The sequence below is a fragment of the Strongylocentrotus purpuratus genome, unplaced genomic scaffold, assembly GCF_000002235.5.
Source record: "Strongylocentrotus purpuratus isolate Spur 01 unplaced genomic scaffold, Spur_5.0 spur5_scaffold_2, whole genome shotgun sequence".
Lineage (NCBI taxonomy): Eukaryota > Metazoa > Echinodermata > Echinoidea > Camarodonta > Strongylocentrotidae > Strongylocentrotus > Strongylocentrotus purpuratus.
In genome coordinates, this window is record NW_022145605.1 from 12378489 (window position 1) to 12522667 (window position 144179).

General features: G+C 37.0%; 5 protein-coding genes across 18 annotated transcripts in view; 2 read left to right on the top strand and 3 right to left on the bottom strand.

The window, feature by feature from the left end:
* Window positions 1–1877: 1877 nt before the first annotated feature.
* LOC594474 (CAP-Gly domain-containing linker protein 1) lies at window positions 1878–86379 on the top strand. Of its 8 annotated transcripts, none has more exons than XM_030991666.1 (30): window positions 1878–2022; window positions 20285–20633; window positions 32186–32215; window positions 35016–35512; window positions 39249–39391; window positions 40151–40397; window positions 44940–45167; window positions 52392–52436; window positions 53767–53870; window positions 54681–54741; window positions 55214–55318; window positions 57056–57313; window positions 58450–58507; window positions 60341–60424; window positions 60989–61056; window positions 61311–61399; window positions 62279–62444; window positions 67155–67370; window positions 67815–68018; window positions 70107–70582; window positions 71047–71170; window positions 71851–72410; window positions 73120–73240; window positions 73916–73968; window positions 74529–74646; window positions 75254–75419; window positions 75980–76032; window positions 77206–77330; window positions 78915–79087; window positions 81199–86379. In XM_030991666.1, exons 2-30 carry the CDS (start codon window positions 20531–20533, stop codon window positions 81243–81245), a joined length of 4722 nt encoding a protein of 1573 aa, XP_030847526.1. In that variant the 5' UTR covers window positions 1878–2022; window positions 20285–20530; the 3' UTR covers window positions 81246–86379. The 8 variants fall into 8 exon arrangements, with proteins under 8 accessions (XP_030847526.1, XP_030847529.1, XP_030847530.1 ...); XM_030991667.1 differs by lacking the exon at window positions 1878–2022 and adding an exon at window positions 13091–13110; XM_030991669.1 differs by lacking the exon at window positions 52392–52436.
* Window positions 86380–86607: 228 nt separating this feature from the next.
* On the bottom strand, window positions 86608–107630 carry LOC105444398 (probable thiopurine S-methyltransferase). Of its 7 annotated transcripts, none has more exons than XM_030991681.1 (9): window positions 107164–107627; window positions 106304–106482; window positions 105426–105518; window positions 104955–105087; window positions 104423–104475; window positions 95140–95214; window positions 94660–94739; window positions 88475–88540; window positions 86608–88159 (listed from the first exon to the last, which is right to left on the bottom strand). In XM_030991681.1, exons 2-9 carry the CDS (start codon window positions 106432–106434, stop codon window positions 88050–88052), a joined length of 741 nt encoding a protein of 246 aa, XP_030847541.1. In that variant the 5' UTR covers window positions 106435–106482; window positions 107164–107627; the 3' UTR covers window positions 86608–88049. The 7 variants fall into 7 exon arrangements, with proteins under 7 accessions (XP_030847541.1, XP_030847540.1, XP_030847539.1 ...); XM_030991680.1 differs by lacking the exon at window positions 104423–104475 and adding an exon at window positions 95948–96000 and having other exon boundaries at window positions 107164–107626; XM_030991679.1 differs by lacking the exons at window positions 104423–104475; window positions 104955–105087; window positions 105426–105518 and adding exons at window positions 95948–96000; window positions 96409–96541; window positions 97100–97192 and having other exon boundaries at window positions 107164–107625.
* A 2001-nt stretch (window positions 107631–109631) lies between these two features.
* Window positions 109632–118423, bottom strand: LOC583977 (AH receptor-interacting protein). The gene is made up of 6 exons (XM_030991674.1): window positions 118264–118423; window positions 115857–115976; window positions 114930–115109; window positions 113890–114160; window positions 112825–113055; window positions 109632–111442 (listed from the first exon to the last, which is right to left on the bottom strand). The coding sequence occupies exons 2-6, from the start codon at window positions 115953–115955 to the stop codon at window positions 111237–111239; spliced, it is 987 nt and encodes a 328-aa protein (XP_030847534.1). The 5' UTR covers window positions 115956–115976; window positions 118264–118423; the 3' UTR covers window positions 109632–111236.
* Window positions 118424–121212: 2789 nt separating this feature from the next.
* LOC583958 (elongation factor Tu, mitochondrial) lies at window positions 121213–131667 on the top strand. The gene is made up of 11 exons (XM_783844.5): window positions 121213–121300; window positions 123761–123807; window positions 124119–124284; window positions 125195–125361; window positions 125896–126000; window positions 126640–126801; window positions 127256–127388; window positions 127821–127925; window positions 128963–129114; window positions 130174–130309; window positions 130972–131667. The coding sequence occupies exons 1-11, from the start codon at window positions 121258–121260 to the stop codon at window positions 131112–131114; spliced, it is 1359 nt and encodes a 452-aa protein (XP_788937.2). The 5' UTR covers window positions 121213–121257; the 3' UTR covers window positions 131115–131667.
* A 2520-nt stretch (window positions 131668–134187) lies between these two features.
* Window positions 134188–144179, bottom strand: part of LOC583942 (nuclear pore complex protein Nup88) — a 22841-nt gene continuing 12849 nt past the window's right edge. The window contains exons 8-15 of the mRNA XM_030991682.1: window positions 142823–142916; window positions 142224–142328; window positions 141396–141545; window positions 140669–140791; window positions 140203–140349; window positions 139266–139392; window positions 137577–137692; window positions 134188–136684 (exon numbers count right to left, since the gene is read on the bottom strand). Of these exons, the coding sequence (XP_030847542.1) occupies window positions 136621–136684; window positions 137577–137692; window positions 139266–139392; window positions 140203–140349; window positions 140669–140791; window positions 141396–141545; window positions 142224–142328; window positions 142823–142916 (926 nt within the window). The 3' untranslated portion in view covers window positions 134188–136620. The remainder of the gene's footprint in view (window positions 136685–137576; window positions 137693–139265; window positions 139393–140202; window positions 140350–140668; window positions 140792–141395; window positions 141546–142223; window positions 142329–142822; window positions 142917–144179) is intronic.

Genomic DNA, 144179 nt, shown 5'->3' on the forward strand with positions numbered 1-144179 from the left:
TTATGTAGCAAAGACTCCAATTCTAAACGTTTAGACAGAAGCACTTCTGCTTTAGAGCTAGAGCGATTTCCCAAAATCTCCGATCCCGTTTCAATCCCGCCTGATTTTTTTACATAATTATTCAAAAAGGAATACGCTATCTTTAATCCGAAGGAAAATATTTTAAAGTCCAAAAGAGTCTTAAACCAAACTTTTGGATTTAAAACAAGACTATCATGATAAGACTTAACATTTAAAATCCCTGAAATAATTAATTCAGGTCCAATGGACTCAATTTTTAACTATTATAATTATGGCTGCACATGCACGCACCCATAAAATTATCTACGAGCAATTTGATTGGCGAGAAGTTTTTAGTACTCAAAGGTTTAGTTGCATTAGTAAATTTTATTCAGTTAAATCAATCTTAAAGTCTTAAATACATTTGTAAATCTTAGGAAGAATTTAAATTGCAAGTCCTAGAAATTAAGATATTAGCACTATCAGCATTCCACCGTAGTGCTGAATTGAAAGAGCGTGGATTCAACTCTCTTTTCCTCCCTTTTTGAGCGTCAATTCCACTCTAAACATGCCTGTGAACTTTGATATTGCCTCCCCCGAAAATCGATTTACCCCCCCCCCCCTAACCATTATTTATATATATATATATATATATATATATATATATATATATATATATATGCCTATAAAAAGGGAAATGTCCTGAGTTAAAGCTGCATTTAGAAGTCGTATTTTGTTTCAGTCATTTTCTCATGAAATATAAAGATACACTATTATGTAATACATTGTGCCTGGGAGATCGCATTAAAGGTAAAGACCAGTTATGGTCATGCGATTGCATTGTGAAAGAAACGTTGTGGAATCGATCAGAAAAGGTTGATCATCTAGCATCTAGCATCTGCAAGGTTCTGGAATCATCAAAAGGAAATTTGGCCCATTCTTCGTAAAGTTACAAGCACTATACACAGAAAGATGTATATGGGACTACCCTATATCTCTCACAGACCATGAGAGAAACAAATTTACCAAATATATGAATTAGTAGGCGGTTTCCTGGCAAATTTTTTATCATCATGTATTAGTCAAAACATATTCTTTCACAAGTCATGATTGGTAATGAGAGCTTCCATTTCATTTTTTGAAATTGGGGCGTTTCCAATACTGGTCTTTACCTTTAAAAGCCAGTAGCTTACAGTAGTAAAACGCATCGATTCTCCTTACAATCATATAGGAATGAAAAAAGCAAATAAGACAGTATACAAAAAAACTTAATTTTAATTGGGGTACTGTGGGTAGTATCAGGCCTGGGTAGTATCATGGCAGTATAACTGTTTCGCCGTTCTCTCCGGACGGGAAATATTTCTTATCAAAATAAACAGATTTGCAGGCAAGTGGGAGACAATTAGGAAAAGAGAAATGAAGCAAATTTGAAAACGAGCTGTTCACATTTTGATGGGGGGGGGGGGGGGGGGGGTGCATGCCTGTGCCACTGTAGCTTTACACCACATAAACAATACAAATATGTTCAGAGTGAGAAGCTGTTGTAAATGATGAGGAGACTTATACACAATATCAGTGGATAGGGCCTCATAGACTACTGAATTACCATGTTGCCCTCATGTATAACAATAGCATAAGTGGCCTTTTTTTGGGGGGGGGGGGCGGGACATGGCCTCTACTGATCAACTCCCCCAAGAGGGAAGTCCAGACTCATATGGTCTTTTTATTTGTGGCCATTCACAATTTTTTTCTTTCACAAATAATATTGTCTAGCACCAGTTTGGGGTTTGCACTTTAAACATTCGAATTTTATTTCTACACATTATAAACGTAAATGAAAAAGCACTTCCGGTTATGTGTATAAATTTAAAAACACATCGCCATACGGACACCGCGCATCGCCTAAACTTTTAGGTGGATGACGAGCTTCATTTATACCACTAGCAATTCTTGTTTTTAGACAGAGAGTAAGCCTACGTTTGGAGGAATACGTTCTTTCCGCTGTCATCTCTAAATCGTGAGGTAATATACTAAAAATATTTGATTCAATCTTGCCAAATGTATCTGCATCTGTAAAGTAATGTGAAGCAGTTGTGTGACTGTGTGTGAGGCCGAGGTGTAGGCGTATGCCGCGGTGCACGGAGGAGAATGGGTGAGAAATGGCCTAAGCAGGCGGCTAAACACTGCTGATGAGCCGGTGACGATCGATGTCGGTGGACCCGGAGTTTGGCGAGCTTGGCCTGGCGCCTTGTAATTGAAGAGTATGGTGTAGATCAGGGGTTCTCAAACTTTTTACTTTGCGGTCCAGATGTGACTTCCATGAACAGATGAAAGCTGAATTAGGTCTGAAACAATGTCCAATTATTTCCGTAGTCATCAAATTAGGGAGGCCAATGCCCAAATCTAACTTTTTAATTAGACCTACTAATAGTCTGATCGCGCACCCAATGTTGTGTGCTAAAATTCTTCCCATAGTCTAGAGATAACACGCATCCCTATGCAGCCTACGTGCATTGCGCGACCATGCAAATAAAGTCAATTTTTTTTTCTTCAAATCGAGATTCAAACCTTTATCTGTTGTGATCCTGAAGGTGATAATCAATGAATGAGGTGTCATATGAAAGAGCAGGTGAATTCCAATATTTCCAAAGGGGCGTAGCCCCCGAAATTTAAAAAATATCTTGGTCAAAACAGCAATTTAAACATTGTGTCCTGGCTAACTCTGAGGTTTGTCACTTTTGAGATATGACGCCCCGATCGATAAGTAGTCCCAGTCCTAAGGAACAATTCTATGTGATTATATTTTCGCTAGCCCCCAGGGATCACAACTGATAACATTAACAGTTTAAAAATACCCTTCTCGCTATTTGGTGGATCAGCTAATTAGGAGGCGTGCGCTCCGCTCAGTCCAAACCATGGTTACATCGCGTAACATCTCCGCGCACGAACGAAACCCCAAATTCAATTACACATTATAGTGACTGAAATTATGGTTGGCAATTCCCTCGATAAACCCGGAAGTGAATACACGTTATAGTCAATGGCAATATCGCGGAGACATCTCCGCGATATTGCCATTGACTATAACGTGCATTCACTTCCGGGTTTATTGTGCGACGAACGCCAACCATACTAGTCAATGGCACATGTCGCGGAGACAGCGTAGCTCAAGCTGCAAGTCGCGGATTGGCTTAGCAGCATGCGTACGATATGCATACGCTTGCATATCGCGCGATACAGCTGTTTGGCTAAATTTAGCAAAACAACATCACTCTGCGTGGACGTCTTTTTCGTCGATTTTGACCAAAATGATATGAATATACCAGCGTTTTGGAGGGGCTGTAACTTTTGATAGAAACATCGGTGAGACTTGAAATTTGAAATGTATTATTCTGATAACATGTTCTATTCAAATATCAAACAAAAATGGTGAAAAACGATCCCAAATTGAAAATTGAAAAATCGTTCAGACACCCTATTTTATAATAAAACAAACATTAAAAGAAAGCATTTTTTTTCACTAAGAAAACTCACCCATCTGCCGACTCCAGAAGTTCCATAAAATAGGAGATTTCCAGCTAGTTCCTATGAGGTTCCTTCTACGCCTGGCCGTACGTAATAAGAGCCTTGAAACAATCAACTTCAATTACGTTGAGAATTAGACAGGCCCGAGGGAATATGGGCGTGTCATCATGGTCATTGCCCGGACAACAAGTTCAAAACTTCGCGCGAAAGTACATTCATCATCACCGGCTAGCCTTGAATTAGTCGCACACACCGACACAGTACTGCAGGCCAGGTACGGTAATTGCATGCAAGCCGCGATCGAGCCATGCTAGCCATGGCATGGAGGGTCAAAGCTCGAAAGCCACTCATTGTAAATTAAGAAAGTAATTGAAATAAATAAATAGGCCTACCTTAGTTTTGCGATGTATTCCAATTACTATTTCCTCATGAGTAAAGATCTGACACTGCATTATCATCGATCGATAAATCCAACTTGCACTTGCATGCAGCGATCACAATACGGAATCAAACATGACTGCACGCATTGATAGATGTGTACTACTTACGGAGATATTTCTCTCCCTCTCTCTCTCTCTCTCTCACTAACCATATGATGATATCATACACTAAAACACACACGCTCAAATCATGGCATTCATTACACTTCTCAATTGGAGTATAGACTGCTCACGTAGACTTTTTTTTTTTTTTACTGAAATGTCTTTTTTTACACTTCTCATACATTACTGCACGACACTGGTGTCTAGTGCTGAGAAAAAGGTACTATGTGTGAGACTACGTCAAATTTGTTTTGCGCGCGATGAGACCGGAGCTCATAAATATTCATATTATGATGTCGCAAGACTTCTATTTGGGGCTGAAACAATGAGGTCTCTGTTCACAATTTTCCTTCTCAATTTGAGATGGCTCTAGCTATGGGGCTCGAACCAACGCAAGATTGACAAAAACATCGTACTCTATCTACCTTCGAATGTGCAGTTTGTAAAAATCTGCAATTAAAAAGATATAATCTTTTTTCGTTATATTTTCTAGTTGTTAAAAGTGACATTTGTGCACATCTGATATGTTAATCTCTATCAAAAGTTCTTTGATATTAAATTGGTTCCATATTTTTAGGCTCTACCTTCAGTCATTGAGAAGGATTTTAGTGAGCTAACCTCTGCGCCCTCTCGTTGCTGTTGTGTGCGCGCTAAGTTCGTCTGCTACAACAATTATTGGATGGAAATACGTCAAAATCTGCAAGATCGTCAACAAATGGTGAAAGACCGTTACAGATCCGTGATTATAGGTACATGTATGTTGTGGAGTGTGTAATTGTGTATTTGTTATACATTTTATTCCATAGATATTTTTTTTTTTTTTTCCCCTTTTTTTTTCTTGTGATAATTTTCTGACTTGGACGACGAGCGCACAAATCGTAGGCGTAGAAGCCTTACGCCCGGGCATTGGCCTCCCTAATCAAATGTAGGGGGCGCTGGTCCGAGAATAAGGATCGTCTGCATAAACGCGACAGACGTAGACACGTCCTAAAAAATTAAAAATAAGGATCGTCTGATGATTCTTATTTCTGATCTGTGCGATGGCGATCAGCGATGATGCTCATTGATGCATTTCACTCTTACTTTGCACCGTGAATTTCATGTACCTACCGGTACTTACAGTCTATGACTAGAGTAAAGGAGCCGGTTTTCGGCCACTTAAGACAAAATCCTATTTTTTGGACCCTTTACTTCCTATTTATTATCATTTTTTGTTCAAATCATGAAGCAAATATTATTATTATTTAAACAAAACAAGAATCCCAGGAAAAAATCACGAATTGCCATGACAATATTCATTTCAATTTTCACTGTTTCGGAGTCAGTTTTCGGCATAGCGTACCAGTTTTCGGCCGCATGTACAAAGTCAATAGGAAGCGCGCGCACGCGCCATGCGTTTCCGCGCTGATCTATAGCACTAGCGGGCGGAGCAGATATCCCACGCCGGAGCTCGCCAGGCCAAAAACTAGTACTGTGGTGATCGGACATTGGAATCTGAATTAGACGGAGATATCGTGTGTGCGTTGCGGTGTGCGGCTGCATTGATTTAATACATGCGATGAGATACTTTTGAGCTTGCGACTAGCACAAAATCGGGCTCTAAATCTGAAAAATACTTGAAATAAAGCTCATTTTATGGTACCCATATTTCTTACAGACACGCGTAAGATACTCAATTTTTCAGATTCGGGTAGCGGGACCGCCGATTGCATCGCTAAAATGTGATATTTTAGGATATATTTTTCATTGCAAATGTGGTTCTTCAGTGACACTGGCATGGTATGGTATGTGTGGGATATGTGTTATGCTATTATGCGATGTATTTTAGAGGGATTTTACCTTGCATCCAACCAATTGGCCGAAAACTGGAGCTGGCCGATTACCGGCTCCTTTACTCTATGATAAATCCTTGGGAAAACAGACAACCTCCAAAACTAAGTGAACTGGGGGTATTTTATTACGTAGAATTCATTTTTCACATTGCCAGCACGCAGATCTGGAACCCTACACCCGCAGAGCGCCAAAGAAAATAAACATCCTTGAAAATGCGGACGATCCTTATTTTTTAGGGCGTGATTTGTCCGCATTTCCGAGGATATCCTCGTTTATATGCAGACAATCCTTATTCTCGGACCAGCATTCCTACTGGTCATTGATATAAGTTTGTGATATTGTTTATACATGATGTACGTCTTTACGTCTTTACACTTACATGTACATGCATGTAGATACACTTACTTTAAAATTAAAGAGCTTAGACGGTCCAAAGTTCTGGTACAAATGCAGGTACATGTATATATCGGTGGGAAAAGTAGCCCTGTTTTTTGGCTACCGGTATAAGCTGCTTGGACATTGGGCTAGGCACCAGGGGCGGTGATTTCTTTTCATGACCGGGTGGCGTAATTGCGAGGGACGATGTAGCATAGTGAACGAGTGCACTCTTGGGCCCTCCAGAGCATGACAAGTGTGTTGCAGTCTTTAGTCGGTATTTCCTATACTTTTTTAATATTGCACTTTTTCAAATTTTCAAGGGGTAATGACCCCCCCCCCCTAAAAAAATTGAGCAGAGGGGGGGGGGGGGGGGGGGAACGTGTCCACTCCTGTCCCACCCCCTCCCCCAGGATCACCGCCCCTGCTTGGCACAAATCGAGTGATTACAAGACGAAGGCATTGATGCAAATGTTCTGTCAATCTACTCTTAAATTTTATATTACCCGGTAATGACACTTACTGACTGTAGATAACATGTACACACTGAAGAAAATGAGACTTTTTTCATACATCTGATCTAAGGGGAATAGTTACAGTTTAACCCCCAAAAGGCTGGGTTATTTTGGTTCTCTCTCAGCCTTGGAATCTCGGCCACAGAATTGGAATGACAAAAATTATTAAACTTGGCATAACCATTGAGTATCTTGTAAAGAATTTCATACGTACATGTATGTCTCAATTGTCTTTTGAATGATTACTGATTAACTATTCACATATAATCAGCAAAGTGACAATTCCCCATGGTACCCTTTGGTCAAAATCATATAAATTTGGTTTAATAAGAAAAGTTAGGGGGCCTGGTGGATTCTGCCCCCTTCCCTTCCGCCCTTTTAGGGTAAAAAAAGAAATGAAAAAACAGGGCGTCTTTGGCGTATTGAGTAGTATTGAGCCTGTACTTTCTTCTCATGCACAGCACTTTGAGAAATCAGTCAAGAATTTAATCATAAAAAAACAAAAATGTGGAAATTTGTTACTGGAGTGATAGACCTGTTCCTTACCTTCTAGTTCAACATCCTGTTCCTGATGATAATGAACTAAAATGTGATTTACATGATGAAAATACTGACCTGTGACAAGTTTGTGGTTTGATTCTCCCTGAAACGCAAATACATGTACATGTACATGTATGTATATAGTGTACATGTACACATGTACATGTACGTAAAATGTCTGATTTTGTGTCTCCAATTTGATACTTATTTTACAACAAATAGCGTTTAATTTTTATAGTGTAAATGTACAATGTACATGAAGGTGCACGCAGGGAGTTCACTGAATTTAGTGACACTCCAAGTGTGCCCCTTTTTACACTAATCGCTATTACAGCTATTGTACTGAAGTAAGTATTAAATTGTACTGTACATGTGTAGGTCTCAGTCTATCATCAGGTACTCATGATTTGTGCCATTTATTGAACAAGATACACAGATGTATACAACCTACACATGTACCAACATTTAATACACATGTACTGTACATATTGAAATATTTTAATGGATTTTTTGCCCTACAGTACATGTGCATTAAAATGCATACAATACATATAAACTTTGAAACATTTTGGATGATACTATGTACAAATGTACATGTTGTCTAACAAGCATGCTTTTAATACAGTTATATGTACAGGTTGTACATCCTAATTTATAGAGTGACAGCTGGTATTAGGTTGTAATCCAATAGCCCAGTCTATTGTAATCCATTTAGAGCTCATTGAAGGTGATAATGAACTTAGTCCTAATTAGATGAAAAAGCTTACCAATAAAATCAGTATACCTTACAGTCCATTGAAGAGAGGTCAATCCCTCCTTTGTAAAATAACCCTGACCAGAGCTCATCAATATAGTGACTCTGCAAAATAGTCACTCTGATGTAAACTGAACTTTTGATGCTTTTTTCTGTGATATCATTCTTTGGAATGTTAGAAGTAGGTCACACAATGATGGCCCACTCATAGACAAGTAGACAACCAATGTACTTGTACTGTACATGTATGTACATGTACATGTACATATGCCTACAATGTACATTACTTGGTCCAAACGTGATCCTCTAAAATACTCCTCATTAATTGAATTTTAACTGGTGGTGGTTCAGTTCAGTTCACTTTATTTTACCATTTAAAATCAAATTTATAAAGTATGTATTGTAATATAAAATAAGAAAACAAAATAAATGGTTTGGATGCCCCTAAAAGCACAGGTACAAGTATACAGAATCATTGGAACTAAGAAAATGACATAAAACATTACACACTAAACTACAGAAAAACAGGGAGAAGGAAAAGGCTAAGAAGAGAACAGTGAAAAGAGAGAGAGAAAGAGAGAAGGTGTGGACTCAAGGGAAGAGAGGGGACCATTTTTTAGAAGGGCTGTCTTAAATTCAAAGCAATTTCATCCGGTTGGGTAACTATCTAGATTTGCAGGATTTTACAAAACTCGGTAAGGGTACAAATAATTTAGTTAACTGTATTATAAAACTCCGTTGCTACAGGTTAATCTCGTACTGCAGTTGTACAATAAATGGCGACAATTCATAACTTCAACCTAGCATGTACAAAGCAATATACTTACCCCAACCCTAACCAATAGCGTAACCTAAAACCCAATTTTAAACCTCACTCTTGACTCTATCTTTAATGAAACTAAGCCTGGGTCATGTGTGGCTGCAGCATGCATGTACATTGTACATGTATTTCAGAGCATGGTGCAAGAGAGGCTTCATAGTCGTAACAAGATGACAACAACAACAACAACAAAAAAGAAAAAAGAAAAAGGAAGGACAATTACCAAAAAAATAATCAAATAATCTACATCAAAACAAACAAATACATGTAAGAAAATAACAAATAAACAAAATACATATTTTGATATATAGTTTAATATGAATAAAAGCATGGTAATACGTCATGTAGCCTTTACACCTAGCTTAATATTCAGTAATATGATTACTTGACTTTCATGCCTGTGGAAGCAAAATTGCATCAATGAATCACTTCATTTCATTATTAATAGATAGAGCCTTAATAACGTAATACAAGTCATTTCTCATGAGGAGAGAAGACAGTAACATGTGAGTCACCCTTGATCATTATATCCAGCGAACACGAGTACGTGAGGTGAATCATCAGCATCGCACAGGGCCAGGGAGTGAGCTGCATGTGTACTGTAACAGTAGTAAATGAGATGTTTTATATGCAGCCTACTGTCCTGTGGGCGGCATATACTCTGGAGATTTGTGAGCGAGATTTCTGTGGCTGTTCTATGCACGTGGGCCTGCAATATCATCTACCAACATGTATTGTACATTTGTAGGCCTTACCAGTACCTGTACACATCTTATTAAAAAGGATATATTGTGTGTGTGTGTATGGAAAGTTATTGGAGTAATATGCCGTTTTCATAATGTAATAAAATTCAATGCATACCGGTAAGTCTTTGTTAAAGGTATCCGGTAACTTTGTCTCAGATTCTGAAACAAAATCCTGGATTTAGCTCATGCTGCAATGATAATTATAAACCTTTAGGTCAGTCAGAAACCCCATGACTTTTATAAGCCTATCGCCTGTCTGATTATCAAGATATCTATGATTGGCAATCGAAACCAAATTTTGCGTTTGACAAACAGTTTTCATAACACTACAGTCTATTGGGGAAAACGAGTATGGTAAAACCGGTCACTCAAAGATCTTTACTTTTTTGAGTCACTTCTTGATCATTTTGAAGCGCGATATTTGTAGGGCTTCAATATTACACCATATCACAGACACTGATAACACGTAGGGCCATGCATCTCAGAATTAACAATGTTAAACGATGCCTTTAAGTGACTCGATCGTTATTTCATTCACCTGTTGCACACATTAGTTGTTGCTAGGTAGGACAAACATTATGTCTTGCCCTACATAACAACACATAATGCATGCAATTAGCATTCTGACCATTGAAATATTATTATTCGTAACAGGTACCGGTAAATGAAATAATTTGTAACAAGGCACAAAACTAAGATTTATGTATTAAATTTGATTATATTATGAAAATGGCCTATTCCATGTAGATTTTAATTCTTCTTTACTAAGTATTTAGAAGAAAAATAGGCTGCAAATTATACATGTACATTTATGTACATGTAAGATACAAAGGAGGAAATGTATGTTATGAATATACATATTGGATATGCAGAAGAAAGACCTCTAGCTTGCACTCACATGAGCATCATATTTGCACAACGTCTAACTTTTATAGCTAAGCATTTTAATGGATCTAACAAAAGTGGATCAGGATGGTCGGCCAAGATAGTATTACAAGTCAAGGGAAATTATTGCAGGGTTGGCACATGTACATTATTTAATGTGCAGTGGACTGTATGTAGCATATTAGACAAATTTGCCTGCACCAGCATTCATTATAAGAAAATATATCAACTACATGTACTACAATCTGTAAACTGACAAAATTCAGAATTACCAGATTGATTTCATATTTCACAAACGCACAGGCCGAGGGTGAAATATAATGCATGAGAGAAATTCTTTATTTATAGAGGTGAATATTTGTTATCTTGAACAACCAAATGCATGCAATAGTTTTTATATCAGATTGAGGGTATTTGCAATCCTTTGGGGTCAGGTCCTCTCGATTATATTTGGGTTGCCTTCGCATCAGATGCTCATACAAATGTACATGTTTAGCTACTCAGTGCAAACGATGGTTACGTGCAGGGAAGAGACACGCGCCCATGGGCAAATGTACCCATTTACTGTGCAATAAAACAACTCACAGGGTGTATGCTTATAAATGCACTTATAACAAATTTTTGATTGTCACACGACAACCTTCCAGCCAATAGGATACTTGCTCACAAATGCCCTATTTCATACTCCTATAAATGTTCAATGCAGGCAACATGTAGGCCTGTATTGTACTGTGTATGTGCAGTTCATGTACATTGTACAGTACAGTATGTGTGCATTGCATCTGTTATAGAAGATGAATAAAATGCTACCACTCAACACACCTGCTGCATGACTACAATGTACACATATCCTTCTCACATTATATACACTTGACAGAGTTGACTGAACACCACAAGAAATACAGATAAGAGAAAAACAAACACCACAATTTAGTGCAAAAACAAATATACTTCATGCAATAGAGCAGTAACAAGTCATTGATTAAAGGCCCACTGTACTACTTGTAGCTACCGGTACTTGCTTCCTCTATACATGTATATAGAAAACAATGCCTAATCAGTATTGCATTGACTTTAATAATGTATTATAATGTACATGTAGGATACTACCACAGAAAGCTGAAAGCTGTACCAGGTAATGGTTTGCCATTTTTGTAGTAGTACATAAACAATTAAACATGTATAATGTATATCAAGTATCTTGATAACAAAAGGATTAATTTGTAGATGAAACTTAGAAAGTATCGCTAATATTATTCCCAAGTTCCAAAAGTAATTACTTTCAGAAATACAATTTTATATTATGAAAAAAAGGTTACCCACCCCTATTTATTGAATTGTCCTTTTTTTTATATCTTGATAAGTCTTCATTATTATGAAGTAGCAGGTTTCTTTGCGATTGGAATTTGAACTTGAGATGAACTTTTGAAAACTGAAAGTGATTAGTGAAAAGTCCATTAAATATAGCCTTGGGGATTTTCAAAATTTAATCCTTCATTGAGCCAGAAAATGAAATTATCTTATTAGATTATAAACCTAATAAGCAGAGAAGTTGGTCAATTTCAAACAGCATAACTGGGTACACATCACTAAGTAGAAGGCTACATGTTGTACAGTATGTATGTACAACCAGGGACGTGTACCATTTGTTTCAGTTGTCTGCAGTGTGCTAGCAATAGCGTACATGTACATGAAAGGACATTAATGTGTGTGAGAAGCAATTGTTTTTAAATGCTACTTCCTCATAGATGTGTTTTATGTTCCATGTTTTGCAGTGAATATGAATTAGGTGTGTCTGTTTTATTGTATTTTGCCTAAAGATATACGTATGTACATGTACCGGTATGTATTATTAGAAGGGGAAAAAAATCCTCTGTACACAAGCATATGGAGTTTTAGTACAGATTTGTGAATCTGCAAGATATAACATTTGTATTCAAAACACGGGAAGAAGCAATACGTGTGACATCCCAGTAGGCGTGAATGGCAGACCCCTTCCTCCAAATCCAAGTTGTGAGGGGATGTACATCGAGGGGGGGGGGGGCTGGATATGGGATGGAGACGGGATGGAGACGGCGAATGCTCACAGTAATGATGAATTACTGCGGTGACCAGGAGTGAACTTGGGATATACATGGGGAGCTATAGCTTGGCTCTGTTATTCTTCTGAGCATGTTTGGATAACCCACTCTATTTAGGCTAGGCCTTTCAGTGACCCTGCATGAAGAATTGCTCCAGCTCTCCACAATAGAGTCGGAGATTGGTGAGGTGTGCACGGAACACATAGCCTGTGAATAACTCTGACATTGTGCATTGTGACCAGTATTGTATGGGTGTCTATAATTAGGCTGCCCTCAGCCAAGCAAGGGAAATAAGGGGATACTACCCTCTCAAGTCTTGATACTGCTCCGTTTGCCGTTCCTGTGCAAGCCAGGAAATCTGCCAAGTGCAAGTGCAGCGATCTAACTTTATATCCTGTGTGAGTGTGGCGATCAATGTACTGTATGTGAGGATTGTGTCATGATCAGAGGAACTTTTCAATTGAAATTGATCCATAGCCTCAGGAATTAAGACAGTGAGTAGGGCATCGTTTTACGAAACCCTCATTAGTACAAGTTCGCCAACATCCCATTTGAAAGGCATGATAATTACAACAAATACATGTATGTTTCTTTTATAATTTTAAGTATTAGGAATTTTTTTATGATGTCAGTGAACTTGTACTTATGAGGGTTTCGTCATTTTCCTATATTTTGAAGCAAATCTGCCCTGGTCTACATTTAATTAGCCTCCATGTAAGTTTATCGTATGCATGAATATTTTCCTATATTGTGAAGCAAAATTAAGGCCTTTACCTGTACAGTTATAGAGGGTGTGTCTTGTGATTCCTTTTCAATGTTTTCAAAGGTGTAGTATGGTGTACATTTTCATTTTGTACATCACAAGAATACATGTACATGTAGTATTACATTTCTAGAGTATTAGTACTAGTACTAGGGTCGCTATCCTTTCAGATTTTAGATTTTTTAAACCTTGTTTTTACTCTCATGCATGTATGTAGGCCTACATGTACAGTGTAGGTGTGTCCAAAATAAGAAACTGTTTCTTGACCCCCTTGATTATCTTCACTTTTGCAGGCAGTCATGCGTGTCACAACCCATAACTCACACTCATAGATCGCCCTTCTTTGAACTTCGCTGTACAGCTCCAATGGGCAGCTATCCAGATGGTTTAAATGAGTTTTAATTTAAGTGATGTCAAACAAGAGCTGATAACAGCTCTTTTCTCAAAGCAGCAATATGATGCCTTGATATACATGTAGATGATAGCATACAGCTGAACTTGAATATAATTTGTAGGGCATCTGCATGTAGGGCTGCATAGGGCAACTGTCAAACTCCCATATTTCCATGTTCTCATGATTGTTATTTCAGTCATGTTGTTAGTTAGCTTTCAGTTTTAATCAGCAGGAAGACCTACATGTATAAACATATGTCTGCATAAATCATATTGTAAGTCATGTACATGTAAGTGTTTATATATAAAGCACAAATCAACATACAATTCAAACAAAAGCAACTCCATTTTAGAACTTCTGGCATGTACAGTATAAGAATGTTGTGTGGTGCCAACTTTGTAAACATCATGTGGTCTCGGATCACGTGGAGAGAACAAAAGTAGTTTCTGAGAAATATTTCACATTGTACTTTCCAACAATAGTAAATTGATATGGATCATGATACATGTACCCCACCCCCCCCCCCCCATGTTTAAAAGTAGCCTTGAGGCCTATTTGATGTTCTTTATAGTAAAGGTTGTATTATCAGGCCTGATCATAACCCAATTTATTTATTTTTTCCCTGATTTTTTCCAGATTTTTTTTTCCCCCAATTTTTTTACTTCTCCCCCCTCCCCCGATTTTATCATTCTTTCTCTCATTTTAATACATGTACATCACATAATCAACTTTGGCGCAAGTCGACTTCTGAACTCTCACAAACAATGCCTCCTGTTCATCCAAGCATGATACTGAATGATTTGGGTCTTTGGGATAAAACACTCTTTCATATTGATGTATAATAATCTACTGTTCATAGATGATTTTTAAAATTATTAGCAAGTTTCTAATACCCTTTTCTCTGCACTCTATCGGAGTCACACCGATGAAAATACCGATTGAATTTTCCTTATGTAAACAAAGGTGAAACCGCAGTTTCCCCCCTGTCGGTTTCTAACTGCCGGTGAAATTCACTCGCTGTGGCGAGCCCTTGCCGGAAGTGAAGAATAAAATTATTATTACGTAATTATTAAGCCCGCGCTCCATCTATAGCTAGCATGCAGCATGTTCAACCATAAGTCAACAAACACAGCTGGTTACGATAAAGCGCGCGTATACTGCGACCTTTGACCATTTTAATCGCTGTTTTAATCGCCTTTTTCTCCCGAACGTTTTCTAACTGCACATTTCATCGGTGTCACACTGATAAAATGAGAATTTCTCCTGCTCTTGAGCAGGAGAATTTAATCGCCTATTTCTCTTTTTTTCATCGGCTATTTAATCGCCTTTTTCTCCTCTGTTGCTTTCTAACTGCCAGTTTCATCGGATGCGTCCGGATGCATCCGATGAAAATCAGTGCAGTTAGAAAAGGGTATTAGTGTAAACATTTTCTTGACTCACACTATATAGCTGGTGAATCAATTAGTAGAAGTAATGTTTAACAAAATCAAATACATAGTATACAGGTCTATTCTCAGATTGGCTTCACATGAAGAGTTGGTTGACTGATACTGTACACTTATATAGGATAAAGGTCAGTGACCCCATTGAATGTCAAGTTCACGCATCAGGTCATGTGAGATATACACCAGAGTACATTTCTAATGAGAGCGTTAACTCACATCCACGCTGCACATTCATCGCATACCTCACATCGTAAACAAACTTAGTTGGTGGTTAGTCTTTAGTCCACTGTGCAATATACAGTGGCTCCCAAATGTCTGTTTCTAGGAGTGGAATTCTAATGAGTTCTGACAGAATGTCCCATTAGGGTTTTGCTAGTAGAAAGCAGACAGGTTCAGGGTTTCCAGTTGTTTTTAGAGAGCGGTATAGTTGAGGCAATTATCATGCTGTTCAGGTGTGGGTTTCTGTCAACAGTCTCTTGTAAATATTGGATCAAGACCTGATACTCTCCAGTAGTAAAGGGCTAGTCACTTTATATCAACAATCACAATAACCATAAAATCATTCTATAGGGTCATTTCACTGCAAGTAAAGGGATCCTTGTATGATCCACACATTTTTCCATCTAACTTTATACTTGTAAATGTACATAATTATATTTACCCATATTTCAAAATTTATGTTAGATGTATGTCAAACACTAAATAGTTTCTTTAGATTTTTTAGTGAAAAATATCTTGCATGTATTCACTTATCAACAATCACGATAACCATAAAATCATTCTATAGGGGCATTTACAAGTTGCAAGTTAAGGGATCCTTACATGATCCACACATTTTTCCATTTAACTTTATACTTGTACATGTACATGTACATAATTATATGTACCCATATTTCAAAATACTGATAAGCTTCTCTAGATTTTTTAATGTAAAATATCGTGCATTAAAAAAGAATTGGTTCAATTTCTTTTTTTTTAGTACTTCACTCAAATCAGGATTAAAATGTAAAAATTAAGTTGTCACAAAGATTGATTGTTGGATCAGAAGCAGTGTTCTAGTCTTGTTTATACCCATAGTGTGAGTGATGTGAGAACCCCTTTGGCCTTTGTATTGTCATTACGTGGTGCCAATTTGATGTATGGAATACTGTATGCTGTGGGAAAGTACCATATGGTTCGCATGCAATTGTAGATAAGTAAATGTTTATTCAGTTATAACTCACCGTTGGATGGGAAATCATGGGCGTGAAAAATATTGAACGCTGTCATATTCAATGGGCTAATTGAGGGGTTGTCTACATATTGTACATGAATATGATTACGTCTTTATATTTACTCTACTATTCCTTTAGAGGACCATTGACAGACTTGCTTTAAATTACCGGTAAGCAAAATCATGTAATATTTAACAGATCTATACCCGAACTTTATGAAATATGACTTTGAAATTTGTTATGCTTATAAAATACATTAATAACTTACACATCTGTAAAGCGCTTAATAGAGACAGTGTTGAAAACTGTTGATGAATTAAAGCCCTATGAACCCAAAATACTGTTACTAAATGTACAGTATGAATACAATTTGAATGTAAGAAATACTGCAATCCTCAAATTTTGCTTGGAAAACAGTTTCGATGTGGTCAATGGAGCTACGTGTAGTACCAGTGAGCTTAGATTTCATACGACAGACCCTAGGGTTTATGACATTGTAAATTGAAGAATTGCTTCATGCCGAGAAAATAATCCCCGTCTCCAAATAGAATTAGCCTGGGAACTCTCGACTCTTGATGCTCACTACATGTACATTGTATATCATTCTCTCTCAAATTTATCATTCTGGACAAAAGAAATTCAATTTTGTTCAATATTTTGTTGCAAATCTGATAAAGCTTCAGACATATCTGACAGAGTGGAATTTTGATTTGAAATATTAAAAAGGGGTCGATGTCAGATCTCTGTGTTGGCTGAGAGCTAAAAGGACACTGAACATTAGTAATTTTGGGGCTCATGTGCATCGGGCCTCTGCCAGTGTAGAGCCCTGATCAAGTTTAAAGAAGTAGTCTATGGAGACTGGGTGGGGACTTAAATGAAGCCGTTTGAGATCCATTACCAGGTTCAAGGTTTCCTTGCCCTCAGATCTTTGCCTATTCACTCCGCAGTGGTAATTCAAGCTTGCTTATTAATTTACCCCCCATTTCCTGCCTTTTCATCTCTTGTGTCAATAGCTTCCTGTCTTGTGTGCACAGCCAAATACAACTTTCCTAGAAGGTCATTCACACAAGAGAATATTAATATCTATTCATATGAAGAAATGTATCTCTAAGTGAAAGATAGTAAAAGGTGTCGTGTGAACGCAAGCTAAGAATATTGTTTAAATCAACATTGCAAATGTACATCGTAGGTCAGTTTACACCATACAGTGTATATATATATTAGTGTCATCGAAATGGGCATTATAACTCCAAGCTAAAAGGATACAGTTTACCAGTCATATTAGCATGAGGGCTTGCTATACATGTATGTTAACCCCACCAAGTAAATAGTAATACAGAAAGTTATTACAGACCTTTATTTTATTTGATACAATGTTTGCACAATTATGCAGGTGAAAGCCCCAGACTCCCTGTCAAAGTTCCTTTCATAATGATACTCAATCCTCTATATGACTATAAAAAATTGTCTGTACAACATGACCCAAAATTGATCTTGAGTTTGCTTGTAGCTGTAGAGTTTTGGTTTAGCTATACAATGAGTTTTTGTTTGTCTGAATGTGGATATTAAGGAATAACTTAAATTTTGATTGATGGACAGATCATGGTGACCACTTTGTTGTACTCCAGAAAATGCAATTTACCTCTAATGATCTGGTAATCTCAATTTCACAATACATTGGGGTTAGTTATAAGTTTCAATCAACACCGGATGTTTATATTTTCTATTTTAGTGAAATTTTATATGTTCATAATGTTCTTAATTCTGACTTAAAACACAATTTGTGCTGTAAGAGGGTAACATTGATGATAATGTTTTAGAATTCTTGACAAAATGTGAAATTGATACCCTCAAATCCTTTGAAACCCATGTAATAAACACTACTGTACTGAATGTTCACATCCCCTCTAAATAAAAAAAATTAAGGGGGGGGGGGTGGGGGGGGGAGGGTCAGATTCGAATATTAGTGCAAATTACCTAATGATACATTGTATAAATCCACCTAACGGTAATCCATCTACTGTTCATTAGGTGCACTTAAAGGATCCGAGTAGCCTTTGAGTTAAGATGGATCTGTTTCTTTACAAACCTACATGTATCCAAGCATTTTATCCATGCACTTCTATTCCTTCATTATATTGTGCATACAACTGTACAAGTACACTGGAGGGTCTTCGTGTGGGCTTACTAAAATATTCCGTAGAAAAACATTGATGTCAAAGAAAGGGGCTAGCTTGTTTTTTTTTCTTCTTCTATCTTTGGTCCTCACCTCTTGCAAGCACTTGATGGATTTGGGAGAAGGCTTTTGACAAATTATTTTACATACTGTAATAGAATATACATGTATGAGAACTCAAATCGTATGTTTGAATTAAAATGTTTTTTTTTTGGGGGGGGGGGGGAAACCCCTATTTCAAAATGTTAAGTTCAGTTACATAATGATATCTTCATTATTAATGCAGTTCATGTGATAACCGGTACCCATAATAAATCATTTCAGTTTCAGTTTCCTTGATCCTAAAAGCAATATAAACTTCCACAAGGCTCAGTTTCACACACTGGGCATGGCCAATGGCTCCATGCCAACCTCCTATATCATATCTAGATGCACATCAATGCATCTGAAAGTGAGATACATGAATGCTATGATGTACATGTACTGTATATGCTCGCTAATTTGACACTGAAACACAATTCCATATGGTCCCGAGTTAAGCCTAGCTCTGTCAGTCAGTCTCTGGCTGTGTCAGGAGAAGTCACATGCCCAATCAGCTGAGAAAATAACACACCCTCAACGCTGAACCGGAGAGGGCAGTCCTTGCCTCTCATTCTCTACCCATTCTTTTTTACGATTGTTTTGGGGGATCGCGCAATGAGTGGAGACACCGTGCTCTGCATGTGTGGGATGCTTGTAAGGGAGGAGGACATACATGATGGAAGAATACAAAACATATAAAAACAGATGTAACCGGGACTATACATGTACATGTGTAGATGTAGAAGTGTCTGAACTACGTGACTATGTATCTACATGTGTGCATACACTGTAGTTGCGTAGTTCAGACACTTGTTATGCACTACATGTACGAGTAGCAAGGGCCTATGCAAACTACATGTACATGTATGATCTTCCTAGGCAACGTTGTGGTACCACTGTACAGTATCTCTGCTACGGTGTTGTCTTGTTTGTGGCATTTGTCCACACACTTTCATTGTCCTGACCAACAGTCTGCGGTAAACCAGGGCCAGGTTTCATAAAACTTGATATCAATAACAAGTTACAATTATTGTTATAAACTCCTGAAATCATGGCATCTGATTGGCTGAGAGCAAATTTGTCATAGACATTAGGCATTTGTTATTGATAGCAAGTTTAATGAAACAGGGCCCTAGTTTTCTTCACAAGGCAGAAATGTGTATTGCTTCTGTGATATCAGTGGGATGCATGTACAATTGATACAAATGTTACTGTCTCATAAACATGTTAGCTACATTTGCAGCAAGTGTTTTCTCTGGCCTCCAAAACTTCAAGGGGTTCTTGAACCCCAGGATTTGATGTGCATGTGCAACATGCATTTTCAATAAATCCTGTTGCAGTTTGAGTTATCTTTGGCTTGTTATTCAACAGATTGACTTTTGGATGGTATCATTTTCATTAGCTTGCGTTTTGGTTAAAGTGTACTTTGACTTTCCCTCAATGAAATATGTTACATTTCGGCTTTTGGAGACAGAAGGGTATTAACTTGTGCTTTAACACAGAGTTCATGCCCCTATGCTTCAGAACAGATAAATATGTTATGAAAACATGTAGGAAATTTAACCCCATTCCATATATTTCTGTTCTCTATGCAGATCCTCTTACTGATCATTTCCGGAGAGTGGGAGTACATATAGCAGACAATTGTATCCAGAGTTCTTGTAAAATGGACAAAGCTTGGCCACTTTTTTCACGAGTAGATGCCCAACAAAACTGAACAACCGAGGTTGAACCGTGCGTCACGATCATATCTGTGATGATTTCGGCATCACTAGAGACTTCACTTTAGTCCAGGAGAACAAGGAATTTAACAGTTTTTAAGGAAACTACCAGCGGTGGCGATGGCGTCTCGACCATCAGGGTTAAAAGCGCCCTCTAAGATTGCCAAACCGGGAGGGGGCATACCACGTCCAGGCTCGCTTCAAACATCTGTTAAAGTTGAAGGTACGTTTCAGTGTGGACATTTTTGGACATTTTCATGTTGATGATGAAAATACAGATTCTGAATGCAGGTTTACCTTGGATTTTATTTGATTCCCTAACTTTTTGGAATTGAATCTGCTGTTTTTGATTTTGTTGTTTTTGATTTTGTTTGGAGTTACTTTAAATCTTGATGGTATCATACAATGAATTTACATTTTCAAGGGATTTCCGTTATGTACTGTACATGTGCACATATTTTCCTGTATTTGTTGCTTGTGTCCAAATACACTAATACTTGTATGTCTGTATTATTGTCAAGAGTAAAGGTATACAATGTTGTGTTTCAGTCCATGTATTTTAACTGTCACTGTGTTTTACATGTAAATGATTAACATTTCAAGAAGCTGTCCTGTTGCTTTGAGTGTGTGCACATTAAATGTATAATTCTCAGTTACAGATAGAAAAAAAATGGGGGGGGGGGGGAGTGTTGCATTGTCTTGCCATAATTTCAAACAGATACAGTACTTTTAATATTAAAGCAGATACCATTGTCCTTATTTTAGTGTTTGGGTCAACAAAATGTTATACCCGGTAGATGTGCTTCAAAAATTCCTTTTCTGTATGTAATGTACTAAAGCAGTATCAAACTTACACTGACCTGTTCCTCTCATTTTAACATCAGGATGGACTTCGCCTTCAATAAAATCACAGCATTCACTTTCAAAGCCCATTTGGCATTTTTAAAGTTTTTAGCCTATATAGACTCAGGGGTTGAACTGTACCTTAGAGGTTTAGATCCCCCTTTTTTTCTTAAGAATTAAAGAAAAGGTTAAGATTATTTTCATTGACGTCATACTCCCAGGTCTCACCCGCATATCTTCAAATTGCGAGGAACTTGAGAATTAGCTTCAAGTTCATGATGTCACCAAGTCATCCATTGTAACTCTACAATTCACTTTTCTCCTAAAAAAAGACTTATCAAATCAAATATGCAATTCAGCACAATTTCTGAGTCAAAGTAAAAATTGAAATGTATAATCGCAACCCAGCGTCCATAGACGCATGTGTACATGTACGTGCTGTTCATATCTCCATTCCATTTCCTATATTCCTCTATTCAGGAAGCCTGCTAAACTTCAGATAGGGCAAACTTTAAGTCTGGGTCTGGCTTACTTTTCAGTGCCTTGTGTCCCCAATTTTTTTTTTTAATGTGTGTGTGTGCATGCAAGATATAATGTACATGTATGTATGTTACAGAAAGAGAGAGAGAGAGAGAGAGAGAGAGAGAGAGAGAGAGAGCCAGAAGGATGTTGTTAACTGAGCGTTAATGCCCTTTTGGTTCTGAGTAGAGAATACTGTTGAAGTCATTTCCTATCTCAAGAGTATTATTGCATGCTCGCGTTCAAGGATGCCTGGGAAGCAAATATTGTAGTAACTTTTACCCTAGTGGAAATAGCAAATTTATGAAAAGGGAAGTGTTTGCATTTATGTAAATTGCAATATTTCACGATTAAATTTGCCTTCAACAACTAAATTATTCATACCCCTTGTAAATTTGATGTTACTATGTTTTTTCGTAACTCGAGAATGAAAGGTGGGTTGGTTGAATCAAGGCCTTTTTTGAATACTTTTAGATGTAAGCTTTGATATGTCATATTCTCAAGAACCATAAATGGGGGACAAATCAATCTTTCACATACAAAATTACAAAACTTGGTAGAAAGAAATATACATTTAGAATATATAATAGTACAATAATTTGCATAAATGTTGGTCCATATTCTTCTAAACAGCTCTGTAAAATAACGATAAAAAGATCTGCTACTTTCACAATCAACTTTATCAAGGCATTTTTACTTTATGAAAAAATTAGACACACCGTACTGTCACTGTCTACATTAAAGGTAAAGACCAGTTATGGTCATGCGATTGCATTGTGAAAGAAACGTTGTGGAATCGATCAGAAAAGGTTGATCATCTAGCATCTAGCATCTAGCATCTAGCATCTGCAAGGTTCTGGAATCATCAAAATGATAAGAAATTTGGCCCATTCTTCGTAAAGTTACAAGCACTATACACAGAAAGATGTATATGGGACTACCCTATATCTCTCACAGACCATGAGAGAAACAAATTTACCAAATATATTAGTAGGCGGTTTCCTGGCAAATTTTTTATCATCATGTATTAGTCAAAACATATTCTTTCACATGATTGGTAATGAGAGCTTCCATATTATTTTTTGAAATTGGGGCGTTTCCAATACTGGTGTTTACCTTTAAATATATACTTAATTTCTATTTTTTTACGTTTTGAAAATGGTAGAATATTTTATGATGTTCAAGTAAGGAAATAAAAGTAAATTCTTTGAATTCATTTATATTCATCTATTTATACAAATTTTAACATTTCTAGAACAGATTTTACTGTTGTATACTAAATACAATAAAGAAATTGAAAGTTAACCACTGACAAAATAAACTGCTCTGACAAAGTGCAGGAATTAAAATGAAGAGATTAAAAGCTATCTAGAGAGCTTGAAATACCAAGTGTTATATTTATTATCAATAAAAGTCAGAGTTTGAAGATGGGCGGAGATTCTTGAGTGTAATTGGATGAAGTTTGCCTATCAATGACAAGTAGCTATTTTTATGAGGCATGTGACACTTCAAAGATGAATCCCAGATATGGCTAGTGAAATTGAATAGAATAGAATTGAATAGAGATTTGACATTGGCTTTGTGGAGAGGGGGAGACCAGGGACCCGTTTCAGAAAGCCCTTTTTCAATGACAAATAGACTAAAATCAGTGACAAATCTGCTGATAATCAATCAGAAGCAAAGATTTTGGTTGCTCAAAATAACAAAAACTGTCATTTGTCACTGATGACAAGTTTTTGTGAAACGCCCCCCTGTGTGGAAAGTTTGCTTTATTCATACTGAAGTAGAATTGGATCAATGGATGTATGGATGGATAGGCGGATGGATATGTAGGTGGTGGATAGATGGATATAAAGTTAAAGGATAGAATTAGGAATGAAGTGAAGTGATCCAAAGTCCGGTGACATATCCACTAGACCACAACACCGCAACATTTTTGGTTACAGGTATGCTAAGATTGCTAAAGTTGCTGATAGTGATACTCGTAAGCTCCCTTTTATTCATTGTTGTATTGGAAGAACCACCTCTGCAAAGAATTTGTGATCCATTATAATATAAACACGCCTTTCAGTCGAACTTGAAACTGTGGACAAATCTCTTTGTAACTAACTGTTTGCCAACAATTGTGGCAAGAATCTGACATAAGTTTGACCTGTAGGTGTTCTGGGATGTGGGAGAGACACCCTAGCCTTGTTCAGACTAGCAAAATTCATTGTATAACATTAAGAATATCTGTATAAAACTGTTACGGAAGTCTGAACATTGCTGTGTAACAGAATACAGAACATTGTATATTGGAATGGTGGTTTGAGCATTGTTTTGAAGGAATGTGTGATAAAGAATCATTTCACGTTAATGTAAAGTTAGATCATACAGGTATACATGAAAGTGTGAGAAAACAGCATAACCTTCCAAGGTGTGTGCAGGGCTAACATAAAATAAATGTACATGTACATCGGTGGTGGTTGTTATTTTATACATGTACCTGACTGCTAAGAAAGCATAAATGCTTGTAAGTAAGCAACCAGACGGCTGACGGCTTTAGGTCCTCTCCGAGGGACCTGGTAATGAGGATTTACTGCCTTACCAAAAGGCACTGGTTTCGAAGTTATTCGAACCCAGGTTCACTGGATTACGAGACCACTGCTCTACCGACTGAGCTATCGCGCCTGCATGTACTGTAATTGTGTACTGATGTTTGGCCAGCTTCAATTTAAGCTCAACATGGAACATTATAGGTATCAGCTGATTTTAAATACATTGTTAAAGGTAAAGACCAGTTATGGTCATGCAATTGCATTGTGAAAGAAACGTTGTGGAATCGATCAGAAAAGGTTGATCATCTAGCATCTAGCATCTGCAAGGTTCTGGAATCATCAAAATGATAAGAAATTTGGCCCATTCTTCGTAAAGTTACAAGCACTATACACAGTATATGGGACTACCCTATATCTCTCACAGACCATGAGAGAAACAAATTTACCAAATATATGAATTAGTAGGCGGTTTCCTGGCAAATTTTTTATCATCATGTATTAGTCAAAACATATTCTCTCACATGATTGGTAATGAGAGCTTCCATTTCATTTTTGAAATTGGGGCGCTTCCAATACTGGTCTTTACCTGTAAAGAGATGGTTTATTGATTTCAAACTTGACTGAATTTGGTATCATTGCAATCGAAAAATTACACTGAGTAAAATCATTACATTTGTGTAACTTGTACATTCGAGAGAAATTTTTAAAACTTGATTGAAATTGACGAAAAATCAACCTACTCAACGCCCCCAAAACATCGTAAGTCAGCTGATTTTTGAAGTGACATCACAATATGAACAGCGGGCCGCTCAGCTGAAATGATTGACGACGGTGCGAGATTCAGTTTGCGTGCGATTCACATGTATTGCATTGACTTTCGAGTACCGTACCCATTTATACCTAACGCCGTTTACCTTCATCAAAATCCCCTGGAAATATACATGTAGATATGGACAAAAACATACTTGAGTATACTCCAGAAGGCTCCTCCATGGCATGGTTTTGGTTCTTAATCTGACGTTAGTCTAGATAAATGATATATAACTTCCAAAAAGCGAGTGAATATATCGTCGATGTAGCGTTCAAGTTTCCCGTAACTGGTAGCTGTGCGTGCGTACTCTGTGCATGTACTATGTGTGCAATACACTGACCTCTATATGCGTGCATCACATCTAGCGCAGCTTGCTAGCCAGCCTAGCCCTTAGCCCGGCGCTCGAGCTAGCCGTGAATCGCGAAACGGACTGATCTGTTTCTCTCGGTTGATCAGGTCCTATACGACTTGATTTATCAAACATGATTAATCAGCCTAATCACACATTTTTGTAATTAATATCTGGACAATTCTATGTAAATTTGTCACCTATTTTACTCCAAAAGAGTCGTTAGGTCAGCATGCAAAATGTCCTTTGCCTTCCCAGATCAGACACATACACGCTGAAGTGCCCTCAGAATATGTGATTATTTTTCCGATTTTTATGCTCAAATGTGACGGGAAAAAAATCTAAAAATCAAACAAACATTTGTAGAAAGTATCATTTATTGAGTGTATCTCATTCAAAAAGCCAAAACAAGAGGAAATATCACCACTGGCGGTAAATATACAAACAACGTTAACCCATACATGTATCTGAAAATTGCAATGGGTATCCAACATTGTCCCGAATGTGTGATGTAGGTTGTTCATATTGTGACGTCATCGTTTCGCATGTAAAATAACGCCGTCAATTCACTTAGTGAGTGGGTTCAGGAAAGGGTAACAAAATTGCATTTAATTTATTCCTCACAACAGTGAGGGCTTCAAAAGTACTTTGCTCATTTTGTTAATGTTCTCAGCAATCTGTAGAGGTATAATTTGCCCATTTTCCACATTTCAATGAACCATCTCTTTAAACTATACAAAACAGGTTCTTGATACATACCATCTTTAAAGGAAACCAAAACCTTCATACTAAGTTACTTTTATTGTAAAGTTTAAAAGATTTGAATAAATAAGTGAAAGTTTGAACAAAATCGGGCAAGGAATAAGGAAGTAAGAGCTTTTTGAAATGACTAGTCACTAGAGGGCGGTATTCAATTTGATGACATCATCTGTGAACAACTCTCCATGCCTTTTGTACATAAAATTTCACAATTTTTTTGTTTTCTTCTTATTTATTTGTGTTCTTGATCCGACTTCATAACATGTGAAGTAGAATATCATTTTGCATTCTATATCTTGCTTTCGGGGGAGTACATTATCTCAATCACAAGAAAGAAGGAAAAACATGAAATTTGATGTACAAAAGGCATGGAGAGTTGTCCACAGATGATGTCATCAAATTGAATACGGCCCTCTGGTGACTAGTCATTTCAAAAAGCTCTTACTTCCTTATTCCTTGCCCGATTTTGTTCAAATTTTCACTGATATTTTTCAAATATCTTAAACTTTACATTAAAAGTAACTTAGTATGAAGGTTTTGGTTTCCTTTAAATTATTTTCTTCCCATGTTGTGTAGTTGTGTACATGTACGCCCCTTTGCTACACCTTTACATTGGTACATGTACTGTACATTCTAGCCGACTCACGTTTCTTCCCTGAAAATTGTTGATATTTCCTGAAGTGTGAACAGGCTACTATACATGTAGATGGTATGCATTGACAGCTACCATAGAAAACCATGAAAAGAGATTGACAAACAAGTGTTAGGGAGAGAACCAAAAGAAAACGAGCCATATCTCGAGGGATTGGCTCAGGTCATGTCAGGTCAATACTACCCTCAGTACATGTGTCATGTATTTATAGAATACCCAAGATAAAATCCTGGTATACTGACCTGTAGTACAATTTTGGTTTCTCCAGAGTTTGTACATTTAGCAGGATATTCCACACAAAAATATGAGTGTTTGTTTTGATTGGCTGTTTAATCAGGGAGATGTCAGTTAAATAACTGACATCTCCCTGGTTTAATGTTGCCATGATGATGGTAGTTATTCTTGATGGCAAAATTACCAACAGTGGTAATGTTTGTGCAATGGGGTCCAGATCTGGATTACTTCTGAAGTTGAACTCGTAAAAGGATGGCGATGAGCCGATGATGCATACTGTTTAACTCTTAACTAAGCTAAATATTGTTAACGATTTCCGTCCTGCCAATGGAATGTAGAGTCACCCAACTTGTCCATTCCCTGCATTCCTTCCGGCCATCTAGACATGTTGATTTCATTGTCAGTTACTGTCCAAGATTAGAAGATGACATCATGATGTCTTGGGGCTATATGAAAATAGCATCTTTTCTTCCTACATTGGCCCACAGTGTACAGTCGACCCTTTCACACATGCCTCTAATGTTTTTTCTTGAAATAGTAGATTACAGAAACTTGCTCTTAGAGAAATTAATGACAGATATGAAGACTGCCATCTTTTGGCAACATTGACTTCATAAAAGGAAGGACATTATATTTAAAGAGATCAGTACATGACTACATGTGATCTATCGATATTTACTTTTAGAAACATACTGAAAGTTTTATTTTTCTTAGTATTAAAGATTTTCAGGCTCAAACAAATTACTTTAATTGTCTGCTTTACATGTACTGGATATACAATAAGATTATTCTTCTAAAGAGAGAAGCACAATCTTAGAAATGAGGTTCAAGGAATCTATTAAGGTTTGTCCCTACTTTGGTTTGTTCTATGTATCTCAATCGAATTTGTCATGCTCTCTGTTGTACATATGTTGTAGTAGTAGTGTAGTAGTGTCCAACCCTGCAGATATAATAGGCTAAATTCAAGTCAGGAGAAATCAATTGGGTTATTTTAGTTGAAACAGTTTTTCCTCCTTCCTTGCCATTTGAGCAACCAAGCAAGAAAAGATCAGGGAGATGCTATTGTTCTTCTATGTACCAATCTTATTGAAAAGTATGTTGACCTTTGCGAAATGACAAAGGATGCTTGTTAAAACAGACTTGTGTTGAACACAACAATAGTTCTCATTACCAGAGTCAAAGCTGTCAGCATCAATAAGGTGCTCTTTCTCTTCCCCCACATTTCTCTCTCTCTCTCTCTCTCTCTCTCTTTCTCTCTCTATTTCTCCCTCTCTCTGTCTTTCCGTCTCTCTACGTATGTCTGGCTGTCTTTCTCTCTCCTTCCCTCTCCTTGCAGTCTCTCTCCCCCTCTCTCTCCCTCTATCACTCTCTTTTCCATTCTATGTTTGTCTCTAGCTCTCTGCTACATGTATGTACATGAACTTCCTCCCTTTCTCTGGTATGTTTAGCTCCACATCCTCTTTCCCTTTCACCTTCTACCCCATTCCCCATTCTCCTCTCCTCCTCTCCTCCTCTCCCTTTGTAAATAAACATTGCATTTACGTACTTTTCCATTTCCCTCTACCAGTAAGTATGTCCCTCTCCTACCTCTCTCTCTCCCCCCTCTCTCCCCCCTCTCTCCCCCCCCCCTCCCCTTTCTCCCCCCCCCCTCCCCTTTCCCCCTTTCCCCCTTTCCCCCTTTCCCCCTTTCCCCCTCTCCCCCTTTCCCACTTTCCCCCTCCCCCTTTTCCCCTTTTCCCCTCTCCCCCTTTCCCCTCTCCCTCTTTCCCCTTTCCCCCTTTCCCCTCTCCCCCTCTCCATCTCTTTCTCTCTATCTTCCAACCATTTAAACCTCATTTAGAGGTAAACCATGACATTTTGAAAAATAAGGTGTTAATGAATGGCAACAAAGGTCCTACATGTATTCACTGAGCTCTGTACAGAATTGTGAAGCGTACCATTACACTTTAATTTTACATGTTTGTCATTATAAACAAAAAAGTGGTTTAGCCGGGTTAGGGGAATGCTTCTGTCTGCACAAGATATTTTGAAAAATGGCAAGAAAAATGATCTACCTATCATTTGATACTTCATTGCTTAGCAACACTTTTTGATCTGTAATGCATTCTAATTACCAAGGTTTAATGATTAAAAAAATATAGCAGCTTCTTGGAGTTATGGGGTTACTAGTACATTTCAAGTGTCCCTACCTCCAGAAGTTGAATTGCACGAACCCCAGTCTATTTCAATTTTCAATGCTACAATGAAGTACTGACAAACTATGCAGAAATGAGATTGTTTTTGAAAAAACTCTCTGAAGGATAATTTACAAAAGTAAGAATTTTGATGAACCGGATACACCACCGCTTTGATGGTTAAATCTGACCGGACCGATATAGAGCTTTAGGATTGCTTGCATTCCTTTCTCATGATATCTTCACAGTTCATAGATGATAGATGGATCGGGAACAGGTCTTTAGTTTCATGACGGCAGAAGCATTCCATGGCAGGGCTGCGATGAGATGTAGGCACATGGCAGCTTACACGATAATGCATTTGTGGGGATGAGAGAACGGTGTTTTTACAGATAAGAGGAATTTAGTGGGGCCTTGTGATGGCAAATTATTGTATTATTTGGGATCTTGTTGCCTCTGTGCTGAGAATTTAGTGGGAACAGATAGAGGATTTAACAGAATAGAGGTAGAGATGAAGTGGAGGAAGAAGAGAAACTGCCAACCATACATGTATATGTACTTATTTTAGGAGGAATGATTCTTGGGGGGGGGGGCCTTTAAGTTGTTGTTTAGAACCCTAGATTCCTCTCTCTTCCTTTTTTTTTACAAAGTAGATTGTATTCCAGGCCTTAAATTTCGTCATTTTTAGGGCAAGGCCAGTTTGGCCTTGAGTACCTCATATTTTTAAGGGCACCAAGGCCAAAATATTTTTACAAAAAGGGCATCGAGGCCAAAATATTTTACAAAAAGGGCATCGAGTATGAGGCCAAAAAAATTGATTCTATTTTTGTTAATGTCATGTGTATTTTATGAAACTGATCAATTTCCCATGACTTTTAGCACCAGCTTCTTCACAGAATGTATAGAGGTCTGCGGTACATACAAACAAGGCGGCGGCCCGCAAGCCTTAGATTTAGCAGCCAGGAGCAAGGGGCCATTTTTTTTTTAAGTTGCCCTTTGCCACGGGAATTTACCAGAGCAAGGGGCAATTTTCAAAAAACAGATATGCCCCTTATCTAATCATAAGTTCAAAGAGAGTCTAACATTACAAATGTTAATTTCATAATGTGAATAGATCGAACGATCAATTTAATAACTTTTTAATCTTAACAATATGAACAGGAAAGATTGATTAAGAACATCAAACTTGCGCATTAAACAGTATTTTAAAGTAACTGAAAATATTGATGAGCAATGAATAAATAAATTGTCAATTTCACAAACATCGAAAGTCAGGACTTGGTCTTGGCAAGTTTACCGGGCCGGGTATCCCAAATCAAAATCGCACCTCACACACAAACCTTCCGCCACTCTCTCGGTAGAACTAGAAGGAGCAAATTTGAAGAAATTATCTTTTTAACTGTTGTAGTTCTATAGAAAGGTCTAGATAGGCGTAACTAATGAAATAAGATGTACAAATATCCTTATAGACATTCGACAGCTGAAAGTGACACGCTCAGCTCAGTTGCGTAACGTGCATTCACGAAACCAAAATCGTTCCTTGCACACACACTCTCGCCACTTTTGGTGGGAAGCTGTCGGGCTGGAAGTTTGCCAGCGAAACCGATGCACCCTCGGAGATTCGCAGCGCGTAATTTTACCGGGACTCGAAACGTTCGTCTTGGGAAGCTGGCGGGGTAGCTTTTTGAAGCGAGGTCGGCTGGTGGCAAAATGAGAGTAACTACGATCGAGAACATCGTAGGTGTTCTTAACTTATTAATAAGATAATTCTAAATTCTATTTCAGATAAAATAATAAACTAGACCTACAAACAAACCTCGACAGATCTCTAATGACTATTTGAATGCTTGTTTATTTCTCCATTTGACGATTTGTTTTCTTGATCCTGGCCTTCGATTTGTACGTACGTACGTGCGTGCGTCAGCATGCACCATATGCATATCATGCGATCGCATGAACGTACGTACGTACGTGCGCTAGCGCATTGCCTATAAGCTATATAATAACAAAGGGCGCATTTTCACGGCACTTGCGCCTTATTAAAGCACTAAATACGAAGCTAGAAGAGAGCTCGTGGGCGGCAAACTGTTCGTGATTCGTGTATTTTTACTGTTCTAATAATTTATGGGCGCATTTTCACGGAAAACACTTGCGCCTTGCCGTCTAGTTTTAGATGATTATGGGCGCAATTGGTGGTTTTATGTGCGCAAATTTAAAAAAAAAGGGCACGTCCAGTTGGAAAAAAAGGCACGTCGGCCAGTTTGAAAAAAAGGGCACGGCCTTTTTGGCCGTGAATTTATCTTTTTTTGGGAGGGCACCGCGGCCAGTCATAGGGGCATCGACGGCCTGGCCGTCGATGGCCGTCGATTAATTTAAGGCCTGGTATTCCTAATTTTTCCTTGAGAGATTCCTATTTTTTGCTGTGAAAGGTTGGCAGGTTTGTTTACATAATGGGAAAAAGCGGGCTAATTTGCGCTAGTTTGTGATGAGCATTCGGTCTGGTAAAGACGCAATTTCGAGCTTTTGGGAAAATATCCCGAGTCTGAAAATTGCATGTTTTTTTTCAACTTCGGTCTGATGAAGACAGGCCTACCGGTATTCAAAAGTTACTAAATAACCAAACCACAAAATGTAGAATGCCCCCAGAAAAAAAATTAATGCAAGTATGCAGCACTTTCAGTAATGAATTTGATGGGTTCTGTTACTGTGTTTTTTGACATATACATGATTGTATAATTTTCAATGTTTGTTCATGTAATCATGTAAAGTATGTGACTGCTTTGTTTGTTTGTTTGCCAACAGAAAATTGATTTTGTTAAAAATAATTCACCTTTTTTCTTACTGTTCAAGCCATTCATGTTGCTCTGTGTTGCTTTTACATGTAAATTATGATATAGCTGGTGGTGTCCATGCAAGCCGAATCAGAGGTATGGTAAATGACCAATGTTGTGCAGTGATGATATATCGTCTTAGTTCAGCTAAATTACTAACGTTATTCAACTATACTAATTCTATTATATCATGTTTGCAGTTTTAGACTAACAAATGTTTTCTTTTTCTTCAGAATATGTAATCATATTTAAATCAAGAGCTAATATTAAATATGCAAATGTATTTAACATGATGCGTGATTTCATGTACAGTAGCTGTTCATTCTCTTAGAATAACCAAGCTTTCATAGATATTTTGTTAAACCATGCTTTGACATTTATGTGAAATATACAGTGCTTATTTTCAGTACTAAATGACTGATGAGTGATATGTAAAAACTTAATATGTGCTAACATCTTTGGCATACATGTATATTTATATCTGATGCATTTTATTAACTTTTATATATCTAGTCTCAATTTTCTTTTTTTCCCCAAAGAAAAGGCTTACACCTGTACTTCGTTCCATCAGATCTTTGCATTATCGCCTTACATAAACTTTTGTGAAAACGTACCCTCTTATCATGAAAGGTCAGGTGTTACGCTTGTGAAATACACCCCTCATATTTCAGAAATTCCAAAGTGTTGGGTCCAGTTTACCCAACTCTTTCTGAGAAATCTATGAAATCTGCATACTCGACCTGACATATTTTAAACAAGATAAATAATACTAAGAGTTTTTAAAAATGCTAGTGATTGACACTTTGTCATTGTCTGATTTTATGGGCACGTTTTCAGAAATTAGCCTCCTCTCAAAGACCATCTTTGAAAAAACATTGTCATTATTTTCATTCAATTTTCCTGACCTTTCGTGAATACGGGGGGATATTTTCACAGAAGTTCATGTAGCCCCAAACCCTTCCCGATAGAACGAATTAAAGCAATGAAAATACTTTAATCAGCTTTTCTTTTTTCTTTGATATCCTAATGTTTAACAGTTTAGGAGGACTTTTAATCAAAGCCTTAAAGGGATACGGTATTTTTGTCTCTGTTTCTGAAACAAAATCCTGGATTTAGCTCATGCTGCAATGATAATTATAAACCTTAAGGTCAGTTAGGAACCCCATGACTTTTACGTACAAGCCGATCGCCTGTCTGATTATCACGATATTTATGATTGGAATTACAAATTTTAAAAACCGTTTGCCAAACGGTTTTCATAACACTACAGTCTATCGGGGAAAACAAGTATGGTAAAACTGGTCATTCAAAGATTTAAAAACTTTTTGAGGCACTTTTTGAGCATTTTGAAGCGCATTAGGGCTTCAATATTACACCATATCACAGACACTGATAACATGTAGGGCCGTGCATCTCAGAATTAACATTGTTAAACGATGCCTTTAATGTTGAGACTTGAGAGGCATGTTTCTAATATACTGCATGCATCAATGATTCTGGGAAATCTATTTCTTTTAAACCTTCCATGAAATGTGAAGGTTTGTTTAATTAAAGAAAAGAAAAATAATATGCTCTGATGGACTTTGGCTCTTCTTCCTGTCATACATATCAAAATCTTATTAATATTTTATTGTACAGGTATAATAAAGCTCAGTATTCAAACATACAGCTCTTTTTCAACAGAAACAATATTTATACTTATTCATGTAATTAATATAAATAAAATTCTACAGCAGACTCGGTATGAACAACATTTTTAATATCACAAATTTGTTATAAGGGATAAGATTCGCATAGAGGTAGAATTGAAAGAAGAAAAAAAAACTACTATATTTATTAATTAAAAGTTATATCTCGCTTGCATTTGCTAGCATGATTTTATTTGTTAATGCTTGGAACTGTGAGAAACTAATCTACTACAGATGTTAACTTGTTTTATGCTTAGCAATTTGACTTTGTTTTTCCTGTATACTACAATGTATTAGGCCCAGAGTTTGGTACAGTGTAGATTGAAGGTCTTTATGTAATCAGTTTCTGTTTCATTTTTTTTCTCAATTACTAACAGTTTTACATAATTAAAGAATTACTAGTTCTTAATCATACTTTTAGTCCATATAATAAATGAACCCTGTATATTTCCACAAGTTTGAAGTGTTTGGTCTTTCCATATACACATTTATTACTCTCTCTTTCTCTCTTACTCTCTCCTCACTGCCCCCTTGCAATCTCTCTATCCCTCCTTTTCTCTCTCTCTCTCGCTCTCTCTCTCTCTCTCTCTCTCTCTGTCTCTTTCTCTCTGTTCTCTCTACATTTACAGGTACATTGATACAGCTGAGTTTAAAGATAAATGCATGTGTATGTTAACAGCTCTATAATGTCCATGTAGTTTTATTTACATGTAAGTCCCGATTTGTGTTTTTAACCTGATCATAGTACTTTGATTTCTCTGGCTGAATTACAAGATAAAGACTACAGTACTTAGTTTTTGTGGTCTAATCAGTGGACAGGTGATTAAAAAAGATGCCAGATTCATATCTCTGCCATAGCACTACACTCCTTTGGCAAGGCATTAATCTGTATGTTTGCCAGCTTTGACCCAAGTGAAGTAAATAGTTCATGATAGAAATATTCCATGTATGCCACAGCACCTTTATATACAGCTAGTCTAGAGCAGGGGTAATGTTATCTGTTACAAGCCAGAAAGATGTTAATTCTACATGTAAAATGATAAGAGTTTAATAATGCCCTTTTTGCTGCAAGCAGATCATGTGTAGATCTTGCGTCTGTGACTCTGTGAATACAATGAAGGAATTGAGATGTGCATGTACAGTGTATGGTGGATTCATTTCCATAAACTGTGATGACTAATCACTTTCCGTTACTGTGTATCTCACAGATGCAGTCGCCAATTCAGCCCGGGCAGCCGGTATGCGACCGTCGGAGGCCAACCAACATGCGGACAAGACTGTACGAACTGTGAACAATGGGGGCCCTGCAAAGCATTCTGATGAATTCATCATAGGGGACCGCGTCATCGTTGGGGGCAACAAACATGGCCACGTCCAATTCCTGGGCGAGACGCAGTTCTCCAGCGGGGAGTGGGCGGGCGTGGTCCTGGATGAAGCCATCGGTAAGAACGATGGCTCCGTCAACGGCATCAGGTACTTCCAGTGCGAACCCAAGAAGGGGGTTTTTGCACGGGCGGATAAGCTGGTGCGAGAGTCTGCGGGCCACGTGGACAGTAAGTCGGCCGTGGGGGGTATCGCGAGGCATGTGCCATCGACGCCCAGGATGGGCACGAGGGTGTCTTCACCCAGGAGCTCTATGTCAAAGCCACCGGGTGCCAAACCGGGTCTCATGATAGATGATAAGCAGGATCCTGCAGGTCTTAAGGTAAATCAAATTTCTGTTCACCATCAAGAGGCACATTTACACTATGGTCCAAATATGAAGATTTTACTAACATCGCGATGTTCAGTGGAAGTTGTTCTGCCAACATTGGCATAGTGGCCAAGCAATTTTCATCATAACATCACGATGGCGTAATTGCTGACAACCAATTCTACCAAAATACTTGCAATGTTTGTCTTGTAGTGTAATTGGGTCTAAGACAAAAACATATAAATGTTCTCAATAGATAAAATGTTTCAGCCTTTATTATCCAAATTATAATGTGAACCCTTCAATCGTGCTGGTGTCCATAATGAGTACTCAGCAAAATTATAGTCTATGTTAGAAACAAATTTTATATATATTATATTGAAGCCACAAAAAAGTCAGTTTAGAGAAATAATGATCTCTTAATTAATGTGTAGATGTTTAATGTGTACATGTACATGTAAGTTACTCCTTGACAATAACGAATGATAGATGATTCTCACAAACTTATCTGACAAACTAATCAGACCGTAACAAAGATGGGTCGACCAGATGGGAATAGCTAGCTTCATCTGTTAAAAAAGCCTTGATGTTTATCAGAGATGCATTCATTGGAGAAGTATTCTATTTCAAGGAAGCACTGGCAATGGTCAAGAATAAAATTTTAGGATCTACCAACAAAAAAATGTCTCAATGAATTATGACAAATTTGTTATGAAATTAGTCGATTTTATTGGCAGTTTTAAGTCCATGTGTGCAATCCACCAAACTTACCCTGATGGTTCAAGATGATATGTCGAAAGTGAAGCAGGAAGACATTTTGAATATCCTCACATAGAGTTTCATTACTAAACACCTCATACTACATGTAGCATCTGAAAATCAAGTGAAAATCAAATAAATTGTCTGTTTGGAGTCAGAAGGGCATTCAGTCATATATTGATATTAAGGCCTTACGAAAAAAGATGTTGTATTGCCCTTTGCGACCGACCCCAAAATCATGAAAACTACGGTCGGCTTAAAAAAAAAAAAAATATTGTTTTTTAAAGAATAGAAATATGAAAGCATTCAAAACTGAGAAATACCAGCCCAAAGAGGGAGAAAAAAAGAAGAAAAAAATATGATTTTCGACTGACCCATGTTTTGGCACCTACTACAAGGGCAATACACATTTTTTCAAACTTTTTTACAGAGAGTTAAGCCCTGCTGGCTCCAAACAGGAAATTTAAGGGATGTGATTTTGATCTGGTTATAGTTTAACTTAAAACATGTGCTGATTTATCAATCTATTTAAAAGATAAGATAAACAAATACATGTAGGCGTTGTGAAGGAGAGGAGGCTATCACAGCACTGAAAGGAAGTTGTAGGTTGACGCTATTATCACAAATGTTCATCGTCTCTCGTCATCAACCTACAGACAACTAAAATAGATTCCACTCTGCAGCTATACTCGTCTGTTAGGTGAAAGGATGAACCATTGTTAAAAAATTATCCCCCTTCCTGGGTAGCTGAGTGAAAAAGGCAACTAATCGCGTTAGATCTTCACCATTGAGCTCTCTCCCTCCCTGTCGGGATAGAGCGCTGAGCGAGTGCGGGGATGAGACACCGATTTCCTGTTTTTATGCTGGGGTTCTGTCGGCGAGAAAAATTGACGGTTTAGTCACAGTTTTCCCTTCTAAAGGCAAAGCCTTGGCAGCAATGAGTCATTATGTGATATTAGTGCTTGGTGGCTGGCATGGCTTGTTGTAGCATTAGGACGCAAGATATCGTACGCGAGGGACTAAGGACTTGTACTGTGCTGGATTAATTACTGTGGATAAATTCATTTGCTGTGTGGCATTCATTGCCATTTATTTTGGATGATTATGGAGAGGAGTAAGATCCCTACAAGCCGGAGTGGTTTGCAGGTATTGTAGCATCAGCTTGGTGTGTTTTAAATCTATTATTAATGAGCTTCAGTGGGGTACATACACCTGCAATATGAAGGTACATTGTGTATGTGTGTGACTGCAGTCTCACTCACAAAGGACTCATGATTGAATTAGTCAGACTGTGATGGGAGCTCTGTCTCGCGTCTATTTACAATCACTCAGTATGAATGAATAGTAATATGTAAATGTAATATACTCAATTTATTCTGGGCCCGCAGGCTTAGTGTTATTAATGTTAGTTGGGTGGAGGCAAGGGGGATACTGTTTGACATACCTGACTTTAAGAAATACAACTAGTGTAGATCATTCATGACCAGTTCAAGTAGAGCTTGTGATTCATAAGGATTTTAAAACTGTGGTTGATAAGAATGTCAGAAAACAAAAATATTACAAGAAAAAATATGCAAGGAAATACATCGTACATGTACATGATCAAGTCTTACAATACACCTGTACTAATCATATATTTTGTTAATCAATATTCTAAATACCTGAAGAACCTGAAATGTATCTGTATGCTTGGTTCATGAACTACATGTATATTTGATATTTGAAGAATATTGACAAGAGAGATTTACTTTTGTATGCAGTTTACGTTATGTCAATATGTAGAGAATGACATTGGTAGAGATACAATGTTTACATGATTTTATCACAGAATTTATGGAAAGTAAATAGATAATAAGATGCAGAGAGATAAGAAAGAGAGGATCCTTAACACGAGATTGCAGCATACACAGACATGTGTAATGAATTAGAGGGTCAATCAATGAAGGATGATCATATTGTTGTATGATTCATATCTCGAGTGTGGCGAGGAGAAAGTGATTCATCATTGGACCTTGTATGGTTAATATATATTACGGTCATCTCCAGGTCATGTTCACATATGGTTTTAGTTGTCAAGAAAGGGTTGTTGTGACGGTGAAATGGAGCGATTGTACATGTACAGTATATAGCTTTTTAAAACAAAAATACCACAAATGTCAGCATTGTGCTAGTGTAAAAGGCTAAATATGAAGGGATGTAGAGGAGAAGAGTATGTGAGAAGAGGTAATATTTGGAGAAGTAGAAAAATAAGAATGAAAGATGACAAAGGAAGGACAAATTAGGATGGACAAAAATGTGATGGATAAGGACTCAAGATTGATGAAGATAAGAAGTACCGGTAAGACAAGATAGGAAGTAAGACAAGAGGACGAGTATTGGTAAGAGAGGAACAAAGAAAGGTGGGAGTATAAATGAAAGGGGGATGGAGAAATTAAAAAATAATGATGGATATTCAGATAGGATGGAATGTAATTATGGAGGAACAGATGGCTCTGTTCATTAAAAAATTCAAGTCATTTTTAGTTAACTATGGCTCACAATGGCACAGCCGCAGGTTAATTAACCATTTCTAAATGGTAATCGTGTCATAATCCTTGTTATAATCCAGGTTTGTGGTGACATTGTATAATCTTGTCACAAACAATCACAACTGCTTGTGTTAAATGTAAATTAACAATGATAGCTGATGAAAAAAAGGAGGTTCTATATGTATTTTGTAAGGTTGGAGACAGGGTCCTTGCAAGTGGTAGCAAACTACATTGTAGGCACTTCAAGCTATGCCGGTGCAACTGTGATTGATAATTAAATAATGTGGCAAGTTTTGTTGTAAAAATAATAAAAAAATATATTTTCACTATTTTGTGGGGATATCATTTAGTATCATTGCTCTTTTTGAAGCTACACAGAGCTAAATTTCTTACTGGTTCTGTATTTTCTCTTTCTTTCTTTCATCCCCCCTCCCCCCCCCCCCCCCCCCCCTGCTTGTTAGGTTGGAGACAGGGTTCTTGTGAGTGGTAGCAAGCTAGGGACCTTGAGGTACACTGGTACCACAGAGTTTGCTAAAGGAGAATGGGCTGGAGTGGAGCTGGATGAAGAACAGGGCAAAAACGATGGCGCAGTGGCAGGGACAAGGTAAGATTCCTACTACAGTGAAACCTGTCTATAAAGACCATCCAAGGGAGACAAGAAAAGTGGTCTTCATATGCAGGTGGTCACTAAAGCAAGTTTGACTATTATTTTTTATCCATCTTAAGGAATTGTGGTGGGAAGATAATTGTTGCCCATTCTCGTGCTTCAAACGAATGTAAAACCAAAAAATTTCAGATGATCTTTGAAGGTTAGGTTGGAATTTTTCACCAATTTTGTTTTTTGTCCAGATTTGTCAACGTTTCATCCCAAGAAATGAATGACTTACAAGACTAAATTTTTACAACTTGTGGAAGTTTCTCACCCCAAAATGGCCATCATTAACAACTCAGAACAATTTCTGGTTTGACAGTGAATGATGTATTTTGTGTGAGGTGCTGACAATAAGAAATGGAGCCAAGTCGTCTCATAGAGTTGAATGTTTATAGCTAGTCGGTGGTAACAAACATATCAGATCCCAACATAAAATCAGACAAAAGTCATTCGTTCTTCATGTACGCTCCGTTAAAGCCCCACTGCACTACTTATAGTTACTTTTGTCCTCTATATAGCAAACAATGCCTAAGTGGTGACCGTTGGTCCCCCATGATCCCCTTTTTCTTATGTTAATTAAGAGCTGATTTGATGAGATAACCACTTGTCAGGGACCTTGCAGGGAGGTCTAGCCCTCCTGGCCAAAGTAGGGCAGATTGGCTTTAAAGGTTCTGACCATGTTGCTTTACTGCTTGCACACACTTCATCCAGGTACTTCCAATGCAAGCCCAAGCACGGTCTCTTCGCCCCCGTCCACAAGGTGTCCAAGGTCCGGGGCAAGAACATGCCCCGCCTGTCCACCAGCGACGGGCTACAGCAGGGCAAGCTCAGCACCAGCTCAAGTTCTATCAGCTCCATGGGATCCTCCAATGCCTCCAGCATCTCCAGGGGGCTGGCCCTCAGCTCCGGCGACCTGGGGTCGTCACCAAGGGGGTCGGTGGACTCCAAGAAGACTCAGGTGGGTTCCCCAGCTACTATGTTCCCTTTACCAAAGATGGCAAAATGCTTAAACCAATTCCTGTTAAACCTATTTAAAGTCTATTTGGACAAACAAAAATATGTGTACATTATCTGCTTTATAGAGCCAGAAGGGCATTAACTACAGTACAGTGAAACCTGTGTGCAAAGCCTGCTCAAGAGAGACCACAAAGTGGTCTTTATGTGCAGGTCCCATTGATAGAGGTTCAACGAATACTCTGCCCAAGGGAATGAAACTTGTCTTTATACACAGTTGTTCTTTCTATGCATGTGGTTGCTAAAACAGGTTTGACTGTTAAATGACATGAGTGAATGCTCTTCTTGCTCTCAACAGAAAATACATTGTTCTTTGTTTCAAGAACTGGTGTATGCAGAGCCACATGCATATATGCCAGTTTTGTATTACCAGCAGTAATGCTTTCAATTAATAGTTACACTGTATGTATCTTTATAGCTACTGACATACATCATAGAAGTATCCTACAGCCATAACCATAGTGTCTTCACTTGACTAGGTCATAGTTGTGCTTCCTTTAGATTAATCACTTTTTTAGGTAGTAGCATTCATTGTACATATTACTGAATTCATGATTATATGAAAATTCCATTAACTCTGAAAAAAAGTATTTCAAAGTACACTAAAAATTGAAGCCATTCAGGTTGTAAGGTCTGAAAGTTTGCTAATTGTTTTACCAGCAGTTTCCTTTCCAGAAAGTTTTTGAAAGGAGTTCAGTCTCAAATGCTGACCTTGAAACCAATATTTCCAGTTTTTTTTTTACACACATATATGCATCTTTCGAACAATGCTAAAAAGGAAGACTCGTATTAAAGACATTTTTTTATTGTCTCAAAATGTCTCTACCGGTACTCAAAACTTGTCTATTTTTAGTGTGATAGTGAGTGTGTTGGGTATTGTTCAAAAACATCTCATCTGTTTGGAGCTAATGTAAAGGGCATTAAGTCTGTGTAAAATGACATGATTTAACACCCTTTGGCTCCAAACAGACGATTTCCTGTGGGTCATACAAAAACAATTAATGCTACTGCCTAAAATGACTATGATTGGCTAAACATCGTATTAAATAGAATAGCAACCTTTAGATATAAAATAAAGCAATGTATATAACATTATAGGAATAAAGCTTTAGATTTAATAATCAAATGAATCCACGCTCATCATGAAATTATATTTATACCCTTGATAGCATTAGACTTGCAGAAATAGACTGCTTTCTCCGTAAACAGTTTTTCACTTTATTCAGGTGAAACTAACGATAACCTATCAGAAGGATTTTATTTCCGCTCAAAATACATTCTAACTGGTTTTATTCTAAGTCATCTTTGGCTTGGTATTCGATGAGTTGATAAGAGAGTCGGCTTCTCATCAGCACTGCGGTGCACTCCTTGATCAAGGATTTCAGAAGCACTCACTTCATTCACAATCCACTTCCTTTGGATAAAAGGGATTCCAGCATGTTCCAGAAATAAATGTGAAAGCATGGTTTATTTGGATTCTGCCAGTTTTCAATGCTGCAGTATGCGATAGGTTGTGGACCGGAATGCTTGTCTCCAACCCGATGTCCTCGTTCATGAAGCATGTGATACTCAATTTTGCACCATTGCAATTTCTGATTCATCCAAGCTTGGCCTATGATTTTTGCATGCTGCATTCAAATTAATTTGCAAGATAGGCGATATCATCAATGATATCATCAATATATTTTTGTAATGTTTTTTTAGGGAGTAATATTTGAGAACATCCTGAACCCTGATAAAAATACGAAGAAGAAGTTTATTTTGTAATCTTCACTTGATTCAAAAGTCAAAGTTGTTAAATTTATTAGAACACGTTGTGTTGTTCCTCATAGAACGTTGAGAAGTATTTGCAAGAAGAAGAACAGTTGTCATTTTAAAAGAAATTTTTCTCTCTTGGGTGCTACTTAACATTCCCAAATTTTCAAATAGCAGAGTTATGCAATGGTGCTCTCTTTTGGCTTGCAAGAAATTTATAAAGAGCTGAATATTTATAGTCATGTATTCATAAAGAACACAAATTTGTAGACCAAGGTAAGAGAAATCTGTGTTCTTATTACCTGATATTTTATTTTCAACCTCATGCCTCACTTCTGCAAAAAAAAAAAAAAAATGAATGAAAATTGTATACATGTACTTATTAAGTCAAATCTCTCTGCATTAATCTTCTTTGAGATGGTTATATTCCTTGAGTTATAGCCTATTTTTTTTTTTTTAATTGCCTTAATTACCAGCAAATAGCGATTTTTAAAAAAATTTGGGGAGGGGGTAGAAGAGGTTCTTTTGTAAGTCCTTTATTACTACTAAATAACTTCTCAAACATGGTTTTCAAAGGTCATGGGACTGTTCTTACAACAGACTCTGCCAAACTCTTTCAGTCAAAATATTTCCATGGGGAAAATTATAGAGGCGTTGTCATCAGATAACCTACTGAAAAAGTATTTCACCAAAATGATTTCACAAAGAGAGATTTGATTGTATGATGTATTTTATTGATTTATTCTTTAAACCTTTTTATTTGTGTTATTTATAATTTTAATTTTGCAAATCACTGATTTTGTTTGCATTGTTTTTTCCCCCTTTTTCCCTTTCATTGCCAACCACATCAATTTTATATAAATATATATACATACCTGAATCCTTATAATCTGCGTTCTGCAATATGTATCATCACCTACATTATCATGGAACATCTGTATATATACCTCGCTCTCACTTTCATTTTATACCTGTGCTTTCACTGTAATACATACGAACATTGGTCATCTCTCTGTTGCAATGGTATATATCACACTTTCATTTTAAACTTTAAATATTTTCATGCAATCCATATAAATATTGGCTATCTGTCTATGACAATGGTATAAATTTATCACACTTTCATATTAAACTTTAAAAAATTCTGCCACTGTAATACAAACAAATGTTGGTCATCTTTCCATGACAATGGAATCCTTGGATTTTACCATCATACACCTTCACACACTGAATATATTCATAACAACCATGATACCATTTGCTTCTAGCAATTTTCTTGATATTTTCCCTCAATCGGGACCATCTCATTTTTGTCATGAAATTTTGTCATAAATGTCTGATTTGGGTGATATTTGACTTCTTCATGCCTTCATTCTTTTGTTTAATCTCAAACAAAATCCTCTTTGAAATCAACAATTAATTATTATTTGTTTCAAATGTGAAATCTTTTCATCGTTGGTGGTGAAAACCAATTTGGACGAAAATTGAATCTTCCCGATGGATGAAATTTATCGCCTCCTCTCTCGTTACTCTCCATTACCAACCCATTGGCTTCTAAAACAACAAATCTCTGATGTCTGTGGGTCCTAAAACCACTGACCCCTGTCTCTGTGGACATTGATAACTTGACCATGGCTGGCCGCTGGGTATCAAAATATGCCTCTGTCCACTCCTACCCATCACTCCATCCCCCTCTCATCCTAACCCTTTTATGAGGTCAAATTCTGGCCTCCATCCATCTCATTATTGGCTCCTGTTACACCCTATCGATCGGTTCTCCTGGCCTTTTTTTTAAATTTGAATTTGGTCTTATTCCTTTGTTTGATTCTCTTCCGACTCCTGGAGGCGATATCATTGGTTTAATCACATTGTCCAAGTCTCCTTGCTTCTTTTCATAATTTCAATCAATTCCTCTGAATGGAATGTTTCCACTTTTCATTCCTCTACAATACCAAATCCATCCCATACACATCCTTTTTTTCCATCCTTACGTTCTCAATCACTAATGATGCATTTTTAACAAACTTGTTTATTACTAATCACTGAAAACACAATCAAATTCTCTGTACAATGTTATCACATTATCATTGTTGATGCAACTCTTTGATTTCATGCTAAAACACTTCTGCATTTCCTTTATTGTATATTTCATTGTATGTTTCATTGGCATGACACTTTGCTATGTATCCTTGATATCATCTCTCGCTTTCCTCACTCTTCACATCATTGTTTCCTATATTTCTATACCATCACTACCACTATTGCCACCAACACCTCCACTGCCATTTCCCCTTCACCACCACTACCACCACCACTACCACGGCTACCACCACTGTCACTACCATGACTTCTACCACTTCCACCACATCTACCTTTACCACGACTGCCATATAATTTACACTCTCACCATTCAAATCTATACCCCACCATAATTCCTACCACATGTTCCATCTCTTGCACCACTACTATTACCATCACTGCCATTAAAACCTCCACCATTAAACTCCATGTCTCTTCCCGGAACTCCAACAACTCCACCACTATCACCACCCTCACTACCGCCTCTGCTACCACCACCACTACCCTCTCTGCTACCACCACCACTGCCAATGCCTCTCTGCCACCTCTACCATTGCCACCACTCCTACGACAACCACAATTACCCTTCCTGCTCCCTCGTCCACCACTGCCTCCACATTTGGCCATGCCCTTCCACCATTGACCCCAATAGCTCCGGCGACCAAGCGAAAGCCGTATCCCCTCTTCCTCCTCGAAACCGAGGAAAGAGAAAGAGCAAAGCGCCAGCAGCAGCACGGCAGCCCAGCCCTCCACAAATGGCACCCGCCGGCAATCCGACTCGGGGTCCGACTCTTCTACAGCCACCTTCTCTGAGTCTGAACCCATCACCAAAGTCGAGACTGCGGAGTCTTACTCCTCCTTACCCGAGTCTGATTCTCAGGTACTTAACGTTCAAAGGGGCAAAAGAGATCAGTATCTGTTTATCTTTATGCATTGTACATTGTGCGATCATTTGTAAATTGCATATCTAGCATACTATTAAATGCTATTTTGGTGTATAGTTAGTAGGAGGCTTTCATAGGAGTAGTACTAGTTACAGATCATTGTATGCACACGTTGTTACCAATAGCAAATTGCAATGCTTCATCATTTTATCAATATGCACATCATGAATTATTATTGTAGAAGTATGGTTCATATTAAAGCATGTACGGGATGTACTAACTGATATAAATCATCTATGTTATTTATTCATCAGTCATTAGTTACTAGGAACTCATATATTTGATATATACGTATATGCTGAGAATTTCATATTCAATACATCTGACAGAGATATATCACTCTATTCAGACTGCTTACTATATTTAGCACATTTAACACAGTGGATCTGTCTGGCCTAGCTGAGTAAGATAATCCAGGAGGTTTGAACGTCAATCCAATGGATTTATAGGAATTAGAGAACAGATGAAAGAATGGATATGTAATATTCCAATAAAAAATGTCATTTTTATGAGCTTGTTTTCAAAAAGTGATGACAGTTTGTTTGTGAGTTGGTCTTTACCACAGCATTTTTTCACCTCAAACCCAAACCGTTGATATCTCCCCTGCTTTACTTCTTCCTAGTTCAGTGTCTTTGACCACAAAATATTTCTCATACCTGGTAGAAAGACCCCCCCCCCCCCCCTCAAGGCATGTTGGTTTGTGGTGTAGACCATAGGGGCATTCACACTGCGAGCAAAAACCATCGGTTTTCTCACATTCAGGAGTTTTGTCTGAAGTTGCTAGCCAACTACCCATAAACATGACATAAACCTGAATCGTAAAAACCACCTCTTCATTGTGTTTCTTTATTTAACCGCCAGCTAAAACTCCACTGGTTTTTGTAGTGTAAATGATCCCTGTCAAAACACAAATGAATTATGGAATTAGCATTAGCATTATTAACTAGAATTAGCAAACATCCACATTTTTTAATGGGTTTTTTCCACTAGTGTAAATGGTATTTTTTTTTTTTTCTTTTTTTCTGCAATGTAAATGGACTTTATATCTGTCACTTGTTGGTTTGGAACTGTCAAAATGTTGAAGCAGAGATTTATGGTCGTATATCATGATGAGGATCTCAAAGTTTCTCCTCCTACTGTATATTTATCTACAAAATATCAAATACTTGATAATGGGCGAAGCATTATTATTTTTATTTTTTTTAAACTCCTACATGTATATGTTATTTGTAGAAAAAATGTTGCTGCTATTCGTCCAAACTATCAGATTTTGACTGGAGCTAGTTAAACATTTCGAAAGTAAAACATGAAGGACTATTGATATGACTGCAAATACATGTATGATGAATTTGACTTGGAAAACAGCTACTTGATTAAACCTGTGAAAAGGGCATTAATTGTATGTGTACAGTATTAACAACTAAATTATTCACACCCTTCTCACGTTTTGTAATTTTTGAATTAATGAAAAATTGATTTGTCTTGATTTTAGTTTCTTGATAATGTGACATATTAAAGCTTACATCTAAAACTATTCAACAAAGGCCCTAATTCAACCAGTCCACCTTTTATTCTTGAGTTCCAAAGGAAAAAAGAAAATCAAATATACAAGGGGTATGAATAATATAGTTGTTAACTATATATAATCCTAATAATATTATGAACCCACACAGCCTTGCCACGGGCAGCAAACCCTGTCAAATATTGTAGACATTTTACTCTTATTTTTGGAAAACAAGAGGAAGAAAGAAAGAAAAAAGCTTTGTTTTTAAAGGTTACGTACTGAAACTGAAACCGGCACTTGCAAATTGTGAAAGTTGTTCTATGGGAGGATAAATATCAAAATCAAATTTTAATGAAACAAAAGTCATAGGGCCCCAAATTTGATTCTTATAAGTACATTAGTGCTAGTTACTTGTAGACCATGTTGTGGCAAATAAAGAGTTTTATGGACTAAACAACTACTCTTATATTCTTGACTTAAAGCTATTTATAAAAAAAAAGAAAACAAGAAGAAGAACAGGAGAATAAGGAGAAGGAGAAGGAGGAAAAGAAGAAAAAAGAAGGAGGAAGAGAGAAAGGTGAAGAACTTCAGGCTCTGTTAGAACCTGTCACTACGTATAATTTCAAGCCAATTTAGTCATTATTCGTATCCAGGGTAGAGGGAACAGATTAGTGGTAAAACGGGCTGAGCCCCTAACAGAAATGATCAATTTCCTACTTGATTCCCGTCCTCGCCACCAAATACTTCCTGTCTTTCAGCTAGGCATATGTCTTTTATTATTTCCCTTATGTTGAAGTGAAAATTGAAGGAATTCCTCGGCTTTCCCCTCTGATTGGTTAGGATAGTATATACAAACCTTGCTGTGGTTAAGTTATATTTTTTATTTTATTTTCCTGTAAAAATATTAGAATGCTTGGTCTTTCACATATATTCTCTCAATTTCCTTTCCTCCTTACATTTTTTCTCTTCTCCCAAATTCCTTATTTCTTTGTTCTTCTTTCTAAAGTTCATTTTCTAATGTTAGTCTTCTTTTCTCTTGATTAATTCTTGACCCAAATATTTATTTTTTTATTTTTCAGTTCATCCCCTCTCATTTGATCTCATATTCCCCTTCTCTATCTGTGAAATTTTGGGAGCCCTCAGAAAACATGTCCTCTCCACCCCTCCCCTTACTTGTGAAAAAAAAATCCATGAAGGAGATTAATAAAATTGTACACGTAACACTCATAGAATAAACCACTTCTAAAAATATTAGTTTCCACTGGAATGATTGCAAATTACAGTTCTGCCCCCTACAATTATTTTTCTTAGAATTTAGCCGGCAAAAGTACAGTTTTCATTGTAATGCCATTCCGTGGCTTGTATTTTGATGAAAACCTGTATTATTGCCATTTGAAATCAATCCTCACCCAATGGCCATAGGGTGACTTCTGATTTGAGATGAAAATGTATTTTTCTTGCGGTCGGTTGCTCGGAACTTCACCCCCTTGTTAAAGGCACAAGAAAGTAACACTATGACTTTCTGGATGTATATACCGGTAGTACTCCATGTATTAGACTTCAGAAGGGCTTCTACCAAGGTGTTTTTGAAAATGTATAGTTTCTTTAAATTCATATTAACTAGATAGCTTTTTCGTGCAAACATATGATAGAGAGGAGCCATTTAATTCAACTATTCAAAACTCTTAATGTCATATTTGGTGTTGCTATGTTAGATTTACTTCATGCAATTTTTGCGAGTTTGTCAAGAGCAATAAGGGCACTTTTTATCTCTAAAGAATACCCCAATGAAACTGATACAATAGGAATTATATTGATTGTGAGAGAGGCTATGGTAATAGCTAGCTATCAACGAATGAAGTAGGAAATATCCTTCAATTTTAAAAGAGACTTGAGTAATATTTGCGCATATTCTTGAAAGCAATTCCTTATTTGTACATTACTCATGTGGTATGTCTTGACTCGTTTCCAGCTGGTAATTTACATAATCTCTAAAGGGCTCAGAGTTATACAAAAATTTCAGCTTACAATAATAAAAAAAAATTAAATCTCTTTTCTGCTGCTTTCTTTAACCTCTCCGCATCACTGGTACTCTTAAAGGGATCGTTTAACAATGTTAAATCTGAGATACACGGCCCTACGTGTTATCAGTGTATGAAGGGAAAGTCCACTCTGATCTATTAAAGGTTGATTTCAATAGAAGCAGAAAAACTTGTTGAAGTTTAATTAATCTTAAATTTCTCTTTCCTATAAAGAAAATATCATTCAGGTCTCCTTGATATAATCATTCCATATTTTTTCTACACAATCCCTGTATGAAAAAGAATTATATACCTTCATCAGCAACTAAGAAAAATGGACATTTATGAACTTTTCTGTACCGATAAAATGGGAGAGGACCTCATGAGATACGTCACAGCATTGCCAACGTGTGTTCGATAGAATACAATCACACAAATTCATAACTTTCTTACTCTATATCGGATTTTGCTCAAACTTTCACTGCTCGGTTTCTCTCATTTTTCTGCTTTTATTAAAACCAACCTAATATTAGGGTGGACTTCCCCTTTGACAGGTTGCCTTTGGCTTCAACTCAGCCAGATTATTCTCCCCTGCAAAATATTTTCGTACACCAACCCAACATGCTACGGAGCTCAACAAAACGTCCCCTTTTTTACTCCAAGAAAATATAATGGAGACTTGCCTTCCAGCATTGTTCTTTCTTCTGGTTGTTGTGATTGATGGACTTAGCATGGCTGTCCTCCTAGTACAACCCTCTCTTTCCAGTCGAGTTGAAAAGAAAACATTTCAATAGGCCTGTCTTCATCAGCTCGAGATTGCCAAATAGCCCGCTATTTCTGATTTGGGAAATAATCCTGAAATTACAAATCTCTTCTTCACCACCTCGAGACTCGCCCTCGAAACTCGAAACTTGAGCTTGAGAAATTAGCTCGAGAAATTAGCTCAAGATATTTCGCTCAGCAAATCGGGCATAGTGCGAGTGTTCGGGCTTGTGCAGATGCACCGGACAAATGGCGGGATATTTTGCAAACTAGCCCAAGATATCTTGGGATGATTATCTCTACCAAATATCCCGCTAGTTGCAACTTCGGGCTGATGAAGACGCAAATTAAATGGATTATTTGTGATCAGGATAGTTGAAAAAGCAGGTTATTTGGCAATCTTGAGCTGATGATGACAGGCCTAGTGTGGAACATGTACCATTAAAGCCGGGCCTCTGGTCTAGCCCGCAAGTCTAGCCATGTGTTTTTGTTCCACTTCACTCTAGAGTCTCTGATTGAAAAGATTGGATTTTAAAGTTTTGACTTGGCGCAAAACTTTTATGGATGAGAATTGAGAAGCCTTCCTCCTAGAAAAAATTCATAAAAAGTTGTTTTAATACGCGGGTCCCCTCCTGGCCAAGTTCTTTTTACAAGTTTTAGCAAGAGAACGGGATAAAAATTTGGACGGACAAAATTTTAAAGAGAGAATAAACAGCTCTTTACTCAATAGGTTAGTTCGACTGTATTGTATTGATTCTGGTATAATATTTCATGAACAGAGCTGTTGAAATTGTACCTGTAGATGAGCATATAATAATCTGTTTTATTCTATACTCAGTGATAACATGGGAGCAACATTGAAGTGAAATTTTCTCACTTTGTTCAATACTTCATCCCTACGTTTGTTTCATGGTTACTTTTTTGTAGTACAAAAACTCTATGAAACTCTATTATGAATGTTTGACATTTCTTCAAAGTCAATCAGACAATAATGTTAGATCAATACGCGTGTACGCATCAACCGAAAGTAAGTCGACATCTCTCTGGCCAACTGCAGTCATTTTGCATTGCAGGGGACCTTTAAAACAAATCGGATACTTCACACAGATGTACTGTTAGGGATTCTAAATCTAATACCGGCCTCCAGCAGGGTATTTCTTGGCTTGATGTGACTCTGTAAAGGGAACAACCTGTCAAAACTTCCCTGAACCTGTTGTGTCTGCTGGGGCTATATTCTGGCACAGAGGTCATAAATATGACGGGCTGGCAAAATATGCCATTCTGATACTGTACATGCCAATTATGATGTCTGATGGACGAGGGATTATTTTTAGAACACAAACACGATACCTATCGCCTCTCCAGAGGCTCCCCACCCCCTACCTTTCTGTCTCTCCTACCCTAAGGAGATATGACATATTTTGAAGGAAAACATATGCTTAAGTCCCTCTGTTGGTTCAGAATGGGGGTATTGGATTGGGGAGGGGGTGGGGTCGACTTGAATGCATCTTGGATTTGAAGAGTGGTGACTTATACCATCTAGTGTGGTAACCGCAGTAGACTAGGTATTGAAGGGTGATGCAAGATGGGGTTTGTGACCATCACAAATAATGACATGTTGAAGAGTGTAATAATGAGAAGATGAGCCCAATTTTTTTCTCTTTTAGGAAAGAGATAAAAAAGAAGGAGATAAAAAAGAGAAACAAACAAATAAACCAAGAACGTGAAGTGAAACTTGTTGTTGTTGTTGCTCAGCTTGAAGAACAATTCAAAATCCTTTTTGACATCTACATTAATTTAATTGTAGTATCATCTTGTCATGTGCTTTTAATTGATGTCTCAGAGCAAATATGTTCATGTAGTACATTAAGAATTTAGTTTCATCATTATTTTATGTGATGTTTAGTATGATTGTATTTCCTGTTATCAATGATGATTTAAAAATTCATTCTTAACCCTCATGTATGTTTTCATTCATGTAATCACGTCATTGGTTAGTCGGTATTACTGAATTTTCACATCGGTGTATTACTAACAGAATATGGGGCACGTCCATATGTCATACGTCGTGATAGACAGTAAAGATAGCTACCCGAGGCAAACAACATGTACCGACATATACATGTTCTGTAACAAACATGTACATGTTATAATACATGTAGGTAAACATGTTTTGCAAAACCGTGACATAATGTATTAGGAAACTATAAAGGCATAGTCTGACCTCACCGGAACTCACCAATAACGATTAACTGTGCATAATGATAATGAGTTAATGATATATTTGGTAACACCTCACTGATAATGATGATGATGATGATTCACAGCATTTGTATGGCGCCATATATCTGTTTAAAAAAACATTCAAAGGCATGAGCTCCTCCAAAAAAGTTGGCATTTAAATGTCTGAAGGAAGATTATTGCAACAAGAAAAAAATTGTTGGTTCTGTCAATCGAAAAACATGGACACTGCTTCCATCCCTTCTTCTGCCACTGACATCACATTGAAGAAGTGCAATTCCTGCTCACAGATATTATTGTTGAGTTCTATCCTCCAAGCGATCTCAACGAGATGATAAAATCGTTGAAGAAGGCTCATTAGCTTAAATGGCTCTGAGGGGAGCCATTTGGGAACGATTTATCATTAAAGTTGTCTAACTGTTATCATTCTTGGTGAGGTATGACCAGGCCTTTATATTAAAGCATGCTAACTTTTTAACATTTGGTTTTAGTTGGTTGTTTAATTGCATCTTGTTATATTTGATTTGTATTCTTGCCTTCCTCCTCATTCCTCTATCTAACCTCCTCTCCTGCTGACCTCATGGTGACCTCATGGTGACCTCATTTGATGACATCATTAATGACATCATCAGTTGATAGAGCATGAGTTAGCCATCCTGAGAGCACAACACCAACAGGTACCATTAATACTAACACATTGGATGTTTGGGAATCATTATGGAGTTCAGATGTCTTATCTTGTTGTCTTAGTATATTTCTATGTTACTTTGGTGTTTTATTCATTAATTTCCTTATTCATTTTTGTACTTATTCATTTATTTATGTATTATTTTATTTTGTTTGTTTGGTAATTTGTAGGTTTCACAATGTTAGAGGTGGAGGTGTACTGATGTTGCACACCTAAGATGCTAGTCCATGTCAATGTTATAATTTTGAAGTATAACTTATACAATTGTTCTTTATGTATATGTATTACTTATCCTCCCCTCCCCCAAAAGAAAAAAAGAAGAAAAAAACAAAACAATATCAAAACAAATTCATACATACAAACAAACTATCAAACAATAAACAAAGCAAAATCTTACTAAACTAAACAAAACAGCGACAATAGATACAAAATAAGGAGTTTTAGCATATTTTAATCTCACATGTTCATCACATGTATTAAATGCTTCACTTGAGAATTTAATTATAATACAGAAACTCACCAAAAACATGCAACATAATATCTGTGTCAAGTATTCTTCATGTTGTATGCTATTCTGCTTCCCCATAGTGCTAACATAGTTGGAGGATAAGCTTATAGTAAAGTCTTTTCTGCTTGATATTATAATTATTATTATTTGTCTGTGTAATATTATTAATTATATCATCTGCTTGGAGCCAGAAGGGTGTTAACTCAATTTTTTACACAGAGTTAATGACCTTCTGGCTCTGAATGAACAATATGCTTAATATCTTACATTGCTCTCCTACTATCAGAGCATACTTGCAGCTTCACTTGTAGGCCTACTGTTTGTTATACCCGGGAGAAGTAGAAAAAATCATGAATTTAGAAAGTATGAAAACTTCATCTTTCATTGCTCCAAGCTCCATATACAGTATATACAACAACATGTATCATGATTGTATCACCATATTACCACAATTTTTTTTTAAAGATGAATATATAAATGTTGAATAAAATAGTTACAGCAGGTTTTTGTTTATTCATGTATATCTACAATCCATGTAGAGATCAATATATCTGTTGTTGATATATCATGTTTTGATGTTTTTAATTAATTTATTTATTATTTATGTTTCATTTATTTTATGCATACTGCATGACCCATTTTTGTTTGCAAGAGAGAAATTTAGCATTTTGGATTCTAAATCAGTACTCATTTCCTTGTGAATTGATCCAAGTCATGAATTTAACCATGGAACTCCAGGCTGTGGTAGTTTCATGATTTACCCATCTCGGCAGTAGTCTAATCCTCAGATCCGATTGCTTTCTTGTTTCAGTATGCGCGTGAGAGCGAGGAGTCGGTGGAGAGTCTGAAGGAGCTGGTGGAGTCAGGTGACAGGGAGAAGGTGGAGCTAGTTCAGAGACTAGAGGAGACACAAAGGTGAGTACCTGGGCTCCGTCTTACAAACATTTTTTTTGTTTTTTTGTAGCATTTTTCATTGTATTCATTCAGTACAAAATATATTTGAAAAAAACATACAGCTTCATTGATTTACATAACATATCAAAATATAAAGAAAATTGTACATCCCTCAAAAAATACATAATATAGTCCAAATCAATCGCAGTTTGCAGTCTCCTATCTCTTATGTACATAGTTGCGATCGATATCAATCGCAAATCAGTTGCGATTGATATTGAATCTTTGTAAGATGGGGCCCTGACCTACACAATCCCAAAACCTCTTTATTATTAATGATCTCAATTAAAGGCTCGTTCAGATATGACGCGTAACACCAGCGCAAACAAAAATTTAACGTTTAAATGGACGGCAACTGCCTGCAACAAAGATCCTACGAGTATTCACTTAGCTCTGTGTTCTAAGATATAGAAATGTGATGCTTTTTACACTTTAGTGAGTCCTTTAATCTTCTTATACAGTTAAAAAAAGAAAGAAAAAGAGGTTATTCTAATCATTTAATTTTTTTTATTAAAGCCCCACTGTCCTACTTCTGGCTACTTGCTCCCTCTATTATAGAAAACTTCCCAATCGGTGCCTGTTGGTCCCCCATGATCCCCATGATCCCCTTCTTCTTATGTTAGTTGAGAGCTGAGTTAATGAGATAGCCACCTGTCAGTGACCTCGCTGTGTGGTCTAATCCATTCTGGCCCAGTAGTATTGACGGTCTTTAAATTAATGTATTCATGTAATGTTAATCAATAATTTTCTCTTATATTTACTTTATTACAGACAAGTTGATGATCTTCAATTCAGGATAGCAGAGGCCACAATAACCTCAACAGATCTTCAGGTAATCTATATATCTTTGATAGATATTCACTGTATCGGGTTACTTGTGACATATATAACTATGTTCCATATAAATCTTCTATTTAACTCCTTACCTGTTTGTTCTCGCTTTTTATAATTGGAATTATTCATGGAAATTTCCATCAAGTTATTCAAAACTTAAAAGAATTATAGATTGTTTTACAGATGGTCCCTGTGGTTGTCATTCTTTTGGATAGAGATATACATTTGTGTTCCATATGGGAGACACTCACTTATTTGGGAAGCTTTCAAAGCCCTATTTGCAGATCAAAATTGGGAAAATCATTGCAAAGTTTTAAGCGTGATCTTAAGGTTATTTTGCACTTTTGCATTTTGACTACCATTCTTATGATTCCTATTGAAAATGCAATGTGTTTTCTCCCACACTAAACTGGAATCATTTATTTTAAACTATTTTAAACTTATTTTAAATGTCTTGATGACCCCTACAGGAGGAGCATGAGACGGAATCTCAAAAGTTAAAGCAGCTGTCCTCAAAACTTGCAGCTGAAAGTAAGAAAACAGGCAGCTTGGAAGCAGAAATCTTAGACTTCAAGGTAAAGTCATACACAGAGTACATGAACCTTCATAGCAATGTTACCCCCCCCCCCCCCTCCATATTGTTCCCCATAGACATTGATGTCTATATCAACACTTGTAAAGCTGGTCTTCCACAATTGTATCTTCGGCAAAAAAAGTTTGAATGTCACATTCTCAAGGGACAATTGCCCGCTTGCAATTTTTACACTACCGTAATCAAATTCCCTACTTTAACACTGGATCCCCCCAAAAACAGTTTTGGACACTCTTCTCTGACATTATAGTACATTATACAACACCTACGTGGATCCTTGTCATTTGATTGGAGGATTGTTGATCACATGATATTCAATAGATGTTATATTGCACGGTCGTGCATTTTTGGTTATATGCGCCGTGCATTTTTGGTTATATGCAGACTGTGTACCTCTCAGCCGTGCGCGCGCGTATCCCTGCGTGTATCTGACGCGAAGGCAATCTGAATGTAATCGAGAAGGCTTGACTCCAACTTTAATTTATCTGTAATATGAGGAGTAAAGCATAATTTGTTGATTAACGTTCTATTAGATCTTCTTCGATGTTGTATAAAACAAATAATGAATGTTTTTCATTCGTTCAATGGTGCGAATATTTTCATTCGTTGAAAGATTAACGTTAATTCTATTCAACTCGGCTGACGCCTCGTTGAATAGAATGTTAATCTTTCAACTCATGGAAATATTCGCACTATTGATCTCATAACCATTCATTATTTGTATACTATTGCAGTGTCATTCTGCTCCACGTCATAATCTTCCCCTCCCAGTTGGTTCGTGGACTGGTATCTTGCCCTACATTGCTTTCCAACAAATCATTCAAAATACGCTGATGTCTTTTAACGTGGCCCAAGTATTTTTGCCTTTCCATCTTTAACCATTCCTATCAGGAGCACTTTACCCAACCCTAACCTTATACCGGGGGTTCTCAAACCTTTCCGTTTATGAGTCTAACACAATGGCCCATATCCTACTCAAATTTAGACCCAATGCTACATTTAAACTTGGTATAAAGTTGAATTAAACGAAGAAAGGTACATTGATGTACAAGTTTTCCTATTGATGAGCGTGACTTATGGGGCGTTGCAAGAAAGTTTCAATCAATTGCAAATCCCCCAAATCAAGCGTAAGTCTTGTGATTAATTGCAAATTTGCAATTGATCGCAACTCGACTTTCTTGCAACGCCCCATTAGTAACAGAGAGAGGGGGAGAATAAAAGCTAGATCCAGTTAACTTAATTTAATTGTTAAAACTTTAATCCTAACAAAATCCTAGGAAATTTAGGAGACTAATGGGGCGTTGCAAAAAAAGTGGAGTTGCAATCGATTGCAAACATCAGTTGCAAATTTTACAACTTGCAATCAATCGCAACTTTCTTTGATTGTTATGATTTGTATGTTTTTTTTCTGTTGTAATAACACTCTGATCAGTTTGTCTGTAGTAGCACTCAATAAGAATCAATTATTATTATTATTATTATTATTGTGTTCATTTTTTTAATTTTTTAAAATGTAGTCTGTACCTTGTTTCTCTTTGAATGCTATACTTTTGCTTTTTTTTTTATCTTCTTAATCATTTGATTGAAATGTCAAAGTTTTATAATGTTTTTATTGCCCATTGACTGTTTTTTACACATTGTTTTTAATTGATGTTGGAATTTGGAAATATATGATTTGAATCAGATTTCAATTGAATTCATGGTCTGCTGCCCCCTGTAGAGTCAAAATGAGGAGAAGGAGTTCAAGATCGCCGAGCTGGAGATGGAGGCCTCCACCTACACGGAGCAGATGGAAGAGCTCCAGAAGCAGCTGGAGGAGACCAGGATCCACATGGGCGAGCTGGAGGCAAGGACCAAGGAAGGGGAGAGGACCGGGGAAGAGGCAGAGCAGCACAGGAGGAGGGTGGCCGAGCTGGGGGTGGAGCTGGAGTCGGTCAGAGGGAGCAAGGAGGAGCTGGAGAAGAAGGTCAAAGTCTTGGTAAGTTCAATCCGAGGGTTCAGTGACACAAAGACGTAACTCCATATTTTGCCAAAATGAGTATTTGATATCAAAATGTTCAGAAAACTGGGGCTTTCCAGGAAACACAAAGACTTAACTCCACCCAACACCCCATTGAAGTCAATGGCTAGTGAAACATAGACTTAACTCCTTAAAGGGATTGTTTAACAATGCCAAATCTGAGATACACAGCCCTACGTGTTTTCAGTGTCTGTGATATGGTGTAATATTGAAGCCCTAAAAAAATTGCGCTTCAAAATGATCAAGAAGTGCCTCAAAAAAGTAAAAATCTTTGAGTGACCGGTTTTACCATACTCGATTTCCCCAATAGACTGTAGTGTTATGAAAACCGTCAGGCGATCGGTTTTCAAAATTTGTAATTCCAATCATAAATATCTTGATAATCAGACAGGCGATCGGCTTGTAAAAGTCATGGGGTTCCTGACTGACCTAAAGGTTTATAATTATCATTGCATCATGAGCTAAATCCAGAATTTTGTTTCAGAATCTGAGACAAAGTTACCGGATCCCTTTAAGGCCCAAGTGCTCAGTGACACATAAACCACTTTTTCTCAAAATGGCCAAAATGGAGTTTTTGTGTCACTGACCCCTCAAATCATACATGTAGATGATTGATACCGAAAGCTTTCAGTGGTTGGGGTACTGGTAATCATAATGTAGTTAAGGCTTCTACCGGTCATAATGTTGCGCCTAGTAACTGAAGGTTAGTAGACCCTAAACTGCATGCGATGTTCAAGATTATGTGGTGTAACTTTGCACCACATACATGTAGGATCATATCTTTGAGAGGGCCTCTGGTCCTGAAAAGCGCTATATAAGAACTAGCTATTATTATTATTATTAATGCTAAAGTGTTAGTTCAACATATAGTGCTAGGATATTGTCATATACTTAGCAACAGAAGTAAGGAATAGTAATATTCTGGGTTTATGATAAGCATATGTAGAGAACTTGTTTTGGTTTAATGTTGTGTATGCTACAGTGTGGAAATGATCATATTGGAATTAAAGCATAATTCTACAAATTCTAATTGTACTCAAAAAGATGCTGTATCTAACTTCCTGTATTCTCTTTGTTGCAATTGTTATTTTCAGGATAGTGAATTGAAGACTGAGATCGGTCTAAGAGAAGAAAGAGATGACGAAATAGCAGGTTAGTATAACCAATGAGTACATCACCAATAAAGTAAAATAATGTTGTCTCAAAATGTATCCATAAACTAGCAATGAGTTACATCTATGGAAGCTTCTGTATGTACAAGTTAAAAGATAAGAGTCAAATTTTGGAGATCATTGATATATCAGGTAAAATAATCTGCATTTGTCCACAAATTATATTTTACATTATCAGTTTGTGTATTGTAAGACATTGTTGAGTATTCTTATTTTCTAAAGTATCGATTGTAATAGTAAATTCATTATTTTTAATTTGTTACGTTTTCTAAACTGATTTGTACTAAAATACATTGTTAAGCAGTCTAAGGGGTTAGGCCCGACTAGCACATATGTGCCATTATCTGGCCCCTTTTACCAACCGATAGTTTCTCTTCTTGTTTATCTTAACACATTTTATGAAATGTATTACTGTTTTGATGTTGGTAAATAAAATAAAGTATAATATGAAACATCAGGATTATCATTATGACAAATTTGCCAGTTTCATTTTCATATATTTTTATGCCTCCGCCACCGAAGGTGGTGCCGGAGGCATCATGTTTTTGGGTTGTCCGTCCGTCCCGTTTGACCGTTATCACAATATCTCAAGAACCATTTAAGATTTAAACTTAAGACTCGGGAATAGTATTTATCACCATAGGAAGACGATCTGATTAGATTTTGGAGTACGTAGGTCAAAGGTCACAGGTCACAGAGGTCAACTTATGAAATTCCTTGTATTGAGTTTGTTAGCGCGATATCTCAAGAACCATTTGAGATTTAAACTTCAAACTTAAGGATAGTATGTATCACCATAGGAAGACGATCTGATTAGATTTTGGAGCACGTATGTCAAAGGTCAAGGGTCACAGAGGTCAACTTATGAAATTCCATACATTGAGATTGTTATCATGATATCTCAAGAACCACTGGAGATTTAAACTTCAAACTTAGTGATAGTGTGTATCACTATAGGAAAACAATCTGATTACATTTTGGAGCACGTAGGTCAAAGGTCAAGGGTCATAGAGGTCAACTTATGAAATTCCATACATTGAGATTGTTATCATGATATCTCAAGAACCACTGGAGATGTAAAAACTTCAAACTTAAGGATAGTATGTATCACCATAGGAAGACGATCTGATTAGATTTTGGAGCACGTAGGTCAAAGGTCAAGGGTCACAGAGGTCAACTTATGAAATTCCATACATTGAGATTGTTATCATAATATCTCAAGAACCACTGGAGATTTAAACTTCAAACTTAATGATAGTGTGTATCACCATAGGAAGACAATCTGATTAGATTTTGGAGCACGTAGGTCAAAGGTCAAGGGTCACAGAGGTCAACTTATGAAATTCCATACATTGAGATCGTTATTGCGATATCTCAAGAACCACTGGAGAATTTTCACTTCAAACTTAATGATAGTATGTATCATCACCATATCATAATATCTCAAGAACCACTGGAGATTTAAACTTCAAACTTAATGATAGTGTGTATCACCATAGGAAGACAATCTGATTAGATTTTGGAGCACGTAGGTCAAAGGTCAAGGGTCACAGAGGTCAACTTATGAAATTCCATACATTGAGATTGTTATCATGATATCTCAAGAACCACTGGAGATTTAAACTCCAAACTTGTTTAAATTGCTCTATGGCGGAGGCATCATTTTCGACTGCGCGCAGTCAAAATTCCATCTAGTTATTCCTTATTTTGGATGTAGAGCACCAAGTAAGTAGTTCTAATTGTTAAATTGATAATTCAGTATTTATTTTTTCTTAATTTTCATATGTTGTTATTCCATATTTTGCATGTGCAGAGCTAAGCAAGAAGTTATCAGAAGAGGAGTCGGCTCGAACCAAACTTGCTTTTGATGTTCAGGGATTAAAGAATGCCTTATCAGGTAAGATTATAACAATCAATGAGGAGAGCCCTTATACAGAAATACATGTTTCTTTTGAGCAATGGCAGTGGTAGTGGTAGTGGTAGTAGTCGTCACAGTAGTAGTAATAGTAGTCGTCGTCACAGTTGTAGTAGTAGTAGAAGTAGTAGTAATAGTTGTTGCAGTAGTAGTAGTAGTAGTAGTCATTGTCACAGTAGTAGCATTAGAAGTAACAGTAGCAGTACTGTCTACATATATGTATGTATACTGTTGTTTGAAGTTATGTTTCTGGAAATTAATTTGAATTAAAGAAAACTAAGATAACAAATTATCCTGTTTTGACTCCCATACTCAAGAGTCCATATTCTACAAAATATTGTAACCTTATAAAGGGTTCAATCTCGGTAAACAATCCTTTGTAAAAGGAAAGTTTTTTTTTAAGGTCTAGTTTTCTCCATTATTGAGCATGATGTAGACCTGCCATTAGGTTTAAATCTATACGTAGAACAAGAGCCAAAGAGTTTACATGGGGGCAGACAATATCAAATAAACTGAAAACTCATGTTTTGTTCTTAATCTTTGCAGATTTTGAGAGGAAATGTCAAGCAAGTGAGGAGAGATGCAGTCAGTTGGTTGAGGATAAGAAGAAGCTGGTAAGATAGAGCACAATGTCAAATCATATATATTTCTAGAGGCCATCAAATTTGTCTGTACTTGTTTTTAGTCCGATAAATGATTTTCTAATGAGTAAAGTTTTTTAAAAGAGAAAAGAAAAACAAAAGAGATAGAGCACAGCAGTGAACCCATTTACACATGTATTTAAGTATAAGAGCCCTCCTATGTAAATTTGAAGGTAGAGCTGATTATGGAGTTAACAATCATTTTTCTTCCTTTTTTTTTCCATTAGGAGAATGACATTGCAGAATTGATGAAGAATTCAGGCAATAGTTCTGAGCAGCTAGTCTTGATGAATGAGCAGATCCGAACAAAAGATAGGTGAGTTCATTATCTGTTTGCATTAATCTACATTGGCTATAAAGAGGTAGATCCAGGATGGTCAGAAGTGAGGGGGGGGGGTCCTGATAAGATTTCTTAAACAGCTAAATAACACAATTTGATTATCCATGCATGCTATTGTCAATTGGTAAGAAATATTAGTTGATGAATCAAGAATGTTTTCATTTATTAAGTCAATGACTTCAAATGGACAGAAATTGCAATTGATATGAATCATTCATAGTTAAATTTACATCCAGTATCCATACATAATCGTTGCTCTCAAACGAACCAGTTACTGTTTCATTACAATGCATTTGTCTCCTCAACAGAAAACTCCAAACTATTTACACAGTAGATAAATCTCACTTCTCTGTATACTATACTGATTCACTTTAAGTATATAAATTATAGATTGGCTAATTGTCAGAAGTAGGCATTGAACACAAACACACAAATCGGAACTACCAAAACTATAAAATGGTGCTTTCTTTATATGACTCACCCCATGTTTACTGGATTTTATTTCATAAATTTGACTTTTTTTTTCTACTTGTCTTTTATATCTAATGTAGATAATGTATGTGTAACGTGAAGGGAAAAAAAATGCAATTTGAGTCGTATTCCACTTGCTGTTCCTCGAACATACACCAAAGCTGGCGACAATGCTTTCCAGGCATGTGCTCCTCAACTCTGGAATGAGCTTCCACGTTTTATTTGTTTATCACCCTCGCTGGATGTCTTCCGAAAATGTCTCAAAACTCTCCTCTTTGACCATGATCAACAACTTCTTTGATAATTTTTATGTAAAGCGCTGGGAAACAACAGTTAGTTTGTAAGAGCGCTATAGAAATAACTTTATTGTATTGTATTGTTTAGGAGAATAGAGGAGCTCCTAGCCAGTCTTTCCAGTGCCAACCAGAACGTATCTCGGCTCGACGCCCTCCTCGGCCAAACCAGACAAGAGGCTGACGAGGAGGCGAGGCGGCAGACGGAACAACACCAACAAGAGCTGCAGAAATACAGACAACAGATGAATAGTCTGGTAAGTTGGGGCGAAGCCCGCAGGTGGAGTGGTTTAAAGTGTACCAATCGCCTTAAAATGACCTGTGTACAGCCAGAATGTATGAAATCAATCTAAAGACAGTTTTTACCCGGATTTCTATGGGTCGAGGGATAGGGCGTGCTGCACAAGAAGCACTACTGCAAAATGTCCTCTAGCGCCATCTAGGGTCAGCTTTAGCAGTGTGACTTGCTGCTTCCCTAGCTGCACTGTTGGTTCTTGCATCAAATTCTCTGTCTGTGAAGTGGGAATTAGGCATTGGGTTACGCACTGTTGGCAAGTTGACCATGAGATGGCGCTGTCCAATATACGATATGCTAGGGCGAAAAGCTCATCAGTTCAGTATCGCTTAAATTCTTAACCTTTGGAATGTCTCATATATTTGGGAGCAAATTTTGCCTCCTAACTACTTAAACATTATTTTTGGGGTGATTGGTTTACTTTAAAGAGTATGGCAATTAAGTTTGCTTCTTGCTAGAGATATTATTGAATGCTTGCACACATATCAAAGCTATCGCAAATTATTAATATCATCTGACCTTCACTTGTGCTGTTCTTAATTGACTCATTTTGCTTCACAATGGTACGCAATAAGCTGGTGGAATACCAGCTTGTGGAATACCAGCTTTTATTGACCAACACGTCTTTATTATTCTCCTTCTCCTGCTGAAGCCAAATTTCAAGGAAGGATTGATGGCCTTTTAATTGAAGCTTGAAATGAAAATCTATCAGGCCATCATATCTTCCTTCACTTCTATTAAGGAGTTGATAGACAGAAGATATTCAATATCAATGTAGTCAAAGGCATGTGCCTCTTTATCACTCCACCACACAAAGGTCAGATGATGTTAATTAATTGTGATACACTCTTTACATCTTGGGTTATTATGAATAATATTGTAGGAATCATTGAGTGCAAAGGTGGGTTTCCTTGCAAATCTAATGCTTTCAAGGGAAGATGTGAAAATCTTGTGTTTTCTTATTTATTTGCAAAAAGTATTATCATTATCTATTTTTCTGCAAGATTTGAGTTATCAGCACTAGTAGATCATTTATTTCAGCTATTTGGTTTATTTAGGTTATTCTCCATGACAGAATTATTATTTCTCCATCGCATGGAATGTGAATACAGTATATATTTAAATCATGTTGTGATGTATTTGTTAGCTGTGAAATATTGTACTGTGGAAATACATGTAATTGTGCGTATCTCATAAAAGGAGCGCTTACCGGTAGTCGTCCTTTAGATTAAACTAATTTTACCGGTCCTGCATGTATCAAAAGATGCATCTCTGCATGCTTCAATGTGTAAAATGATGTACATGTATGTGTATGTTAATGTAACCTAATATCTGTATTCCTTATCGTGTCCCACCCGTCCTTGTGCATCATGTGTTTGTTGTCATTGTATGTTTGTACATTTCTGTGTACATGTACATGTTTTTTCATGTTTTTACGTCTTAATCTACTAGTCTCTGTGTTGTGTATTATCGTAAGGTACTCCCATTCATCCACATATAGCCACAGAATATTTGTTTTAACTTCTGTTTGGATATCGTCATGTTTTGTTCTTTCCATAGACATGCTAGTAACAAAAATATCCATAATTCGAAAGAGAACTTGTCCTAGAACTTAGTATGAACTGTTTCCAGAGAGCTGAAGAAAAACAATGTAATAGCAAAACAATACACCCCACTCTAACCCCCCCCCCCCCCTCCTCCAAAAAAAAAGAATAAAAAAAAAAAAAAAAAAAAAAAGCGTACAATAAAATCCAAACACGCTCAGATTATAGACCATAGACCGATATTCAGAAAAAGGGATTTAATTTATGAAGAACAAAGTTTACACTGAATTACGCAATATGTCCCATTGACAACATTTTCAGGATGTATTACTGGGACTGAAGATGAAAAGGGTCTGATATGTTAATACTGCTGTAATTTTGTCAATTTAATACAGACAAGTGCAGACAGAAGTTACAGCTTTATGCACTAAACTGAACAACATTATTTGCTGAAGGATTGGCTTTCAATATCTTCTCCCCTCCCCCCCCCCCCCCCCCCCACAAAACAAAATAAATAAATAAGGGAGTTATAACAACCTAGGAATGACTGGTTCATGAATTATACAAAATCCAATCTCTGTTAAATGAACTGCAACATCCAGTTGATTATATACCAATTTTTTGTTTAAAGGCACACTGTCCTACTTGTAGCTACTTGTTCCCTCTATATAGAAAACTTCCCCAATTGGTGCCTGTTGGTCCCCCATGATCCTCTTTTTCTTATGTTAAATGAGAGCTGAGTTAATGAGATAGCCACCTGTCACAGTGACCTTGCTGGCTCGCAGGGCGGTCTAATCCTTTCTTACTGAAGTAGTAAAGCCTACCTTTAAAGGGAAATAAGAATAACCTGCTAAAATTTAATTATCCAGACACTTCTCAAGTACAAGTTCACGTAGTTAATCCATAATTATTAATCATTGCATGTTTCCGGTACTGCATCATTACATGTGTATTTAAAATGCATTTCTACTAACATTTTAAAGCTGGAGTTCTGAGATGGAAAATAGAAATGGGCAATTTTGTGTTGCATTTTCAAACTATTTTCCTAAGTCATGTTGGTATTCTGTCATAAGTTGTAATTGGTGTAAAAATGTGTAGGCCTTAAAGGTAATTAAAGGCCCATCATGATCTGCCAATACTAACAACATCACTAATATCCATTATATAAATGTGAGGAAGACAAATATTGGTTTTAAGTTGAATTTGATCTTTCAAGTTGCTGTTGAAGGATCGAGATAAGGAAAAGAGGGGTCTACATGTAGGTTTTGAAAAATAAATAACACATACATGTAGCATCACTTGATAAACATAATATCAATTTTTGTAGTTGATTTTTAATGAAGAAAGACCAAAATGACATAACTATATCCTCAAAAAGGTAGGGGAATTTGTTATAAATGTATTCTAATTATATAACTATTTTCCTGGTTAAATTAGGATTACTTCACCTGTGCATGTACCATGTATAGATTGTTTGTTGTGGGGATATGTTCGTGAGTATCATGGATTGTTATAATTTCAGATCTTATGAATCAGACATTTAAAATACTTCCAATTTTTTTTTTTTTTTTTTTTTTTTTTTTTTTTTTTTTGGGGGGGGGGGGGGGGGGGGGGGAGGGGGCTTGTTTCTTTAAGTGGTAATAGATAGGAATGAGGTGGAGGGGGGGGGGGCTCCGTGATTCCATCACAGAATTCCTCTAACCTGCCCCTTGCTTATGCTATTGATTATGTTATCATTTAGTGGACGACATTTGCATCTTGAACAACTAATGCATCAACTAATTCTATATAACAGCGAACCTGATTTTGATTAAATGATAAACTAAATTATTCATTTTCTCCCTCATTTTCTACCTCTAAAAAAGATTAATCGTTCTAGAAAAATTATAGATCTTAGTTTTTCAGGAGGTAGAAGGATATCAGATCCTTTGAATTAATCATTATAACCATCAGGATGGTATTCATGAATGATTATAGTTCATAGAATCTTCAGCGTAAATTACTAATTGATAATAACACAAATTTAAGATTAAAAACCTAATGTCGAGAATACGGGAGTTTAGGCCACAATATTTATATCAAAGTAAGTTCCTAGTCCAGATTGTATAGGATTGATAATTGAAATAATAAACATGGATAAAGATATCTTTATGGTTTAAGGTGAGGTAAAGATAAGTTCAATACTGCATGTATATCACCTTTAGTAATTAATTTTCATTCTGGAATAGCTTTGAAGTTGCATAAAATAGATGAATACATGAAAACATCCCATAGTGCTTGTGTCATATATTCACCAATGACTATAATGTAGCTTAGCTTACCATGGGGCAAAAATGCTTTCTTTTTCATTTCCTTCAATAATTCAATGATATTCCTCTCAATTAAATCAGTTTTGTTGTAAACGTAAGGTAAAACAGAGTGATCCATCATCAAACAATTTGTCTTTATTCTTTTCTTTTCCATAGGTGAAATAACCCCCACTCCCATCTTAGTAGTGCACATTCCTTTAGCTTTTTAAATTTTCTTTTTGATTAAGTTTCATTATTTGGACATTTAGCTTCATTTCCTCCATAGTAGTGTCACACATTGCAGGTTTTACATGTTGTTTTGTTTATTGAGTTATTTGCAGCTGAAAATTTTCCCACCATCACGTTCGAGCACCCGTTTCCTCTTCTGTTTTTGTTTATGTGTGTTTTTGTGTGTTTTGTCTAACAATCATTTGTTTTATCGATGTATGTACTTCATTCATTCATTTGTGTCATGTTTTCATCACATATCACCTTGTGCCTTCATAATATCACTGCCCATCATCGTGTATTCACAAATGCTGTCATTCATTTTAACCCTGTACTGTCGTCATCCAACTAACCCTTATGTGTAGTATTTGCCAAAGTTCCAAAGTTTTTTCAATGGAAGAAAAAAAAAGCAAAATGCTCCATTTCTTTTATTTTCTTGATTTAATTTTGATTTGTCCAAGATTGATTCTGTTTAAGTTTTTCCTGCTTCATGTGCCCTTGTTGTATCCAAACCTATCTTCCCCCTTTCGCCTATCCTGTGACCCCCACCCAACCCCACCCCCACCTTAACCCCCAAATGACTCCACCCTTACAACACACCCCCCACCCCAGCAAGCCGAGCTTGAAACGAGTCGGTCCGAGACGAGTAGCATCCGCGATGAAATGCAGAAGGAGATCGATACAACGAAGGAAAGACTGGAGTCTGAGCTTGAGACTATCAGGAAAGAGAAGGTTGACCTTGAGAGTGAGAAGGTCAAGCTTGATGCTTCTGCCCAGGAGCTTGAAGGTCGTCTGAAGGAGACTGAAGAGAAATTGCAAGCTTATGAGGCAAGTAGACTACTGGTAGTTGAATTAATACAGATTAACATGTACTAGATATTAGTCTAAACAGCAATAGAAAAATGTCAAATGGTCAAAATGTAACTTCGACGAAAGGAGGGATTTGCTTACCGGCACCTTGAAATTTTGTTTCCCAAAGATGAAGAGTTTCAGTCAAATGATATGTTAGGCTAGTGATGAGTATAAACTAAAGATAATCATTGATTCAGTCTATCATCTAATTCTTCAAAATTAGTAACTTTCTTGCTCTCAGAGTGTAGGGAGATAGTGCTGTAGTCTGTTTTTTGAAATACCTTTCAAACAGATGAGCTTTCTTTTTCTCTAAGTATACATGGTGAAGAAGGTATGATATGATTCAGAAACTTATCGGAAGACGGAATATTGTTGGATTTCACACAACACATCCTTGTGTTTCTGTCCTCCCTGATGTAGGAGGGTAAAGCCAGCCTCGAAGACAACCTCAAGAAGACGACGGGGGAGAGAGATCGTCTACGAGAGGAGCGGGACCAGGCCCTGGCAGACAAACAGCAGCTCATCTCAGACAAGGCCGAGCTTGGTCTAAGACAAGACGAGGCTGACCTTAAGCAGAGACAGGTCCAGGACCAGCTGGACAGAGAGTCTCAGGCCAAGATCGAAGTAAGTCTAGCTTGAAGGGAATTAATGGACAGAGAACTACCAGGAGACACATGTACATGTAGATAGGCTCCTTTGTCTTTTACTGAAATCTCTCTTTTTTCATTCTTTCTTCATGCAATGATATTGCCCCACGTGGCCCCTAATTGCATTTAGAACATTTAGCTTTTTATCTTCTATTTTATTTTCATTGATCTTTAAAAGACCTGATGGAACCATCACTAAGATGGAAATCGATTTTACTGACATAACAAAGGTGTTCTCTTTTTGTCAGTCCTTCCTCTAACAAATTTGTCCAGATCAAACCTCTTGATGTTGTCAAACTGTTGTCTCACATCCCTCTGTATAACATTACTTTCCTAGTTCCCTTCGTTCTTGTTTCTGTGAACTATTGTGGTTTTTAACTTTGACGTACCGGTAGTTTATTATAGTATCCACAGTATACATGTACTTATTCTCCTTCCCACGTACATGTTTTTGAAACGAAGATTGCAAGGAAATATTTGTTTCCAAACCATGTATATTCCACTGTTAAATTCTACCCAAATACATTCTATTTCCTATCTTTCAAAGTTTTTCTCTTCTGCATGTACATCATGCTTTGATTACACGTATACTGGTACATGTGAATCCCAATTCTTCCTCCTTGTTGTATGTGTTCTTTTCTGAATGTTGTCATGTAAAGTCTGATTCAGATATGATGCAGCAAAACCACAGCAATTTTTTTTTTCTTCTTGATGACATAAATCGTTATAAGCTCCACACTTTCAGTTTCTTACAACACAGCGCTAAGTGAACGATCTTTGTTGTGCGCAGTTGCCAGTTTTTGCCATTCATTTACACCTTTTTTTTTAAACGTGGTGGTTTACAGCGTCATATCTGAACGAGGCGTATATGTTGAAAATGACTTTGACTAACATATCCTGATTTGTATATTTATTCTCATACTGTTACTTCTCATATTATCAAGTCTCACGTATTACTTCTCTTTTTAATCCTTTTTCCCCTCAATTTCTCTTTAATACAGGTTCCATTTCTCCCCATCTCCACCACCCCTACCCTTGTTTTCAAATTGATGGTCTAACGAGATATACTCGTCTCCTCTCCTTTTACAATGAGTCGTATGAATTTTTGTCCAATTTGTCAAACATTTATTCTCTTATGGGTAGAATATGATTTTTTTTTGTCATCCATTTGTAGCAATATCACATGCATGCTCATTAATATATGGAATAATGCTTTTATTGAATGACATTCATTTGCAATAAATATATTTGCTTTTATTATTTTGGTCAAGATTAATCAAAAGGGCTATTTGAACCTTTTTGAGTTGGGTTTATCAAACGTAGGTTGAGCACTAACGGGAAAAGGGCAATCATCAATTACATGCACATTGTATAAATATAAGATGCCGATGAGTGCATTAACCTTTCATCTTTCACTTCTCATCTAGCTGTTGATCAATGATCGATCATTAGCTTGATACATAACCCAACGATCTTCTTATTTCTTTAGAACACAAAGGTGTATGTTGCAAAGGTACAGTAATACCATGATATCATGGGCTCTTTCATGATATGTGAACCAGAAACTTCTGTTTCGATGGACACACACACATACATTGACATGTATGTGCAAAGTCTATAGAGTAGGAAAGAGGTCACAACTGTGTGTGATGCAATGTGCACTGTATGAGTGAATAGTTTTCTATTTCATGATAATGCAATATTATGGATTGTCAGTGATTTAATCATGTCTAATAAAGTCTTTTTTTCATCAAATAAGTAAATAGAAATTGTTTACCTTGCTTGGAACAAAAAAGGGTGCTTCATCTGTGAGCCATCTATAGACATGGTTCCCGTTGCACAAAACTAACCATCGATTGTAACTTTGCCATCAATGGTAACTATCATGGAAACCTTGATTTTGATTGGCTGTTGAGTCCTGTTACCATGGTAGTTGCCATTGATGGCAAAGGTACCATCAATGGTAAGTTTTATGCAATGGGGCCATGGTACCTTTTGATTTCCAAGCTTGCAATTAGAATTTTCATGTCTTGATTACTTATTGTGTGGTATTGTTGATATGTAGGCCATTAAGACAGCGGAGGAAACCAAAGCCAACGTCGAGAGGGTGACCTCAGAGCGAGACAGCGCTCTCAGGGACAGGACGGAAGCCTTAGCCCAGGCCCAGGAGCGAGAGATGAAGCTAGAGACCAAGTCCCAGGAGGCCGAGACCCTCCGCAAGGAGCGCTCCGAGGCCCAGACTCAGGTGCAGGAGCAGCTCACCAAGCTGGAGACCCTGGGGAAGGAGCTGGAAGGGCTCCAGAAGGAGAGGACTGAGACAGGAAGCCGGGTCCATTCGCTGGAGGGAGACCTGGACCAGCTCCGCAGGGAGCGGACGGAGCTGGTTGCTCAGGCCCAGGAGTGCACCATCAAGGTGGAGACCAGGGAGAAGGACCTGGAGGGCTTGAAGAAGGAGCTGGAGAGACAGAGAGAAAAGGAGGAGCTGTTGGCTAAATCATCGAAGGAAGGAGAACAGACTATGACTCAACTGCAAACACAATTGTGAGTTGGAACCAGAGAGGAGTGTGGGCTCATTTCAAAGCTATTCAATGTCATTGTGCTTTTAATGAATGTCCCTTCTTTCCTCCATTTGTGTAAATGTAAATTTGATTTTGTGTTCATTTGATAATAAAAAAAGTAATCTTTATTTTTTAATCTGAATCTGAATCTTGAAGGCTGTAGATTGTCGGGTCATAGTCAGAAGGGTGTTAACTCATGAACATGAGTTCATCAACACAACAATATCCTTCTAGTTCTCAACAGTTATGGATAATCTAGAGTATACAAATTTATTCCATAGGCAGATGGAGCACATTGGTATGATCTGACAAGTTTTGGAAGTGGCAGCAATGCCTCTTGTATTATATGTTCGCGCAAAAATTATCGTGAGTCAACAATTAAAATTTTAAGACAGTTTCATACTACTGTAAGTCTGGAAATTCATCTTTGCATTTTCCAATTTTCAGAATCGAGAGGGGTCAGGATCTTGAATCCTCCAGGAGTTTAGTATCCGAGCTAGAAAACAAGTCTTCCATGTTACAAGCACAGCTTGAAGAACTCAAGAAAGAGTCTGATCAGAAACTACAGCAGGTGAGTGTTAAGACCTTGATTGGTCAATTTGACCTTTTATATCACCACCCACAAACACACGAACACACACAAGCACAGGATTGGTAATTTTTCTTTTATTGCTACCAATATTACCAATTTTTACAGAAAAAACAATGGCTTTGCATCTCTGAAAACGTTGATGATTTTAAGGTTTCTGTATCCTGGCATGAGATGCACTATTATTAATTACCAAAAGTGGAAATAGTGTGTGCAGAAATATGTTTTAGGTCTGATTCTAAGTCATAATTTATTGAACTAAACCAAAAAAAAGGGCAATTGTGTGAAAGATCATTTAAAGGAAACTTTTAAAAAAAAGGGAAACTTTTAAAAAATTGTGAGGAAACTTGAAAGGAAACTCGGTGACTTATCAAAAGAAGCTTTGTGACTTATTGAAGGAAACCCATAAGGAAACTTAAAAGGAAACTCAGTGACTCATTTTGTTCATGAAAACAATTTGTTTTTTCTTGTTGAAGTCTGTGATGCACCTGCGTTATACCACATGTTGAAGTGATCCTTCACATGATCATGTCATATCGTACATGTTCTTACATGCTTATAATATAAACGTTACCGTTAGTTGGCATGCATGTATCCTTGAATAATTGTTTAACTTTTGTTGTTATCGTTGTAAACTTTCCAATGAATATCTTTGTTTCTAGGTTGAACAAAGTTTATCCGAAGTCAGGGCTTCTATGGAAACCGTATCCAAGGAGAAGGAAGCATTATCAGGAGACCAGTCGTCACTTGGGACTCAGCTCCAAGAACGCAACCAGGAATGCTGCAGATTAAACGAAGAAATCAAGACTCTTAACGAGAAGATGGACACTTACCAAAATCAATTTATAACTATTGAATCTTCCATGTCGCATGAGAAATCCTTGTTAGAGGATGAAAGGACTAAACTGAGTGATCAGGTTAACGAGAAGGAAGCGGAAAGCGCCCGGCTCCAGGGGGAAGTCTCCAGCCTGAAGGAGCAGGTGTCCAGCTACGAGGCCAAGCTTGGGGTCCTGGACTCACTGAGCAAGGAGAAAGCCGAGGCGGAGGAGGAGAGGGTGAAGTTGGAGGGTCGGGTCCAGGAGAAGGAGCAGGATACGGAGCAGCTCCAGGAGGAGATCAGGAGCTTGAAGCAGCAGGTGGAGAGCTATGAGACTCAGCTCAGTCTAGCCAAGAAATCATCCTCAGAGGGAGAAAACAATGTGGGAGCACTACAAGCTCAACTGTGAGTAAAAGGATAGTCTGGGTGTGTGTATCAGGTTTTTACAGATGTGTATCGATCAGATATGATTATTTACGTCTGGGGACCGACCTTTAAACGTCACCATCCGAAAGACGTGACTCGGTTTTGGACCTGCGTCCTCGGCTGAATCAGTTTGTAACTTCCATTGTTAGCTGGATTACAGGTGCATGCCACAATACCAAGTTGTGGGGGATCACCAGACCATTTAATGGGGGAGGGGATGTTGGACTGATTTCCTACAAATGAACTGACAAACTACCGACAAGCAGATCGAAGAAAGAAAAAAAATAGAGAAGAATGAAAGTAGCTCAGATTTTCAAATTTGCCCACAACCTATAAAATGGTTGTCAAGATTGTCAAACTTTCCAATAGAGATACCATCCTCCCCCTCCCCCCCTGAACTTTTTGTCTAGTGTTACGACTCTTTTTTTTTTAAATTCTGTAACTGATGAAGTCATTGTGTAATGGCTGATTAGTCTTCATATGAATTTCTCACAAATGAAATCATTTCCAATTTACACTCCAGAAATGAAGAGCTGTTTACATGTATGTTAACTAGTAATATCAGACTAACAAAAATTGACATACTCTGTTACTTTCGACAGATACCTGTCCAACTGTATGCAATTTTATAATTGTTTCTATAAGTATATTTTAGATTATAATTAAAAACTTTTGAATTTAATGACAGGGCTGAAGCAAGGCATTGCCTCACGATGGAGCAAGAGAAAGTGAACAAGTTAGAGACTGATATGAGCAACACACAGCAGGATATAAATGCATTACAGATGGCTGGCAAAGAGAAGGAAATGGTATGTTTTAGGGCATTGCCTTCTTAATTCTTATTTTACATTCTTATTTCTTTTATTTGATTAGCTTTTGTTTATTACAAGTTGTGGATAGCCAGGTGATAAATCCCTCATGCATGTATAATCGGACCTTCTTTTTTTTGTCATTATGTTTATGAACAGTTTTCATGAATGAAATTTCAAGAGTAAATTTAGGGTTTGAAATGTTTGTTTCATTATGTTATTGGCTGCAGGTTTGTGCCACAAAAATTCATAACTCATAATGTTTATAGCCGTTTTTAGGAAGAAGGAAAAAGCTCTTTTGGGGCTAAAATAAACAACTAGTAGGACAACATGTACTTTGGCAACTATATTGATATGTACAAGATTTATCCCTTTTGGAGTTCTTGGCCCTGTTTCATGAAAGTTGTTATCAATGACAAGCTACAATAACTGTTATAAGTTACCAAAATTGTTGCATTTGATCGGCTTAGATCAAATTTGTCCATGAGTTTTTCTAATATTCAGAATGAATGTAAAATGAGTGCAAACTGAATGTAAAATGAATGTAAAATGAATGTAGAATGAATGTAAAATGAATGTAAAATGAATGTAAAATGAATGTAAATTGAATTTTAAATCAATGTAAAATCAATGTAAAATCAATGTAAAATTTCCCATTCTTTGTTTGATGAACAGTTGGAGCAGAAGAATTCAAGCCTCTCAAGTGAACTCCAGGTGCTGCAGTCTGAGTAAGTGTAGTGCTTATTTACATTTCACTTTGATTTAAACAAAGTCATGTAGATTCAAATCAGGTTAGGATGTCCCACAGAGTCCAATGTAATATCAACCAGAGACTGACTGTTTCATACAAAGTCATCATATTGTAAAGCAGTAGTTTTTAAACTTTTGGACCCCAAACCAATCTAGGAATCCTTGTCATTGCCATTATCCCCCTCCCCCCCCCCCCCCCTCCTGCAAGTGTATTTAGAATTTATCTGCTCATTACCCCTTTAAAAGAACAAATTTTAAGCCTCCCTTCCCCCATATGGAGATGATATCCCAATGTTAAAACCCTTTGTTTTATAGTTTTGTTCAGTAGATTTCACATGTATATTTCACCTGAAATTCCTATGATTTCTAATACTGAATAAATATATCATTTTACAGTTATAAACATTATCAGTTATACTTGTACGAGTTAAAAATGACTAAACCTTTGTACATTACAGGTTGAGATGCCATGTTACAGAGTACCGATCGATGAATGTGTTGTTACAGTGGTAATGAGTTTGATCTCTTCTCTCTTCAGGTTTGAATCAAGGATAGTAGATTTTGAGTATGAGAAGGAATCGCTCCAGAGCGCTTTGGGTATGACAAACACAATGGTGGCACAGAACAAGAATGAACTGGACAGATGTAAACAGGAGGTAAGAGTTGTTTGAAAAAAAGTCATTCCTTTTTAATTTTGTTTTTGTATTTTTTGTTTAAAAAAATAAAACAAGAAAAAAATATTTGATGTTAATGGGAATGCGGAATAAAAGTTTGGGTTAGATTACATTGTGAAAGCTACATCTCTACTCTACAGTATTTGAACTTTCCCAACCCATCCCCCAACCCCATCTCACTCTCTCTCTCTCTCTCTCTCTCTCTCTCTCTCTTTAACCTTGCTTCCTCCTCTCCCCTTTTCTTTCTTTGGTTTGCCTCTCCCTTTTCCTCTCTCTCCTGTTCCCCTTGGTGAACTCTTTCCTTTAATCTTTCTTTATTTTTTATCCGTTTTTCTTCCTCTCTGTCTTCCCCCCTCTCTCTCTCTCTCTTTATTCCTAATTTTCTCTTTTCCCCCTAACTTTCTCCTTTCTGCTTTCTCTCTTTCTTCCTCTCTTTTTCTCTCTACCCCCTCTCTCTCTCTCTCTCTCTCTCTCTCTTTCTCTCTCTCTCTCTCTCTCTCTTTCTCTCTCTTTCTCCCTCTCGTCTCCTTTCTTACGATTTAATGGATGTTTATGTTTTTTTCTTTCTTTCTTCTTTTTTCTTCACCAGATTGCCCAATACCAGGGTGAGAGTGCCTTGGCCAGCAGCTACAAATCCACCATCGGTGAGCTAGAGAAAGATAAGAACAGTCTTCAGCAGCAGGTCAGTGATCTTCAGACAGCCTTGGTCTCATCTCAAAGCTCACCGTCCTCACAGATAGATGTAGATATGGATGGTGAGTACTGCAATGAAAAAATATAATAATAATATTCTGATCTTGTATAGCGCATATCATGTTATTATGCACAGTCTATGGAATTGAATTGAATTGAATTGATTTATTATCCACTAAAAAATGGAAATTTGTTGCTCACTGGTATTACAAACAAAGTACACAATTATAACAATTATAAAACATAATAACAACATAACAACAACTATGCGCTTTCTAAGGACATTGGATGTTATTACCTCGACTTTAGCTCCGGCAACTGTAGCACTCCGTACATTCAAGGAATAGATAAATAAATAAATACTTTTCTTATATTGAATATCTCTCTCTCTCTCTCTCTCCCCCTCTCCCTCTTTCTCTCTCTCTCTCTCTCTCTCTTCTTCCATCTGACTAGTGATTCCACCCCCTCACTCTTTCCTTTTTGCTTTGTCTCTTTCTTTCTCGGTATGCATATTTCAGTTGCAGAAGAAAAATTGTATTCATCTAGTTCATCTTTTATTTATTGGCATCTATGCTTCATACCATTTGCGGTAAACAAAAGTTGTTTGTTGTATATTTTGTAGGAGATCCAGCTATAGCTAAGATTCAAGAAGACAAGGAGATGGCAGAGGGACAGGTAAGTACTTCTTCATTGACGTACTTGACTTATTGGCCCAGGGGGGTGTTTCACAAAGACTAAGATAGACTTTAAGTTGGACTTAACTATGGCAGGCTCTTTGCCCTCACCATTTACCGGTATTGGTCTCTCAAGAGACGTACTAATCTACAGAATTTACACATTTTTGATAATTCATTAATGAAGGAAAAAATATTATCTAAAGATCATAATTGAGAGACCAATGGAGGAAGCAACCAGTGGCCTGAATGGCTTGCCATAGTTAAGTCCAACTTAAAGTCGATCTTAGTCTTTGTGAAACACCCCCTGGACGGGGTGTCCCTTCGCTCCTTTATGAGTACCCCGCCTCCATTTGTTCTGTGTTGCGCCAGGCTTTCGGCATCCTCTGGCGATGATCCTGTGTTAATACAGATTTGGTCCTGCCATCCCAGAGAGAATCTTTGAGCTGTGAAGTTGTTAAGAAGGGCTTGGAGTGTTTTTGAGAGCCTTAACGAGTGTCTTATGTCCACATTCCTGAGTCTGTACATGACTCCTGCAATATTCCTTATACTTCTAGCTTGTTCTTGTCTCTTTTCTGAAGAGTCCAAGCTTCTCTGTTATCTAACTGAGAGCTTCTCCATTATCTGATGCTTGTTTTTTTTTAAGGGAAGAATAAGGTTTTTTTTGTCCAAATTGGTAATACTCCTTTAATTGCTACACTCTTCTAATAAAAAATACACAAAAAATCATGTTGAAATATTAAAAAAAGAAAGATTACAGAGTTAGAGCCCTTTTCTGGACTCCTCAATCCTCCCTCTCTCTCTCTCTCTCTCACATGGTGCACCTGCAAGCCTACTGTATATCTACATCACCATGCAAGCTAACACTTACAAGCAGCATAAAAATATTAGGTTGTAAAAGAACAATCATTTTGAACGTTTCAATCTTTCACAAATTGAAATAACTTGTGCTTTTATTTTGTGATTTTTAGCATTATATCAAAAGGTTGCAGTGGAAAAACTTACAACTAGAACAATAATTCCATGTTAATAATGGATCGATGAAGTATATGTACCTGTTTGTCTTTAATAATTACAGGCCTTATGGTATTAGAAGAAAGAGAACATTTTCTAGACGTCCTTTTAAAACAAATTTGATGTGTACGCAATCTCTCCGTTCTAATTTGTTTAACAGGTAACATTCCTAAACTCTGTGATCGTCGACCTCCAACGCAAGAACGACGAGCTCCGCGCCAGACTTGAAGCTATGGAGACCAGCTACATGAATGGAGACCACGATGATATTGGATTTGATGTCGAGTGAGTAATACTGTACAACAAAATAATTATGCTTTGCTGGCTAGAAAATGCTATTTCAATGAATACTTTTGTATCGGGACATGGTACAATAGTTCAATAGTTTGTATTTAAAAAAATGTTTTCTTACATCTACTTTCAATGTTTTCTTACATTTACTGAAAATGAATGTTAAGACTTGTGGCATATCGGCCATGAAACAACTGTTGCTAATATCACTTTTGATTTGTATGGTACACCCACCGATGTGTGAATCACAAATAATGTTATAAGATGATCCAGTCAAACCTGCTTTATTGACCACCTGTCTACAAAGGCCACATTTGTTGTTTCCCTTGAAAACGATTTCTCATTGAAACATGTACTAAAGGAACCTGTCTACAAAGACCACCTTCCTATAAAGATCACTTTTCTTCTCCCTTGGGTGGTCTTTATAGACAGGTTTTACTGTACTTAAGTTTTCTTCGTTTTCTTTTCAAAGAGAGAATATGGACAGTCATCTTCACCTGACTGAAGATTTTCTTGAGCAGTGCATCTTTCTGATTTGCTTGCGTGTGATGAAATGTGTGGTGTGGGATAGAAATACGTTTGCATGGAAATTTGATTGGGGAATTTATTTCTAATAATAGCTTTAAGCCATTTAGAGTGGGTTTTTTTTTTTACTAAAACATATTAAATGACCAGGGGGTGTTTCACAAGATCCTACGTCAAACTTATTTGTTTCCTTAAAACAAAATATATTCAACAGCAAAAAATCAAGTATTTTTGACTTTTCATAAATTCAAAATCAAGAACATGAAATCCCACATCAAGAACATGAAATCTTCTTGATAATAGAAAATATGAATGATTTGAATCAACATTTTATGCCTTTGAAATAATTTATACCAAATATTTTCAAAGACTTTCCATCTTTGTGAAACACCCCCTGACTTAGAAAAAGATTACAGTTAAGTTTTTTTCTTTCTATAAATTCCTTTCTTCTCTTCTCCTGGGATGTGTGGATATGTATCAGCTCTCTAGATATTGGCACAATTTTATCTTCCATGGTTTTCCGATCAGGCAAAATTATAGAAATACCCTTGTAAGGCCAAATAGCAAAGATGAAGTGTTTCTCGTCCCTGCCGGCCTCTTTTTAAGTTTTTTTTTTTTTTTACTATTTACTATTCAGAAGAAGAAAAAAAAAGCCTGTGATATACATTTTGTTTAAATAGCTTCTAAAGTGATACAAATAAAAAAAAATTGTTATACACTGCATCAGTATACTCACATAGCACAATATCTGTTAATAGATAGGATTGGCCAGCTATAATTAGCGTGCAGCCATCTTTGAAAAAAATAGCAAAAAATAGCAAAATAGTAATGCCCTGCCTCCTTTTTTTTTGTATAGTCCGGACGAGAAACACATTATTTTTGTTATTTGGCCTAAAAATAGAAGAAAGAACTGGAAGGGAATTCTTTGGTCCTACACCTTGGCTTTTCATGCGGGAATGGTTTTAGAGTGCCAACACAAGCAAGCATCACTGTGTGAAATGCATGCCTTCAACTTAACCCCACCTCTCTCTCTCCATCCCTGCCTCCATCTAGTATGGACTCCAGCACACACGGCCCGCCTCCACGTCTCTTCTGTGATATCTGCGATGTCTTTGACCTGCACGAGACCGAAGACTGCCCTCTCCAGGCCAGCTCTGACAGTCCGCCGGCCACCCAGTATCACGGCACGCGCACTGAAGTGAGGCCGTACTGCGATATCTGCGAAGGTAAGCACAGTGCATGAAATGAAATGAATTGAAATGCTCTTTGGCTTGGGTGTGAATGAGGGACGTATGATGCATGGTGGAGAGAGCTAGGATGGTTTACTCAGAAAATATACAACTTCAAATCTCATCTCTTCAATATCTGGTTAATTCAAGGTAATAAATCATTCGAAAAAACAGATTAATGATTTCAGATATAGTAGTCTAATGTTTTTGTATCAAACTATTGCCACAATACCACAAATACATTCTTATAATAATGAGTCTAATTGGGTATCATTTGTGTAGGTTATACCACATTTAGATTATTATCTTTTACCATTTTGAAAATAAAATCAGAGATTGGCTAAGCCTAAGGCAAGTGGGAAAAAAAATCCCTTAAGAAAGGATCGTGAAATAAAAGATTTACCAGATTGACACAGGTGGTTTCATTAAATTAGTGTTTTTATTTATTCTTAACAGGGAATTTGTTTAGATAATATAAAAACAAATCAACCCAGTTGATTCTGATAGATTTGAACTCTCCTAGTTCTCATCTCCACGTGTTCCTGACCTTTGTTTCTTAGTTTTGAGGAATCTTAAAAATTAGACCAAAATTCCTTTTGCATCATTGTCTTGGTTTAATAGGAATGTCTGCAAATGCATGCTAGCATTTAAATGTGTGGCTTCTCTGTATTGCCTTGTGTTACCTCGAAAATGTATAGAATTTTCACAGCCTTATACATATATGTATTGCCCTGTCAAAAGCAGGAAGACTTTTAATAAATCTGTAGCGACAAAAGAGATTCTGGCAAATCGAGGTTATTTGGAAAAAATTCTTGAAATAGCTTTACAGGTTGTCAAAAGAACCATATACCACTTACAATCACAACGTTTTGGCAATTCCAAAGAAAATGTTCACTAACCGAAAATCATAAAATTGGCAACAGTTCCAAAAATATTTGTGAAATGTGTTTCAGGGCTCTTTAATTTGTTTTAAAATGTCTTGAATAGCCAAAGACATTGTGAATGTCATACCGTATATGTTATGCTGGAATTCCCCATATCATAATACAGTTGTGACCTTGTCGCCCATTGCTTTAAATAGCACAGGTAAAAAGGTCGTGCAAAAAACATATTAAAAACAAGTTATGCTACTCCCTGGAGGTACATGTATGTGTAGTTATCTCTTGAGAATACCTTATTACCCAAGACCCTGTTCAAATTAATACTTTAGCTTCATGGATTGTTGAATGATTTGTAACAGAATCAGGAAAGCATGACAGCTATTGATGAATTGATAATCATGTTCGTCTGATATCTGGTTCATTCAGACTTGTGTAGATATTTTTGTATTTCCCGCCAAGGATGAGCAAGAACATAACCTGTCATAATTGTTGTTGTAATCACATGAGAATCTTTCATTCATTTGATTCGATCCAGTGATCAAAGCTATTTGACCAATCACTGTTCATCAGAGAGATGAATATTTGCTTCTAAATAGATGTTTCCTTCACAAGTAAGAAGTAAGAATAAAAATATATGAAGATAGATAGTTTACTTTCCTAATCTAATGAACTTTATGTCTCATATTTGAACAAACAGAGAGACCATATATTTCCAATCTCTCCTGTTAGTGCATGAGTACACTGATAAAAAAAAAAACACCAACATGTATATTGTTAGTCTACTACAGCCTATTAAACTTGAGTAGAAATATATGCACCAGTTGTATTGGCGATGAAATCTGTGTGGTCTCCTCAGATTTTCATTACCTGGTGAAACTTCACATTTGTGAGACATGCCCTCTGCTAATTCATGCTCTTCATGAATATATAGTTGACATTATTAAACTGACAAGCAAGCCGTTATGACCATCAAAACTCCCTTATTACATCAAGATCGGGATGATTTTGTTTTGATTTGTTGAGAATAATTCATATGAATCTCTCTCTTCGCCCCCGCCCTCTCTCTCCCTGCCTCTCTCTCTCTCTCTCTCTCTCTCTCTCTCTCTCTTTCCCTCCCTCTCTCTCTCTTTCTCTCTTTCATTGTCTGTATCATGCTTATCAACTCCCTCCTTCACTCTCTCCTCCTTTCTTCCCCTCTTTTAAACATCTCTTACCAATATTCTCCAGTTTTCGGCCATTGGACAGAGAACTGCGATGATGAGCAGACATACTAGCGTCTCGGCAATTCGTGAGGATGGAAGTCCTCATCCAAAACCTCAATCAGTACTTTCCATATCCTGTCCCTTGGACCGATTCAACATGAACAGTGTCCCACATTCTAGTGCTGGAGATGATGGTATGGCAGACATCCTCAAGCAACGGATTATGGTCTTAAAACGCTTCTCTGATCATGTGACATCGCTGGATAGAGGTTGCTTTACATCGTATGAAGGGTGGGAGTTCTTGTATATGCACTTGAAGGTGGTATTTATGTACAGGTTCCTAAATACAGGTGTTTACGAAAGCTTTTGTGGAAGGGAAATAAAAGATGTGATCTCCATTGACAGGGGGTCTTCCTATACAGGTAATCGCTAAATCAGATTTGCCTGTATACAGATTCATTGATCCTTACTATTTGATGGAGATGAACGTAGGATGGGAAATTGGTGTATTGAAAATCAGCAATGTGCGGTCATTAATAAGGTGTACCAGAAGAAGTAAGACTTTCTGGAGAAGAATGTGTCCATGAGCCAGGACTGACATTCAAGTCTAGGTCCTGGAATGAATTATGATTGGTCTGGTTGATCAGGGTCTGTTCTAATCAGTCGTAGAACATTCAAGCCTCACTCAGATATGGCGTGGTAAAACCTGCAGCGCTTAACAAAAAATTGATGACGTCACATTTCTGTATCTCGTAACACACAAGCTCAATGAATACGTGGAGGACTTTTGTTGCGCGCAGTCGCCCTTCATGTACATGTAAGAAAAAAAATTGGCGTTTTGTGGCAGCGGTTTACAGCGTTATACAGTGTTATATCTGAACGAGGCTTTGCTAGGTCCTGATTTCTACACCCCTGCGCTGGCGGCTAGACAAGCACAACATAAGTAACGTCTTACATACCCGAGTTGTTTCTCAGATGATGGTATACGTTTGGGTAAGTTTTATTTGATCAGATTGTAATATTTCAATACCCTGTATGCTCCTACAAGAAAATACAACATATAGCCCCGAGGGGACTCGGAGGGAGAGCATGTAGGCATCAAGAAGTGTGTCAAATGGAGGGTTGATTGACTCAAGACTCAAGAAACGGAACAGGGTTGAAGTGACTTCAAGTTGTATGTGCAGCACTCACTGTGCTCTTTGTGTGTTGGAGGTCATAGGTCGATGTACCGAAGGAGGAGTTGATTTCAATATCCATAACATTTCTTATACATTATAAAATGTGACTAGAAAGCTTACTGAGTGTTACGATGCTACTGACACTGTACAAAAAACCTCCTTCAGCCTTTCGTGTACAATGCAAATTTAGGAAACAGAAATGCAGAGAAATATTGAGACGATGTTCATTCTTTTTGTTGTTGCTTACCGTCCTAACAGTATATATATCTATAGATGGCATGATACTGTACGTTCGACTCTAACCAGTATTAGACGCTGCTGTTTTATGGCGTTGCGTGGCATTGTGAAATGTCTCACAATTTTTATGCACCTTTCTTGCAATAAATATCTCCAAATAGTCTTACTCTTCTATGATAGCTTTTTTTCAGTGTGTAATGTAAGACCTTGATCAAATCACTGTTTGTAGGCTAGAGATTTAGAATGCACCACTGCATGAACAGTTCTAGCGATGGTAAATTTTGCCATCAAAGTTATATCTCTTGAACCAGTCAAGCAATATCTTACGGATTCCAAATCAAAACCTGCTTGTTGATTGTGATTGGTAGGGAGGATTAACTGTCTACTAAGTTTGATTTTCAAAAATTACAATCAAGTGTTAACGCTTTATGAGAGAGGCCACTTCCATATTAAAATATGTGATTGAAAGTAACTCAAGAAGTTAAGGTATTCTATGATTCTGTCTGGTTGAAATTCGATTTGAGTTAGAATTTGAGAGTTTTTGCATTTCATCTCATCTTTTATGCCAGAGGCTCAATGACTTTAAAGAATTAATCCTTTTTTCTATGCATACATGTGATCGGTCAAAGATCACATCAAATTTGTTTTCCTTTGAAGCCTGGCTGTCATTCAAATTCCATGAACACTTTATTAAAAGAAATAGTATGTCAGTACTCGAGCTTTGTAGCATTGTCTTATCCAGTACTTCTCAGATACCCCCTTGTTGAAAGTCAGTAGACTCTCCGAATGAATTTGGCCTTGCTGCCTTGTGAATGTGTATTGTTCCGCTAGAGATCATATGAGTGTATTTATTTGAGATTGTATCAGAAGATCATTGAGCTTCAGGAGCTTGGAGCCTGCTGATAGTCTGAATGTGCTTCTCCTCATCTTGTTTTGTTAATTTCAGGAAGTGTGTACACTGTAGATCATGTGATCCTTCATGTGACTGATGTGATCCACCATGTGATTGATCATATGACTGATAATGTGATCCATCATGTGGTTCATCATGTCATTCATCATGTGATCCATCATGTGACCGTTCATGTGACTGATGTGATCCACCATGTGATTGATCAGATGACTGATTTATGTGATCCATCATGTGATGTATCCTGTGATCGTTCATGTGACTGATGTGATCCATCATGTAATCCATCATGTGGTTCATCATGTCATGTCATCATGACTGATGTTATCCGACATGTGATTGATCATATGCTCCAGCATGTGATTGATTCATCATGTGACTGATTATGTGAGCCATCATGTCATTCCTCCTGTGATGCATCATGTGATTGATCATATGACCGATTATGTGATCCATCATATGGTTCATGGTTCATCATGTGATTGTTCATGTGACTGATGTGATCCACCATATGATTCATCATGTGATTCATCATTGCTTGTATCTCTGCTTGCTGTGTTATCATTAATCATGCTTGAATTTTGTAATAATGTTGTTATATGCATCGATCACTCCCTTTATTACCATGTGAAGAATTCTTGTTTTTATCGTAAGTAATCTGAATTTAAACCTTACATCGAATGATTGTAATATTTTTGTTTAAATGTTTTGATGAGAATCTTGAAAGTGAAATGAAATATTATTAAAGAGATATAATTCTAAACATACGTTTGTATCAAGGTGTACATATAGTGTTTACAAAATTGTAAATTATTTATAGCACAGTCTATGTAGATGCAAAAATTATGTATGTTGATGGGATATTTTATGTGAACGTGGGTTTGTAGTACACAGCTAGGTATTTCTTTACGTTGTACATGTCTGTAGAGTCTTTAATTTGAATGACATAGTATATGTCTATTGTAATTTTACCACAGTATCTGTTGTACAATTACAAAACGAAATATCAAGTCATGTGTACCACGACTAAAGGGTTGTTTGTTTTTTTGTCTGTATGTACTTTAGGATATACTTTTACCTTGCTGTTCAATATCATGGTTTATTCCTTAGGGAATGCAACGCGATACTGATTAATAATTTGGCAAATCCAAGATGATTGTATATTCATATACCAAGATATCGATCATGCCCCTTACACTAGAGAGTTTACGGGAATACTAAATGGAGATAGACATTGAAAGTGTCATTTTACTTGTTCTTCTGGAATGCCAACTCTGAGGTCCATGTCAATTTCTGTCAACTATTCTGGTAAACTCTGTTCAGATTGGGATATAATATGCATTTATCTTGGACTTGCCTACAAGTTTCTCTCTTTGCTTCAGTGGAGAAAAGAAAGACTTTCAATTGATTCATATGCCTCATTTATGTTACTTTCGTCAGTTTTGTAGGACGTTTATTTCTTCGTAAAATGTATCTCATGGAAACAAAAAGGTGTGCCTATTTAAATTATACCAAAACTAACTCCTTGTTGTAAGCTTGAAACCAGCTTTGAGTGGCTATTAAACGTTTTTTCTTGCATTGCTTTGATCATTTATAAGATTTTGCTTCCTATTTATCTAATTTTGTTTATACATGTGTCTCTCTCTAAAAAACTTCAAGTGCTTTTTTAACAGTCAAGGTGTTAGTTAACTGAGTTTTCTTAAATGAACCAAAAGCTATGTGTACTATATGCATCAGTGGATATTGACAGCCCTCGGTATAATTATGAATATTTATGTCCAAATTTAGTTTATGACTTGCAGGAAAGTGATTTTGATTAAATTTATTACCAGTGTACACATATTTCTCATTAGGGCAGACAGAGAAGAGAAATATTGCAATAAAATTATCTTCGGCAAGTTTGCCGAAGTAAGTATTTTCTGCCATTCAAGTACCGGGTATGCATGAATAGAAACCGTATTTGTGTTTTTGTCTTTACAACTTCATTGATGGTTTTGATACTCTTAACTTGCCAATCAATGTCATTTCATAAAGTTGCCTTTAAAACTACTCAACTTTGTTTTTACCGTGTAAATTGGCAATGCAGTAGCAGTAAAGAATTGATGACAGAATTGCTACAATGTTTATATATTATATGCTAAGTGAGCATTTACAGTGTAGTAGTCATTCTAATAAATTAATTTGGTATTTTAGTTTAGACTTAAATGACCGTATGATGTACATGTTTCAAGGCATCGTTTAGATGTCCTGACAAATGCTTCTGAAAAGTTTTCATGAACAAAAAAACTTATTTGGTTAAAGTTATTAATCATCTACTGCACAAGCTATCAAAGATTGACGTCAGACAATGCTTTTCAGTTGATATACATGATTTTTAACAGATTCCTTCTACAATCCACATAATGTATCACAATTTATTTATTTTGAGATTATTTAATGCTGCACATTTTGTCAGAAAGCAACAATGTTTCCATTCAAACAACGACTAGCTCATAGGACTGTCATATTTGCATAATTTTGTTCTTTTTTAGGAAAAGTTTTGAGAAAGAAATTCATAAATCCCATTGTATTTATTGGTAGAGACCTATTCCTAACACTTTAATTTATTTGTTTTAATAATTTGATGTAAATGACTTGTTAGCTGCTTTAATAGAAAGCTACTACATGTAGGAGGCATAGAAAGTTCATGCAATCTGTGTTTGTTTTAAATACTCATGTTGCAGATTTTATGTATATTGATCTAATAGGTTCAAACAATGTTTGTACTGTCCAATCTAATGCATCGATTTATGGGGAGAAGGATATATGGGACTTTTACATTTATTGCAAAGTGTTCTTTGAGATTTTAATGGAAATAAAATACATGAATCTTGTTTGCAAAGTTTTGTTTCGCTATGTTTCTTTTTGTTTTTGCTGACTGAATTCATTATTATTCTGACTCAAGTGATGTATGTATGTGTACCTGTGCAGTATTATAGTGCTGCTATTAATGTGATGTTCAGTGGAAGTATGTATAAAGTAAAATGTAGATGATGAAAACAAGATCTTGAATATCTTAGCGCAATTATATACTAGTATCTCAAATGAAATAATGGACAACACAGCCACATAATTTTCTTGATACAATTTATTGGTGTTAAAAAGAAGTTTCAATCATTTAGATTTCCAGCATATTTCAGACAAATGTGCTAAGATAATGACAGTCTATTCAAAATAAAACTATGGACAATACAATCATGATTAAAACAACTATATATGCACATTCGTGTTACACTGAGATCAAGTACTCTCCAAAGTGCTTTGTCATTATATCGCAAACCTGAAATCTTTGGATGCCTAAATTTAATACAAAATGATGCACTCCAGAGTTCTTGTAAATGCATCCAAAGTCTGATCATATTAATAAGATTTTATCAGAATCTGATATTGCATGTAGCTCATACAGTACTATTTACAGATAAAAAGACAATATACAAAACTAACAGTGTCTACTACATACTTTACTAATATCACAGTGTTTTAATGATGAATCCATAATTTATGATTGACAAATAGAAATATCAATTCTATGAGTGATATTATTTCATTGCTCCATTACACCAGACTTCTATTTACTGTAAATATTTCTATTCACTGCCTGGGTAATATACGTCTGTCACATATTAAGAATTGGTGAATAGCTATTATATTCACATACATTTGTGCTTACTTGATAAACAAAAATAGCAATGAAAACATCGGTTTTAAAAGTCCATCTTATTCAAGCAAAGCTGGTTGTCAGATGTCAATCTTTACATCTTACAACACAAGATGCCTGAATAAGCATTCTTCATACATACATACAATATACTATATCTACATATACCTACATGTACAAGAGAAGAAAAGAAAAGGGATTGGGCTTGTAGGCAAATTTTGAAAGACTATAGGGTACTCTAATCCCAGAAACTTGAATAGTGACATGATACTTTGTTAACGGTGGCCATCGTGATTGCAGTATTTTGGATGTTGCAAATTGCAGAATATCAATATTGTGATATACATTTCATAGCGCAGCTTGAAATATTTGTCAAGCTTCGCCACTCTCAGAATTTGTGAAAGTTTATGGTTTCACAGACAAATGAATTAATTTCATACATGAGTTAATTTTTACATAAATTAATTTAAAAAGCACAATGTAAATATCAATTATTATTATTATTATTATAATATGATTGTTATTAGAAAGTTGTTATTAGAATTATGTTTCATGTATAAAATTGTTGTAACATGTAAGTTAATATTTCTTTGTATTTTTGTTTAGCGCTTAGAAACATTGTATTAAGCGCTTTATAAATGTAATTTATAATTAATATTATTATCAAAGTCTGAATATTATCATTATGCAATACTTGCAAGGTTAGTTTTTTTTAAGATCATTATTTTATCTGATGTACATTATTTCAAACAAAATTAATGAACCTGAGTGAGTTGAAATTTTGGATACATTGCAACATGCGTTGCAATGTTGGCAGGCTGAATGACCACACTCCATGGTGAGTCATAAAATTATTACTTAAGAAGGAGGAGATGAAGTCTGTTCTTAGCCCACCAGCTCGGCCCCCATTCCTCAGCTTCCTTGCTGTCTTCCTCACATAGCATCTCAATACTGCAACGCTCTCCTGTAAACACAACAGAAATAGAGGGAGAAAGATATATAAGGTTACTGAAAATGGGATGAGTTCAGCTACATTTTTGTAGAAGAAGAGTAAGCATCAAAATTCTTAAATTGGCAACAAATTGAATAGTTTGAAATGCAATTTGAAAATTGTTTGACATGGTATCCGTCCGTATACATATATATGCTTTTTTTTGTGTGTGTGCAAACTATTTAAAGAAATATACCAGTCTTGAAGGTTGAGAAGAAAAGCTGATCACTTTAGAACTTTTTAAAAAAGTTCTGTCTTCACAGAATAAAAGTACAGCTGTATACGTACCATACATCTTCTGGAAATCTTTTTCTTCCACAGGACGAAACTCATCTTCATCATCATTGTCCTCACCTAATCATGTAGTGAAGAAAAAAAATCTGAATATGTAAACGTAGATCCTTCAGAATCTTCAATGGTAAAAAGTATATACCTAGAGTAAATTTAAACATACACATGATGATATATCCATAGACATACAGATAGCCACCCTGGCAATACAACAAATCAATTTAAATGGACAAATTATCAAATATACATAGACAAACACCCTTGCAGTATGTTATATATGGTTTAGAGTGGCAGTGCGCCCTCTTGTGTTATGTACTGACTTGACAACCAGATTGAAGATTACTAGAATAAAGCACTAACCAGTTGAAGTTGTAAACTTTAAACAGACTTTATTGCCTATTATGTAGAGTCAAACAAAAGCATAAAACATGGTGTCAGAAGTGTAGTGACCATGGACTCATTCCTGAAATCGGCGTACAGCCAGGAAGAATAATTTACAGAGTCGAACTGTTCACGTTCCGAGCAAGTTTGCAGCAACCGAGTACACGCGAAGTCGTCGTACAGTGGACAGATTAGCGAATGGTTCGTAGCATAGCATCCATAAACGCGACGTCGTTGAGCAGCGGTGAATATGACTTATGAACATTGTCGCAATAGACTTGACTCGTCAGTCGATGTAATGTGAACTATCAATAATAATTACGATGTTTAGTTATTTTGGTTGTTTTACGTGTGCATTGTTTGGAATGAAATGGTGTGGATTTATGGAAAGAGTGCATTAATATCAGAATTAATACTCGATAAGTCCAATCAGTCTGGTTCATTCAGTGGGTTTAGCAGTATAGTTTACTCCGTATTAGAATTTGCTGATTTGTTACTGTAAGTGTAATTGTATAGGCGGTAGAGATAACCATGTCTAACACTGAGGCAGTACAAGATCCTCCCCAGAGGGGAAGTGAAGAGTCAGAAGGAGTAAATGAAACTGGGACTAACCAGGGTCAGGTCTTGAGTGATAACAATACTGATAATGATAGTGTTAGGACCAGAAATAGGCCGGGCAGTACAAGTAGAACAAATGTGCCACTCCCAAGACCTCTTTCGGTAAAAGGGGATATGAAGAAAAACTGGGGTATTTTCACCCAGATGTGGGACAGTTATGAGGTCATAACTGGGTTAGAACACGAAAGTAATAAAATTCGTGTGGCACATTTCATAACGGCACTAGGAACTGATGCATTGGAGATTCAACAAGGCCTCCCTTTCAGAAATGAGGAGGAAAGAAAGAGTTATAAATGCATAAGAAAACTCTGGTCTGAATATTGTGTCGGGCAAACAAACATTACTTTTGAAAGATATCAGTTCAATAAGTGTGTTCAGAATACTGTTGAGTCAGTTGAGAATTATTATGTGAGGTTAAGGTCTCTTGCAAGTACTTGTGAGTTTGGTACTCTAACTGATGACCTCATCAGAGATCGAATCGTTCTAGGGATTAGAGACGATAATACAAGAAAACGTCTTTTGCAAGAGCCAAATCTTACTCTGTCTAGTTGTTTGGATATCTGCAGAGCTATGGAGTCGTCCAAAGCTCAGAGCAAAGCCATGCAGGAACCAGTATCTGCCTATGCAGTGTCCCATAAACCAAAGGTTTGGAAGCATAGTGGGGGTAAGGGCAAGAAGCTAACTCCTAAATTGATTAATTGTGGTTTCTGTGGTAAGCAGCATGAAAAAGACAAATCAAAATGCCCAGCTTATGGCCAAAAGTGTAAGCTGTGCAAAAGAGAAAATCATTTCGCTGTGAAATGTAGACAGAATAAGAACAAGGCTCACAGAGTAGAGACAATTGAAGAGGATGAAGATTCTGAACAAGAGTGTGTATATGTTTCTCTGATAGGCACAGATGAAGCATTTCAGGTATCTGCTGATAGTAAGAGTCCAAATTATCAGAAAAAGATCATTGCAAAGTTTAGAATCAATGACGAAGACGAGATTGGTATGCAGGTTGATTGTGGAGCGACATGTAATGTTATCCATCTAGAAGATGTTCCATCTGGGACAGAGTTAACTAGTACAAATCAGGTTCTGATTGTGTATGGTCAAGGAACAGTACCAGTTGCAGGGAAATGCAAGTTGCATCTTAGGAATGTAAAGAATAACAAGAGGTACTTAGTTCCATTTGTTGTTGTGAAGGGCGAAGTCACAAGACCACTGTTGGGAGCTAGTACAGGCCAGCAGATGAAGTTGATCAAAGTACAGTATGAAAACATTGAAGTTGTTCATGCAGTAGCTAATGATGATATTCTGATCCCATACAAGGATGTATTTACAGGGTTGGGTAACATGCCAGGAGTAGTTCATTTGACCTTAGAGGCTGAGGCAAAGCCAGTAGTGATGCCCCCTAGAAGGGTCCCTCTTTCAATTAAAGAAGATTTGAAAGAAGAGTTGTGTAGGCTTGAAAAGCTGCAGGTGATTGAGAAGGTAGAAGATCCTAGTGATTGGGTATCTAGTCTTGTAGTAGCTAGGAAACCAAGTGGTAAATTGAGAGTATGCATCGATCCGCAACATCTTAATAGGTCGTTGAAGCGTGAGCATTACCCATTGTCAACGATTGATGATGTCCTACCACAGTTAGCGAATGTGAAAGTTTTCAGCAAGGCCGACTTGAAGGAAGGTTTTCTACAGTGTAAGTTGGACGCAGAATCATCCAAGCTTACAACATTTCAGACACCTTGGGGTAGATATAGGTTTCTTCGCTTACCCTTTGGTCTATCACCTTCGCCTGAGCTCTTCCAGAAGCGCCTAGATCAGTGCCTTGAAGGCCTACCAGGAGTATTCGTCATAGCAGATGACATTCTCATAACTGGACAGGGTGAGACACATGCAGAGGCCTGCATAGACCATGATCGTAACATGACTAGTTTCCTTCGCCGATGTCGCGAGCGAGACATCAAGCTGAATTCTAGCAAGCTTGAGTACAAATGTAAGGAGGTGCAGTTCATTGGTCACCGACTGACCAAGGAAGGTGTTCGGCCCGATCCTAGCAAAGTCGCAGCTCTCGTTGACATGCCACAGCCAGTAGATATACCTGGAATCCAGCGATTTGTGGGAATGGTTCAATACTTAGCAAAGTTCTTGCCATCATTGTCGGGGCTCAGCGAACCGTTACGTAGGTTGACCCACAAGGACACTCCCTGGAACTGGGGAGAAGAACAGTCTAGAGCGTTCATCGCGATCAAAGGACTTGTTACAGAAGCACCGGTTCTCCGATACTTTGATCAGCAGTTGCCGGTAGAGGGTCAAGGTGATGCCTCACAAAAGGGCCTGGGATTCGTGTTGACTCAGAATGACCAACCGGTGACATACTCAAGTAGAGCGTTGACTGAGGCCGAAACTAGATATTCTCAGATCGAGAAGGAACTTCTTGCGCAAGTTTTCGGACTTGAAAGAAACCATCAGTACGTGTACGGTAGAAAGGTGATCCTTTGGACAGACCACAAACCGCTAGTGACAATAACGCGTAAACCGTTGGCTTCTACACCAAAGAGACTGCAAAGATTACTATTGCGAATGCAACAGTACAATGTAGAGATCTTCTACAAGCCGGGTAGAGAGATGTACCTAGCAGACACCCTGTCGCGAGCATACTTACCGAACTCCGAGCAATCGCCGACAGAGAAAGAAGTTGAAAGCATTCACATGCTTGAGGACATAGCGGTGTCGCAGAAGACGTTAGCGCTCATCAGGATTGAAACGCAACAGGATGAAAGCCTACAAGCGGTAAAGGGACTGATCCTTGAGGGGTGGCCCGAAGACAAGTCTCGTCTGCCACCTGGGACTTCTCCATACTTTGACATCCGTGATGAACTAACGTATGATGAGGGTATAATCTTCCGCGGACAGCGTTGTGTAATTCCTGTCAAAGTGAGACCTCGTGTGAAACAGCGCAGGGAATAATTTTCCTGGTATCGCATCGCAATTTGCTATGCATTTTTGCATGACTGCTATACAAAATATTGTTTGTGTAGCAGTTTTCTTCCATAGAAATGTACAGAATTTCATTTGAAATATTTATCCATCGGCTGAAATTGCTAATCAAAAAATTTGAGGAAAATTATTCCCTGCAGCGACTTCATAGCGCACACACAGGAATACAGGCCACACTCGCAAGGGCCAGAGAATGTGTATTTTGGCCAGGGATGACAAGCGATCTTACAGACTATCTCTCACACTGTGAAGTCTGTGCAACCTTTGCTCCGAAGCAAAGAAGTGAACCTCTGATCAATCATGACTTGCCGAAACGTCCGTGGCAGAAACTCGGTATAGACTTATTCGAGTTGAACAACAAGAACTATGTTTGTGTTGTGGACTATTTCTCAGACTACTTCGAAGTTCTTCCTCTGCCACACAAGAAAGATACCAGAGCAGTCGTCAGGCGACTAAAGAGCATTTTCGCATGTCACGGTATCCCAGAAACCATTATGTCGGACAATGGTCCCCCATTTAACTCTCAAGATTTCGCGACCTTCATGCAGGAGTATGAGATTGAGCACATCACGAGTTCCCCATATTATCCCAAGAGCAATGGGAAAGCGGAGAGTGCCGTCAAGATTGCGAAGGGTCTCTTACGTAAGACAACTGAAGCTCAAGAAGATTTTCAGCTAGCTCTTCTAAATTGGCGTAACATACCCACAGCAGGACTTGATAGCTCGCCAGGTCAACGCCTGTATGGTCGTCGCACTCGCACTCTTGTACCAACCGCGTCCAAGCTTCTGATTCCACGCACACAAAATAGAGTTGTCGCAAAGAAAGCGGAAAAGCAGAAGAAGCAAAAGCAGTACTACGATAAGAGCACGAAAGAGCTACCACCATTGAAACGCGGAGATATTGTTCGTGTTCAGCCGCAGTCTAACGCACAGAGTAAGCGATGGCACAAAGCGAGAGTAGAGAAACAAGTTGATTCCAGATCATATCTAGTCAGGTCAGAGAATGGCAATATAGTTCGACGAAACAGGAAGCACTTGCGCACATGTAGTAGCACATTCAGTGACCAGTCAGGTATATTCTCCACGCCTACTAGCGTAACTCGCGAACAACCAGAGCCATCAACATCCGAAGCGAAGCGTAGCGACACAAATTCACCAGATCACGTAGCGAAGTCTCCTCGTCGCGAAGCAAATAATGATATTCGCGAACCCCAGCTCGCTGAAGAGACTCAAGAACCACCAAGACCAGCTCGCCGTAGTACCAGAGCTCGCCATCCACCAGCTCACATGAAAGATTTTGTTGTTTATCATTAAATAAACATTATGTGTAACTACTTTATATAGATGTAGACAGACAACTATATATTTGTTTCATTAAGAGAAAGTTAATTGTTTATACAGGAAAGTCACCTGTTAATTAACAAGAAAGAAAGTTAGTATGTTGTTTATATTGATTGGTTGATGTTGTTTAGACAAATCAAAACAAAAGTATTTGATTTTGGATCTATTTGAAATTTGATGAAGATGATACATAATCTAAGCCAGTGTTCCAAAGGACTAATCGAGAGAAAACAGAATTTAAGCTCATATGTATTGTCTCAAAAGAACAACAAAACCACTCAAGTGTAATTATGCATCCATGCTGAAGTTGATTTATTATGATACTATTTCTATAAACACAGATATTTCCAGAGGATTTATAATTAGATTTATGTGTACTGACACGGGCATTCATACATGCATTTCAGGCCGACAAACTAATATACAGGTATTAACTTCTTAAAGAAGGAAGGATGTTATATATGGTTTAGAGTGGCAGTGCGCCCTCTTGTGTTATGTACTGACTTGACAACCAGAATGAAGATTACTAGAATAAAGCACTAACCAGTTGAAGTTGTAAACTTTAAACAGACTTTATTGCCTATTATGTAGAGTCAAACAAAAGCATAAAACACAGTACAACAAATCAATGCAGCGCTAGATCTTTTGTGCTATTTGTGACAATGTCTAATCAGAAGATCAAAGTAACACATTCCAATTACAGTGTAACTTTAGAAGAAAAAGGGAAAAAATGAATACCAGTTGCTTCTAAAACTATAGATTATTTCATGAGGGACATAAATAAATCTCTGATATTCTTTATAAAGCACCTTCTGCATGAGAATTCCTGAAACTGATTTTCATATCATCAAGTGTTCCTACCTTCTATCTCTCCAAAGGCGAGGGTTTCAGTGAGTATTCTTCCTCCAGGCTTGAGCGCTGATAGAATGATCTCAGAATAGCTGAAACATCAATCACAACTTTCATAAAATTCCATATTAATCTCTATGAAATTTCTCTTGAATTTGCCCATTTCAGTCTTGTATAGAGTGACTGATTATTATTTTAATAATCTTCTTCTCAAATAATTTCTGTAAAATTGATAATACTAGGTTGGCATATAAGCCTTTGTCAAGATTTGTTTTAATCTGCCCGGAAGAGGTTAGTCTAACGTTTTAATAAGATTTTTTAACAAAGTCGTTCATAATGTTCCTTTTAATTTATACCACAAAATGTTTTCCTTACACTGCCGACTGTTTTAAATTGATATGATTCTGCCTAAGGAAAGAATTAATTTTTTGAAACATCTAAATTCTAAAAATGACAGGAATTAATTATTTGTTGTGACTTAATGAAACTTACTCTTTCCTCTCTGCTGGAGGTATGTCTGTCATGGCACCACAGTCCCACACACAGTCAACCTTCCCTATCAGACTCCTGTACATATAAAATAAACAGATTGTGCATTTAAAATACTCGCAAGTCACTAAATATAGAAGAGAGAAATGGAGTCCAGGGCAGTGATTCATGAAGCGTCATATGTACAAAAAGTACGCATTTCAATGATGTTGGCGAACTTAATTGTGCTTATGACGGTTTCATGACAATGATACCTTAATGTAGAAGTTTGATGCTGAAAGCCAATAAGATCAATTTGTCATAAATGCATGCCTTAAAAGAGAACTTATGGTAAGAATGCTCCCCAAGGAGTGGAGAAGGTGCGCACACTGTGAATATACGGAATGCTGATGACTGGATAAGTACAGTATGTAAATGTACAGAGCGTTCATGTTTAGTTGCTATACCGGTATACATATATCAACATTTTGATATCCTCTATGTATCATAAATATTCATGGCAGGCTTCATAAAGGTATAAAATATACTATACTCATGTATTTAACAACCTTAATGACTAAACCTGTCAATGAAAATTTAAACATTTGATAAGGAAATCCTGAAGGAAGTATCATATATGAATAACAGTAATCTTACAAGTGTACAGGTGGTTGTTTCTTTTCTTTTCACATTGTTTCTTTTCCCATTTAAAACAATACATAGGCACATACATGTACTTTTTTTTTTAATTCTACTTTTAAGAACTGTAAATGACAAAAACCAACAGAAATGAAGAAGGTGCACATGCATCATATGAGTTATTGATACTCACATATCCATCTCAAAGATGTTACATCTGTACAAAGCAAGCTTCTTGTCTTTACTCTGTAAAAGAGAAGCAGTAAAATGAAAATTAGAGATCATTTGTTGTTGTTTTTTTTTATCTGGCTTACAGAAGATCAATTGGAAGAGTAGGTGATCTACAGCACATCATTGTTCCATATTCTCAAAAAAATGCTCAAACATAATCCACATATTATATTAAGGCGCAATGAAGTTTCCATCAGACCTCTGGAATTAGTGATTAACAAATTTTGGCTTTAACATATTGCATCATGAAGGTAAGAATGTCATATCAGATCATTTTTAATTACGGCTCTTGTATTGAGTAAGACAAATGAATATTTGAATAACCTAACCCTTCCAAAGTCGTAATTTTCTTCCCAAAGATCAAATCTGACACTATAGTGTATACCTATACCTAATTCTGATGTAAAGTATACACTTAGTTACCTTGTAGCACTTCCCATCATTGACGCTAGGAACTTGAGATGTGGTGTAATTAATCCGGTGTCTATCAAGAAAGAGATGTAAAGCTTTATCAACCAGCTCTAGACCAATCACTTCATGGCCTTCATCCATCAACCTACATGACGACAAGAAAGAAAGAATTATGAACGATTACCTCAAAAAAGGAAAGAATATCATGAAAGATATGTAAAGGCTTTATCAACCAGCTCTAGTTCTAGGCATAACAATATGTTTAAATCAGGGGTATGTCATTCTAATGATGATCGAGGGGAGGGAGGGGGGGGGGGGGGTCGCCCTTGGTCTACCAGTACACCTGGGTCAATGTTTGCTCTTTCTTGGTTCTGCATACAGTCAAACCTTCATTACCCACCACCTGTATAGAAAGACTATACTCTTCTATATATATATATATTTATACAGATTGCGAAGCTACCAGTACTTATAGCCACACCTTTGCAAGCAGTTAGCCTTCATGGTTATGTTATTTAAAGTGAAGGCGGTCATCGTCGCTTTGCGACAGACAGCTACTACTACCACTCGGACCACATTATTTTGTCTCCCTTGAATAGCGATTCACATAAGGATCAACCTGTATATAAAGACCACCTGTCAACCTTTCTTATGTCCATTGAGTGGTCTTAATGAACAGGTGCCTCTGTATGAAATGACCTACCATTGCATGTCCCTAGTAGCACCACACAAAGGCACCAAGATCCGACAGTTAGTCTTCCCTCCAGTCAACTTGTCGCTGTGTTCTTTCAGCCACCTGAAATCATTTAAAAATGAAGAATTGAGCCAAAAGGAAATCATAATATCAGTGTATATTTAGAAACAATGTACGATGTATGAATGTATATGGTTCAAAGCTAGCAGCATATTTCAGATATGATTTCAGAATGAGACTATGATCACTACGGTGTGATGCGTGCACAACTTTTTCTGCTTAATTCAGTTTACAAACAAAATTATAAAATGAATCAAAACTCCAATAATGTGATATATAGTTGGCAATATACAGATATATGATTTAATGGGTATACAGTATACCCTTATGCTTTCAACAACTTGTATAGTAACAGAAAACCTTAATTGTCTTCCAACACTCAGTGACATCAACATACATGTACCCATGTGTTAAATAGGGGGAGGGGGGGGGGGGGCAAATCAAACAAAGAGAAAGAAACAAAATCAAAACTAAACTAAATATATTAGGGTAGACCTCTATATTATTGATATTTTCTGCTCTTCCCCTATATTTCAACATATACTTCAATGTTGTGAAATCTTCATTTATTATTTTGCAATACCAACAAATGTAAATCAAATGTCTGGGGGGGGGGGGGGGGGGTACCCTAGCAATGAGATGCAAGATGCTAATTGGTACAATAATGAACCATCAGGTTCGAGTAGTAAAATTGTCAGTGGGCCATAAATAAGCACTATACAAGAACTCATGATCATCATCATCAACATCATTATCATCATAACATCGTCATCATCATTATCATCATTATTATTATTATTATTTCAGTACATGTAAATTCTGATCTTGCTTACTTGCTGACCTCCCTGTTAGCGTCCTTACAGTCACCTTCATACCAGGCAGCCTCCCATTCCTTCTCTACGGCTTGACGTCCGGCGGTGACATGGCCTTCACTACTGCATTCATATGATTCACTCTCAGTCTCAGCAGCCATGTTTTGTACCTCTTTGTGCCGAGAGATGGAGACTTGTAAAGATGCTGGAAAATTGAAGAGAAAAAATCTGTTATGTTTTTTGCACATTGCTGCAATAACATATATCATACAGTTGGCGAAATACGTACATGAATTAAGATTTTAATTAATTCCAGTCAGGGTAGGCCTCTCGAAACAACTTCATTTTATTGCCTATTACATTTTCTAATCAATTTATTAATTGATAAAGTAATTAATTGTCTTGTAAATTGTTTATTTGAATGTATATCAAATTGTCTGATTTACAACAGATCTACAATGTCTATGTGTACAATATAAAAATCTCTTGAAGCATATAATGAATGGGAACAGTTAAAACAAGATTTTATAACGTATCATTACAAATATACAACAAAAAGCTGAAGTGGTATATAACAGCTCATACATGTACATTTATATACTGATATAATAGCTAGGTTTCTTATTATTTTCAAAATTCATTTCACTTTCATTACATTTCTTCATTCTTAAAAAGGCATGATTATATGTGTGGATCATATAAATCTTTTTTTTTTGCATAATCAAGGTTTGAATATACACATTTGCATTTTAAAGTTTGATTTTTTTTCTTCATTTACACCATAAAAATGTTACTCTGAAAATATAGAGTACAGTTCATGCTAGCATGCCATGGTCATACATATTATATATCACACCAATATATGTATGTTATACAAATGTATATACCTTTGTAGAGAGGTCCTGTGCAATAGCTATAGTCACAGCATTCACAGTGATCCACGACAAAGCAAAGCGAAGAGATTACTGAAAGAGCCTCCGTTCTTCACCTCTATTTATATAGGCATCAAGTTCAAGATTGCAATCTCATGGTGCAATGTGCAAATCAGAGCTACCGTACTTGTATTGAGTGAATGGGAGTCACGTCAGTGTGAGCAATGGTAGTCTACAACCTCAGACTCATTCACAGTGTATATTTCTACTTTTCAAGACCTCTTGAATGGATATATTCTGAAATGTCAGAAAATAATTAGATTGCATTCACCCACTGCTTTGATAAGACCAAAGGCAGCAAGCAAGGTATGATTTATCTTGTTTGTTCCCCCCTTCTCTCTCTCCCTCTTTCTCTCTCTTTCTCACTCTCTCTTTTATCTAATTTCATATGTTGAGAACTCTCTAGAGTAAAATTATGTGGGTTGACTTGTAAACTTATCTTGCAATAATGGTCATTTAAAGGTAACACAAAGTTTTGGTATGGGCCTTGAATTGATGCCCAACCAAAGAAACTAAACATGTTGCAAGACCTTGAATATCTTAGAGCAATGATTTACTATTATCTCAAATGAAATAATGAACAACACAGCCACATAATTTTCTTGATACAATTTATTGATTTCATAAAAAGGTGTAATCACTTAGATTTCCAGCATATATCTCATACAAAATTGCTATTATTACGACAGTCGATTTAAAATAAAAGTACATGGACAATACAATCATGATTAAAACAGTTTTGCACAATCATGTAAAGATTAAGTGCTGTTCAGAGTGTATTGGCATTATATACATAGCAAACCTGAAATTCTTTGGATGCCTATATAAAGTTGAAATGAAATTAAATGAAGCACTCCACAGTTCTTGTACATGTACCTGCATCCAATAACTGAATAACTGATCCCATTTAATAAGATTTCATTAGAATCTGATTAAGCATTTAGCTCATACAGTAGTATTTACAGATAAAAAGACAATTATACAAAACTAACAGTGAGAACAGATAGCATAGACATACTGAAGTAATATCCCTGTGTCATAATGATAAATCAATAATTGCTGATTGACAAATAAAAATATCATTTCTATGATTTATATTATTTCATTGTACCTTTGCACCAGACTTTTATTCATATATTCATATTCACTGCCTGGGTAATATAATGTCTGTCACAAATTTTAAAAAGTGGTGAATGGCTATTCACATACAGTTGTGCTTACATGATAACAAAAATCATAGCAATAAACACAAACAGTTTTAAAAGTCAATCTTATTCAGGCATCACTGGTTGTCAGATGTTACTCTGTCACTCTTAAAGACACATAGTAGTTAGCTGTCATGGGGAATTCAACACCGTTCGGGTGTTTACCCAATAAGAGGTGCTGTCAATCACCAGAATTAGCCTTCAGTTTTATGACCAGCAGGCCTTATGTAATGTACTGCGTTTTCCACCCATTCCCCCACATGGTCAAGTCATTATCTCACTTTTCCCTCACCCGAAGACTCTCAGAGAGACAAGGGGTATTTCTTGATTGGCCTACGGGTTCGCTGTGTGCAGACCTAGTACGTGTACACACTTTAATGATTTTAATCCACCAAGTCTGGTGTCAGCAAATTATGGCCTTCTGCACATGGAAACTGACGAGTGACTCCCTTTAACATCTTACAACACGAGATGCCTTAATAAGCATTCTTCATACCGGTACATACAATATACTATATCTACATATACCTACATGTACAAGAGAAGAAAAAAAAAGATATTCGGCTTGTAGGCAAATTTTGAAAGACTATATGGTACTCTAATCCCAGAAAACTTAGTGACATGACTCTTTTGTTAATGGTGGTCATTTTGCAACAACAACAACAAAACTTTTGCACATTGCAGAATATCAATGTTTTGATAAATTCATTTCACATTGCAGCTTGAAATATTTGTGAAGCTTGACCCTATCACTCAAAAAGTTAGTGAAAATTTGTGGTCTTTCAATACAGTTTGTCACAAATAATCAATGTATATATGAGTTTAAAGTCTGGATATTATTATGTAAGCTTTGCGAGGTAAGTTTTTTTGAGGTATGGTTTTATGTGATGCACATTATTTCGAATAAAATTGATGAACGTGCATGAGCTAAAACTTTGAATATTATGCAAGATCGGTTGCAATGTTGACAGGCTGACCATACTCCAAGGTGTGTGATAAAAATGATTACTTGAGGAGGAGAATATGTAGTCTGTTCTTAGCCCACCAGCTTGGCCCCCATTCCTCAGCTTCCTTGCTGTCTTCCTCACATAGCTTCTCAATACTGCAACGCTCTCCTGTAACAATTAACAACAGAAATGAATTAGGGAGATGCATACATGAGGCTTCTAAAAATTGAGCTAGTACATTTTGGTAAAACAAAAGTAAGAATTAAAATGTTTAAATTGGTAACAAGTTGAATAGTTAAAAATGCAATTTGAAATTTTTTTGACATAGTTCCTGTCTATATATATACGTATATGCTTTATTTTTTGTGCAAACTGTTTAAAGAAATAGACCAGTCTTGAAAGTGGAGAAGGAAAGCTGATCACTTTAGAACTTCAAAAAGTTCTGTCTTCACAGAATTAAAGTTCAGCTGTAATACATACCATACATCTTCTGGAAGTCTTCTTCCTCCACCGGACGACACGGAGGGTCTTCATCGTGGCCCTCACCAAGATGCTCATGACCATGATGTTGATCACTATGCTTGTGGTCGTGGCCGTGGTCGTGACTGCAGTCATGGCCATGATCATGTTTGTGGTCAGGGTGATCATGGTGTTCGTTGCATTTATCTTGTGGGGGATCGTTGCTGTGATCGACGCCATACTTGCAGATAAAACTTCCCGTCTCATTATGACCATGTTTATGATCATCGTCAGCTTCTGTTCACATGTGTTAACGAGGGAAACTTTTACAGCTCTGTGATATTGACCTATGAACATTTTTACTATTTTTCTGCATCTTGCAGAGAACAGAAAAGTGGGGTAAGAGACAAATTTACCCCTATCCCACAGACCTCTTGTTCCCTTGAGGAGATTGTTGTAAGGAATTTTTTATTCATAAGTGACGTTCACTGATTTCAAGACCTCAAATACTTCTTTATTTGAACATTTGTGCTATTCGAGTAATAATAGAAGGAAGAAGACGACACTGGTGAGTCATGTATTTAAAAAATCTGTACATTTAGGTCCTTAAGATTCTTCATTGGTAAAAAGTATAGACCTAGAGTAAACTATATTTAGGTCTACAAATGATTATGATATCCATACAGACATACAGAAACCTCTTTATACAGTAGGCTTGCATATGCACCATGTGAGAGAGAGGGAGGATTGAGGTTTTCAGGACTCTCGGTAATCTTTCTTGAGGGTGTGTAGTCCTGAAAAGGACTCTTGGTGTACCGGTAGTCTTGAAAAAGATTGTTGGTTATTTTTTTAGCTTATAGTTCTACGGAGAATTATAGTGGCTCGACGTTTCGAACAGGTTGACTCTCCGTCGTCGCGTCTCCTGACGACGGACAGTCAATCTCTCCTTAGGGAGAGACATAAATAAATTCTCTTTATAAAGCACCTTCTGCGTAAGCCTTTCTTGGGATTCAATTTGTATGTTACATGCTGTATGTAAGTGTTCCTACCTTCTATCTCTCCAAATGTGAAGGTTTCAGCGAGTATTCTTCCTCCAGGCTTGAGTACTGATAGAAGGATCTCTGCATATCTGAAACATCAACACCAGTGTACTCGTAACATTCATAGAATTCCATATCTTCATGAAATTTTCTCTTGAGTTGCCCATTTCAGTCTCGTATAGAGTGACTGATTATGGTTTTAACCGACTTCTTCTCAAAAAATATCTGTAAATTGATACTCTAATAGGTTGTCATATAAAAATTTGTCAAAATATGTTGTTAATCTCCCCAGAACAGGTTTGTCAAATGTGATTAACATGGACTTTTTAACAAAATCAAACATATTTCTATAAATTTATATCACAAAAGGTTACCATACTTTAGTCACTACCGTGTGTTCTAAATTGATTTGAGTCCGTCTATAATGAAAGAAAAATTGTCATGGAATATTGAATACTAAAAATGAAAGGAATAAATCATTTTGTTGTGACTTCATGAAACTTACTCTTTTCTCTCTGCAGGAGGTATGTCTGTCATGGCACCACAGTCCCATACACAATCAACCTTCCCTATAAGACTCCTGTATACAAAATGAGGAAAAACAAAACAAAAATGTGAAATGTGATTCACCACTTTACATCTAGCCTATAATCTAGGCGGAGTGCCGAGCTTTTTTCTTTGCTGCTAGACTAACCCTAAGCAGAACGTCTGATACGGCGAGACTACGAACCGTGAGTCGCGAAGCGGCTCACCGCCTATAATCACTGGTCTAGCTTTAGTCGTTGTTTTTTTATTATCGACCATGAATCCGTGGCAGTTTTTCGTACGAAAAAACCTCATGAATACGAAATGAACTCAACCAATCAGAAACACGTATGGAGAAGAGTCTATGCATATGCATATTATAAATCACGTGACATTATACGTCATTTTCTTCATCCAAGATGGCGGGTAGTTCATGCGACGACGATCTTCTGCGAGAAAGTTTATCATATGCGGCCAACAAACTAGGCATTCCTAATGGAAAATTCAGAGAACTGCAGGAATCCGCTATTCGTAGCGTTATTGAAGCCGGCAGGGATATTTTTGTTGCATTACCCACTGGTTTTGGAAAGAGTGCAATATACCAAGCAATCCCCTTGTGCTGTGACATAGGTGTACCTTATTTGGTAGGGCTGTTGAATGATTCATAGATCCGCCATTTTGAATATATATGAATATTGATTAGCTAGACCAGTGATTAAAGGCGGTGAGCCGCTTCGCGGCTCACGGTTCGTAGTCTCGCCGTATCAGACGTTCTGCTTAAGGTTAGTCTAGCAGCAAAGAAAAAAGCTCGGCACTCCGCCTAGATTATAGGCTACTTTACATCAAGATAAAGGAGATAAATGGAGTCCTAGTACAAGTACACTGTAGGATGCCGAAAGCCATCATGACCGATTTGCCCAACTGGTAAACTTGTACTCCCCAAGAAATTGGAAATACTGTGCGCATTGTGGGTACATGCAAAAGGCTAATGTCTGGAGGAATACATTTAACAGTATACAGTACTTAAATGTAAGTGCTACATCAAACAGGTATCAACATTAATATAATCATTCTCCCCGTAAAGCAGGTATATCACAAATAGGTATGAAATATTATCAAGAACGAATATTGATCTCAAAGACTATAACGCTCACGCAAGATTGATATGTTGGACAACTGAGAAACCTATCAGATTTTATGCCACAAATCTCATATCTATATGGTTTTCTTTTCCCTCATTCAAAAGCATACATAGACATATGTATCTACTTCTTTATTTTAGAGCCATACATCAAAACATCCTGCAGAAATGGAGAAATTATGGGACATTTCTTTGAATTATCAATACTCACATATCCATCTCAAAGATGTTACATCTGTACAAAGCGAGCTTCTTGTCTTTACTCTGTAAAAGAGAAGCAGTCAAAGGAAAGTTAGAGATCATATGATCGTTTTTTTTAAACATCTGGTTTACTGCAGATCAATTGGAAAATCGAGTTGATGAACTACAGCTGATCACACCACTACACCCATTTCTCAACAAAAAAAATTAAACATTATCCACATATTAGATTAAATCATAATGACATTTCCAAAAGGTATCTTTCTTTAAAAAAAAAAAAAAATCATGGACCTCTGGAATTAATACATACGTTATGCTGGAAGGGGGAGTTGGGGGGGGGGGGGGGGGGGTATATAGTGATTAACGAACTTTAACATATTGCATCATACTCAAGCAGGTAAGAACATTATATTTTTAAATCACAGATTCTTGTATTGCATGAGCAAGACAAATGAATATTTCAATATAACCTTTCTGAAATGGTAATTTTCTTCCCGATTCCCGAAGATCAAACCTGCCAGTATTTATAACTAAATAGTTACCTTGTAGCACTTCCCGTCATTGACGCTAGGTACTTGGGATGTGGTGTATTTAATCCGGTGTCGATCAAGAAAGAGATGTAGTGCTTTATCAACCAGCTCTAGACCGATCACTTCATGACCTTCATCAATCAACCTACATGACGGCAAGAAAGAAAGAAAGAACAATTACCTCAAAAAAGACCTGAAAGAAGAATATCAACGAAGAGATTAAGGCATTGTCAACCACCTCTACACCAATCACATCGTGCCCTTCATCAATCAACCTACATGATGACAACAACATTAAGTCAGTTTTCCACATCGATTGGTTTAAAAGGTGAAATTTTCTAACCTAATCAGCTTCTAGCTCACAAAGTTCACCTGTATAGAAACAGCTACTTTCTATAACTAGAACCACATTTTTTGTTAAGTTGAATAGTGATTCACATCATAAGGAATAATGCACAGGTGCCACTGTATGAAATGACCTACCATTGAAGGTCCCTAGTAGCACCACACATAGGCACTAGGATTCGACAGTTGGCCTTCCCTCCAGTCAACTTGTCGCTGTGTTCTTTCAGCCATCTTAAATCATTTTAAAATAAAGAGAATATAGAGGCAGAAGGAAATCAGAATTATATTAGTGTTTCTTTAAAAGCAACGTACATTGTATGAAAGTTTATAAGGATCTAAAGCTAGCAGCATATATCAGAAATGATTATAGTATGAGACTATGATCATTACGGCTTGATACTTAATCTGCTTAATTCAGTTTGCAAACAAAATTATAAAATGAATCTTACATCTCCAATAATGTGATATACTGGCATCGTAAAGATATGATTCAAAGGTATATAAAGTGTACCCTTATCCTATATATCATCAACTTGTATAGTAACAGATTACCCTGTCTTCCCACAATCAGTGACATCGACCTACGTGCACCAATGTGTTAAATAGGGGGAGGGGGGGGGGGCAAATCAAACAAAGAGAAATAAAAAAAAAATTAATTAATTAATTAATATACCAGGAAAAAAACTCTATATATATATTATTGAAGTTTTCATGCTTTTCTCCTATTTCAACATTTCACTTCAATGTTGTGAAATCTTCATTTGTTATTTTGCAATACCAATAAATTGAAAATCAAATGTCGGGGGGGGGGGGGGGTACCCTGAGATGCAATGAGATGCTATATAAATTTGGTACAATGGACAACCAGGAGTATTAAAATTGTTAACGCGCCAGACATTCAGTTAGCACACAAGAACCCCTTATCATCATCATTATTGTCGTCATTGATCATCATCATGACATCATCGTCATCATCATCATCATCATCAAGTAATACAAATTCTGATCCTGCTTACTTGCTGACCTCCCTGTTAGCGTCCTTACAGTCACCATCATACCAGGCAGCCGCCCATTCCTGCTCTACGGCTCGACGTCCGGCGGTTACATGACCTTCACTACTGCATTCATGAGATTCACTGTCAGCCATGTTTTATACCTCTAAGCTGTCGAGAAGAGATGGAGACCTGTTAAGATGCTGGTATTAAATTGAAGAGAAAAATGTATCTCTTGATTTGTACATAATGTTGAAATAAAGTCATACAGTTGACCAATTACGTGTATTAAGATATTTAATTAATTCCAGAGAAGGCCTACTGAAATAATTCATAATTCAATTATCTATTCAATTTTTTATTCAATGTATTAATCAATAAAGTAATCAATTTAATTGTCTATTTAAATGTCTATTCAATTGTCTAATTTACTACAGATCGACTACACTTGATGTCAATGTGTATTGTGTATAACATAAAGATCTCTTGAAGCTAGTTGAAGCATATAATGAATGCATGGGAACAATTAAATAAAAGAAGATTTTATAACATTTACCAAATCATTTCAAGATACAAAAAATGCTGAAGTAGCTTATACATGTTCATGTATATACAAATATAATAGGTCTCTTATTTTTTCAAAATTCATTTCACTTTTCATTTCATTTCTTCATTCTTAAATCTTATTTTTGCATATAATCAAGGTTTGAATATACACGTTTGCATTTTTGTAGAATAAAATTCATTTACATTTCCATTGATTTTTTAAAACTTCATTTACACCATATAAAAGTTGCTCTGAAATATAGAGTACAGTATATGCTGGCATGGTCATACATATTTTGTATCACGCCAATATATGTATGTTATACAAATGTATATACCTTTGTAGTGAGGTCCTGTGCAATAGCTAGTCACAGCATTCACAGTGATCCACGACAAAGCAGAACGAAGAGGTTACTGAAAGAGCCTCTGTTCTTCACCTCTATTTATATAGAGGCATCAAGTTCAAGATTGCAATCTCATGGTGCAATGTGTATCGAGTGATGGGGGTCAGTGAGCAATGGTAGTCTACAATCTCAGACTCATTTATTATTAGAGTAAAGCTGGTTGCTCTAATGTGTTCTTTACAGTGTAATATATTTCTAATTTTCAAGACCTCTCCTACGGTCGAATTGGGAATGGATATATACATGTATATATATATATATATATTCTGAAATGATAGGAAAAAGTACATATACATTAGGCAAAATGTACATTGCAGAGTTTCAAGTAAAACAAACATTTTACATTTTCCCACTTCTTTATCTTGCTCTCTCTCTCTCTCTCTGTCTGTCTGTCTGCCTTCCTCCTCTGGTCTCTCTCTTCTCTCCCCTCCTCTCTCTCTCTCCCATTCTCTCTCTCTCTCTCTCTCTCTCTCTCTCTCTCTCTATCTCTTTCATCTATGTCATTTGTACAGAGAACTCTCTAGAATTAAACTATGTGGGTTGACTTGTAAACCTTTCTTGCAATCTACTTTATGCACAAATGCTTTAGTTGATCTTCTGCTAGTCCTATGAAAATCCCACAAAGAAAATGGATTGTCAGACAATCATTTATCATTTAAGCTTTTTTTTTTTTATTGTATCAGACCTTTGGCTAAACATACATCTGATGTACATCTAATTTACATTTTTACAATTCATTATAAAAAGATCCCAGCACAGGGAATATGGCGTATTTCACAACATTGAGAAATAACAGAAAGTATACATAAAATCCGAGTATGACAAATAGCACAGAAAAATTACATGCCTATTTCACAAGTGGAATACCTCATTCATTCTCACAATGAATGATAATTATTATATTGCATGTCATTTATATACATTCAAGCAAACTTAAGAACAAACATAGCACACATACATGTTTATATGGTTTTGTTTTTCTTTCTAAACTCCTCAAAAAAATTTGGAAACACAAGTTTGATTGATATGATCTCTTGTGACATGGCATAATCACTGTTATGTTTAGTAGTATAAAGTTGCAAAAGGCACTGCTCTTGTTCGGCTGCGCATTCTTCCTTCTTTCAAGAGTGAAGGGCTGCTGTTTCAATTTCGACCATTCCATGGCCGCAAAATCATAACAAATATGGTATCATTTTGAAGAGGAATAAACATGCTTTCAAATGATACAATAAAGCAAAGCGATAATTATTCCATGACATGAGAGATATAATCAATAAAACTTGAGTTTCAAAAAAAAAATTGAGGGGTTTACATTCTAGCACCTACATGTAGGAATATACAGTAGTATATTGCTAATATATTGCTAATGACCGGTCATTAGTAAAATCAGGTTTTAAAACATCATTTTATTAAAAAAAAATAAAACAACATCTTATTTCAACAAAATATACACATCATTTTGTTCGGGCATCAATAAAATTAACACACTCGGTACTTTCGGCACAGTCCAAACACGCTCGTCTATCACCTTGGGCGTGTAAGACTATTCCAAAGGTACCTTGTGTGGGTAATTCTTACTTACGCCCTCACTGCTGTGTATTATTCGTATACTACTGTCCATTTGCAAGCCAGAGATAACTTTTGTCACTAATAATGTGCAAGAAACTCAAGTTAGGCTTCAGAACAAATTCCATAAACCTGTAGGACTGTTCTGTAAACTGCTACTCAATACTACATAATCACTAGGTTCAAGTGGCAAAAAGGCATTTAAGTTTAAAACTTCTTAAGCAAGCCCTTTCATGCTTTTCATAAAATCCCTCCACATGCTCTACTTTCATTCTACTATTCATTGTGATTTGTCAAATTTTCCCCCTTTTTTTCTTCTGTGAAAATGATTTGAAATTGGTGAGGTGGACATTACTTTAAAATGTAGAAACCTGACAAATAAAGATAAATGCTTCTGAGTTGCACATGATTGGAAAAATAATGATTTGTGGTCCGAATGAGTAGATGAAGGGGTCATAGATATACAACAGATATGTGTTGGTCTATTAGTTTTTAGGCTACTAACACCACTATTCCCCCATAATATGAAATGGAAAGATGGTGCATGGTGTATCAGCAACTTCTACTGAGCTGTGACATGCTCAATGACTCATGCACTTCGAGGTACCTGCCTGATACAGGCTAAAGACGTAGCTCTTACTTTTGATAGATATTAATCATAATAACAACACAACAACAACAGTAATGATAATGATGATAATGGTGATGATGATGATGATAATATTAACAATCATAAATAATAATAATAATAATAATAATAATGGAAAGTTATTAAAGAGTTCAAAATGATTTGTAGAATTCTCTATGCGCTTTACATTTGTTTTGATTTTTTATAGTTGTGTCATTTGTCATGATGATGAGCAACATCCTAAATATTGTGAAGAAAAAAAATCATAGTACATTGACCAACACAAATCTTATCAATTTTCCGCTAGAAAAAAATGGAAGTAACATCTCTTCGGAATCTCCAAATGCACTCAATACCAGTCAATGTGAAAAGAATTCATGAATTTGGCACTTCTTGACTTAATCCTACATCATATCCTAATATAACTATATGCATGTTCCCTGACTATTTTAGTGCACACTCAAAAAGAAAAGAGAAATAGTCCTTCAATTCAGCCATATCTGTTTGAGGTTGTACCAGTTGTACTTCTCCAGTTTGTACATGTAAAAGATGTTTGTCCAAGAAATGAAATATGAGAGTGGGATGATACAATGTGTAATTCACAGGTCATGAATGAAGACATCATTTGAACACAGCTGTCATAAACAATATTTAAATCACAACTCAGTTGTGTAACTCAGTTGTATTATACTATGGCAAGACTTTGCTAGATTTTTCTCCATCAGCATGAACATTATAATACTAAAAAGTACAAACAATACTCACATACAGCATTTTGAACAATTCTAAATGAAAAGCAGAGGCTCAAATTCTACCTGGTTTGAGCAGTGATCTTGAAATCACAAACTCCCAGGTTTTGAAACCTAGTCAGCACGCTAATATCCTTGGGGAAAACATGATTGATTTCTCGATACATGTAGCTAAATTTGTACACATTTATTTTTCTCAGGAGTCAGTATCAAAAATGATTTCTCAGAATCTCAGAAATCTGATGAAAAACCTGTAATAAAACGATAATAAGGAGGCAGCACCTAACACTATAGATGAGAACATTGTGTTTAAAGTGTAGCCACATAACAGAAACAGGATAGCCCAACATATAACTGGCAAATCCTGTACAGTCACTAAAGATTTTTTTTTAAAGAAAGCAGATTTTTGCTTGTGCATTCTCACTTTCTTTCCTATCGTTTTCATTTAAGGCCCAGTCACATACCAGCATTTTTGGTACAATTCATGATGGTGAAGAATTCACGAGCAGCCAGATAGTCAGTGTTCTAAAAAGGTTCCCTTACAAAATGGGCTGGGTTGTGTAAGGGAACCTTTATAGAACACTGCAGGGCACCATATAGTATGTTCAGCATGGAAACCTAACTTGTTGTATTTCACTATTGAAGTTGATCGCTATGAGAACTTGTTGTAGAATGTTACAGCAGGATAGAACTCTAACTCCTTATTCGCTCTGAATTGAAACTAAGACTGCCACATTGCCACACAACTCAGGAAATTCGGGGCATCCAGGAGAGTTGAAGTCGACTGCAATGAATTTAGTCAACTCTCTGTGTTCTTAAACAGCTGCACAGGGCCTTACAAATAGAATGTGATTCACCTTCGTGGTTGCACAGGGGCAAATGATTCTTGTATAAGTTTAAGCCCTCTTCCAAGGTATGGTATATGTGTACAGGTACACTGCCTGTGTGACAAATGTCGAATGTGGCAGTCAAGTGTTTGTTCCATCAGTCGACTTACAGGTGGTAAAGAGTTAAACAACAATAACGTCCAATGATAAGGCTTATTCGTCACCTCAGTTCCGTCCTCATTTGGCGAAGAGTCCCTGCATCTTAGTCTTGTCTTCCGCGTCCTTCGCTTTCTCCGCTTCTTCAATGACAGCCAGCTCCTTGCGTATCGCTCCGGTGAGCTTGGAGTCCAACTTCATGGCCTCAGCAAAGTCTTGCCGAGCCTCTCGGAAGTTCCAGCATGCAGCATGGGCCTTCGCTCTCCGGTAGAGTGCCTTCACGTTATCTGCATTTTAAAGTGAACATGAATATCAAAAGGGGATGAAACCTTCATAGAAAGTTGGTTTAAAAAGGAAAAAAAGAACAATCTAATAAATACTAGATCACCAACAAAAATTGAAAACCTTTCAAGAAAATGAATACTAAACTTACATACTATAGACAATTATTTCTGTGGTGTGAGTGAGAAAAAACTTGACCCTTGCAAACGTACTTTTGTTTGCAAAAGTAGATTGCAGATATGGGGGTGTTTCACAAAGACTAAGATCGACTTTAAGTTGGACTATGGCAGGCTGTTCATGCCACTGTTTGCTCTCACCATTATGATCTTTAGATATTTTTTCCTTCAATAATTTAATATCAAAAAATGTAATTTCTGAAGATTTGTGACACTGACTTGTACGTCCCTTGAGAGACCAATGCTAGTAAATGGCGAGTGCAAACAGTTGCATGAACAGCCTGCCACAGTTAAGTCCAACTAAAGTCAATCTTAGCCTTTGTGAAACTACCCCCTGGACTTATTTGGAATGCTTATGTCGAATGGCTCCTTCCAGATTTTTTAAAATCTAGATAGTCATATCCATAATATCTGGCAATATGCAAAACCTGGTCATATGCCCTTAGAAATGTCCATAAAACTATATGATGAGCAAGATTCAATAAAGAAATTCATCAAATATTGTTTGTTGTTTCTCCACCTATTGACCATATTAGCTGGTGGAAGATGCTGTTTTTGACACACTTGCACACCATGATTTCTGTGCCATCATCCAAAAAAGTGGATTAACGGCATCCCCACCAATAGAAGTAGGAAGAGCTATTCAACTAATGAAAGATATTACAAAATGAAACCATAAACAATGACCAACGTAATTCTAATCCAAAGATGCAGGAAGTGTTATTCTACCGATGAAAGGATATTCAAAAATGGAACCATCAAAAAATACACGACACATCTTTACCCTGAAGCAGACAAGTTATTCTAGCAATAAAAGGATACTAAAAATGCTGTTAAAGGCATCGTTTAACAATGTTAAATCTGAGATGCATGGCCCTACGTGTTATCAGTGTCTGTAATATGGTGTAATATTGAAGTCCAAAAAAAATTGCGCTTCAAAGCGATCTTGAAGTGCATCAAAAAGTATAAATCTTTGAGTGACCGGTTTTATCATACTCATTTTTCCCAGTAGACTGTAGTGTTAAAAAACTGTTAGAAAACAAAAAAATGAAATTTCGATTTCCAATCATAAATATCGTGATAATTAGAGAGGCGATCGGCTTGTAAAAGTCATGGGATTCCTGACTGACCTAAAGGTTTATCATTATCATTGCAGCATGAGCAAAATCCAGGATTTTGAGGCAATGTTACCGAGTCACTTTAAATCTCACCATCTTCCTTCTCCAGAACGGTTGTTGTGTGCTCGATGACCTGGTAGTACTCCTTCATATGAAGCTTACACTGAGCAAAGTTGAGTAAGAATGGAATCTTATCGCCGTCCAGATCCAACCACTCTGAACTGTTTGGTTTCTCATGCAGCAGCAGGTTCTCTAGACAGCCCAGGGCCTCGGCGTACTTCTCTGCCGCCTTCTCATAGTCGCCCTTCTTGTAGAGGCGGTTGCCTGTAATAATTTTCATAATAGTAATAGTAATAGTTAATGATGATAATAATGACAAGGATGCCAGTTACAATTGATCAGAGGGCCTGAAAGTCACTTAAAAAGAGCTATTTTGTACACAAAAAAGCCTTAACTATGGCCTGAAAATAAATCGCCAGGGCCTGAATTCAGGCTGTTGCCTGAAAACTGGCATCCCTGTAATGAAAAAAAGGATGAGGATAATGATAATAATGATAAGAATTATGATGATGATGATAATAATGATGACAACTAGTATGATGATGATACTACTACTACTAAGTCTACTATTACTATTATTATTACTACTACTACGGCTACTACGGCTACTACTACTACTACTACTACTACTACTACTACTACTACGGCTACTACTACAACTACTACTACGGCTACTACTACTACTATTACTATTACTTCTAATGTATTACCACTACCACTACTACTAATAATAATTGATAATAATAATAATGATAATAATAATGTGAACAACATTAACAAAACTATTACCAATTACCTCAAACATCAAATTATTTATTACTAAATGTATGCACTTAGCAAAGTTACAATCTGTGATATCTAACATTAATGACTAAACTGTTACTTTCTGGGGAAAAAAGTCAAGATCAGTATTAAGTGATGGGAAAATTTTGATTGAGAAGTCCACCCTGGTTCAGATGATTTTAACAGAAGTAGAAAATTAAAACTTTCTTATTCTCAACTGGATGTTGCTAAAAACTTTCACAGACCTCTTTCTCATCTGTCCGTTTCTATTTAAAAAAAACTTAATACTAAGGTGGATTTCCCTTCGATACTTGCCTTCCTCTCGGAGCTGGGGTAGGACGGCTTTCTTCTGCTCATCGTTCATCGCCCAGGCTTCCAGCCGATGCTGACCCGGCTCCTCCACGCTGACCACCTCCATGGTGAACCGGAGCGGGACTGGGCCATTCATGAGAGAGTCCAGGTCATCGTAGCCTAGACCGGATTGGTGGACCTGGGCCATGCCGCAGCAGTGCTTCTCCTCCTCAATCTTCTTACCGTGGCGGAAAGCGCGCAGCTTGGCCTCGACCGGTGGGTATGACGCAAGGTGCTGAACAAATAACACACAAGAACCATTAACTTAAAGCCCATCTGTACTAGTTTGGCCAGGGGATTAGACCTCCCTGCAAGGTCACTGACAGGTGGTTAACTCATCAAATCAGCTCTCAATTAACATAAGAAAAAGGGGATCATGGGGGATCAAACAGGCACCGATTAGATTTTTAGATTTGATTGCACGTAGTGATCAATGTAGTTAATCATAAAAAGTAATTATACAATAAATTGCTTGGCCTTGTATTACAGGGCTCAGGAAAGATTTTAACACTGCTCACTTATCTAAGAACTATCGGTAAAAACAATGGTAATAAGGGAGCAAATTTAATATATCCCTGTTCCTGAAGGTACGTTTATTCTATGAATAATAACTATTTACCAGATCATGTACATACAAGTCTGTAGATGTATGCACTTGATGTATAACTTAGTCTTGGGGGTAATAACAGGGAGCTATATCCTTCATGTTTCTTGAAAGACAGGGATCTGACATTTTTGTTCAAGTGGTTCTTATCATTACTACAAATCATAACACAAGTTTAATGTCACTTTCTCGTAAAGAATTACCAGCACAGGAAATCAACTTTTCATAGAAAGTTGGCATAAGTAGAAGCAGGAAATATAGAAACATATTTGTGCAAATTTAAGAAAAATCAGGCAAAGAATAAGAATTATTATTCAGATCACTAAATGTTGTGAGAAATTTCCCATTGGCAAAGCGGGTAGAATATGGGCCAGAAAGATGAATTTCTCTCAAACTGTACCTGAGGTTCGCATACAAAGTCGGACACCTCCTCTGGCCGCATGGTCTTTAGTGCATTCTCCCACAGTTCAAACTTAAATGATTTGCCAGTCAGGAGCTCCATGGGTTTCTTCACCTTCTTTGTGTCTTCTATCACCGTCTGGTCCTCGTCACACCTGCTGCACTTGTAATGAAAGGTTACCTAGGTGGGAGATGAATAATAATGTATCACACAAGAATCACAATAATTGTAATGATTAATGTAATAATAACAATAATAATTATAGTAAATAATTATATTATACATAATAATAATAGTCATAATAAAATAATAACAATAAAAAAAATAATCAAACTATGACAATGATGATGATGATACTACTAACTACTACTAACAACAACAGCGACAGCAATTATAATCACAAAAGTAACAACAAAATAATAATAATTGTTATAATCATAATTATAACAACAAGAATAATAATTCAAATAAATGACAATGATGACCACTGTGAATGATAAGGATAAATTCACAGCTGTTTTGACCTATACTGGGGGATTGCTTTAACTGGTTTATATGGTGCATGATACATCAGCAATGTCTACAAGCACTTCACAGATTTTTATCACCCAGGTCCTCAAATTCTGGCTTACCCCCACACAATGAATGCACATTCTCCACTCCCTAGGGAGCATTCCTGCTTGGCACCATTTTCACAGACGCTCACAATGCTAAGCAAACTACAAGGACTTTCGCATCCTAATAGGTCTCAATCTAACACCTGGGTGGAGAGTGGCACATTGTAGATTAATGTCTTGTCAAAGGACATTGGTGCCAGTAAGGGACTTTATGAGACATGAGACTTTATATTTCCCATACTCAAAATATGCTTAACATTGTTGTAACATCCATGTGGCAGATGAAAGATCAAAGTTAAACCTGACTCACCTTAGTACCATCAGGATAGAGCGGAAGATTGCCCTTTCCTGGGTGAACAATAGACTTCCTGATCCCATAGCCTAGACCTGTTCCTAGTCCTGTCTCCATTCTGAGCACTGGTTCTTGGGCCTAGGGAGTAGAAATGAAGGAAGTTTGTCAAATATGAACAATTCCCAACAATGTTTGAATTAGAAATGCAATGCAACGTGAGCTCCTGCCCATGAAACATCAATGTGCTTGTCACAACGTACCGTGTCTAGGTTGGTCCTTGCAAGTCCAAATATAGCTGAGAGGCCTTTTGCTCGCCAGCCACTGACCTCTTCAACATCAAACAAAAAGTTTAAATTCTAAGAATCCTATTCATTCAAATCTATATATTTAAAAAAGTAAATCTAATTTGAAAGGAAAAAAAATTCTAACAGAAGAGGCGTAAATATTCACTCATGAATGATAAATGCTTTTAAACCTAAACAACAACAACAACAACATAAGAATTAGACGTGTGTAACTAGATTAATCTCTTTCCAGGCTTGTTTTCTACTTTGGGCAGAATCTGTAGAATTACTGAAGGAGAAGAAGCTTGGTATTCTTGGTCTTAATTGGGGGAGGGGACAAATTTTCCTTTATTTCTATTCTAATTCCAATCTCCATATCATATCATCAATATCAGTAGGGGCGCTGCATGGTCCAAGAATGCATAAACGAGGATATCCTTGTAAACGCTGACAAGTTGCGTCCTTGAAAATAAGGATCATCCAAATTTGTGCTGACTTTTTTTTTCATTGGCGATCTGCATCATCTGATGGTTTCGGGTTACCGAACTGCGCGCTGCCGCTGGCAATGCAAAAAAACAAAAGAGTTCCGCATAAGAAAATAACCCCATTTTAACGTCTGCTTATTGTCCGTCTTCCTCTGTACAAAGTCCATGTAAAATGCATCAAGAAAATCTTTGCAGAATCCTTTTTTTTTTGCATCGCCAACGCGCATGTCTGGCAGAGGAAAGAGTGGAAAGGCCCGCACCAAGGCAAAGACGCGCTCATCCCGTGCAGGGCTCCAGTTTCCAGTGGGACGTGTTCATCGGTTTCTCCGGTTATTTCTGATCCGCATGTAGGGTGTCTGAACGATTTTTCAATTTTCAATTTGGGATCGTTTTTCACCATTTTTGTTTGATATTTGAATAAAAAGTGTAATCAGAATAATACATTTCAAATTTGAAGCTTCACCGATGTTTCAATCAAAAGATACAGCCCCTCCAAAATGCTGGTATATTCATATCATTTTGGTCAAAATCGACGAAAAAGACGTCCACGCAGAGTGATGTTGTTTTGCTAAATTTAGCCAAACAGCTGTATCGCGCGATATGCAAGCGTATGCATATCGTACGCATGCTGCTAAGCCAATGCGTGACTTGCAAGCTTGAGCTACGCTGTCTCCGCGACACGTGCCATTGACTAGTATGGTTAGCGTTCGTCGCACAAAAAACCCGGAAGTGAATGCACGTTATAGTCAATGGCAATATCGCGGAGACATCTCCGCGATATTGCCATTGACTATAACGTGTATTCACTTCCGGGGTTTATGGTGGGAACGGCCATCCATACTTTCATTCACTATAAGCGCACATGTTACGCGATGTAACCATGGTTTGGACTGAGCGGAGCTCACGCCTCCCTAATTAGCTGATTCCAAAAATGTGGGAAGGGTATTTTTAAACTGTTGGGGCGAGTGATCTCTTGGGGCTAGCGAAAAAATAAGTGCATACATATTTTCCTTACGTCTAGCCGGACATAAGCCCGGGGGGCGCAGCTCAGGAAAGTGGCAAATTTTGGAGCTAGGATGCAAACAACATTTAAATCGCTGTTTTGACCAAGATATTTTTAGAATTTCGGGGGTGCGCCCCTTTGGGGAATATGGAGAAAAACCTGCTCTTTCATATGACACCTCATTTATTGAGTTTTACCTTCAGGATCACAAGCCCCAAAGGTTTGAATTTCAATTTTTTTCATAAAATCATTGACCAATTTTCATGGTCGCGCAATGCACGTAGACTGCATAGGGATGCGTGCAATCTCTATGGAAGTATTTTAGCACACAACATCGGGTGCGCGATCAGACACCCTACCGCATGCGCGGATCAGAAATAGACTATGAAACGTCCTTATTTTAGAGGATGCGTATGTCAGTAGCATGTAGTAGAGTTTATACAAGAAATTATTAATCAAACATCACATTTCTAAATACCTAAAATAAACGCCAAGTTTGGACACAGTCATTGAATGATTGCATCAACCATGTCGATCATCTATCAAGAGTCTTAAGAAATAGCCTACATACATTTTGGTATATGGGACCACACTATAGATAACTGGGGGAACCAACATGCTCAAAAGTCTTTATGAGAGTGATCTTAGCTTACCAATAGTATCACAGTCTGGTCGCACGGAGACGGTTGTTGATCTTGTATTTGTATCAATTTCAAAAATGTCCACACATTCAGTCTCGGGCTCGGATATCAAATTTAGTGTGATGATGATGCAGCTTGATTGCAAACGAAGAAATTTCCAGAGCAGAGGTAATTTTTTGTATCCGTAAAGCGCCCTCGTGTGTCCGGTGGTCGACTAGTTTGTACCTAGTCTAGTCGGAGATTTCGAGAAAAGGGTGATCGGGGGGGGGGGGGGGAGTAGAGCACTGGGGTACATATTGCTCCTACACACTTTTTTTTTCAAGGCTAAAAGATAATATTTTACTTATGATAAGTATAGAAGTTTCTTATTTTCCTTGCTAATAAGACCCCATTTCCCCCCTTCTGATTAGTGCCCCTTTCTCATGAGTGCATCCCACCCCTTTTCCTCTTAATGAGGCCTCATTCTACAGTTTCTAAAGCAGTGCATATTTTCCCTTCTGATTAATTCTGTTGTAGGCAGGCACGGATCCATGGGGGGGGGCGAGCGGGTCTCCCCCCCCCCCCCCCCCGGCGCAAAAAGAGAGAGAGAGAGAGAGAGAGAGAGAGAGAGAGAGAGAGGGAAGGGGGGATTAAGGGAAAGATGAGAGGAAGAGGGAAAGAAAGAAGAAGAAGAAGAAAAGAAAAAGGGGGAAGAAGGAGGTCGGGGGAGCCGAAAGGCCCCCCCCCCCTCCCCCCATCAACAAAATAAGAGAGAAAGGAGGAAAGGGGAAGAAAAAGGGAAAAGAGGAGTTAAAGGGGAGGGGGAAAAAGAGGAAGAAGAAAAGAAAAGAAGGGAGATATTTAGTTGCAATTTTCCCGCCGCCATAAACAAGTTGTGGATCGGGGTAATTGGGACCAAAAGGCCCTTGCCACTCACCGGTAGCGCTCCTTGTCTTCTCTGATAAATGCCCTTTTTATATTTCTAAATAGGATCCCAGGCCTTAATTTTCCTTTCTAATCGGAGTTCAGGCCCATCAAGTTTACCTGTGATTTCATTTAAGTTCTGATAAGTCCGCCCGTTCGGTTTCCCTTTTATCTAATGAGTACATACTTTCTAATCTGAATTATCCCCGTTTTTACTTTTTTTAAAATTAATTTTGTCCCTCCCATTTTCCTAATGAGTGCCCTTTCCCCCTTTTGTAACTGTTCCCTTTTCCAATCATATTTTTGTTCCTTTTCAAATGAGTTCCACTTACAAATCTGATTTTGAATTTCCAGGCAACTGAGGAGCAATGCCAACATCTTTTAGAATTTCCTTAAGCTTGCTAGTTATGCCCTTACTCCCATCAACATTTTTATTTTGATGTAACCTCAAATTTAGCTCTTATTTTTTCTTTTGGGATTATGAGCTTAAACCCCGGTGAAATTTGGTAATTTTATCGGATAATATTTACTCATTATTGCATGTCTTATTAGAAATACAGAAAAAAGCAACCCTAGAGCTGAATTACATGCATTTTACAATAAAAGCACATAGAATACATAGCAATGTTGAAACAATTTTTACATAAAACTCACGAGAGTACATTCAAATATAAAACTAATAATATAATAATATATTATACAAAAACAACACTACTCTAAAGTCTAAACTCAAAGTTAACACATCCAGCTGTAAAATCGTATATCTTTCGTATGATATACTGAAACCTAACAATGAGAAAATCTTGAGGGAAAAATAGAACTTGTATAACCTATTAAAAGGTTTGGAAGTATATGAGGGAGAAGAACAACTGAGAGTTTAAAGCCATGAGAAAAAAGTTACAATTCGCATCTTTTATTTTGTGGAAATTTCATTAATGGTGATGAGAAAATTCTGTTTAAAGAAAATAAGCACAAAAAGGGGTTTAAAATGAACCGAGAGCTGTACCGTATAAAGATTCGTTATGATAAATTAAATGGAAATATTTTCTACAATTACCGGAAGAGAGTAATATTTTGATCAAACGTACTTTTAGAATACTTGGCTTAGGGAAATTATAGCACAATTTGGGTAGAAACAAAAGTTTGTCTGTAATGAATAAACGACGTAATTTATACATGTTTACGTAATTATACATCAGTCATAATGTATAACCTCATAAATCTTTAATTTTCACTCGTTTTCTTCGCTGGCTCACACAAATATTCAGACCATCATGGGCAAAATTGTAAAGTCTGATATAGAAGCAGTAAAGCAGTCAAGAGGTAAATTATGAATATATAAAATTAGATACCAGCTAGCCCTAACAACTTTATTAACGGTTTCAAACTTGTAAATTTCTTCTGTTTATTATATATCCTTTAAAGTCCCCCCCCCCCCCCTCTTTCATAAAAGTGCCTGCATGACGATCGATGCATGCTCCCCCCCCCCCCCAAAAAAAAAAAAAAAAAAAACTTCACTACTAGCTTTTAAAAAGACCCAATAAAATAAATAAATAAATAATTAAGAGAGAGAGAAGAAGAAATACCTGGATTGGCATATGAATTCAATATCGGAAGTGGAAAATATATTTGTTGTCCTTTGTTAACCTTTCATTGTCAAGACCAAAACAAACAAAATAAACAAACAAGCTGAAGAGTGTATAAAAGTCTTAGCAAAAGATTGGATAGTTAAACCAAAAAAGTGGTTAAGATGCTGACATTGGACTGCTTTTTGTCAGAAATACACTAAAAACGCCAGATTCGAAAGGGAACTGGAATAGGGGTCTATATTCCAGTTCAGTGCCCGTGTACCATGGCTGGTAAAATTATAAAATCCCTTTAACTAAAGCTGCCAATTTGATGAATAATTTTTTGGGGAATAACTATCAACATTTCTATAAATAGAGCTTAAAACAGATCTTAAAATAATAAAAATAATATTTAAGCCCATATATTGAATTTGAAAAAATGTTAACATTAAAAAATAAAAAAAATCTGTACAAAACCTCATTATATCATGCAATATGTACGAGCTTGAATTAAAAATCCAATTTACGTAAAAACATGGCAGCGCTGTTCACACTAAAAACGTGCGGCAAGAAACCAAGTAAGTTACTGAATGTCTGTTTATATATTCACTCCCTTACGATTTTGAGTTTCTCTGTGTTTAAAATGCGTGAAAGTGAGTTAATTGTTATCTCTTAGGTGATATTATTTTGTTAGGGGGCGGAGTAGAGCAAGTTCCTTTTCGCATCGACAACTTGTGCTGAGGTGCATCCGACATTGATCGCGATCTTGCAGTTTCTCGGCGCCGCTTGCGCTGCACTGGCCACTCGCTGCGCTCCGGCGTCATCATACATCAGCTTCAGGACAGGGGCTCGTTGAGTCTTACTCTTACTAGTCTTACTACTTCAATAGCCGGGCAGCGTTATTTTTTTATGCGGCACAGATTGGGGCTTTTTTTAAAAAGGGGTCTTGATTTACAGACTAATACTGGTCGTGTGCGTACTAGACAGTATAAGTAGTAGAGGTCTGTGTTTAATAGTGTTACATGTATGTAATCCACTACCGCATGGAAAATCATTACATCGACAATTAAAGTCAAATTGGAAATCTGAAGAGGAGGCAGCACGTCAATAAGGAGAACATCACAATAATTAGTCAATAAAACTTAACTAACTTAAACGAAGAGGAATGTTATCTAAACACATAGTTCGCGATGGATATACAAACTTCTTCGCAGCGCTAATGGGCTAGCGAACATGACTAGTCTCACGTACGTGCAGACACTATTTAGAAGGGAAAGAACGTTCTTCCCATAGGTTTAACACGCGCCATGCCCCAATCTGTGCCGCATAAAAAAATAACGCAGCCGGGCACGGTTAATGCAGCATGCTGCTACATCTGCCAACGCACCGTAGCCTGCGGCCTTACAGTTAATGTAACATAACTTACTGCATAGACCTATATTATTATTATGGAGGATGAAGAGAATGAGAAAATGAGCAAAAGAGGAGTGAACAAGGTGAAAATGATAAACAGGATGTTCTGCTGATGTAGACCAAATTTTTAAAGAAGAATGAAGAATGAAAAGCAGTACAAAAAAGGAAGGAAAGTGGCATACTCGTGATATAGGCCCCGCAACTGTTTTGAATCGATTATAATTTTATACTAGACTTCTAACTTCAGCCAACTCACTATATATACTCGTGATCGAGGCCCTGCGCAACGGCATCGCGCGCACTTCAACACAGCAGCGGGGCCTGTATCACGACTATACTTATAATATACTCGTTATCGAGGCCCCGCGCTACGGCATCGCGCGCACTTCAACACAGCCGCGGGGCCTGTATCACGAGTATACTATACGAGTCTCCTATTCAACTCGCTATATATACTCGTGATATAGGCCCGCGCAACGGCGTTGCATGTTCTACAACACAGACATGGGGCCTGTATCACGACTATACTTTATACTCGTGAACAAGGCCCCATCCTATGCATCTTCAAGACGGACAGCACGATAGCGGGGCTTCTTTCACCGAAGTATAATTTAGGGGGTGTTTTGAGGTTTAATGAATAAAGCTGGCAAATTATTAAAAAGGGTTACATTTAAATGATTGAATTTATCTTTTAGACCCTGTTTTAATATTTTTACTTTTTTAATATTTTTCCTTTTTTAATATTTTCCTTTTTTAATATTTTTCCTTTTTTTAAATATTTTTCCTTTTTAATATTTTTCCTTTTTAAAAATATTTTTCCTTTTTAAATATTTTGGCCCACTCTCTTTAAATTTATCTTTTAGTTTAATTTTTTTTTTTGGGGGGGGCCCACCCCCCCCCCCCCCCCTCTCTTTAAATTTATCTTTTAGTTAAATATTTTTCCTTTTTAAATTTTTTTGGGGCCCCTCCCCCCCCCTCCCCCCCCCCCCCTCCCCCCCTCCCCCCCCCCTCCCCCCCCCTCCCCCCCCCCCCCCTCCCCCCCTCCCCCCCCCCCCCCCCCCCGTACCTACGTGCCTCCTAATTTTTATTTAAAAAATAAGTCCCTTTCAACCCCCTTTTAAACTCACTTTTATATCCCTTTTATTGCTGTCCGTCATGAAAATGTTGGCTGAAGACTGAAGTTAGAAGTCTAAGATGATTTGTAATCGATTACAAGACGGGTAAGTTGCGGGGCCTATTTCACGATATTGCCAGGAAAGTAAGAAAGAAAGAGTCACCAAGCAAAATCAGAAGAGAAAAAAAGAACTTAAAAGAACGGAGGCTAAAAGAGGAGGGTGAGAAGAAACTTATTTTGTGTGTGTAAATGCCACTGAATGTTTGTTTTGTTTTTTGCTCCTTATAGACTTCGATATATAACATGCCAAACAAACCATGAATCTCCTAAAATGCCTTCATGATAAAGAAAATGATATATGATTAAGTGATAACTATGATAACATTGGGAATTTGTGTGTAAGTTGATATAAATGGCAAACATTTTGGTTAGAAAACAGCATAAAACCAAACCATGGTAGCATTTATTTTCATAAATTTTATTTCTTTACTTTACTTCCCTTCTCTTTCAGATATGCGCAGTTTACTTGCTCAAGCCTTCAAGTCGGCTTCGTTGAAGGTAAGAACAAATATTGTAGATCATGTGCTACAGAAAATAAATTTGACTTAAAATCAACAATGTCAGACACTAGCTAGCAAAGTTTATGCATGGTATGACTATTAGGGAAGATTCAGACTGAACTGCACATTAGATTAAGAGGAATAAGAGAGTAAGACAGGTCTGTTTAATGTCTTTTGAATTTTTGGAAGCCCACCCCCTGTTTGGAGATCCATCCAAATTCCATCCTTTGTTTCTGAGACAAAGACTAGAACTTATAATTTATTTGATATTCCCTTTTAACAGCCCTTTCTCCTTATTTTTCCACACAGCAATGTCACGCTTTGCAGTGCAATGCTCGCTTGATGCAGACATTTGCTCCCCTGCTGGCTGCTGAAGCCAAGCGGTCCTTTGAGAGAGGAAAGCCTCATGTGAACATTGGAACTATTGGTCATGTCGATCATGGCAAGACAACCCTCACAGCAGCTATCACAAAAGGTAAGTATCGGTTTGATTTGATATGATTTATTGCTTCTATATACAGCTCAAGTACAAATTTTTTAGATAAAGTGAATAGGAGTGTTCGATCATGCTTACAAACTTACAGACAATTTTTGTGTGTGTTTCCTTGATTGAATAAGATAGTACAGCATTTGGACTTTGTTTTTCTGGTATTTTATTTCCTTCTTATCACAGATAGATGTACAACATTGTCAATAACATTGCTTGGTCTAATGTTTTTTTTTCAGTGGCTGTTAATCATTTCTTTGAACATTCATTTTCACGCACACAAAGATGAGTTTGATGCAAAGTTTCCACCATAAAATATGGCTTTATTTGCCATAATCATTTCTTTGGGATAATCATTTCTAATGAGTTTTAATTTGAAAGATTGTTGGAAATTGAGCAGAACGTTCAATGTATTCTGCAGTTCCTCATTTGGCTATGATTGGATATTGACTTCATAGACATTGAGAAAGCAAGCTTTTGTGCTGACATAGTTTTATTTTCCTCTTTGGAATGGACTTAAAATTATAGATTTTTCTTGTATCTAGAGATACATTTAGTTGTTTGGGAAGGAAAAAACAAAACAATCCGAAGTGATACAAATCACAGGATAAGATAATCAAGGACAGTAACACAGTGTCAAATCGTATTTGTTCTCGTAAAGATGGAGTCTCTAGATATGTGCCTTTGTCTCTTTGCATCTTTTAAATGCATTTTTAAAAGAAAAGCAAATATTTCTTTGTCAAACACACTTCCAGATAATGCCTACTTGCAAATTAACTGTTTGTGTTAAAAAGGACCTTTGGGGTAGATTAACCTGTATGCACTATCCGTGCACCTGCAGGCTCATTTCAAAATGTTTGACTGTACCTCTGATCCCTTTCTTCCACATTTTGAATAGTTCTTGCGGAGGAGGGCAACTCTGAATTCTACAAGTACGATGAGATTGACAAAGCACCCGAGGAGAAGAAGAGAGGTATCACAATCAATGCAGCACACATAGAATACGAGACAGGTAGCAGGCATTATGCTCACACAGATTGCCCAGGTCACGCAGATTACATCAAGGTACGTGCAGCAGCCGTTTATTGCCCTGTCTAAAAATGACACAATGAAAATGGGAGGAGAGAGAGAGAGAGAGAGAAATATTCAATGAGATTCAATAAGAGAGAAAGGTTAAACAGATGATAGAAAAGTGGTTAGTTCTCTTGACTTTCACTCAACGTTGTCATTCTCCCATTGTATAGTAAACATTGTCTTTACCTCTCTGTCTGTCTTTCGCTCTGTCTATCTCTCAAGGTAAGGTAAGTTAAGTGAGGTAAATAGGTTTCTGATAGGTCTGAATATATTGCCTGAATGAATAGAGCATTTATTCCTAGAGCTGCTCACGGAAAATGATATCACAGTTAATAGGCATCAATATTCGCTCTAGAACTGGATTGTAATTATTAACCCAATTACTTGATGATGTACTTAAATGAGGTGGAGGTATATAATGTATTGGGGATATAAATATAGAAATCATGCCATCAATTTGAAATAAGCCTCTTCTAGAAATAAGAAAATCTCATATAAATATTTGTGACATCATGTTTCCTACAGAATATGATCACAGGAGCAGCTCAGATGGAGGGCGCTATATTGGTTGTCGCGGCAACAGACGGTCAGATGCCTCAGACGAGAGAACATCTCCTCCTGGCCAAACAGGTACAGTAATGTATAAGCTGTCAATCTTTCACGAATTTCGCGAATCACTTGCTGATCATGAATTTAGATGTAAAATCATGCAGAAATATTGCCACTACTTTTAGGGGTTAATAATAATGAAAATGGGTACTTGTATTGTGCCATGTATCTAGAGCTTTCATTCCAAGGCGCACAAGGAAAAGAAGATAAGAAAGAATTTGATTAGGTGCCATATTTTTGTGTCACGGCAGGTTTTCCTAAAGTGGGGTTTCTGTATCAGGCTACAGGAGTACACATGCATACATCCATTTTCTAATGTATGATGTATTGGTACTGTGTAGGTATATGTGCAGTGCCTGCATGCTGCATTGTCAAAACCAATTTGGCTGTCTTTTTACAGTGTAGTCCCATATACATCTTTCTGTGTGCAGTGCTTGTAACTTTTCCAAGAATGGGCGTAGATTCTTATCACTTTGGTGATTCCAGAACCTTGCAGTACACACCAATACTTATATATGCTAGATGATCAACCTTTTCTGATCAATTTCACAACGTTTCTTTCACAATGCAATCGCATGACAAGAACTCAACTTTATCTTTAGGTAGGTAATATTTGTGTAGTGACAGCTATTCTATTTTATCTCATTTCCATCTGTATAGATTGGTGTAGATAAGATTGTAGTGTATATCAACAAGGCCGATGTGGTGGATGAGGAGATGCTGGAGCTTGTTGAGCTTGAGATGAGGGATGTCTTGAGTGAGTTTGGATACGATGGAGAGGAAACGCCCATGATCATCGGCTCGGCTCTCAACGTGCTTGAGGTAAGGAAAATCCATGAAAGGGTTTCTATTGTTTTGGCTATTATTGTAGGGAGATACTTTTTCTGAACAAAATTAAGTTAATAGACTTTAGTCAAGGAAATTTCCTTTTCAATACATGTGTTTCATAGACTCTTATCTTTGTCACAAAATTAGCTCTAATGACTTTTTTGAATCCTCTAGAATCATTCAAATCTCCTAGTTTTTTCTCTTGAATTTGCAAGAAATATTTAAATTAACTATGAAGCATTTAATTAAATTTTGTTAAATTCGTGATCTTCTTTTCTGCATGCTTATGTTAAGCATCGTATATTTAAAGCTTTAAAGCATCGTATATTTAAAGCTATCAGTTACAGGTTCACTTAAGTTTAAGTAGTTGTCACCCTTTGTCTGTGTGACAATGGAATCTTAATTTCTAACCAAATGGACTTTCTTCAATGATTTTTGGTTGCATTAGGACAAGAACCCAGAAATTGGGAAAGAATCCATTAAGAAGCTGATGGAAGCCGTGGATAGCTGGATACCTCTACCACTCAGAGAGCTGGAGAAACCGTTCATGATGCCAGTTGAAGCTGTCTATTCAATTCCAGGTGAGGATCATGATGGTGATGATGATGATGATGATGTCGATGATGTCGATGATGATGATGATGGCGATGATGATGATAAGATGGTGGGATAATGGTGATGATGTTGATGCTGATGATAAGATGATGATGATGGTAATGATGATGATAAGATGATGATGATGGTAATGATGATGATGATGATGATGATGATTTTATGATGATGGTGATGGTGATGATGATGATGGGGTTATGGTGATGATGATAGTGATGATGATGATGGTTGTGTTAATGATGCTGATGTATGATGATGATTATTTTTTGGGATTGATAGTCAATTGTGAATTCCAAATTCCTATTTTTTTTTTTTTGCTTTATTAATGTACATAATGGATAATTTCGAAAATGACCTAATTGCTGACCTATTTAAAATCATCACTTTGTCTCATGTCACAGGGCGTGGTACTGTTGTATCTGGTCGTGTGGAGAGGGGCGTAATCAAGAAGAGTGATGAAGTAGAATTCGTCGGACACAGTGCAAGAATCAAATCGGTCGTAACAGGTAATTACATCAGTGCCACTTTAGTATATACTAGAAATATTTTGTCAAATTCCTTCAATGTCATGTAATCTGTGATCTGTCCAGTTACATTGTGCCCTGCACATACAATTCAACCATTTCTGTGCTACTATATCTTTCGAAAAATGCCATAAATTAACATTCAAGAGTAAGATTATGATTCCTAATGCTTTGTTTCATTGTTAAATTAGGCATGAAATATCTTAGATGGAAATAAACTACACAAAGAAGGTACCTGTTCCTGAATGTTTTATCAACGGCAGCTTCCATGTTGGGTCAAAGGTCAATCCGCAGAAGGGGCCGTTAAAGAAATAAAAAAATCATTGTCATTGTCTGTATAGATTGTCAACTGCTTCCACATAGTGTCCTAGTTTGAAACAACAATAAAATCTCATCTGTTCAAAATTGCTTTCCAGTAGATCTACTTGTATGTAACTTCTAGCTTGTCTCAGTTTGGTGTATATACCTAATTTTATTTTCTAGCTTGCCTCATTTTTTGTGTATTTTCATATTCCTACTTTTATTTTCTAGCTCATCTCATTTTTGTGTATTTTCATATTCCTACTGTACTTTTATTTTCTAGCTTGCCTCATTTTTTGTGTATTTTCATATTCCTACTTTTATTTTCTAGTTCACCTCATTTTGGTGTATTTTCATATTCCTACTGTACTTTTATGTTCTAGCTTGTCCCATTTTTGTGTATTTTCATTTTCCTACTTTTATTTTCTAGCTGGTCTCATTTTGGTGTATTTTTCATATTCCAACTTTTCTGCTGCAACTAGAGCACATTAGATATGTGGAGTTGGCTCATTATAAATGCTCTGTATTATTGTTGTTGTTAGTAAAACTAAAAGAATGTGATACTCTCTAAATGATGCACCATTTCACTTTGTCAGATTCTTTAATTAATTAACTCCATCATTGAGACACCCAAATGGTTCGCAGGGTCCTCAACTAACACTGCCAGGTGGCACAGTAAAATTCAACGTCTTATTTGTGACACACTTTCACGTTTGTAGGTCTGGAGATGTTCCACAAGACGCTAGACCAGGGCGAGGCCGGAGACCAGATGGGGGCGCTAGTCAGGAACGTCAAACGAGACGAGATCAGGAGGGGTATGGTCATGTGCAAACCAGGAGTTCTATCACCTCATAATAACTTCATTGCGCAGGTGTGTTGGCACTCTCATACAAGTTTACTCATGGATTTTGGTTGTACAGTCATACCTGTCTATAGCGCCCGCCCAAGGAAAACACAAAAAGTGGTCTTTGTACACAGTTTCCTTTAGTACATATTTCAACGAGAAACCATTTTCAAGGGGAACAAAAAATGTGGTCCTTGAAGACAGGTGGTCTTTGTAGACAGGTGGTCACAGGTCACTAAAGCAGGTTTGGCTGTATCTATTTTGAAAGCCATACATGTTTACATTTTATTGTATACATTATATCACTCACACATGTCGTTTTTTCAAAGCCAGAGCTATATTTTAAAAATTCATGCATTTTGCTTTATGAAAATGTGCGTATACATTTTGAATGTTCCGGTCATAGATTTACATTCACACTTTGATTGCCAGGTTTGTACACTAAAATAATGATAATAGTGACTTCTTGTATTATGCTCATGTGTGTCAGATTTTACACTCCAAGTGCTCCACAATTCATGTATTTTGAAAATATGTTCACATTGAAAATCTAAACGCATACACTTTAAATGCTCCATATTTTTAATGTGATACTTGTTTATTTTGGAAGGCATTTAAAAATCTCTTCTTTGATGAAATGCATTTGCAAACAAATATGATTTGTCAGAACTCCCCATGTATTTATTGCTGATCAAATTCCTTTAAGTGAGTATCAAATCTAGGATAAATTTGCAACCATGAAGATGAGTTTGGTTATGATAAACAGTGTGATTGTGATTAGGTAGGCTTAATGATAATAATAATATTCCGCTTTTATATAGCATTTCATACAAATGTCTCTAAGCACTTTACAGGTATTACCCGGGTCATTGGATTCAATACTTGCCCGCACACACTGTGTGCACAATCTCCACTCCCTGGGGAGCGTGTTTGATTGTTCAGGTGAAGATTGGCAAATTAGTAAGTTTTAGGTGTACATTATTACTAATGCGGATATAATTAGGTATTTTCTTTTATCAGGTATACATTTTAAGTGGCACAGACATATTCATTTTTATTTTTTTGTTTGTATGTTTGTTTGTTCAGGTATACATTCTCAGCAAAGATGAAGGAGGTAGACATAAGCCATTCACGAGTAACTTCACACCTATTATGTACTCATACACATGGGATGCTGCAGCTAGGATAACACTGCCTGAAGGCAAGGAGATGGTCATGCCTGGTGAGTTACCTTCTGCATTGTCATTATGGGTCAAAGATAAACTTGAGTTCTGGTAAAAAAAAATGAAAATGAATTCTCACAAAATCAAACGAAACTTACACTGAATGTTCAAGCTTACAAATAAATGTCATTTGCCAAACAATTTTGGTAGAAAATGTATACTGGCTGAGTAATGAGCATAGAAAGATAAGGATCTCAAGGTTAGTAGCCCGACACCATTTGTGTAGTCCCATATACATCTTCCTGTGTACAGTGCTTGTTACTTTACCAAGACTGGGCCAAATTTATTATGATTTTGATGATTTCAGAACCTTGCAGTACACACCAATACTTACATGCTACATGATCAACTTTTTCTGATCCATTCCACACAATCGCATTACCAGAACTCTTCTTTATCTTTAATATTATGGGTTAATTTGTTGTTGATTTTAGCAGTTTGCTTCAATTGGTAATGAAAGTCCAATTTTGAAGTTGACTTTCTGTTACAGTGTCCTCTCATATATGTGCCTCATCTTTTGTTTCTCTCTATCTTTCTCTGCCTGTCTGTCTCTCTCTACCTCTCTCAATCTCTCTTCATTTCCCCCAACTCTACTCTCAAAAAAACTCATTCATCACTACTCAATCATTTTATCCCCCCCCTCCCCTTCCCCCTCCCCCAGGTGAGGATACTTCCCTGGAGATTGCTCTCAAGAGGCCGATGGTGTCGGAGGTCGGTCAGCGCTTCACGTTACGAGACGGACGCATCACACTCGGCACGGGCATCATCACTAAAGTCCTGACCAACATCGAATCAGAAGTCTAAAAAATTACCACCAAAGACGACTTTGATATAGAGATGACCAGTGAGGCACTGTGCTGAATGATGTTGTTTTTATATACATAACGAGGGGTCAGTGACACAAAGACGTAACTCCATTTTGGCCATTTTGAGAAAAAGTGATTTATGTGTCACTGAGCACTTGGGCCTAAACGAGTATATGTTTCACTAGCCTTTGACTTCAATGGGGTGTTAGGTGGAGTTAAGTCTTTGTGTTTCCTGGAAAGCCCACATTTTGATATCAAGTACTCATTTTGTCAAAATATGGAGTTACGTCTTTGTGTCGCTGAACTCTCGATAAGAGACTTTCCAAGATGTGGAGCAACGTTGACACAAATAAGCCTTTTTCGGGTTCACATGTTATTGTTGTTATTCAAAGACAGACGATTCTCTCTATTGCTAATGTATGATCAGACCCAATGTCAGTTCATGATGTAGAGATTGGGGACAAAGGTGTGTGGTCACCAGCGTCCGGTCTATAGGCATCATTTGTATTGCTTTCATGTGTAATTTCTTTGTTGAGTTTTGCCATCTAATTTTCATTATTTTTTTTAAAAATCTGGGTTTAAACATGGACCATCCTTATGACCAGTTGCGCAGAAGGTCCATGCAGCATTTGAAAGACTTTAGAAAGTGACTTTTTGCTAGGAAGAATGTGTCTATCAAATAATGTCATTGGTAATCAATATCAAAAGCATGCATGGGTAATTACACTGGAAGTACTAACGGGTACCCTTCCCAGCAAAAAAAAATTAGCGAGAAATAATTGAGCGCCGCAAGCTTTGGGATTGGAAAGCTAAAGTCCTATGTGATAGAGAGAAATAGACATGAGTGGTTGTCAAGCACTTGTAACTGTTTATGTTTTTGTATAACCTCCATTAAGTGATTGAATATAATAATAATATAGAAAATTAATAGTTATTAAGTTGATAGATGTTGCATTGGAGAATGGATATTTATTTTATATCGTGAAGTGGATAAACCAGTGTCTTGCTAACTACATGTGTGTTCACCGTGTTTGAAATGCGCTCTGTATTGAACTATAAATTTCTACTTCTTTCATGCTCTTTTTTTTCTCAAAGGAAAACGTAATCAACCTAACCTATGCTGTAAGTGTTAGATGCCTTTTAATGGACTGAAAGAAAAGGGGAGAACATTTTTTATTAACTGTAATAAGTGCACTATAATATTCCAAGATTTCAGAAAATGATTGTGCATATTCACATAGTTCTAAGTTGTTATAGTGGAAAGGTAAACCATAACTGGTGATAGGCTGTTTCAAAGGTTAGTTTTGGAGTCGTAAACTACTTGCAACGTGTTATTTACGGTATAAACAACCATAATTTTATATTGTGAATGTTTCTTGTTTTGTAGGACACGATGGCATGTATGTTTAGTTACATCCATTCCTCGGAACTATGCCTACTTTGTATTTTAGTGGAACCTCAGTATAAAGAGCTCTCATAAAATAAGGTGTATGTTCTAACAAGGTGATTTTGCTGGTCCCAGCTCTTTGTATTCTTTTAAGTTTTTTACCCTGATATAACAAGATTCCTGATACAACAAGGTAATTTCCTTGGTCCAAAGGACCTTGTTATAACAAGGTTCTACTTTACTGCATTACTGTGCTTTAGACGTCCTGCTGGAACCTCATTTGCCAGAATTCAAGACAGAATTAGAATAGGATAAAAGCTCAATGATAACCTTTAGTTACACATTTTTTTTTTTACCCACATGCGAGGGAGGTGCCCATTTTGGTAGCCTGATACACAATGATCATCTATTGATAATAACAATAATAAAACGGTGCTTATAAAGTGCTTTCTATTATTTGAAGTGTAGCAAATGAAGACAACAAAAAGACCGAAATTGGGAAATCGATGCATTCTTTGTGTCAATTTTATTTTGCAGAACATGACTTGACTGGCATTTTGAAGTATAAAAAAAAGAAGCACTTAAATCGAATGTAATTCCTAATATATTTGCTTTCTTTTTGTTGCAATTACAAGAACGTGTAATAAACTGTTGTTCTCATGAATTCCATGATTCATTGTAAGATGGTGAATTCAACAACACAAGAAAGTGTAATGCATGTAAAAACATTTTTTGGCAGTAGCTTCTGGTATCGTACAAATGACATTCAAAGATGTCTCTGTCCGTTATCTGTGTCTTGTACACTATCTGTACTCTGGTATATTTGAGATGCACTTTGTTTTGTTGAAGAACAGTCTTGCTAAAGTATTGAAGTGAAACGATCAGCGTCGCCCATTTGCGGAGGAAAATCTCTACAGAAGATGCTTAATAAATTAATGTGTGTATATGGTGGCAATGAAGATCTTACCCGGACAGGTGAATATTCATGGTGTATATTCATATGTGATGATCACTCAAATTGTCTACATATCTGTTTTCCTATGAAAAATAAAGCCATTAAATGCAGATAGATAAAGTCAAGGTGTGTTATTATTTGAATTATTAGGAGGGAAATCTATGACTTATGTGTTGGATTTACTGGAGTTGTTAAAAGATGGGTTTAATGATGGGAGTTCCATGGCCTTGTATGATACGCTATTTTTGGAATTGGGCGACAGTTGGTGATGTTTTAGAAGAGCGTGTGGGTGATCGAGACAAGAGCCTAGGACTGAACCTAGAATGAGAAAATGCCATGACAGAGAGGAGAGAAAGAGAGATGGGGGGATGGGGGGGGGGGGGTGGAGTGAAAGAGTAGATAATGAGGGTTGATATCGAGAAGGGAGAAAGATGAGAGAGAAGAGGGGATAGAGAATGAGAAGAGGGGATAGAGAAAGAGCAGAGGAGAGAGAAGATAGAGGAGGGAGTATAGAGAAAGAAGAAATAAAAGAGAGGAGACGGGATAGAGAGAGAGAATAGGGGATATCGAAAGGGGAGAGAGAAAGAGGAGAGAGAAAAAGCTTACTGGGACCTGAGACATTGATTCATGTACATACATGTTTTATAGTAATTAGCTTTATGATATTATCTGTTAATCATATACATGAAGGTAAAATAGCAACAACAAAAAACTAAACACATTTAAAACTGTATTTGAAATATACAGTATATCCACTTTATTTACAAAACACAATAAGGTATGCTTATATATATATACATATACACACAAACATGAAATGCAGACTCGATCCTTCTCCATGTATTTATGAATTCAAATTAAGTCCTATATATGCTTGTTTAGCATTAAACATGTAAATTTTTAATGTAAATGTACTACAATAGTGACATTTGACAGGTAATCTCTACATAATTATCTCTTCACCAACTGTATTAATGAACATTAGTATTGATCCTGAATCTACCTATACATGACTGGTCAAACCCGATAACTTAAAGTTGCTCAAGCATGGGTATATAGAGGGCAGCACACGGACATTCGCTCGGGAGCGTAATACCTGTTGGCTCAGTGATCGCCAAGTTGCATCTTTAAGACAACTCTACCCTATTGCATGGGGAAAACAGAGAAATCATCATAAAGAAATATCACTTTTAACACATTGTCATAGCATATCAAAGCTTATGACATATCAAGTGATTGGTAGGCCTACATTCAAATAAACTTAGTTATAAATGGATTTCTGTGTATGGCAAAACATAAAGGAAGCAGATATAGTCACTAATAATAAAGCATACTTTGTTACACCTAGTAGAAGAGCAAGCATTTACATAAATTTGGTCAGAATTTCCTTTTTTTTAACAATTTTTGTTTATCTTGTAATGAAAAAATAGAAAAGATAAGAAAATAAAGAAAAGATACCCCTGTCATTGATCATTATTTAGATTAATCGATTATAGCAGTATACCAGTTCTTGGCCCTGTTAACAAAAAAACTTGTTATCAGTAACAAAAGTTAAAACTGTTTGATAAAATGTCTCTCTGCAAATCAAATTGAATCATTTTAGTAGCTTATAACAGTTATTGTAAATTGTTACTAATTATAAGTTTTATGAAACGGGGCCCTAGATTACCAATACAGAACGTGGAGAAAATCAACAATGACTTTAATCAATTTCCTTGAAAGTGTTTGACCCAACAATTCATAGAGGTTCATTCAAAGTATAATCACCATATTGTGCACAAGTGTTGCATTTTCATATCTAGGTTTAAAACTCCAAAGATTTTTTCTTCTCATTTCTTTATAATTGAAAACTGTAAAAACAGAAACTTTTGTGGTTAGTTAACAGCTTTTTTTCCAGCAAAAATATTCTTTATTTTTAATAACATAATTGCAAAGCCGCAATTCCTCAAGGCACCCCACAGACTCTCAAATTTTATAGAATATTTCTGTCCTATGGAGCATATCCAGTATGAATATAATTCAAAAATAATGAAATGAAACCTACATCTTCATTTACTCTGTGATCCCTTTTAATGAGAATTCTTTACTTATATTGGTCAACTAGTTGAACTAAAAGAGGACTGCCACAGCCAACTATTGTCACATCATGTATATGATGTATCATATATTCCACACAAATTTGGCAATCTAGGGTTTTGATACATAGCCATTGAAGAGTTAACCAATACTTCTTTTCTTCAAATGAGTAACCATGAATGTAAATTTTGCCAGGTTGCAGCAAATTGTCCAAATTAGGCACACATAATGCATCAACAAATGAAAAAATAAATTTGTGAACTTTACATGGAATTCTTTTTAACAAAGCTACAATTGTCTGTTTGTAGCCAGGAGGGCATTACCTCACATCTTTGTACACAGAGTGAATGCCCTTCTTGCTCTGAGCAGATGCAATTCTCGTCATCACATACCATTAATTCTTTCTACTTTCTGCCCCTCAATATGCCCTTTCCTGCAAAGTGGAGCCCTGTAAATGTTTTCATGCCATTTTTTTTTGCTTTTGTGCCAAATATAGCATAAAAATTTGAATGTTTTAATACTCTGATCTTGCTCGTGGTGATCATTGTTGCTTGGTTTTAATTATTGTGTGGTTTTAATTCAGGCACTTGGAAGTTAACATGAAACGCACAAAATCTTACACACTGTGAACAATTTCCCATATCACATGTACTGCAGTTAGTCTGCCATATTAATTTCATTTCTAGTCCTTTCCTTTGTATCGGTGCACATACTATAGGAGTGAGAGGGATGACATTTCTCGTAGAGGTGTTGTGGTCTAGTGGATAAGTCACTAGACTGTAGATCACAAGGTACAGGGTTCAAATCCCAGCCGATCCCTGATGTCCCTGGCAATACATCAATGTATATTTGTCACTGCGAGTAACCGTTATGATCCAGCACTAGCTACTTTGGCAGTTAGGCTATAACCTGGGTCATAATGTCTAAGCGCCATGAGCGTCACAGTGTGACGGATATCAGCATGAATTAAGAAGGCACGATTTTTCATTATTATTATTATTATTATTTATTCCTTTATGATTATGATTTTGTGACTTCTACATCTCATTTCAAATCATAGCCAGTTGATTGCTTGGTAACTGCAGCTCAGGGTCCAACTGCTATTGAGATGTTCTGAACCTCTGAAATGAGAGACGCGATTTCTTCAGTTCTGTGAAGAGAGAGAAAAGAAAAAAAGCTTATGTTATCTGGTATCACCCAACAAGTGCTAAGAAAGAATAAGAAATTGTTCCTTAGGGCACAGACAAAGACAAATGCCTGCCACTGAGTTTACGTACACAATAAACACCCATCGCATGAAATACATTTGTAAAATTATTGGACTATCTTTTAATTCATTCAAGAATATCACTTGCATTGGGCGGGAATTAAATATCGCCAATTGAGCGTAATAACGCAAATTAACAGAATCTAATAACTCTGTTGTACAAGGCTAGAAAACTTGTTACTGGTTCACAAGTTAAAAAGACATTGGCTAAACATACAACTTGATAGTACATTAACTTGCTTTTCTTTGAGTAATGGTTTGAGCTCCTAGGGATAAGAAAAATGCATCAATTTTGTTACAAAAGCAATCATTATAATTTGATTATTCATTTATTTATCTATTCATTTATCAATTGTTACTATTGTTATCACCACCCCCACCACCACCACCATCACCACCATCACCACCCCCACCACCACCACCCCCACCCCCACCACCATCACCACCACCACCACCACCACCACCATCACCACCACCACCACCACCACCATCACCACCCCCACCACCACCACCATCACCACCATCACCACCCCCACCACCCCCACCACCACCACCATCACCACCCCCACCACCACCACCATCACCACCCCCACCACCACCACCATCACCACCCCCACCACCACCACCATCACCACCCCCACCACCATCACCACCACCACCCCCACCACCCCCACCACCACCACCCCCACCACCATCACCACCACCATCAGCCTCAACATTGTCATGATCAATATCATTATCATTATTTACTTGGTTTTATATCTCAATTACTTACTGTTCTTTGAGAAGGGATTTCAGCTGTTTCTCTTGTACTTGACTCAAAGCCGGAGGTGTCTTGATTTTCTGTTGCTTCTCTGCATGCTTCTGCTGATATATGTTTTTGGCTTTCACCTGGATCAAACAAAATAATCGATTATGTAATATATACATACTTTATAGACAGTTAAAAACTATATTATTCATACCCTCGCCAAGTTTGTAATTTTTCAAGTATGTGAAAATTTGATATGTCTTCGGAATGTAACATATTAAATTTTACATTTAAAAGCATTGAACACACGCCCTAATTCAACCAGTTCACTTTTCATTCTTGAGTTACGAAACATCCAAAAAACATGAAATTAACGAGGGGTATGAATAATTTAGTGTTTAACTGTATGTTTGAGCCTTTACTTGCTCCCACAGGGCCAAAAGGTGGTTTCTCAATGAAAGTTCAAAGACCACATCTTTTCAGCAACTGTTTTGTCGGATCTACACTATATTTCAAAGCCTTTAATATACTTGACACACTTGGCCTTCTAAGCCCCATAGTATCCATAACTCCTAACTATGTAGCCCTATTTCACAAAACTTGTCATCAGTGACAAATGACAGTTTTTGTTATAAGCTAGTGAAATCCTTGCCTCTGATTGGTTATCAGCAGATTTGTCACTGCATTTTGTGATTTTTTATTGAAAAAAGGCTTTGTGAAACGGGTCCCAGGTCTACGGTTTTCATTTTCTCTCACTTGTATTTAAAGTCAGGGCTAAGAAAAATAGTGCTTTCTCACTCAAAATCAGAAACCCAAGGACTCTTCAGATACATGTGGCTAATATGGATATCTATACAGCAATGGCATTCACTGCAATTCTTTGCCCCTGACTTTGATTCTGTTCTCATTTGAGCACTTTAATAGCACCCCCTTCATATGCCTAGCCCCACCCTTGCTTTTTGTCCAGGGACGGATAATCCAGTACTCTCAGTGAAGCTAAGGAAAGCTTTTGCCTCACGGATAGTACTGGGGGGGGGGGGGGGGGTGTTTCACAAAGACTAAGATCGACTTTGAGTTGGACTTAACTATGGCAGGCCATTCATGCCACTAGTTCCTCTAAACCATTCCTGGCATTGGTTTCTCAAAGGGGGGAAAACTCGTGGTCACAAATCTACAGAATTTACTCTTTAATTTATTTATTTTTTTATCTAAAGATCATAATTGAGAGATCAATAGTAAGAGCAACCAGAGGCATGAATCGCCTGTCATAGTTAAGGTCCCAACTTAAAGTCGATCTTAGTCTTTATGAAACATCCCCCTGGACTAGAAACAATTTCGTGAGTGAGAAGATTGAAAACTAGATGGACCTTCGACCGCGCGCAGTCGAAAATGATGCCTCCGCCATGAAGCAATTTTACAAACCAAAACAGAAGCGAGCTATTTTTGCATACATAATGAGCCCCGTGACCTTTGACCTTGGATCTCGCGACCCTAAAATCTACTCAGTTTATTGGCTCTGCAAGACACATACATGATCTAAGTTTGGTGGGAATCCATCAATTGGTTCTTGAGATAACGCGATCACGAGAACGGGACTTACGGACAGAGGTACGTACGTACGAACGGACGGACAACCTGAAAACATACATGTAATGCCTCTGGCTACTTTGTAGCGGAGGCATAAAAATGAGCTATGTGCAATCATTGACTAACCTGTTTGAGTGACGTCTTAAGATGTTCTATCTTAGTCTGCATTGATTCTAACTCTGTTCTCATACCCTGCTCAGCCTCAGACAGGATGGGTAGCTGACTCTGCAGAGTGTGTAGGACAATGCTTACCCTACAAATAAAAAAATAAAACATTAAAAAAATAAATTATCAAACAAACATTATGTGATGTACATTCTCAGATCTGGGCCTTGTCTTACAAAGAGTTGAATCAACCGCAACTTATTTGTGATTTATATCAATCGCAACTATGTACATAAGAGATGGGAGACTGCAAACTTGCAATTGATTGGAGGAATGGCGATTGATTTGGATCAACCACAACTCTTTGTAAGACAGGGCCCAGATGGGTAGCCGACTATGGAGAGTTTGTCGGACAATGCCAACCCTACATTTAAACAAAATAAACATCATGGTTATAAACTTAGACGTACAGTCTTAGGTACATCACAAAATTGCCAATTTGCACTTGATCAATTACAACTAGAAATTCATAAATTTCTAATTGTCATTAGATTTTCCTCAAACAAGTGACTCAGGAGGGTCTTTTTTTTTAAAGGACCCATAATGAAATGCTATACATTCTATATTTTGAGTAGTGCCCCAAGGGATAAGGCACCCAGGAGAAAAACAAAAAAATTATTACATTTTTTGTACACGACAAATGCGAGAGTTGTCCATTACTACCTCAAATTCCACCGACCAACTTGGCAACTCGAAATTTGCATAGATTTGGTGCCTTCCTCTTTCAAACAATGGTCTGATTTATTTCAAACTTTCACCACTCCCGTTTCTCTTATTTTTCTGCTTTCAATTCATACAAATGAACATATTGCAGGTTGCCCTTATTGTTCCGTCTTTTATATGGTCAAAGGTCATATGTCTTTTATGCACTCTAGGTTTGATTGCACTTAAATCATACCTATTGAGAAGTTCTTCCTGTTTGTCCTCAGCATCACTGTACCTCAAGGCTAGCTCCTCTGCTTTGATGCTGATATCTCCCTTTAATTGCTGGCACTCTGCAAGATCTGCCAACTGCTGCTGTTTCTGCTGCTTCAAGATCTTAACTCTGCAATTAAACAAAAATAATAACAATAGTGGGTTCTTGTATAGCCGCGCTCATGTGTGACAGACTTGACACTCCTAGCGCTCGACAATTATTACTCCCGCTTTAGCATGGCTGCCATTATGGCGCTCTGGCATTTCAAGGAATCGATCAATGTCAGGTACTCATTTACATCACTTGAGTCCAGTGTGGCAAATGTAGATTAATGTCTTGCCACAGGACACAAAATATGTTCATAACTTTCTTTTAGAGTAGCTGTCTATTAAGGTTCAATTTTCCTGATAAAATAAATAAGATTTGTTGCAGGAATAGGAACACTGACCTCTTTTCTATCTCTTCCTTGGCAGTGTCTTGCTTGTGAATATATTCTTCTCTTAGGGTTTTGGTGGCTCGGAGGAGCAGCTGGAAGCATTCTTCAAGATTTAGCTGCGTCTTATTACTCGTCCTGACAAAGGAAATAATACAAAATTATCATACAATTAAACAAATAAATGCAATCTCATACATATTCTAAATATTCTCAAAGTTTCAAGAATTTGTATTCATCCCAAGTGACACAAAATTGAGCTGAAATTGTATCACATTCCTACATGCACCTCAGAATTTCGAATTGGATTTATTTTAATATTTTAAATTCTTAGGACCATCAAAATATTTCCATCCCAAGAATTCTGTAAGATGGGTACAAATGGCAAGAGTAAAACATTTCTCTACATACATGACATTGCTTAGTAATTTAAACCACTTTGTAATACCTACATGTAGTTTCTATCATATAATTTGTTTTTGCTTTGTTTCTGAAAACACACTTTAAATTTGACACTTAACTACAAATCCTAAAGCCTTGAGCCTAGATCTGTCTCATTTTGCAGACACTTATTGTGCAAAACGACTGACAAAGGTTTAAACTATCCAGTTGAGGGTATGCAGGTTGAGGCCAACATCAGAAGTGAGGGGGCCCACCACCCCCCCCCCCCCCACCCTTTTTTTTGGCATCAGCGGGGGTGGGGTAGTGGCTTCTTTGGGCCTGATTGTATGTTTGCACTTACTTGAGGATAGGGTTGGAGTGGTTCCTCTGCAGGAGTCTCTTGATGTACTTCTGGAACGGTTCTGGGTTGGCCTGCCTGAGAGGGGACACAGGGGGCTTATCATCCCTCCCTTCGGACATCAGCGGGGGTGGGGTAGTGGTTTCTAAGGGCCTGGTTGTATGATAATGATAATAAACATCATCATAATCTTTATCATTTATCATTTATCATGTATTATTAGTAGTAGTAGTATCATGATCTTGATCATCATTATTATTGTTATCATCATCATCATCACCATCATCGTCTTCGTCATCGTCATCATCATCACCATCATTATTATTTATCGTTATATTAGTAGTAGTATAAGTAGTATCATTATCATCATCATCATCATCATCATCACCATCAATTTCATCATCATCATCATCATCATCATCATCATCATCATCATCATCATCATCATCATCATCAATTTCATCATCATCATCATCATCATCATCATCATCAATTTCATCATCATCATCATCACCATCAATTTCATCATCATCATTATCATCATCATCATCATCATCAATTTCATCATCATCATCATCATCATCATCATCATCATCATCAATTTCATCATCATCATCATCAATTTCATCATCATCATCATCATCATCATCATCATCATCATCATCATCATCATCATCATCATCTCATGTTTTGCTGTTAGCTCATCATCCTCATAATGATGATGATGATGAGATAACAGCAAAACATGAGAGAAAAAATATCATACACGGGCATTTTCATGTACATGTACATGAACACATTTGTTCAAACATAACCACTGATACCACTTACAAGAGGGGTGTGGCCATACATTCTCTGTTGTGAGTCAAGCAGAGGAGGCTGTTGCCTAGCAACTGATCGATGATGACTGCCACACCAAGAATGGGAGATGGAGCGCTGAAGAAAACAAGAAAGATAAAATAACATGAGAACCAGGGTGTTGTTTCACGAAACCATCTCACATACAAGTTTAACCGACATCCCATCGAAACGCATGTATTGAAATTAATAATAATAATAATAATAATAATAATTCTGCACTTACATGAAATAGGTACCACTGGCGCACAATTAATGAATTATACATCAATACAAGCATGAACAATTTATAACAAGTGTACAAATTAACAAAAACTACACTTTAGGTAAGTAAGAAGCAACAAATGAGAACAATGAGAACAACATTAGAAAAAATTGAACACATGATTCAATGGGATGTCGATGAACTTGTACTTACATTCTCATGAAACGATGCTAAGGGTTTACAATTTTTGAAAATATGATCTATATCAGCAATTTAAATCAAATCATTGTTTCCAAATTGTTTCATTTCGCTGAATCTTAGATGGTTTGTGGTCCTGTACATTGGAATAAGTATATTTCAGACTTACCAAGTTTCTGAGGGCATTGTACAAATCATGTGTCTCAGTATACAAGGATGATCCTGGTTCACTTCATGTATGCTCTCTTCCTCTTCTGCCCCGTCTGTTAAACAAAGACCAAAAAACAAACAAAATGAATGACTGAATAAATAAAGAAAGAAATATATAATTGAACTAATGAACAAATTAATAAATAAATAAAAATAAATAAAAAATAAATAAATAAACGAATGAATAAATAAATTATCCCAAACAAAAACAAAACAGATAGATAGATAAATCAATCAATATATAAATAAACTATCAGTAAGAATCAAGAGGTCAAAATAAAGAATGGGTCACATCATGTACACATATCTATTTTACTCCAAAGTATTTGATCATTCAGTGTCCCAAATATTACCAAGAACTGTAGCAGTTATTAACATAAATTGGCATCAAATGTGTCATTTCACTTTTAATTTGGTGTGATGCAATCTCAAGGAAGGCTTTTAACTGATATAATCATCAGATATACTTCAATCTTATCCCCCAAAACGAAGGGTTGCCAAACTACATAAATGTAACTGAATAAACATCTATGTTTGCTCTGTCTGAGAACAGTCTTGGTCTCCTTGGTCTGACAGGTATATCAGATGATTAGCCGGAAAAGTTATATGTACTGTTTGAGGGCATTTATAGTACAACAAACTTGTTTAATCATCAAACATTATGTAGCAGATTCAGGCAAGGACAACATATTGAGAGAGAGAGATTGAGAGAGGCTATTTATAGTTTAACAAACTTGTTACATCATCAAATGTTATGTAGCAGATTAAGGCAAGGACAACATATTGAGAGAGAGAGATTGAGAGAGGCTATTTACAGTTTAACAAACTTGTTTAATCATCAAATGACATGTAGGGAAGGGAAGAGGGAGAGAAGGAGAGAGATAGACAGAGAAAGGAAGAAAAGAGAGATAAGTGGGGTGGTGTGTATTTTGGATGGAAAAGGGTGAAGTGGTGGAAGGGAGAAAACATGAAAGGCAAGAAAGGAGGAGGGATGGAGAGATTGAGGGATGAGAGTGTAGTGCTGTAGCTCGGAAGGCCTACTGGGTTCTAAACCGCCGGATTGGGCTGGGATAAAGTCGGCAGACATTCAAAGAGTAATTTCATCACCAAATTACTTCCTGACTAGCGGATTAATTAGCATACAATACATAAGCTAATTTAATATCTGAAGATAATTATTGGGGTCCATCCTCTCTTATTATTCCACTGTCTCTTTGCCTTGATTCTTTAGATTTCTTTTACAAACAGTTTAAGCCCAGATTAGAAAGAAAAAAAGGATAAGTGAGTTAAATGTTGAAAGTCTTTAGAGATGAGAA

Bases quoted from the DNA above. Each gene is read 5' to 3' on its own strand.
- LOC594474 (XM_030991666.1), top strand. From the start codon at position 20,531: ATGGCGTCTCGACCATCAGGGTTAAAAGCGCCCTCTAAGATTGCCAAA. The intron at 32,216-35,015 runs GTATGGTAAATG...TGTATCTCACAG, and splicing joins CCATGCAAGCCGAATCAGAG to ATGCAGTCGCCAATTCAGCC. The intron at 54,742-55,213 runs GTAATCTATATA...TGACCCCTACAG, and splicing joins TAACCTCAACAGATCTTCAG to GAGGAGCATGAGACGGAATC.
- LOC583958 (XM_783844.5), top strand. From the start codon at position 121,258: ATGGCAGCGCTGTTCACACTAAAAACGTGCGGCAAGAAACCAA. The intron at 124,285-125,194 runs GTAAGTATCGGT...CATTTTGAATAG, and splicing joins CACAGCAGCTATCACAAAAG to TTCTTGCGGAGGAGGGCAAC. The intron at 126,802-127,255 runs GTAAGGAAAATC...TGGTTGCATTAG, and splicing joins CGGCTCTCAACGTGCTTGAG to GACAAGAACCCAGAAATTGG.
- LOC583977 (XM_030991674.1), bottom strand. From the start codon at position 115,955: ATGGAGACAGGACTAGGAACAGGTCTAGGCTATGGGATCAGGAAGTCT. The intron at 114,161-114,929 runs GTACAGTTTGAG...TTATTTGTTCAG, and splicing joins ACTTTGTATGCGAACCTCAG to CACCTTGCGTCATACCCACC. The intron at 111,443-112,824 runs GTGAGATTTAAA...TTTAAAATGCAG, and splicing joins CGTTCTGGAGAAGGAAGATG to ATAACGTGAAGGCACTCTAC.
- LOC105444398 (XM_030991676.1), bottom strand. From the start codon at position 106,434: ATGGCTGACAGTGAATCTCATGAATGCAGTAGTGAAGGTCATGTAACC. The intron at 105,519-106,303 runs GTAAGCAGGATC...AAATGATTTAAG, and splicing joins GCTAACAGGGAGGTCAGCAA to ATGGCTGAAAGAACACAGCG. The intron at 102,635-103,050 runs GTAAGTTTCATG...TTGATGTTTCAG, and splicing joins CCTCCTGCAGAGAGAAAAGA to ATATGCAGAGATCCTTCTAT.